This window comes from Lathyrus oleraceus, chromosome 3 (genome assembly GCF_024323335.1).
Source record: "Lathyrus oleraceus cultivar Zhongwan6 chromosome 3, CAAS_Psat_ZW6_1.0, whole genome shotgun sequence".
In the NCBI taxonomy this organism is placed as follows: Eukaryota; Viridiplantae; Streptophyta; class Magnoliopsida; order Fabales; family Fabaceae; genus Lathyrus; species Lathyrus oleraceus.
Genome location: NC_066581.1, coordinates 68,514,512 through 68,658,690, shown reverse-complemented (window position 1 = coordinate 68,658,690; position 144,179 = coordinate 68,514,512). Strand labels below are relative to the sequence as shown.

At 35.6% G+C, this 144,179-nt stretch overlaps 3 protein-coding genes, 1 long non-coding RNA gene, 8 other non-coding genes and 1 pseudogene across 13 annotated transcripts in view; 1 reads left to right on the top strand and 12 right to left on the bottom strand.

The window, feature by feature from the left end:
- The window catches only part of LOC127132592 (SWR1-complex protein 4), a 5,909-nt gene extending 975 nt beyond the window's left edge, over window positions 1-4,934 (bottom strand). For both annotated transcript variants that reach the window (XM_051061548.1, XM_051061547.1), the window contains exons 1-12: window positions 4,679-4,934; window positions 4,505-4,591; window positions 3,977-4,042; window positions 3,824-3,883; window positions 3,655-3,711; window positions 2,584-2,713; window positions 2,366-2,433; window positions 2,148-2,240; window positions 1,999-2,046; window positions 1,468-1,629; window positions 856-966; window positions 515-610 (exon numbers count right to left, since the gene is read on the bottom strand). In XM_051061548.1, the coding sequence (XP_050917505.1) occupies window positions 515-610; window positions 856-966; window positions 1,468-1,629; window positions 1,999-2,046; window positions 2,148-2,240; window positions 2,366-2,433; window positions 2,584-2,713; window positions 3,655-3,711; window positions 3,824-3,883; window positions 3,977-4,042; window positions 4,505-4,591; window positions 4,679-4,792 (1,092 nt within the window). In that variant the 5' untranslated portion in view covers window positions 4,793-4,934. The remainder of the gene's footprint in view (window positions 1-514; window positions 611-855; window positions 967-1,467; window positions 1,630-1,998; window positions 2,047-2,147; window positions 2,241-2,365; window positions 2,434-2,583; window positions 2,714-3,654; window positions 3,712-3,823; window positions 3,884-3,976; window positions 4,043-4,504; window positions 4,592-4,678) is intronic.
- A 7,163-nt stretch (window positions 4,935-12,097) lies between these two features.
- On the bottom strand, window positions 12,098-16,890 carry LOC127129706 (uncharacterized; annotated as a pseudogene).
- Window positions 16,891-24,842: 7,952 nt separating this feature from the next.
- Window positions 24,843-26,869, top strand: LOC127132591 (uncharacterized). Its single transcript, XM_051061545.1, has 3 exons — window positions 24,843-24,950; window positions 25,654-25,804; window positions 26,259-26,869. Exons 1-3 carry the CDS (start codon window positions 24,882-24,884, stop codon window positions 26,375-26,377), a joined length of 339 nt encoding a protein of 112 aa, XP_050917502.1. The 5' UTR covers window positions 24,843-24,881; the 3' UTR covers window positions 26,378-26,869.
- Window positions 26,870-27,748: 879 nt separating this feature from the next.
- Window positions 27,749-27,848, bottom strand: LOC127132895 (small nucleolar RNA R30/Z108). Its single transcript, XR_007806899.1, has one exon. It is a non-coding gene; the product is annotated as a small nucleolar RNA R30/Z108 (small nucleolar RNA).
- A 60-nt stretch (window positions 27,849-27,908) lies between these two features.
- On the bottom strand, window positions 27,909-28,013 carry LOC127134255 (small nucleolar RNA Z107/R87). Its single transcript, XR_007808008.1, has one exon. It is a non-coding gene; the product is annotated as a small nucleolar RNA Z107/R87 (small nucleolar RNA).
- Window positions 28,014-30,932: 2,919 nt separating this feature from the next.
- On the bottom strand, window positions 30,933-32,998 carry LOC127129705 (uncharacterized). The gene is made up of 4 exons (XM_051058841.1): window positions 31,954-32,998; window positions 31,585-31,846; window positions 31,123-31,181; window positions 30,933-31,025 (listed from the first exon to the last, which is right to left on the bottom strand). Exons 1-4 carry the CDS (start codon window positions 32,971-32,973, stop codon window positions 30,933-30,935), a joined length of 1,434 nt encoding a protein of 477 aa, XP_050914798.1. The 5' UTR covers window positions 32,974-32,998.
- Window positions 32,999-52,831: 19,833 nt separating this feature from the next.
- Window positions 52,832-52,914, bottom strand: LOC127134233 (small nucleolar RNA SNORD34). The gene has a single exon (XR_007807986.1). It is a non-coding gene; the product is annotated as a small nucleolar RNA SNORD34 (small nucleolar RNA).
- A 95-nt stretch (window positions 52,915-53,009) lies between these two features.
- LOC127132894 (small nucleolar RNA R30/Z108) lies at window positions 53,010-53,109 on the bottom strand. Its single transcript, XR_007806898.1, has one exon. It is a non-coding gene; the product is annotated as a small nucleolar RNA R30/Z108 (small nucleolar RNA).
- A 60-nt stretch (window positions 53,110-53,169) lies between these two features.
- On the bottom strand, window positions 53,170-53,274 carry LOC127134254 (small nucleolar RNA Z107/R87). The gene has a single exon (XR_007808007.1). It is a non-coding gene; the product is annotated as a small nucleolar RNA Z107/R87 (small nucleolar RNA).
- A 2,724-nt stretch (window positions 53,275-55,998) lies between these two features.
- LOC127132590 (uncharacterized) lies at window positions 55,999-57,654 on the bottom strand. The gene is made up of 2 exons (XR_007806783.1): window positions 57,087-57,654; window positions 55,999-56,374 (listed from the first exon to the last, which is right to left on the bottom strand). It is a non-coding gene; the product is annotated as an uncharacterized LOC127132590 (long non-coding RNA).
- Window positions 57,655-86,205: 28,551 nt separating this feature from the next.
- On the bottom strand, window positions 86,206-86,290 carry LOC127134232 (small nucleolar RNA SNORD34). Its single transcript, XR_007807985.1, has one exon. It is a non-coding gene; the product is annotated as a small nucleolar RNA SNORD34 (small nucleolar RNA).
- Window positions 86,291-86,385: 95 nt separating this feature from the next.
- LOC127132898 (small nucleolar RNA R30/Z108) lies at window positions 86,386-86,485 on the bottom strand. Its single transcript, XR_007806901.1, has one exon. It is a non-coding gene; the product is annotated as a small nucleolar RNA R30/Z108 (small nucleolar RNA).
- Window positions 86,486-86,529: 44 nt separating this feature from the next.
- Window positions 86,530-86,634, bottom strand: LOC127134256 (small nucleolar RNA Z107/R87). Its single transcript, XR_007808009.1, has one exon. It is a non-coding gene; the product is annotated as a small nucleolar RNA Z107/R87 (small nucleolar RNA).
- Window positions 86,635-144,179: the final 57,545 nt, after the last annotated feature.

The window sequence follows — 144,179 nt, the reverse complement described above, 5'->3', positions numbered from 1 at the left end:
GTATATATGTTGCTAATTCTATATACAACCATAGATTAGACAGGCATACTGCAACCCTAAGAAATTTATAGAAACTGGTTCTGAACAGTGACAGAAAGTTGCAAAAGACGAACACTTTATTGTGACCGTTATGGTAGAATAATTCCCAACCAGATTGCATACACACACAATACAGTAGTGACAAAAAGTTTATAAGGAGTTAACAGAACATAGACATTCCAAGATTCGAGAGCTTGGCCTCTCCCCCTCCCAAATGTTCGAGAGTTGTCTCTCCCCCTAACCACTCTATAATTCCCATGTAAAACCCTCCCTGATCAGGATCGCTCCCTTTTATTGTTACACAGCACCCAGAACTGAATAGACATAAATAATTACATAACTAATTACTTCTCACAGCAATAACACCCTATAACTAGCAGTAATTTTCCGATAACTGATATAATCAGTTTTTCCATTCATCTTATAGTTATACACATATAAATAAGAGGTCTAACACTATTGTATACTGATATACCTGTTTCTGGAGATTCAGCCAAGTTAGTATTTCTCTTCTTAGTTCAAGATGCTCTGCACAAACAGCTTTTGTTGGAACCCTTGGTTTCAAATTGACCTGGAATTATAGAAAGAAATCCAAAGAAAAGCATCACGAACCCAAATATATAGTCAAACTCGACTTATTACAAACATTTTAGTTTGTACTTGACATATATCTGACTTAATATATATGATTTTCATACCTAATTCGTGAGTATTAACAAAGATGGTTAATTTGGTTAATAGCTATAAATTTGTCAACAATCTAAGAAAGGAAGAAATATGTAAATTGCGTTAAAAGTTAAAGTAGTTCAGACAAACCCCAAGATCTTGCAATGTTTGCTCAACCCGTTTGATAGTCCGAAGTCCAGCAGATGAGTTTGAAGCTTGCACCATTTGATCAAGTGCATATGTCCTCAAATATACTCGAAGCTGAAATATTTCTCACAATCAGATAATGCTATAAAGTATGAGAATTTTGAAATATTTTGCCTCTCATTAAAAGAAAAGATGTTATTTGAAATATTTTGATCAATGCAAGATCAAATTTTTGAAAGTGAGTATCCTAGTTTATGCCAATGCCACAAAACGGAGTTTTAAGTTAGCTTGTCTATAGCCTACACAACCTACTTCTTTTCTCGGGGCTAAGGGCTAGCTATGCAAAGCAGTATTAGACAAAAATCATTAAGAATGATTTTTATTTCAATAGAGTTTATAGTTTGACATGATTTGCAATAGAACATTATGGTATTGTTTGGTTTATGTGAGCAACCCCGTATAACGCGAAAAGACTATTGTCTTTGTAGAATCCTTGTTAACTTCCCCTGGGTACAGAGGCGGGAGTGGGGTTTTAGAGGTGTTACTAAATTGGAACAAAAATGTAAATGGAGAAAAGGCGGTATACATGAATTGGAAACCTTCTACATAACTTACCATACGAAGAGAAGCTAGAGTAGAAGCATTGTCTGCCAATGGAGGAACAACCATTGGTGGAAGTTGCACATTTGATGGAGATATAGTCTCACCAGGGACAGCCCTCTCTGTAACTCCTGCATCAGCATTTGTAGCAACAGCCGTTTGAGACTGTTCAGTAACCTGAAAAATCTATAAAATCAGAATCCCAGGCACAAATATGCATGTACTAGGTCATGTGAATACATTCCACAAATTTTCTAAACTCAAATTGGTAATTATAAATCGGGAACAAGTGATTCAAGAACACTACTTCAACATGTATTTTACTGTCAGTGAAAATTATTAAGTTAACAAGTACACAGCTCTAACTCTAGTCCCTAACCTCCCATGCTAAAGAAAAATTGCATATCATACCCAGAAATATTTCCCAGTACTCGAAGTGGTGGGTAAGAATTTATAACCAAGACTAATCAATTAATCAGAACTAGATATTAAGAAACTCGATCTTGAATTTTGATAATAACTACTCCTCAATCTTGAAAGTTTTACCTTTGAAGCCATCCGTAACTCGGCTATTCTTTTTGCTTCAATAAGAACCTGCATAAAACATTATAAGTAGCCATACATACTTCATTTAGTATGAAGGTAAACCAAAGGCAGAAACGGTAAAGTATTATTTTTTCTTTAAAGGACAAGACCTCTTCATCTCTTTTCTCTTGTTGTCTTGTTTGGGAGAGGACCATGGACAGTGCCCGTTTACGTTCCATTTCTTGTGAAACATTATAAGGTTCCTACATTGAAAAAGAAAAACAAGTTACAGTGGCCACGTGACAATGGCTTAAGACAGGTGAGAGTCTGTTTTAGCAACAAGTAGTATACTAAAAGAGTCAAACATTAAGATAAAATTTGACTTCACCTTTATGAGAGGATGTGTTGCGACATCCCCTGAAGATGTAGCCCTAGCAAGTAATATAGCCCGCGACACTGCATGACAGGGACATGTAATTAAAAAAACTAAGTTCAGAATATCATATTTTTGTGCATGCAGTCTCCGTATCATTAAAATTAAAAGTATGGGTTAAAGAAAATTTATTGTAGAGTGCAATATATAATAAGCATTGAACAAAGACATACCACTATGATATCGACTCTTTAACTCCTCAACAGTCCGAGATGATGGGAACCTGTCAGCTATCACAACAAAACGAAGATCGAACCTCTCACACAAGTCGAATAGTTCATTTGTCTCTTCCTTGGTCCACGTCTAGGTAGATAAATCAGAATCAGGTAGAGTAATGAATTGAACACTTAGTAAAAGAGATAATTGTAAAATCATTCAATTGACAAAATCATAGAGTAATGAATTCAACATTCAATTGACAAAATCATAGAGTAATGAATTCAACATTCAATTGACAAAATCATAGATATTCACAACTGCAGTAAAAACTGGATAATTTTATAGGATAAAATGTGCAATGGATGCAATGTACAGAATAAGCCATTCCAAATAAGCCACCTTATCACTCCACTCCTTAACTCCCCCACCCCAGCCACCAAGCCATCCATATAACCCTTAACTATTGCAAACATAAGGTCAGTCAAAACATAAATTTTCAAATAAAATGTCACTTCAAACAAACTGAATTCCTTTGCCTCACAATAGATAACCCTCCGCAAACGTAGATAAGAAATTTGGCCAATACTACGTAGCCAAAATCAAATTAGAGTTGTGATTGATATGATTCTGCCCAGGTTTCTGGAATCCTATTGTTGTCAACTCATCCACACAAAATATTAAATTAATCCCACATCACACTAAACTCTACTTTTACAAGAAATCGGTGTTAAATTATTAATTAAAGAAAACACTCCAAGGATTGTACAAGCATAGGTTGTTCTTATTAGCCAACACAAAAATAATCCAATATCCATCTCTTTTATGGATATTATTTATAATCTTCAACATAAGGAATCATGAATTAACAAATTTTAAAGTTTTATACACGAAGTACAACAAAAAAACATCCAATATGTTCCCCACTTCCCTTACACTAGAAGGCAATGAAGCGACCACAGTCACAACTCATTACATTGCATGGAATAAATTTCAGTACAGATAGCATAAACTTTGCAAAATTGTAGTTTAAGCAAACTCATCTATAAATTTCCATAAAATTTGTACAATTAGACATGATTACCCACAGGATCTGTCAAATACTTTTCATACTCCTCGTCTGTGTACTTGATAATATCAACAGACTGCACAACAGCAAATAGAAGATTTCGAAAATCAAATTCAACAACAAAACCAAAAAGGTAAGCACTGCAGAGGAAGCAGGAAGACAAAGAGTAGTAACATGAATTTAGCTACCTTGTTATACTTGGCAAAGGAATAGTCTCCCGTAGGTAGAACACCGTTGACTATTCGAACCTGGACGAGAAGAGACACATAAACATTAAACAACAATAACTTGCACGCTCAAAAATAATCACAGGTAATAATTCAACGGGTACTGTGACTGACCCAATGGTAAAGATTAAGATCATCTTTACGAGCAGAATTGGTGAAAGGAAGCCACTGCCAAGTAACCTGAAGTACATAAGAAGTTCAATAACCAAAGTAATTGCATATTACATAGGCAAAATAAACGAATAAAAGAAACAGGGCCATTTATATTGGTTTATATAGTGACTTAAGCACTTGTTAGATTATCATGTTCATAATTTCATAAGCTGTTATCATATTACTTCTATAAGTTCTCTATAATAACTTAATGAAACATTTTATAATTTTCTTTTGTCGAGTAGTCTTGTGACCGAAACTTCACCCTTTACAATCGCAGGTTTGAGCTCACAGCCTGCAGTCTGATGTCCCTGCACAACTACCAACTGAGTTGACTTAACGGGACAAACATTTTAAAGTTTATATGAAAACAGTTTGAATTCATTTTATACATTATAAAAATAGCTTCTAAATAAGCACTTATATGATAAGCATGTATTTACAAACACTTAATTAATCCATTTATCCAAACATTGCCTAAAACAAAACCTTTTCATGAGGAGGAGGCTTTTTCTTCAATTGTGAAGCATCAACAGCGGGCATAAGAGGTGGCACGCCACCGGTAAGTGCATAAACCTAGAAACACAAATCAATGAAATTCAAACCAGTGAGTAACTACAAACAAAACAAAACAAAAATCAATCGAATCGTACCATACCATACCTCGCGAGAAATGCCATCAGGTTTTCTCTGAGATTCTTTGGGAGGTCGAGATTTTTTCTCAATTGAAGATGGGAATGAGTTTTTGGGTAAACCAAGGATATCTTTCGCATCCATTTAGGGTTTCGGAATCAGAAACTTCATTACTGAAAGAAAAAAACTTGCATTTGATTGAATAGAAACCCCTTCTCCACTTTTCCCTCTCACTTTCTCAACTGTTTCACAAGCTCCGATGCTACGACGTCGTACTACCTGCACAAATCACTGTTTTTTTAATAAAAATTAATATTTTGTGATGTTTAATTGTATTTGCTTAAATATTTATAATAATATATAAAGAGAAAATTTGATTTTGGTGTATCTATTATAATAATAATAATAATAATTTAAAAAGGAAAAATTTGATTTTGGTTGAACCCATTTTTCTATCAATTTTACCCTTAAATAACTTATATAATAACTTCTAATAACTTATATTAAAACCATTATTATCTTTTTTCACACAACTTCCTATTATTAACTTCTTATATAACTTGCAATTAAAACTAACATTAAATCTATAACAATATATAAAGAAAAAACTTGGTTTTGATGTACCCTATTTTTTTACCAATTTGACTCTTAAATAACTTACATAATAACTTCTATTGAAACAACTATTATCTTCTTTCACATAACTTTATACTATTAACTTCTTATATAATTTCCAATTAAAATTAACATTAAATAAAATAATATTATATATATTTTCACGTATATTTATTAAAAAAGCGGATAAACGCTAGTTTTAATTTAATAAGAATCTACTATCAACCCATAATAAATTAATTACATGCACTTACAATTGTATCCTTTCACTTTAAAAAAATTACACTATGTCATGAGTAAAATGGTAAATAGCAAATCAACTATTTAACTAGGACTAAGCATTACCTAATTTACCCTTCTATTGAAAATTAAATTACACTAAACAACGCCCTTAATTGTAATTGACTAATACAAAGTTTTGGACCAATAAAAACATCTCATATTGCCAAGTGGCGTAAGAAATGGAGCTTATTTTCCCTCAATTCGTTCATAATTTTTACTGAAAGTGTACTTTCCTCTCTCCCATCAACCCATCCCTCTTTCATTTCCGCCATTCTTCCATATCTCCCCTTTCATCACTTCCTTTTCATTCCTCCCCCCCCCCCCCCCCCCCCCTCACACACACACACATTTCTCTATTTTTCTTCTTTTTCCTTCCTCTATGCAACCAAAGTGAAATTTTAGTTGAAATTGGGTGTAACTTTGAAGTTGGGTCTAACCTTTAATGTCATGTTGTTGTTTATTGGAAATTGATTTATTCTTGTGTTCAAATTTATGGTTTATGGTGATAGTTTTTTATGTAAAATTGTAAGCTATTGTTGTTATGAGACTGATTATGAAATAGGTGTGTGCAGATTTTCAAGTATGTCATTCACCAGGGAACTGGATCTGGAATGGGTACACTTTTGATTTCAAAGATAATGGACGAATACCCTAATAGGATGAAGCTTACCTTCTCCTTTTTCCCTTCTCCTAAGATCTATGACACGGTGGTGGAACCCTACAACGTTACTCTCTCTGTTCAAGCACTCATGGAGACCTTCAAATCGATAGAGCCTCATTACATACGATGCGTGAAGCCAAATTCATTGGACCAACCACGAATGTTTGAGAATGCAAGCATCATACATCAATTATTTTATGAACTTGCTTATTTGTTTTAAATTTGTTCTCCCATGATATTTTCATTTTATCTATGATTCAACCCTTCCTGAAAAATTATTCATGGGTCTTCTTTGTTTTTATTGATAGGAATGAGAAAGTCAAATATTTCAATGAGCCGTCTTCCTAAAGAACTACTTGCACAAATGTTGTGTTTTTGGTCTTCCCTATTTTTGACTAATGTTTGGTGATCTTCATTAAACTAACTATCAATTTACTTATGTTTACCCTAACAAAATAAAGTAAAAGAATGGAATATTTAGGACTTGGCTCATAGGTTTACTCATGTTCTTGGCACAGGTTTGTGACAGTCTCCCTTATGAGTTCTTATATTTCATAACTATCTTTCAATAATTTGGATTAGACACTTCTTCTTGTGAGTAAATAATATATGCATTGTCCATGTAGCATCTGGGAAATATTTCAGACAATGATGTCAATGGTGGAAGATTGATCTTTTGTGATTTCAGTATGATAAGAAGGTATGTGCTTTATGTCTTTTGTATAATTGAAATATAGATTTAGAGGTAGAGAAATTTAAGCTTAGTGAGATGAATGCCATTACAACTGTGATTGTATTGCATCTTATAGTATCAGTTAAAATATCATAGAAGGTTTACTCAAAGCTTTTTATGGAGTTTATGAAAAGAGTCCAAATAAGGTAAATCTTTATGGAGTTTATGAAAAGAGTCCCATATTGTCATGAATACTCTAGCATGAAATTCCATTTTGTTCAATCTAAGTTTATTATCAAATGAAGCTCGTGCAAATTATAATTCTTGGTAAGCTTATTTTCGTGTGATTTTGAAAATTAATAGTTGCTTACATTCTTTATGTTTTTCCCAAATGATTGTATTTACTTATCAATTTATTTGTCTATTTATGTTTAGTTGGAACCAACATGGGCGATTTCATGGTGTGGGATATAGGCAGTCGTGAAAGGATTGCTCGTAAGAAAATTAAGGTTTGGGAACTTAGAGTATGTTCAATGGCTTTATAGGTATGGATATCAAAATGATTATTTCCTGTTTGTTTTTTAGACACCTTGTCACATGGTGATATTAATCTTGTGGTTCGTATATAGGCATCATTTTCCAATGAGTATACATCATCAGTTAATCGTGTGGTGTGGAGTCCTAATGGAAGACTTTGCAGTATATCCTACCAGGTTTATTTTTGATTTCATATTCACCGAATATTTCCTCAATATTTATGCATTTTGATTTATAGACTAATATGCAAGGATTTATAAAATTTGCTTTATCCTTATTGATACTTCAAGTGTTGCTTATTCTAAACATATTGTCAACATATATTTCTATCACGGTGGGGATGTCCAAACTGGAGATATGACTGCTCTTAGGTTTTCTTTTTGGATGTAAATATGTACTTTGACTGAAATATCACTTGGGGCTATCTGTGTACTTCTCTTTTGGTTCTTTAGAACGTTGGACTTTGAAATTCAAAAATCATGCTTACAAATGAGACATCTATTTTTCCATATATGGAGTATTATGTAATCGGTGTTAGGTAATCACACAATTACATTTCAAATAGATAATTTAACAAATAAATGCTTTTACCCGTGCTAACGCACGGGCGTTCTACTAGTGTTCTAATTAAAACACTCACAAACCTCTCTTTGTATGACATGTGTCACACACATATTAGCTAACACTCTCAAATTTTATTTCCCACCAAAACACATATATGACTACTCTCTCTATTTCTATCATTGTTCACCCTTGAAACACTATTTCTCTCTCTCTCTCTCTCTCTCTCTCTCTCTCTCTCTCTCTCTCTCTCTCTCTCTCTCTCTCTCTCTCTCTCTCTCTCTCTCTCTCTCTCTCTCTCTAATAGACGGACATATAAATCACCAAAGTATTTATGAGTCATCTTCCTAAAGAACTATTTGCACAAATGTTATGTTTTTGGTCTTCCTTATTTTTTACTAATGTTTGGTGATCTTCATTAAACTAACTATCAATTTCCTTATGTTTACCCTAACAAAATAAACTAAAAGAATGGAATATTTAGGACTTGACTCATAGGTTTACTCATGTTCTTGGCATAGGTTTGTGACAGTCTCCCTTTGAGTTCTTATACTTCATAACTATCTTTCAAGAATTTGGATTAGACACTTCTTCTTGTGAGTAAATAATATAGGCATTGTCCATGTAGCATTTGGGAAATATTTCAGACAATGATGTCAATGGTGGAAGATTGATCTTTTATGATTTTGGTATGATAAGAAGGTATGTGTTTTATGGCTTTTGTATAATTGAAATACGGATTTAGAGGTAGAGAATTTTAAGCTTAGTGAGATGATTGTCATTACAACCGTGATTGTGTTGCATCTTACAGTATCAATTAAAATATCAGAGAAGGTTTACTCAAAGCTTTTTATGGAGTTTATGAAAAGAGTTCAGATAAGGTAAATATTTATGGAGTTTATGAAAAGAGTCCCATATTGTCATGAATACTCTAGCATGAAATTCCATTTTGTTCAATCTAAGTTTATTATCAAATGAAGCTCATGCAAATTATACTTCTTGGTGAGCTTATTTTCGTGTGATTTTGAAAATTAATAGTTGCTTACATTCTTTATGTTTTTCCCAAATGATTGTATTTACTTATCTATTTATTTGTCTATTTATGTTTAGTTGGAACCAACATGGGCGATGTCATGGTGTGGGATATAGGCAGTCGTGAAAGGATTGCTACTTGGGAAAACTTGGTTTTGGTATAGCCTATTTTTCTATCAACATGAGCGATGTCATGGTGTGGGATATAAAGGGAAAACTTGGTTTTGGTGTAGCCTATTTTTCTACCAATTTTACCCTTAAATAACTTACATAATAATTTCTAATAACTTCTATTGAAACCATTATTATCTTCTTTCACATAACTTCCTATTATTAACTTCTTATATAACTTCCAATTAAAATTAACATTAAATCTATAATAACAATATATAAAGGGAAAATTTGGTTTTGGTGTAGCCTATTTTTCTACCAATTTTACCCTTAAATAACTTACATAATAACTTCTAATAACTTCTATTGAAATCACTATTATCTTCTTTCACATAACTTCCTACTATTAATTTTTTATATAACTTCCAATTAAAATTAATATTAAATAAAATAATATTATATATATTTCCACGTATATTTATTAAAAAAACAGACAAATGGGCATTGTGCCCGTCTGGACGCTAGTTTTAATTTAATAAGAATTTACTATCAACTCATAATAAATTAATTGAATGCACTTACAATTGTAAACTTTCACTTAAAAAAGAATTACACTACATAATAGGTAAATTGGTAAATAATAAATCGATTATTTGACTTAGACTAAAAAAACATCTAAGCACTACCTAATTTATCTTTCTATTGAAAATTAAGTTACACTAAACAATGTCATTTATTGTAATCGATTAATATAAAATTTTGGACCAATGAAAACATCTCATATTGCCAAGTGGCATAAGAAATGAAGTTTACTTTTCCTCCATATATTCATAATTTTTGTTGAAAGTGTATTTTCACCTTCACCATTGTACTTTCCTCTCTCCCATCGACCCATCTCTCTTTCATTTTCGTCATTCTTCCATCTCTCCCCTTTCATCACCAAATAACATTTAATTGAATAGAAACCACTTCTCCATTTTTCCCTCTCACTTTCTCAACTGTTTCACAAGCTCTTATGTTACGACGTCGTACTACCTGCACAAATTATTGTTTTTTTAAATAAAAATAGTATTTTGTGGTGTTTAATATATTTTGCTTAAATATTTTAATTTAATAAGAATTTACTATCAACCCATAATAAATTAATTACATGCACTTATAATTGTATCCTTTCACTTAAAAAAAATTACATTATGTCATGGGTAAAATGGTAAATAGCAAATCAACTATTTAACTAGGACTAAAAAATATCTAAGCACTACCTAATTTACTCTTCTATTGAAAATTAAATTACACTAAATAACGCCCTTAATTGTAATTGACTAATACAAAGTTTTGGACCAATAAAAACATCTCATATTTCCAAGTGGCGTAAGAAATGGAGCTTATTTTCCCTCCATTCGTTCATAATTTTTACTGAAAGTATACTTTCCTCTTCACCATTGTACTTTCCTCTCTCCCATCAACCCATCCCTCTTTCATTTTCGCCATTCTTTCATCTCTCCCCTTTCATCACTTCCTTTTCATTCCTCCCCCCCCCCCCTTCGTCACACACACACACACACATATTTCTCTGTTTTTCTTCTTCCTTCCTTCCTCTACGCAACCAAAGTGAAATTTTAGTTGAAATTGGGTGTAACTTTGAAGTTGGATCTAGCCTTTAATGTCATGTTGTTTATTGGAAATTAATTTATTCTTGTGTTCAAATTTATGGTTTATGGTGATAACTTTTTATGTAAAATTGTAAGCTATTGTTGTTATGAGGTTGATTATGAAATGGGTGTGTGCAGATTTTCAAGTATGCCATTCACTAGGTGGAGGAACTGGATCTGGAATGGGTACACTTTTGATTTCAAATATAAGGGACGAATACCCTAATAGGATGAAGCTTACCTTCTCCTTTTTCCCTTCTCCTAAGATCTATGACACGGTGGTGGAACCCTACAACGTTACTCTCTCTGTTCACCGGCTTGTTGAAAACATAGATAATGTATGGTTCTTGATAATGAAGTCTTGTATGATATTTTCTTTCGCATCCTCAAGCTCATAACCCCAAGTTGTAAGAAATTTAATTTCATACAACTTTTTAATCCATATTTTTACAGTTTTGTTGCATTTGTTGAATAAGGTTTTTTATATTATTTGGTTTTTTGTGATGCAGTTGGTGATCTTATTTGATATTTGCTACCATCAATCTGATTTTGTTCCCTCGTCTCCACTTTTTCATGATAGCGTTTGCACCTTTGACTTCAAGAGGTTCTCAATAGTACATGGCATTAAGTGAATCTGATTATGTTCCCTCGTCTCCCCTTTTGTATGTTTCTGATTATTTTGGGATGGGGTGGTTATTGTCTTTTTGTATTCCCAACAACAACTTCAAGCACTCATGGAGACCTTTAAGTCGATAGAGCCTCATTACATACGATGCGTGAAGCCAAATTCATTGGACCAACCACAAATGTTTGAGAATGCAAGCATCATACATCAATTATTTTATGAACTTGCTAATTTGTTTTAAATTTGTTCTCCCATGATATTTTCATTTTATCTATGACTAGCGTCCAAACGGGCACTCCGTGCCCGTTTGTCCTCTTTTTTTTATTGCGCTAACGGGTGAAAATATTAACGTCTTTTTTTATAAATTTGATTTTAATATAAACTAATTATATGATTAAACATATAATATTTATTCATATACATATTAAATTTTGTTTGCAATATGTAATATTCGCGCATTAAATTTGGTTTGAATTGAGAAAATTGCATTGTAACGTGACTATATCCAACCGGTTTTTTCAAGAAAATCAATAATGTGATTGGAATAATTTGATGGTTAGGATTACCGTATTATGGACAATCAAAATATGTTACACCAAAATTAAATTTTGTGTTTATATATTGTTACAATAAGAAGATTTAGATAAAATAAGAAGAAGAAAGTATTTCTCACAGTTTATTAAGCAAATAAACATAAACATTAACAAGACATTAAATGACATTGTTGCTTAATAGGAATGTCAACCATGGAACCGAAATCAAAAATATCTCTCTTTTCACTGCAAAACAAATGAAGTAAATTAATATAGTAAAAAATATAGTGTAATCTAGTGAGTACATGCCAAGTGTGACATTGGAAAAGTATAGTTAAACGATTAAACATAATAGATAAATACCTGAGGTTGTGACAACAAAATTTCTTTAAAAACTATATTTTTGGTAAAATCTCATTCTTCCACCTCTACTTTTCCGTCTTTAATTAGCACTCTTGTTGCATCCCGCGAAACATCTCTTGATAAAGCAACATACAATTGTCCGTGACTGGAAACATGTCGTGGAAGATAAATTCCGACATTTGGAATTATTTGTCCTTGTGATTTATTTATAGTGATTGCAAAACTTAGTTTGACAGAAAACTATTTTCTAATAAGCACAAAAGGAAGTCCCACACCATAAGTGGTTTTGAGCTTAATTCTTGGCAAGAAAGCTCTTTTTCCAGCTTTATGGCCTGTAAGTATTTCAACATCAAGCAAATTCATTAAAAAAAACACGACATAACAATCTTGTCCCATTACACAACCCAAATTTAGGGTCTATGTTTCGCAATAACATCAGAGGATCCCATATTTTTATCTTTAAAATATGTGGTGGTAGAGTACCAGAAGCAATTATGTGTAAGTATTCCTGTTGATATAGATTATGAGTATCACCCCCAACCTCATCAAAAGATAACAAAATATGTTCATCTCCAGGGAACTTATTGATAATCATGCCATTCAACATATGTACATCACAATTTTTGGGAGTAAGTATGACTCTCTTCACCATATATGAAGCATCCCATCCATGGTTTTCTAATTGGGGAAATGTATATTGTATAAGCTTTTTTTATGGCGCTTTCTCCTTCCCATGGTATTACAATTTCAGAAGGCATCTTGACCATGTCATCCTCTTTAGCAAGTTTATTGCCATCTCCAATCCTAATCAGAAACTGTGCAAACTCGTGGTCATGAATTGATCGTATATTTTGGCGCAAGTGTAGGGTCTTTGTGGTGGCCCATAATTGAGACCTAACAATACACGATGAAATCATTTGTCCTCTACTTCCTTTTTCAATAACAGGAAGCACCTGACGAAAATCTCCTCCTATGATCATTATTTTTCCACCAAATGGAGCATTAATATTCATAATATCTTGCAGTGATCAATCTAATGCTTCCACACAATATCTATTTATCATGGGTGCTTCATCCCAAATGATTGTATTGGTTATTCTAATGAGTTTTGCAAGGTCACAGTTCTTTGTTATTTTGCAAATAGAAATGGGCTCTATATCAATGGGGATCCTAAATCGAGAGTGTGCAGTTCTACCACCAGGTAATAATGTAGCAGTTATACCTGAGGAAGTTGTTGCTAAGACAATTTGACTATTACGTCTCAAATTTGCCATTATAGTTTGATAAAGGAAATTTTTACTTGTTCCTCCAGGACCATCAACACAAAAAAAATTGACTTTGTTTATGGTGGATGGAATTCATAATTGTATTGTAAGCACTCATCTGGTCATTATTTAACTTCTCAACATATTGAATGTCTTCATCTGGAATTTGGACCGACAACTCTTCTTGAATAATTCTTGGCACTCCTCCGACTTCATTTGTTTCCATTGTCAATGTTGGAAGATCATAGTTTTTGATTAGTTTTCCATGTAGCAGCAAAAGATCTCTCAATTCCCTCAATAACATATCTTCAAAGTTATTTCCTACAACAATATTTGTCATTTGATAATCCTTCACCATGTAGGGATAAAACTCATTAAATAGGCCTCTAACATCAGTTGGTTCACAGAAAATTAATATAGTCACAAACAACCTTCGTAAAGCATATGGCATACGCATATTTGATGCTTCAAGCATACATTCACGAATACTATTGTCACTCTCCAATAACCCTCAATCCTCAAATGCTTTTTTGAACGTGAAAAAACATGCACCATTATGTGTAAGAAGGCATTCCTAGCTTGTCGGACCTCTTAAATGAGACAACAAAACACGTAAATAAAATTTCTCATCTTCTGAAGAAGATACTATATAGATTCAACCAATAACTTTTCGTTTTGTCTGTCTTCGCTGCCATTTTTTAACCCCTTTTAGACAACAATAATGCTCTGGAATCTCTCTGTACAAATAATTCCTAGCATGTGGATCCATTTGGTTTAGTGCAAAGAACTCAGTGAGCATGGTTACTTTATTTTGGTTATCATTTAGTACATCTGTGATTCTTTGATGCTTATAGAACCGCACTTGATGATGATTTGGAAAGTGGATTTGTAGTATTTCAATAGAGGGATATAACTTGTAAAGTGTGAATTTAAATATTTTCCACAATGCCTCTGGAGCACAAATCCATCTTGCATCAATATATTGTTGAATCTTATCCATACTTGTACCTCTGTGAACCTCCATTGCAACTCGATCAAGACCTTTGTAAACATATTTATACAAATATTTAATACTTTTGATGTTGCTGTAAATCTCAACATTGATGTGACAATCATAATTCAACAACAACCATGGATTATAAGGAATCACCCATCTATTATCAACAAACTTATTTCTATTTAAAAAAATGGGATCACTAAACTTTCTCATGTACTCAAGATATGAGTCATTTCCCTGACGTGTCTCTTCACAAAAGTCTTTTGGGTATCTTTTTTTACAATGTCCATTCTTCATACACGGAGAGCTTTGATTCAATGTGTTTTAACAAAACTTCATACAATTCTGGTTCAGATTCATGTCGTGGTATTTCTGCTTTCACCATACTATCATACTCTTCAGGTTCCCGTAACTTGTCATCAGTATCCAAGATGAGTAGCATATGCACATGTGGTAGTCCATGTTTCTGAAATTCGGTTACATACATATAACTTTTAACCCTCCCTAAGACTCCTTTGTTAATGACATCATCCTTCAACTGCTCAAATTTTGATCAAAAAATTCTTGTTAACAAATCAGGTCGATCTTGTGGGGTTTGATGGAGGCCTAGTTCGGAAGTTATCTCAATCCAAGAAGGATTGTATGTCATTGTAAGGAAAATGTCTGGTTTACCATTGTTAAGAACAATGGTCATACCATCTTGGTATCTCTGTGTCATATCTCACTTACTGCCAATAAATGACGATGGCAGTATTGTTCTTTGTCCAACATTATCTATAGAAATATATGAAAGGTATAAAAATTAAATGTGTGGATAGTGGTATAAACATAAAGTATACACTCTTCATGTATAAATATAATATGTTATATTAAATACCTGTGTTATTCTCCCCATCGTGCAATGCATCTTGTAACCCCTGATATACCTCAGACCGAATATTATTTTGATTTCTTCGGATCCATCTCAACCTTCCTGTTTCAATCTTTACATAATTGTCTACAACATACTATTGTAAAAGTCGACCCGATTTTAACAATACAGATTGATCATTACGACGAATCTACATTGAATAAAATAATCAATCTTGAATTATTTTTTCACACATTTAGAAGTATATTTCTTAGAAAAATAGTTCAGCGTGTACCTGAAGCACATAACTGTAGTACTCTCGGCATGTAACATTTTTTCCAACATTAGTTTTTGTTTATATATCCCAACCATATGTTCTGAACGGTAACAATATAGGATACTGTAAAGGATCATAATACCCCATTGTTTCTTGAACCTTTGTTAGCTTTCCATCACAGTTGATGACATTTATATCTCTTCCACGTTCTATTGTATCTTCATCACCACCACCTATAACAATTGTTGCGACTTGGGAAGATGAAGGGAGACTATATTATGGTTGATTCGACGGACGTTCTTTAATGAGTAACCTACATTCTTCAATATTTGGCTCTAGTGCAAGCTGCCTAAACACAATGACAAACAGATTGCAATGGTGGAGTAGTTTTTGCAATTTATACACTATGGTTTGGTTAAGTATTGGGTTTTCCCTCATCCTATTTTGAAGCTCATGATCGGTATCATAAATGTATAACTGCAAGTAACGTGGCCTTGAACCTTGATTCGGATGAAAACCTCCTATTTTGTGATAAATTGCGCCTTGAGCACGAAATGTGTAAATACCACGACCAGTTGCAACCAAACTTTCGTCGACATGAACACCTAGTGAAGTAAACGACATTACATGGTTGTAACTTCTAATATGTTGTCTAAAATGTCTGCCTTCAGTAGAACTGTCTAAAAATAACTGTAACAACTCGTCAGGAGCAGACACTTGTGAAATTGTCACATTTCCACCTTTGCAACACATATCTTGAGATTCTCTATGAAACAATTTTGCATTGCACCGTCTACACTCACTCGAAGTAGGAAGTATGGATTTTATTGTCATAACAGTATTTCAAAAATTTCTAGCAATGTTATGTCTTGCTTGAAAAATATATCTTGATTATGTGTTTTATTACATACAAAACATGCATTAAAAAAATATACTTATTATATACAAGATGACTAACATGAAATAATATTTAAATAAAAACATACCATATATGGTATGGATTAAAAATACATAATCGTACCTTGATCAAAAACTGTTTGTGTTTCGTGAGTTTCAACAGGTGAATTAATATTTTGCGAATTTGATTCTATAAAAGAAAATATTGACTTCAATATAGAGTTATAGTTGAAAAATAGCAACAATATATAAATTTAAATGTGTGCTACTATCAATTTGAGTATAGACAGAATTATACTTACCACAATCATTGTCATCAATATTTCTTATAAATGGTCTTGCTTCGTGATTATCATTTTGTTGAAAAATTGGATATGTAAAATTTTGATATGTAAATTAATATTGAATTAACATATCATCCAATTATTTTTGCATAATTAATTGATATTTTTAAACATAAAGTATTAAAGTATAATCTATACAATAATTTAAAGTTTCTAACCCGTGGATGGAACGCGACTGGCATATGTGGTACTCGGTCAGTGGCGGAGCCAGATAAAAAAATTTGGGATGGCCGCTAATGTAAAATAAAGATTATAAATAAAATGTAAATAGTATTTTAAATAAAACATTAAAGTTAAAATAAATACAAAATTAATTACTAGAAATTTAAATTACATGACTTAAAACTACCTTAAAGTAATGCTTTACGCGTTCCGAGTGACTTGAAATCGTCAATAATTGACTCCGAACTAATGCTTGTACTAATCTCTCTTTCAATATATACTGTCATGCTATCTCCAAGAAACCCATCATCCATCTTGTTTCTCAACTTAGTCTTAATAATTTTCATTGCTGAAAAAGACCTCTCAGCCTGTCCAGATGCAACCAAGAAGTAAGTTTCAGCCTGTCCAGATGCAACCAAACATGAACATAGTTCTTGAATAGTTGATAAATTATTCAAGTTTGATGCTTGACGAGCAACAAATAGAAAATGTTGGAGTTGAAATTGCAAATTATTCTTCTCTTGATCACTAAAATCCATCGGATAATATTTTTCAACTAAAGAACAAATAGTATCAATGCTAAAAGCTTTATATCCATCCTTAGGAGATAAAGAACAAGAAAGAGTTAACAAATCAATTGCCTGCTCACTGAATCTGCCATTCAACTCTTGTAACTGTTTGTCAATGGTAGTGAAAAAGATTTCAACTTTAAAGTAATGTTGAATTGTGACTTGATTCTCTTCAAGACGGACGCGTCCAAATCTTGTTGTTGAATGAACATCATTAAGATCAGGAATCTCAATACCATGCTTTTCACAAAAAGATACCACTTTAGTAAACAATATATCCCAACCATTTTCTCTCAAACCTTGAATAAGATGTTTTGTTGAACGAACCAAGTTCATAACATTAACTACATCTTGATTTTTTTTGTAAGACTTGACAAAGCATATCTGTTATTCCCATGATTTCTTTCATCAAGTGCAAAATAAATATAAAATCAAATGCCTTCAAGTAATTGTAACAACTATCTGCATCCCCACATGTAGCATAACTCCCTCTATCTTTTGCAATTTTTTTAAAAACTAAACAAGTTGCTTCATACATGTTTATCAAGCTAGAAATTGAATCGTAATGTGATCCCCAACGAGTATCTCCAGCTCGTTTCAATGTATCAACTTGATTTGCACCTTTACTAGTTACAATCTCATCAATCTCTAACAAATAAACAATTTCTTTTAATTGGGCAACTTGTAACTCATCATGACGCTTTGTAGAAGAACAAACAACATTCACAACAAAGATCAGCTTCTCAAAAAATTTATGAACAGGTTTGACTTCTCTTGATGATGTAACTAATGCAAGTTGCAATCGATGAGCAAAACAATAAACATAGTATGCATAAGGACAATCCTTCATAAAGAGGGCTTGTAAACCATTCCATTCTCCTCTCATATTGCTAGCACCATCATATCCTTGGCCACGAATGTTAGAAATATCAAGGTTATATCGAGAAAGTATATCACATATTGCTTCCTTAAGAGTTAAAGATGTGGTGTCTTTAACATGTGTCACATCAAAAAATCTCTCTTGTATTAAACCAACTTTATCAACAAATCTTAATACAAGAGCCATTTGTTCCTTTTTTGACTCATCACGAGCTTCATCAACAACGACAAAATTTGGAATCACCAATTTCCTCACGAATACTCTTTTTCACCCTACTAGAAAGAATTTGCAAGAGCTCTTTTTGAATTTGATGTGAAGTATACTTGCAATTTTGTGGAGCATTTTCCAACACAACTTTTGCAACTTCATCATTGTAGGATGCTAAAAGTTTCAATAACTCAAGAAAGTTACCTTGATTTCTTGATTTGCTACTTTCGTCGTGACCCCTAAAAGCACAAGCTTGTAGTGTTAACCAACGAACAGTGTCAATTGAAGTCTTGAGTCGTAACTGATTATTCATTCTTTGACTTGAACTTTGCACTTGAATAACATTTCTAATATGACCATCTTGATTCAACAAGTCTTGACAATCTTTCATTGCATTGTTGTGTGGTGAGCAAGGATCCTTCCCTATGTGTTTAAGAAAGGAACAATGTTTTCCATTCCTAACTTTCTTCCAATTTCTAATACCCATAGAAATAAAGACAAGTGATTCGGGACGTCCACTTAGTTTTTTGCTAAAAAGGTAACATGGTAAGCAATATGTGGCATCTTCAGATGGTGAATATTCTAACCATGATGGAAATATGCTAAACCAAGTATGTTGAAACCTTCTCGGATGATCCTCGTTACCGGACAAAGCATAGTTTTCTAAATAAATTTGATATGGACCCCATTTTAGATAAGCTCTTCGTATTGCATCCACTTGATTTGGTGGATATTGCCAAATCGGAGGACGCTTTCCAGGATCGCGTTCCAAAGAATTTTCAAAACCATGATGCTCTTCAATTGTTGGATTCTCAAGAACTGTTTCAGATTCGGATGTCGGAATTATAATTTCTTCATCTCTCTTTTCTCTTTCAATTTCACATGCTTTCCTTTTGAAAAAAGAAACAATTTTCCTATTATTCATCTTTACTCTTCCTATAATATCATATCAGATCCAAAAATCAATTTAGAGAACATAAAAATTAAAAGAGAAAAAAATTAATAAACTTAATTAATCAACTTTAATCCGTTTTCAAATACCGGTAACTTCACTATTAGAAATTAACAGCAACAATGATTAAATAAACCTTATTAAAGTGTATAACTATATTTGTAAATTACAATGTTATGAATTGCCTTAATAAACCTCATATAGATTATTTTAAGACATCAAGAAAGAAGAACCCTAAAAATCTCAAAAAATACAAATCAATCAATCACTTTAATTTGTTATTTTTTATAAAAGAAGAATGAATAAAGTTTTTTACCTGTTAGATGTCAATCACTTTAATCTGTTCCGATTCTGGTGTCTGTAGCAAACCCATATGAGAAAGAAAGGAAAGGTAGGAGTTTTTTACCTTATGTGTATTTTAACCTAACTTTGAATGAAAAAGAAAAAATAAAAATTAATTTTAATTTAAAATAAGGATGTTTTAGTAATTTAATATATATGAATTAAAAAAAAATTGAGGGGTGGCCGTGGCCTTCCCACATCCCCCCTCAGTTCCGCCACTGTACTCGATCCAGCTTCATTGTCATGTGCTCTTTGATAAAACCGAGAAGCAAAATTGGCATTTGTCAAGTCTTGAAATGACATCATGGTTCTCATATCAGAAAGATCATATGTTTGAACTTGTTTTCCTTTGTCTTTATTTTGTCTATAATTCGAACGCCTTCTAGCCAATTCTTCTTGTCTTTGCTCAACACTCATCCGCTGTCTTCAATGTCTTGCATTTTGTGTCTGTCTTTCTCTTTGACGTTCTCTTGAATCTTGACTACGAATATTTTCCATTATATTATTTTATCTGTAAAATTAAATGTAGTATTTAAAAATATCCAAACTTTGTATTTTTAATATGTTTATTACTAATAAATTAATCTTGAATCTTGACTACGAATATTTTCTATTATATTATTTTATCTGTAAAATTAAATGTAGGATTTAAAACTATCCAAACTTTGTATTTTTAATATGTTTATTACTAATAAATTAATAAAATTTACAAATGAAAATATCAATAAATTAAAAAAGAAATCTGAATTTTCAAGGTTCATAGTGATGATAATTGTTGATTCACATACTATGATTGATTCTACATAGATTTGATTGTCATCTATTATTTCCTGACAAACAATCACGAAATAAATTAGAAAAAAATAGATTTGAAATAAATAATATTTTTCTACTGTGATTAAACTTCATGTGGATGCAATTAAGTTTTTATAGTGATTTTCATATGTTGATGCAAGTTTTTACGGTGCTTTTTCTACTATGATTAAATTTATTGTTGATGCGAGTAAGTGATACTCTGTCTACAAAATTGAATTTATGGAAGTTAATAGTAGTGAATTGTATGGAAGTTATCACATAAATTATACAATAAAATAACGAAAATATTTTACCTTTATTTTTCTTACAAATTGCTTCTTTAATGATGGTGAGAATGAGAATCTGTTAACATATGTGATCAAATAAGATAGAGAATCATTGAAAATTATGATTTACTTACAATCAAACATCAATTGAAAAAAAATTAATAATACTAAAAAATGTATAGAAACAAAGAAGAAATAAGAGAGAATTTTTGTCTCTATACATTGCTATTGGAAGTCTTCAGCGTGATGAGATGTATTCTTTATTTTTCTCATCCACTTTGCTTTTATAAGATTATCATTTGAATTGCACAAATAATAATAATTGAAAGTTCCATATGATTGGTTCACCTATATATCTTTCATATGTTCATTCCATCAATATGTTTTTTTCATTACGACAGTGCGATCTTCTTCCAAAACCAAAGACATGAATAAAAAACAATAAAATAATTAAGAATTAAGTAACAAAAAATAGTTACAATTACTAAAGTATAAGCATAATCTTGTAAATAGAACTGAAAATTAGAACAAAAAACGTGTGAGAATTGAGAACAACAAACAATAAAAGAAAATCAACTTCACAATTTTTTATCATTTGTCTCCATATCTGCAATATAGTTGTCGTAAGGATAAATAACTTACTCTATTTTTCTTCTTTTCTTCTAAATAAGAAATAACAGAGCATCTTTTGCACTGATTTTTTAATCCATGATCAACAATTACATTGAACTCTTAAAATCTATAAGAATGAAACTAAATGAGAAATATAAAAAAGAATACTAATTAATATTCAAATCAAAAGAGAAAAATCTAACCAATATATATAACTTTTCAACCTTCATTTTGTCTGAAACCTTTCAACCTTCATTTTGTCTGAAACCTTTCAACCTTCATTTTGTGTGAAGAAATAGAAAACAATTATGATTCCAAAGCATTCTGATTTTAGGGTATTTAAAGATTAAACAATTGTGTGGGGATCAGTTGAAAAATTAAAAAACAATTTTTTTTTGATAAACTTCTTATAACGTGTGAGAGATGGGGTTAATATTAAGTGGAAGTTATTACCGCAAGTTATATAAATATTTTTCTTTTATAGTCAACATGTAACAACAAATATTATCCATTAAAAATAAAAAATTAAATAAATAAATATAAAGAGTATAATGGATAAATATAAATCATATTTTATATTTAAATATAATTTTAAAAAATTACAGTATGTGGAAGTTAATAATAAAAAGTGGAAGTTAATAGAAGGAAGTTATGTGGAAGTTAATAATAAAAAGTGGAAGTTAATAGAAGGAAGTTATATAGAAGTTGATAATAGTGGTTTATTAAGTAAATTATAGAATAAAGTAAGGGTAAAAATAGTAGAAAAAAGGCTACACCAAAACCAAGTTTTCCTTTTATATATTGTTATAGATTTAAGGTATTTAAAGATTAAACAATTGTGTGGGGATCAGTTGAAAAATTAAAAAACAATTTTTTTTTTGATAAACTTCTTATAACGTGTGAGAGAGGGGGTTAATATTAAGTGGAAGTTATTACCGCAAGTTATATAAATATTTTTCTTTTATAGTCAACATGTAACAACAAATATTATCCATTAAAAATAAAAGAAAAAATAAATAAATATAAAGAGTATAATGGATAAATATAAATCATATTTTATATTTAAATATAATTTTAAAAAATTACAGTATGTGGAAGTTAATAATAGAAAGTGGAAGTTAATAGAAGGAAGTTATATAGAAGTTGATAATAGTGGTTTATTAAATACATTATACAATAAAGTAAGGGTAGAAATGGTAGAAAAAAGGTTACACCAAAACCAAATTTTCCTTTTATATATTGTTATAGAATAAATATTTTTCTTTTATAGTAAACATGTAACAACAAATATTATCCATTAAAAATAAAAGAATAAATAAATAAATATAAAGAGTATAATGGATAAATATAAATCATATTTTAAAAATTACAGTATGTGGAAGTTAACAATAGAAAATGGAAGTTAATAAAATGAAGTTATATAGAAGTTGATAATAGTGGTTTATTAAGTAAATTATACAATAAAGTAAGGATAAAAATTGTAGAAAAAAGGCTACAGCAAAACCAAATTTTCCTTTTATGGGTCTTCTTTGTTTTTATTGATAGGAATGAGAAAGTCAAAGATTTCAATGAGCCATCTAAAGAACTACTTGCACAAATGTTGTGTTTTTGGTTTTCCCTATTTTTGACTAATGTTTGGTGAACTTCATTAAACTAACTATCAATTTACTTATCTTTATCCTAAGAAAATAAAGTAAAAGAATGAAATATTTAGGACTTGACTCATAGGTTTACTCATGTTCTTGGCACAGGTTTGTGAGAGTCTTGCTTATGAGTTCTTATATTTCATAACTATCTTTCAAGAATTTGGATTAGACACTTCTTCTTGTGAGTAAATAATATATGCATTGTCCATGTAGCATCTGTGAAATATTTCAGACAATGATGTCAACGGTGAAAGATTGATCTTTTGTGATTTTGGTATGATAAAAAGGTATGTGCTTTATGTCTTTTGTATAATTGAAATACAAATTTAGAGGTAGAGAATTTTAAGCTTAGTGAGATGATTGCCATTACAACTGTGATTGTGTTGCATCTTACAGTATCAGTTAAAATATCAGAGAAGGTTTACTCAAAGCTTTTTATGGAGTTTATGAAAAGAGTCCAGATAAGGTAAATATTTATGGAGTTTATGAAAAGAGTCTCATATTGTCATGAATACTCTAACATGAAATTCCATTTTGTTCAATCTAAGTTTATTATCAAATGAAGCTCGTGCAAATTATACTTCTTGGTAAGCTTATTTTCGTGTGATTTTGAAAATTAATAGTTGCTTACATTCTTTATATTTTTCCCAAATGATTGTATTTACTTATCTATTTATTTGTCTATTTATTTTTAGTTGGAACTAACATGGACGATGTCATGGTGTGGGATATAGGCAGTCGTGAAAGGATTGCTCTTTAAAAAATTAGGGTTTGAGAACTTAGAGTATGTTCAATGGCTTTATAGGTATGGATTTCAAAATGATTATTTCCTGTTTTTTTTAGACACCTTGTCACATGGTGATATTAATCATGTGGTTCTTATATATGCATCCCTTTTCAATAAGTATACATCATCAGTTAATCGTGTGGTGTGGAGTCTTAATGGAACACTTTGCTGTATATCCTACCAAGTTTATTTTTGGTTTCATATTCACCGAATATTTCCTCAATATTTATGCATTTTGATTTATAGACTAATATGCAAGGATTTATAAAATTTGCTTTATCCTTATTTATACTCCAAGTGTTGCTTATTCTAAACATATTGTCCACATATATTTCTATCATGGCTGGAATGTCCAAACTGGAGATATGACTTCTCTTAGCTTTTCTTTTTGGATGTAAATATGTATTTTGATTGAAATATCACTTGTGGCTTTCTGTCTACTTCTCTTTTGGTTCTTTAGAACAATGGACTTTAAAATTCAAAAATCATGCTTATAAATGAGACATCTATTTTTCCATATATGGAGTATTATGTAATAGATGTTAGGTAATCACACAATTACATTTCAAATAGATAATTTAACAAATAAATGTTTTTGTCCGCACAGGCCTTCTACTAGTGTTCTAATTAAAACACTCACAAATCCCTCTCTCTATCTATATATATATTTTTTTTTTTTTTCTCCCTCTTTCTCTCCAACAACACTACCACTTCATATCATGGCTCTGATTCTCTGCACCATCATTCGTCGAACTTACAACCACCACTCAAACACTAATCATTCCAAGGTTTTCACTTTTAATCTTTCTTCTATTATTTCCAGGTTCTGGTTTGTTTATCTAAATGACTTAAACATTACATTTTTTAGGTTTGTTATTGTTGCTTTTTTGTTTTTTAATGAACCCAAATCTTTTTTGCAGTTTAAGTTCATGGTTGTGATGTTTGTATATAGGGGCAGTAGATTTATCAGTAGTAGATTCAAGGCTGATATATATATATATATCATGTGACTTGTCTTCTGATGATATATACCCTGATGCCCAATGGCTGTTATTTATCATGCTTTTGATGTTTCTGATTTTTCTAAAATATAAAATATAGTGTGCTTTATAACATGTTTTTGTCAAATGAAGTATTTGTCTTATGCTTTGTTGTGATTTGTTGAAAACATATCACTTTTTGGTTGCAATAAGTTTCCATTTTTTCTCACTAAATCAAACATGATAGCAATAGTTTTCAAAGGATTTTGTGACAAAGATTATACTTTATTATTGTTACTTTGATGCACTTGAAGTTCGTGTTCACATGTCTCTATATGTTGAGGTGAAGCTCATTATCGTAACTTTCATGAGTTTTAAACTGTGCTTCTATTGAGTTGTAGTCTGTAACTTTGCTTTGTGACTAGATTGAGTGAACATGTTTATTTGGCATGTTATATGTCATTGTTTTTTCTTACATTTTGTCGTATATTGAGTTTCTTACATTTCATAGGATTCTTATAAGCCATGTCAAGTCCATATATTTTCATTGAGGACTTTGAAAGGAAATCAAGATTGGAAAATGCTCATTAGAGTTGTTGACCTTTGGGTTGTTAAGGCGAAATGGACTACAACATATCGAGATGGGCATACAAGATGGAAAGGTACTATTTGGTCGCACTAACCATGTATAATTGTCGTTCTTACTGTTAATTTAGCAACCATATTGCAGGGCGATTAAATTCATATGACAACTCAAAACCGAGAGTTTAAAGATTGGATTGAACAACTTATAAAACATGAAGCATATTGTCTTTGTAATATGAGAACATGTTGTAAATGACGGCCCTTTCAAAGTATATCCCAACAAGATAAAAAATTTCTTCAATAAAGAAACCATTGTTTCAAAATTACAATACCTGAAATACCGCCACACCAATTCAAGTTTAAGCCTATTGAACATTTTCCTAGTGGAAATTTCAAGAGTGATTTGTTATATGATTGTTTTTTTATTATGCAAACAAATCATGTCAATATCATTGTGTGATTTTGTTACTACATTAAAACATTATCAAGACACTCTAAACATTTCTTTTATATTATTTTGAAATGCTTCAGACGTTATTGGAGCTCTCCAAGATGTTGTTGGAGTTCTCCAAGTTGTTGTCAAAACACAAATGCGATGTTGTTGGAGTTCTCCAAGATGTTGTCAAAACACAAATGGACGGTGGTGGTAATAAATCTTATGCCAATATCACTCTATGTGATAAAGTTGGAAATATTATTGAGATGGTGTTATAGGATGATTATGGGAAACAATTCATGAACTATAACAGCTCTAGCAAGAGTCCTTGTCCAATAATTCTTATCTTAACTCATGCATTATGTAATAAAAATTAAGGTTATCCACAGTATCCCAATCATATTTCTCTTTGTTGCATTGTTTTTTGTTTAGTTCTGTAACTATATGTCTCTGTCTGATGTGCAACATTTGGATTGACAAACCTTTCAAACCCAGACAAACTACGATCTAATTAAAGGATTGTTTCGCCATAACCATTGACACTACCAAAAGATACGAAGTGTATATCTCAGTCATCCAAGTGTTCTCATCACCCATATTGCAACTCTAAGCAAAAGGTTAAATAGAACTAGTAAATATTCTAATTCTCATTCTTTATTAATATTTATGGGACAAGATCGTCTCAAAATCCCAACACTTCACTTCCACCCTACCATCACACTTCCACAACCAAATAAAAATCTTCACATCTACACCATATGAAACTCTTCGCACTTCTATGCCAACTATTCAAACTACCATATGAAACCTAAAAGTCCTTCGTCTCGTCATCTCTTTAATGGAAACAGTACTGAATTTTATGCAAAGTTAAATGGTGCATAGACAGTTATAAACACAAACCACTTATCACATCTTCCCAGATACTTCACTATATTCAGAAGTTAATTTCATTTCTCAATAAAATAACCATTAACACCACTGTTATATATGTGGCATATAAGTAAGTGTATCCAGAATTAAGTAAAATTATATGTTGCTAGCTTTCTCAAGTGCCAAAATTATATATACTTTGTGCAATGCAATAAAACACCAACACCACTAAGTTCTTTACCGCATTGCACACGGCAGAATATGCCACAATCGCCCGTCCTAAAGCTAGAATTTCTAGCTTCCTAAATTAACAGCAAACGTACATCTTTTATTATAAACGCCAAACCATTCACCCCAGTAATTTTCTTCCCTTAAAGTGCAATTTTCTACATGTTGAAATAGAAGACAGATTTTAATACAAGATCAATCAAAAGTAGGTTAAATATACTAATCCACCTAACAAAAATTCATAGAAAATTATTTAAAAATAACCACACAAAAATTATGCAAATTAATTCATGTTCGTACATATGCATAAAAACAATAGTTAAGAGGTCTCAGGTCATTTAAAATTAAATACATCATAATCTAAGTAATCAGCCAATGTAGGCAAATGAAACATCACTGACCTCAAATAAATTAAATTGGAGTAATTAAAGAAACTCTGAAAATAGAGATAAAACTACAATTCAATAAATTTTTTGGGGGATATCGTTCACTCAGTAGTGGCTAGATAAATTAAGGTTCGATTCTGCCTGCAAATTTCCTCAACTTTAAATCAGAAGAGGGAGCTTTGTATCCTCATCGTGAAAACTTTTTTCCCAAAAAATCAAAAATAAAACAAATCAAAAACAGAGAAAATAAAAAATGAAAAAGATCACTCAGTTCAGCGGGGTTTTCGACACGCAAAGCAATCTCATAGAGAAAGCACTGCATTCCGGTCTGTTGAGCTTGAATTTCATGGAGTCATCACTGTGATCTCAATTTTTTCATAATAAAAAACAAAATTCATCAAGAAAAATCGAATCTAAGACAAGAAAACATACAAATTCAGATGAATAAGCCATAAAAACGAGGCACAGACAGAATAAATTGAAAGAGCAAATTGAAAGAACGATTAGAAATTGATGAGTGGAGGCGTATTTAGCTTTGGGTAGAATACGGAGATTAGAGTTAGAGTTTATAGGAAGAGTAGTAGGGTTTCTGAGGAGTGATACTAGCAACTGAGTAAACGCGGTCGTTTTAAAAGGCAATAGTTTCTTGTTGGTTCGTTGAATCCGCTTAGGGAAAAGGCCCATAGCATGTAGAGATGGTCAAAGCCCAAACCAACTTAATACATACGCAACACATTTTAAACAAACATTTCATTTTGATTTAAGAGATTTAAAGTAACAACCATTAATTATTAAATGTAGTTAATAAATAATTTTAAAAAATAAAACCTAATTAAATCTATTATTATTGTTTACTCTTAAAAATAATAAAATAATATATATATATATATATATATATATATATATATATATATATATATATATATATATATATATATATATATATATATATATATATATATATATATATATATATATATATATATAATATATATATATATATATATATATATATATATATATATATATATATATATATATATATATATATATATATATATATTGCGATACACCAACTTTTAATTTTTATGTATATGACCTGAGTAGTTAAATTTTAAATATAGTTTATATTTACTTTTTATTTGTTTAGTTATGCATACAAATGAATTGTAATTTGTGGAACTAAAATCAACAATTGAAAATTGTGTTTATCCTATTTCTTTTAGTTTTTAACTTGAAAATCAACTAGGTCCACCCTTTCAATAAAGTGTATATCAGTTTAAACGAGTTCGAGCGGGTCATTAGAGTTTGCTCTCCCTTAATTTTTGAAAAGATGGTGGTTCTTCATATGAGACATAATCAGATAAATATAAATACAATTGAACGAGAATAACACACTTTTCTAAAACTTATGACATATATTAAACATTTATGTTACTTTAGACATACAACTATAATAATGATTTCCCATCTCTTTTAAGAAAGGGACATGATCACTAATCATGCTTATAACACAACTAATTATTTACCATATTTTGTAAATACCACAGGGGCAACGGTGTTGGTCATGGCCCCTCCACCAGCCACGTCTCCCACGCTAGACTCATCGTTCGCCATGAGGCCATGACATCTGTCATGGACTTCGTGTTCAGAAAAATAGCAACTGACTTGCTCAGTCTTCTCTCACTTCACCAATTCAACCTAATTTATGAGCAGCTAAAACAATATATATAGTTTTAGTTTTTAGGTTTCCAGCATCTAAATTTCTTAGTATGAAGTAGAGAGAAAAATCACATATTGTAAAAGTGTTTAATTGTTCATATTGAGTAATAAGCACAACATAGTTTTAACATTCAGTAAGTTTTATGTTTGTACTTAAATCATGCATCAATTAAGTTTGCCGCCATGTTAATTCTAGAGTTTTATTTACAAGTTTTTCGGTTTCCAATTCCCATACTGTGTTACTTTCAATATGTATTTTTCTCCTTTATTTTTCGGCACTTTACTATTTTAAGTCTTAATTTTGTAGTTGACATTTTTTATTGTTCTATTAGTTTTAATTGTCATTGTTTTGGTTGCAAGTTCTACATTCTATCATTACTTACTATTACCATTTATACATATAATTAAAACTAAAATTATACACATATTATGCTGAAAATATATATATATATATATATATATATATATATATATATTATATATATATGTGTGTGTGTGTGTGTGTGTGTGTGTGTGTGTGTGTGGGGGGGGGGGGGGGGGGGGGGGTGTTGCTATTTGTTATCGTTATTATTATGTTGGGTTAAATACACTTTACCCCCTGTAATGTTAGCGAGTTTAGGGTTACCCCCCTGGTAAAGTTATTTTTTCAATACCCCCCTTATGTTATGTAGATTCCTTCATAGAACCCCCTAATATCCAGGTGGCATGGAATCTTGGTTTTTTATTTCAGACGTGGCTTTTTAATTTTTTTATTTTCACATGTGAATCTTCATTAGGTCTCCAGCATGGCATAAACTAGAAATTAGGGTTCCAAATCCATCCCTCTCTCTCTTCGTGAAATCCATCCCTATCCCAAATCCATCCCTCTCTCTCTCTTCGTGAAATCCATCCCTACCCCAAATCCATCCCTCTCTTCATCTTCGTCCGTGTCCCCTTCATCTGGGTTATGGGTGGCAGCAAGGCATCTTCCACGAGTGAAGTTGGAAACGGCTTACCAAGATGTGGATGCAATGAAACCATGAAGTTGTTGGTCTCCAAGTCAATTGAAAACCCCGGTCGCAAATTTTGGAAATGCGGGAATTATATGGTGAGCAATTTTGAAGCATTTTATTATTTTGAGTTTGATTTCGAAATTAATTGTTGGTGGTGTTTGTCTCAAATTGCAGAATGGGTGCGGTTTATTTTTGTGGGATGATTTGGTCAGTGAGTTTGCAGTGAAAGAAACCAATCCGTCCGGATGCCGCCAATGTGAAGTCAACAAGGCTTATTTGATTGAATTTGCTAAAGAGATTGTTGAGGAGATAGATTGCAGAGTCGGAAAGCTTAACAAGTTAGAAAAACTGAAGAAAAAGATTGCAATGGAAAAGAGGAAAAATTTATGGTTAATGTTTGTAATTGGTCTGTCATGGATGTTGATAGCAGCTATGGTTAAGTTAGTCTAATGAGTCTGTCATGTAATTGTTATGTCATTAGTGTTTTTCAGCAATGTAATGTTGAACTTGTAATGTGTTCATCAATGAAATGTAATCTGTTCATCAATCTTAAACTGTCAGTGCAGCATCATTATTTGATTAAACTTTCAGCATTCAATCTACCAATAATGACAGAAAAAGTTATATCATAATGAAAGAGCAAAATTGCAAAATCATCAGAAAACTACAGAACAATTTTATAGTCAGTAATTCTAAAGAAAATATGACATAGTAAACATATAAATAAATTGAAATATATTAATGTAGTCTATCTCTTAAACTTTTTCAGTGCAGAATTCAAGGTGAATGTAATTAAATACTTTGGCTTTTTCTTTAGGTTCTGCAGAATTCATGGTTTTGTTGTAAGATTAGTGCACAGACTAGCCATGGCTCTCTGCAGAATTCATGGTTTATGAAAAACAAGAAAAAAATGTGACAGACTAGCCATTGTGTTTTATAGACAATACACACCAATAATGTTAAACTGATACATTAGAATTGATCATCACAGTAAGTGCATATGTTTGTTACAAAAGGATTACAAAATACATGTCTTCAAAGATCAGTTGGCATTACAAAAGAGTTTTCCAAAAGGATTACAAAATACATAGCAGAAACATAATAATCAGTCCCTCATTTTGAAGTGGGTATGTCTTCATTTTCTGGTAGGGTAATTGGTTTGTCACTAGATATTCCTTCACCTGTTATGGGTCTTTTAAACCAACTCAACTTGATCCTCTCACTTTGCCTTCTTTTGATGATAGGTTTTTTTTCAACCCTTTTTCTGGATTGTTTTGTGATTGAGGCAGCCACACTAGATCCTGTTTGACTCATAATAGTTGGAACAAGCATATCAGTTGGAGGCTGTGGATCAGTTGGAACAGGCACATTTGTTGGAACAGTCATATCAGTTGCAGTTGGGGCAGGCATATCAGATGCAGTTGGCATATCATTTGCAGTTGGCATATCAGTTGCAGTTGACACATGTCCTTTTTTAGGTTTTCTCTACAATGTAAGACACAATGTATGGTTGTCATCACAATGCATATCACAATGAAGAATGTAAGACAGAATGTAGAATGTAAGACAAAATGTATATCACAATGAATTACCTTTCTTTTAAGTGCATTGGGATCCTGAGTGGTAGCCTTACAAGTCATAGCATTGTGACCAAAATTATCACATTTGGTGCACTTATATGCAACACCAGATCTTCTCTTCCTTGCACCATCCTTTCCACTTTCTCTTATCCTAATCTTCTTAGGTCTACCAGGACCATTTTTATATGCAGGTGGTAGAGGTGGTTCCATCTCAACTTCTGGCCACATATCTTGACCATTGATTGGACTTACTGAAAATCCATAACATAGTGCAAACTTTTCTCTTGTGTAACAAGCATCAACAAATTCATCAGGGTTTTGCTTTCTATAACTCAGAGCAGCTACAGCATGCCTACATGGAATTCCTACTAATTCCCAAAAATTACAACTACATGACCTTTTAGCAATGTCAACAATAAATTCATGTGTGTTGTAACTATGTGTAACCTGAAAAGTCTCAGCAATTGACCATGTTGGCAACCAATGACCACTATTGAACACCTCATTATCTAACCTTCTCCTAGGTATTGGCATCACCTTATGTGGCCAATTTTCTAGTTTACTTGCAGAGGTGGATAACCTATTCATCAGATATTTTCTTATCCACTCACACATTGTGAGTATAGGTTTGTCCCTAGCAGCTAGAATGGTAGCATTAAAAGACTCTGAGATATTATTCATCAATGTATCACATTTAGGGTAAAAAGAAAAGGCATGCTTACACCAGCTTTTGGTAGGAACAACCATCAACCAAGTCCAAGCATTGGGATCTGCATTCTTCAATTCATTCATCTTTTGGACCCATGCCTGATAGTATGTGGCTTTAGCAGCTCCCATCATTAAATCTCTAATAAGGGCTCCTCCACCAAACCTTTTCTTGAAATTAGCATACAAGTGCCTAAGACATAATCTATGCTCAATAGTATCAGACAATTCTTCAAATACAGCCACAAGTCCCTGATACAAAATAGAATTTTTTTCAACATTTAGAGAATAGAATAATTTGCAACAGAAAGATAGAGTTAAATACATACCTTCTGTTGATCAGAGATAAATACATATCTTCTATCCTGACCAATGTCCTCCATTAGTAGTTGTATAAACCATCTCCAACTCTCCTTTGTTTCATTTTCAACCACACCAAATGCCAAAGGGAAGTATTGATCATTAGCATCCCTGCCTACAGCAATAAGTAACTGTCCACCATACTTGGTCTTTAAGTGACATCCATCAACCCCCACAAATGGTCTGCATCCATGAATAAAGCCTTTCTTACAGCCATCAAAACAGAAATAAAATGACCCAAACCTTGGTTGTATGGATGGACTAGGTCTTTCTACATTTATCTTCACAGTGTTGCCATGGTTTACCCTTCTTAGTTCTTCTGCATACCTCCATATGGAAGCATACTGATTGTCAGCATCACCTTCAATTATCTTCTTGGCAATTAGCTTAGCCCTCCATGCTTTTGCAACAGTAATACCCACAGAATATGTTTGCCTCATATCTTGGATGATGTCTCTTATCCTGACTGTATCAGAAGTTTGCATCCTCTTTACCACATGCTTGGCCACCCACTTTGAGCTAGCAGACTTGTTGTTCAAAACCCTAGCACATGTGTGCTTATGTACAAGTGTTTTTATAGCAAAAGTCTCCTTGTGGCCCACCTTAGAGCATAAGACTAAAAACCCACATTTATGCTTACACACCACCCTTACCCTATCTCCCTCATTTTTCACAAAAGAAATTTCCCTCCCATTAAGCACTGACCACTCACGGATAGCTGCCCTAAAGTCATCAAGTGTGTTGAATTCCATACCCCACTTGAATATAAAGTCTTTGTTTAGATGCTCTTTCCTAAACCTAGCATACTTGGGCCTTTCTTCATCACAAGAATCATCTGGGTCAGAACTATTCAACTCATCACTATAGTATACATCATCTGAATCCATACTCTTATTGGGCTCCTCCATACTGTTATTGGGCTCCTCCCTAATAGGCTTAGTAACATCTATTCCTTCAAAACCATCAAAGTAAACAGTAGCTCTTTCATCTTCACTGTCATCTAACCCCTCTACCTTCTCCTCATCTAACCCATCAATTCCATTATCAGGGGGGTGGTCATCATCATTCACACATTTAGGTTCCCTATCAGCAGGGTCCATGTTCCCAGTACTATGTTCAACATACAAATCTCCTTTCACATTCATTGCACTAAAGTATAGAGCAAAATCATCAACAGCATCATCATCTTTCCTAATCAGAAAAAACCCATCTTGAATTTCTAAAACTTTTGTCCATACCCTAACACAATCAGCCTTATACCCTAACCTACTCAACAACTTCTCAATGTTATCCATGTTCCAATTTGAAACATGTATCCCATTAACTGTCGTATCCGTACCCCCTCTGTATATAATTTCTTCTTCAAAAACCCTATAAAATTCACCCCATGGTGGAGTGTAACACTAAAGTGTTGTGAATCCTGTCAATATATTATACCCACATGTCAAAGATTGTTGATTTCAAAATTTTACCCTACGACATTGATGAACTTCAAATTTTTACTAACCTCGGACTTTGGACACTTCACTGAGCTCGTCTTCACTGAGCTGGATCGCTTCTTCGTATTCGCTGAGGTTGTCTTCATCTTCGTCTTCACTGCGGTCGTCTTTCTCGTTTGCTTCATTCCCTGCATTCTTCTTCTTCGTCTTCGTCTTCCCCTGGAAATTTCGTCTTCGTCTTCCCTGCTATGTTCAGAACCCTAATTTTCTAAGGGGGTATTTGAAATTAAAAAGTGTAAAATGACACATAATCACTTTAACAAAATTAAAAATATGCCAGGTGTAGGACCTCTTATTAGATTCCATGCCACCTGGATATTAGGGGGTTCTATGAAAGAATCTACATAACATAAGGGGGGGTTTACAAAAAATATTTTTACAGGGGGGTAATCCTAAACTCGCTAACATTACAGGGGGGAAAAGTGTATTTAACCCTATTATGTTTGAGTTTTTATTTTGCATGCATATTAAATATAGTATGAATATTATGTCAAATCTGTCCGGCTAAATCGTTTAGGGTCCGGAATGTGAGGATCGTCATTCCGACGGGGCTCGGTAAAATTTATCGATACTAATTTTTTATATTAATTTATTTTTTCGTTTCTAAATTAAAAAAATTAAATTAAAAGTTTTTACACGAAAGCCAAAACACTCAGATACTAGTCAACAATGCGATTGTGTGAGACTAGTATCCGATCAACAAAAATTGGATTTTTTAACTTCTAAAAACAACGACAACGCTTTAGAAAATTAGAGAAGGACTTATCAGTTTTCAAAAATTGTTTTGAAATTATATCTTGTGGAGCGACAATATGACTTGTACGATTTCGAAGCATAACACGGGTTGTGCGAAAGTGAGCAGTATTTTAAATAAATATTTCCTCTAGAAAAAAATTTAAAGTAAAACACACTGTCGACATTTATCTGAGTTCTGAACGTACACTGAAAATCACATTTCGGTCTCAGTTTATTAAATTTTAAAATCATTAGTATTTTACATTCATTCTCAAACCAAGCAAAATCTGATTAGCCTTAGATTTATATACTAACAATAAATAGAGATAACATCGACTATTGTTCTATGTGCGTTCGACAACCTTTTATATTACTCAGATACACTTCGTGCACTTGCGGAAAGTATCTAAGAGAAGGAAAACTTCACATAAAGTTTTTGGCACCGTTGTCGGGGGGAAATTTAGCCAATATCGTAACTCCATTGTTGCACCGTATAGACTAAGACAATCTTGTTTCAATTACTATAATCTAAAATAGATGGGTCACCTAAATTATCTCTACAATTACCACTCTCAGTATTTTGAGAAAGCACAAGATTCCCATAAATCCGACATTGAAATATTAATGGAGGATTTCATTGCAATGCAAACCCACTCTAGGCTAGAATCTATGATTGAGCGCTTTGTGGCGACACAAACTCTCCAAAATGAAGAGTTTAGAAAATAAAATTTGCATACTAATGAAATCCTTGGGCAGCTAAATATTGTGGTCGAGTCCCTCGCGACTCACAACAAGGCATTTGAGACTCTAATCTCCCTGCTTGCACATATACCTCTAGGACCCTCCCCTGAGAGACATATGGATGTTGTAACAATCAATAGTGAAAAACAAATCAAAACTCCTAAGGAGAGTGATAATGAGGTTGAGGGGAGCTCTGGTGAGAAAGGAGTAAAGATTGAGAAAAATTCACTGACACCACTCGAAAAGGAGGTTGTCAAAGAAGTAGTGAATGAAGCACCTTATGTTGTTCCTCCTCCCTATAACATGCAAATTTCTTTCCCGCGAAGGTTTGTGGAAGCTAAGGCAGACTCCCAACCCAAAAGGTACTTGGAGGTATTGGAAAATATCTACATCATTGCACCTTTGTCTGAGGTCCTGCATAAAAAGAGAAAATTAGATGACCATGAAACTAGACAATTATTAGTGTTAAAAGGGGAAGGTTGGCTTTTGAGACGGTGGATGAAAGAATTAAACTCAAACCTGAAAAGCTAATACTCAGTATAAAGCCAAAACCACCACCACAAATTCGGAAGAATGAACCACCCCACAGAAGGAAGATAATAAAAGGTAATGGATATGAGAGATGGCTTGATAAGTGGCCATGGAAACTAGAGATTATTTTGACCGAGGAATCATTCTCGAAAGAACCACATTGAGTGCTTACGTCGAGCTATCGACATTAAAGGAAGCATTGTGTGGGAGGCAACCCACGAAAAATTTTCATACTCTTTGAATTTAATTTCTCTATTTTTAATTTTCATTTAGTCGAATAATTTTTTTTTCTTTAAGCATTTTTGTTTTCAATTTTTTTTTATTAAAGACTAAACTTCATAATATCTCAAGTGGGACAAAAGACGTAAAAGGGACCTCAAAAAGCACTTGAAACACACATTTTAGGTCCATAGTGTTCGTCGTGGAGGAGTGTGGCATTTACCATGAGCCTCATTAACTTGAACCATCCCATTTAACACTGATGGCGTTCGCCATAGGTTCATGGCGTCCTCCATGAACCTTGAACACACTGAAATCCAATAAGTTCCATTTTTTGTCATTTAAACATCCACCCTTCCATCTTCCACCCACTCACATTTAATTTTTACCATTCACCAGTTCACATTAACTTTCCCCCATTTCCAAAACCTTCTAAAAACCTTCAAACTTTCACTTTTCCCCCTTACCAACTCTACCACACCACTTCTATATAAACTTCAAACCCCACACAAATCTTTCACACGTATAACTTCCACCACTCTTACTCTCACAAACTCGCCTTCTCAAATATCATCTCCCACTTTCAAAAATGGCTCAGAATGTAGACTACACGGGGCATTGAATTTCGGGATGCACAGTAAAAGAAGCGCTACAACACCTTATTCCACCGGTTGATCGTTCCGACCAGGTATGTCGATGACCCTTGTCTTCATAATTTAGGCTTATATAGCAGTGTTCATTAGATGTTAGAAAGAGTAAGTTTAACTCATTTTTGTGTGATAAAAGACCCCACTTATATGAGGCTAACCTTAGAATTTTTGAGTTATCTCTCGTACACTACCCAAATTATGATTGCTACCTCTACAAGGTCGGTTAGTTTTAGAATGTTTCATAAAGACTATACATTTGATCAGATTGCTATTATTGATATGTTGCACTTTCCTTATGATGAAGGTGTTGTTTGTGAAACACCTTTATACACTAATTAGGTGCTTGCGGTTAGAATTTTTTTGGAACAATTAACTGGTAGTCTTGCTGATAGTTTCGAGGGTAATAATTCGACTCACATCCACAACCCGACCATTACATATTTTTGCCAAATATTGGCACAAACCATTTTTGGTTAGGATAACACTAATAAAATAAATGCCATTTTTTTTATATTCACAATGTCTTTGCACCCACTAGAGTAAACTTTGACTCATTTATGTTGGCGCATATGCAAGCAGTTGGCACTGCTAAAAAGGGGCATATATCTGTTGGAGGAATGATTACCTCCATAGCTCGTGCAATAGGCTTAGAAGTCGAGCTTGCCACACTATATCCTCTACCCATACCCTCCATAGATATTACTGCCTACCGCCATATGCGATTGATTAAAACTATGAGGGATGAGAGATATTCCCTAATCATTAGTAATAGAGAGGTACATAGTGTTGCTTTACCTTGACCGAACCGCATAAATGTGCAGATCATGGAAAATTGGATTTATAATTTGAATGTTGGTGTTGAGGTTGGACCAATGCCCTTGGACATTCCTAAGAATGCCAATGTTGAAGGGGACACCAATGATGAGTATGATCATAAAGAGTAAGGTTATCCGGTGCACGAGCCACCACCACATCATTCCCCTCATATTCATGATTCACCTGCACACACTGCACCATATCTTTCTGACCATTTTGCATGTACTTCTACCGAAACCTCAGGCACTATAATTTATAACATACTTAGTGAGATGCGCGCCTGAAATGCCATAGATGTCGAGCGTGACAGTCTGATTTATGCCATGCATTAACAACAGATATATATGATGCAACATGTGAATCAAATGCAAACACAACAAACAACCATGATGGAGCAGATGGGTCAGATGCAAACTTTTAGGACGAATATGATGGATAATATGCAATTAATCCAAGCTACCCAGACTTCGCTTTTAGGGTGTGTGCGTCACATGGGGACATCACAGAACACCATGGTTGGTAACATCCAGCAGATTCATATATCATAAACTGCCATGGTAGAGCATGCCCAACAGTGGCAAACCTTTCAGAACTCTATGGAGCACCATCGGTTTTCACAAGCGGTTGGAAATCACCACAACAACCGGTTGGATTCCTGTTTTCACGGTTGACTAACTTGCATGTTCTGATGGATGGAAGACATGGGCGTGGGGGATATGGTCGGGGTAAGCATGATAAACGAGGTGGTTGGAACCAAGGCCAAGGTAGAGGTCATGGCTGACACTAACGCATTCACGAATTTCATCTATGCTCTTTTTTTTCCTTTTCCCACTTTTATCAAAATTGAGGATAATGTTTGGTTTAAGTGGGGGGAGGAACTTTACTGTTTTCATTTCCTTTTATTTCTTTTTAGTTATATTTATTGCTTTTCTAGTTTATTTCATGTTTATTAGGATTTTATCAATTTATAATTTAATTGTTGTTAGTAGAGTCAATGAATGTGTTATCGAGTCTTTATGTGTGGTTTCTTGTTGTTTGTTGATTCTCTCATATTCTTGAGTCATACCAAAAAATCTTGTTTTCATGACTTAGAACTTTATTGCATGATTTGAAAGTCTATAAGCTATCGATGAAGTTGAGATTAGATTGGAGAGACTTGGGAAAACTTTACAAGATCGATATCGTTTTAAAATCTTAAGTCTCCCGAATATGGAGATCAATTTGAGTACTTATTTTGTTCATAACCTTGAACTCTCATTCTTTAATAGTCCTTAAGTAGTTTATCCAGCAGTCATGAATCATATTAAGCATGTTATCATTTCACACTTATAGTAGGGAAATATGTTAGTGACTATGATCTTCATTATATTATTATTATTTTCTTTTTCATGCTCTTTTGCTCAAATTATTGACAAATAAAAGGATCCGCACCCTTGGATAAATGACCGGGTGAGGGTCACATAACTTAAGGAATATTCCCTTTTTATTCATTTTTTCTTTCTTTTAAGCTTATGATCATTTACTTATTTAGATCGACTTCCTGCATAAAGTGTGCTTAGGATGATGTTGACTGCTAGATAACTATTTAAGGACTATTAAAGAATGAGAATTCAAGGATATGAACATAATAAGTACTCAAATTGATCTCTATATTCGAGAGACTTAAGATGTTAAAACGATACTGATCTTGTACAATTTTCCGAAGTCTCTACAATCTAATCTCAACTTCATATGTAGTTTATATACTTTCAAATTATGCAATAAAGTTCTAAGTCATGGAAACAAAAAATTTGATATGGCTAAAGAAAATGGGAGAATCAACAAACAACAAGAAACCATGCATAAAGACTCGACAACACATGCATTGACTCTACTGGCAACAATTAAGCTAGAAATTGATAAAATACTAATAAAGATGTGTCGTACCCCAAAACGTGCCCCCCTTTTCATATTTTATCCAACCTATGACTTGAGATTCATCTATACTCATTTAGGTCTCGTTCATGTGCATCATTCATTCATGATTAACATTGTCTAATAAGCATCACAAATTCAAGGTTTATGGTTGATAAAAATCTGAGTTTTGCTTGAAGATTGTGGTATTGCTCATCATGATAGGTGAAACCCTAAATTCTTGATCCTTTGGGACCTTGATTCTTGAAGTCTATACCATGACATTCATCTGTGCATCTCAACCCTAATTCTTGATTGTTGCTCTTATGAGGGCTTGTGTTTGACCTTCTGTATATCTGACTTGACTTCTAAACCCTAATGGTGGGCCCATGGCTTGAGATGTATTTGAGGAGCTTTGTGTTTTGCTAGAATCCTTAATCATGGATAGTTGGTGTTCAAGTGCCTTGTTAGATGCTTAAGGTCTTTGAGGTTGCACTTTGGTGTCCATTTCACACCAAACCCTAGTTCTTGATCAGGGAGGTTCATGAATCATGTGACCTGCATTAAGGTTTTGGAAGCCCTAGTTATGGCCCATGACATTGGTGGATTACTTGTGTTGATTACTCACTTGGTCTTGGGCTCTTAGTTGTGACTTGACACTTTGATCTTTGACCTAGATAAACCCTAGTTCATGGTGTCATATGATTGGTCTAAGACATGCATGCATTCATGTTCCATTCACATTCTATGCAGTGATTATATGTTGTCATGGTCATCACCTGATCCAAGTCTCATGCCATTCTCATGACATACTCATGGCCTCATTAATGTGCCAAGGTTCATTCATTTCTACTCCCATTGATTCAATTTCATTGTCCATTTGGTCAAGGCACTACATTGATCCTATGTTTTCCATTACATTCATTTCAATCCATTTGTTTTAAAAGGCATCTAAGTCCTTAGTTTCATGGTAAAAAAAAGATCATTGGACTTCATTTTGTTCCAATTGTTTCATTAGAACATTTGACTAAGGAACACACTTTATTCATTGGATTGCATTTACATATGCATTCCATTGGAAATATTACAAGGATAATTACATTTTTGCATAGGCTGACTTTTGGTCAACTATTGACAAAAGTCAACAAACCAATTAGTATCCATTCCACCCATCTCATACAAACATTCGGTACATTTCATACCAAGAAAAGTAAAGTTTGGTTTGATTTTGAGTTACAAGCTTGAATTAAATCACATTACTTCGAACTTGAATCACAAGTGGAGTTTTATTACAAGTACACCACATAAGTAAATACATAAGCTTTGCATGAATAATTTTTACGATCTTGATACATAATATGTATAGCATTTACATGGAAACAAAAGTAAAGAAAGGATGGAAGTTTATGTGTTTGTCTTGAGTTTTCATTGACAATCATCATTATCCTTGTGATTGAATTCTCAAGCATTTACACTGCCTTTGAATTCCACAACCATGATGCAGCAGCTGAACCAAACAATGCACTAAAATCCTGCATCAAACATACATGACCACATGAACAAAATACATCCAACATTCAAAAAACCAAATGACCAAAATAAAGCATTACATATACACTTCCATTCATGACATTTTCAAGCATTCCCAAACAACTTCAAGTCCAAACATTAACCATCAAACAAATCTAATTGATTGCATTGACAGTTCACTTTTAACAAGAATTCAACAACTTCATATTTCACTAACATACATGCATTTGAACATACATGGCATAACCTACTGATGTTGCATTAAAACTTGCATTCACTAACTGCAATTAACAACATGTTTTAAGTCTATTAATAATTCTCACCAATTTCATAATAATTAACAGAATTTTCCTTAACTGACTTTTGTAACAGAGTTTTAACTAACAAGCTCATTCACCAACAGAAATCGATTGCAACATCTATAACTCATTGCAGAATAGTAAATCCTACAACATCAATACAAACCAATATCATACCATTTATATTCACATAAATACAATAGCACTTCATTTCACAAATAGAGTAGCAGATCATTCATCACAATCCAACATCAAGGCAATGCATACAAACTGGTGCAGTAGGGCACACTTCAACAAATTACCGTTTTTCACTTGCATCTAACAACTAACATCACTAACAAATTGAGTTTCATCTAACAGACTGCATTAACATGATTCACTAACAACAATTCAGTTACCACTGCACTAATAAAATTTCAAAATCTAACTGAAATAAACATTACTGAGCATTTTCTATCTAACAAGATCAAGTTTCACTAATTGAACTAGCAACTTAGCTTCACCAAATTAGTTAACATCTAACTGAACATTTCATTCCATTTAACACCACTAACTGAATCTATTATCTAACTAACCTTCATTTTCCAACTAACAAAAACTAACAGAATTCCACCACTACAGAATCTAACAGAAAATTGAATTTCGCATTTCACTCTCATTATCTAACTAACTAACTAACAGAGTTAGTTAACATCCAACAAACTTTGGATTGAATCAAACTAACTCAGTTAACTACATAGTTTGTTTCGATTTAAGTATTTTTTTCAAGGCTTATGGAAATTGGACTTTGGGTTTGAACTCAGGGAAGTGAGAGGAGGAATTTGGTATCTTAACTTTGTAGTTTAGGTCTCCGCTGCCACCGGTAGCGACCTCCGGCACGACGGAGGAGATTGTTCAGGGGAGAGAGAGAATGGAGAGTTCAAATTTGAAATGATGCACGTGAGAAATATGGCCATGTATTGAACATGTGAGGAAGACCTAGTCCTGACTCAGTGGCCTTGCATTGGGCTTACTCCGATTTGGGCCCAAAATTGTTGCTTCGTGCACCTCTTCCTGAGGTCCATCACCCCACACGAACCAACAAGCCAACTATGGGCCTTGTTGCTTGGGCATGCGTGTTTTCTGCTTACTGCGTCGTTTATTTCCTGAATAAACCTCCATGTTTTTGTTGTTTTAGGATTTCTTTGTGAATTTTTTTCCATTATTCCTACACATTGTTTTATTTGTTGTTAGTACAATTGATAGAAATAAAAATGGTTAGTTTTAATTAGGATTAATTGAGTTGATTAATTTTTAATTGTTATGAGAAATACCTAAAAATATTAATCTAGTTATAATTATGTTAGGTTGTAACTAACATGATTAATTGTTAATTACATGATTAGATTTGATTTGATTTTAATTCTTTCATGTTTTAGATTTTAATTCTATTGACTTAGAATTTTAATAAGTGGAATTAACCTTGGTCATAATCTTTTTAGATTTAATTGAACTTTTAATCAAATTAGGGTTCTTGTTAGATTTTGGTGTGGTTTTTAGAATTTGCAATTTTAACCAATGAATTGTTCCCTTAGACTTGGGTGTTTATGATTTAATCCATAAGGTTTAGATATGCATGTTCCCCTAGATTAGAATTATGAAGAAACATCTAATTGACTGATTAATCCCTTTAGGTATTGTGTACTTGGTTCAACTTTCTTCCATTCTCATTGGTTGTGTTGATCAAAGTTTACTTTGATCAACCAAATCATTTGACTGTGCTTAATTCCTTAAGCCTATTCAAGTGATCAAAAGAGCCATGATCACTTGATAAGGCAAGTCTTTTGTGTTCAAGTTGTATTGGATACTAGATCTCAAGAAGTTGTACAATACTTCAAGGTTCAAAGATCAAGATTCAAGACTACATTCAAGTCAAATCAGTACAAGACAGATTGGACTACTATTCAAGCACATCAAAGGTATCAACACTTGTCAATCATGATTTAGATTGTGTGACATGAGCCTTAAGAAATAAGGAATGAATGAGAGTGGAGAATTCCATTAACTCATTCTGAATATCTTTGGGTACGGGATGAATGACCCAGTAGCTCATCGTATTCACCTATATTCATAGACTTTAACATAATTCGAGTAGCATTATATCATCAGGATCTCTTACCAGCAACGTGTTAATTTCGATTCAAGTTGTATACCATAAGCCTTAAGAAACAAAGAATGATGATAGTGGATAATTCATATCCTTGTCTAGAATATCTTTGTTCATAGACTTTAGTACAATTTGAATCATAAAATTGACAAGTCTTCATCAAGCAAGCATCAATCATCCTTCTTCAACAGTGAAACACCATTACTTTCCTCTTGGGCTCAATACTAGGCTCTCATACTCAATGTCCATACATCTTTTGGGATCATTGTCTTAGGCACCCATTTCTAATCAATTGGCTCATGCACTACCTACAGTTCAAACTTTGACATCCTTTATTCTTTGCCTATAAGGAACAAACCTTGGCATTCAGTCAATGGAATTATAGACTCTGGCTACCTCTTTTAATGCCTATACAATTCACACTTTGGCATCACTTCTCTTTGCCCATGGAGTTACAGACTCTGGCAACATTGCATTGCCTATACAATTACAGACTTTGGCATTCCTTATTCCTTGCCTATAAGGTATATACCTTGGGATTCTTGCCTTACAGAGTTATAGATTGTGGGAAGCCCCATTTTTCCCCATTGAGTTACAGACTCTGAAAGCCTTGATTATGCCTTACAGTTACAGACTTTGGCAAACAAATATTTCACTGTAAGTTACAGACTTTGACCTCTGCTCATCTTGGTTACACGGTTACAAACTTTGGCATTTAATTCATTTGTCCTTATTGAGTTACAGACTCTGGCATTCAAATCATTTCTTCTACCTTGTGTAGTTACAGACTATGGCAACCCTTGCTTGTTAAGAATTCTACTTTGCCTCTGGGTAATCCAATCAATTACCTCCCTTTGTTTTTGTGGTTCCATGAACTACGAAGTTTTAACTTTCTCATTACACGATGAGAATACGTAGGCACGAGGGTTTGAATCCTCTATGAGCATATTTATCCATATTTATTTATTCTTTCTCTATTCCTCCATTCACTCCATGGACCATTAATCACCACCTTATTTCATACTTTCTACCTTCATTCACTCCATATGATATACTTTCTCTTTGAGCCAAATACATTATCTCTTTGAGCTTCATCTTGTGTCTGCTTATGAACCAATAGATGTTTGCTTTGATGCCAAACACTTAGTTCCTTATTTTCGGTCATGACATTACAATGGGGATACTTATGTTCCTCAACATATTAGTCTATACCACCTTTACTCTTGGATTCATATTTCACTCTTTTTGGAGTCAACCCCACAATCATTTGGTTCAAACCACATTTGTTATCACAACTTCTTTCACCTCTAACCATTAGTTCTATGAACTACGAAGCTCTTAATTTCTTATTACGTTATAAGGATACGTAGGCATGAATAAATAAAGTTCGATGATGACTCTGTTGTATGTTCAAGCGTGCGGTGCATTCGGGTATATTTCCATTAGCTTTAACATGAAATAAACTAGAAAATCAATAAATATAACTGAAAAGCAATAAAAGGAAATGAAAACAATAAAGTTCCTCCCTCACACTTAAACCAAACATTATCCTCAATGTTTTGATAAAAGAGGGAAAAAGAAGAAAAAAGACATGGATGAAATCGTGAAGACGTCACTGACAGAGAAAATGGAACGAAAATGATCAAAAACGGAGAAAAATTGTAGAAAATGCACGGGTGGCGACCACTATGGCATGCAGCATGACGTGGCACCCATGGGGCCACACCTACACTGAAGAAAAAGCAAAAAAAAATGAAGTCTAAAGTGTGTGGCATTCTCCACATGGGCATGGCGTTCTCTATGGCCCCTCCACCAGCCATGTCACCCACATTAGACTCATGGTGTCCTCCATGGGCTTCGTGTCTAGAAAAAAAGCAACTGACTTGCTCAGTCTTCTCCCACTTCACAAAGTTTTTATCAATTAATCCTACACGAATTCAGCCAAATTTCTGAACAACTATAACATTATATATAGTTTTAGTTTTTAGGTTTCCACCATCCAAGTTTCTTAGTATGAAGTAGGCAAAAAATCACTTATTGTAAAATGGCTTAATTGCTCACATTGAGTAATAAACACATAATAGTATTAAGCTTCTGCAAGTTTCATGTCTGTATTTGGATCGTTCATTGTTTAAGCTTGTTGTCATATTAATTCTAAAGTTTTATTTACAAGTTTCTTGGTTTCCAATTCCTACATTATGTTACTATCAATACATATTTTCTCCTTTATTTTTCTACACTTTACTTTTTTAAATCTTAATTTTATAATTGCCATTTTTTATTATTCTATTAGTTTTAATTGTCATTGTTTTGATTGCAAGTTCTACATACAATCATCACTTACTATTACCACTTATACGTATAATTGAAACTAAAATTCTACATATTTTGTATTGAAAATATATATATATATATATATATATATATATATATATATATTATATATATATATATATATATATATATATATATATATATATATAGAGAGAGAGAGAGAGAGAGAGAGATAGATAGATAGATACAGAGAGAGAGAGAGAGATGTTATATTTATTTATTTATTTATTTGCATGATAGTTGTTGTTGCTACTTGTTATCATTATTATTATTATTATGTTTAAGTTTTTATTTTACATGTATATTAAATATAGTATGAATATTGTGTCAAATCTGTCTGGCTAAACCGTTTAGGGTCCGGAATGTGAGAAATGTCATTTTGCTCGGTAAATTTTATTGACGCTACTTTTTTATATTAATTTATTTTTTAGATTCTGAATTTTTAGTTTTTAAATTAAAAGATTTTGTGCGAAAGCGATAACACTCGGATATTGGTCAACAACGCAACAATGTGAGACTGGTATTCGATCAACAAAAATTGAATTTTTTAACTTCTAAAAACAGCGACAACACTTTGGAAAATTAATAAGGACTTATCAGTTTTCAAAATTTATTTCGAAATTATATCCTGTGGAGCGACAATATGAGTTGTACGATTTTGAAGCATAACACGGACTGCGCGAAAGTGAGTTGTATTTTTAAATAAATATTTTCTCCTGAAATATTCTAAAGCAAAACGAAGTGCCGACATATATCGGAGTCCTGAAGGTACATCGGAAATCACATTCCGGTCTTCATATATTAAATTTTAAAACCACTAGTATTTTACATTCATTCTCAAACCAACCAAAATCTTATTAGCCTTAGATTTACATAGCAACATTAGATAGCGATAAGATTGACTATTATTCTATGCGGGTTCGACAACTTTTTATATTACTCTAATATATTCCATGCACTTGCGAAAAGCATCTAAGAGAAGGAAAATTTCACATCAATTATCAATAACTGTAGTAGAATATATCTCAGTAGCAAATTACAACGCACAACTTTTATGGATGAAATAAATACTTGAGGACCAAATTAAAATTAACAAGATGCATATTTTATGTGATAATACATGTGACATATGTTTATCAAAAAAAACAATTTTTCATTTAAGAGAAAATCCATTTTTCATTTAAGAGTAAAACGCTTTGAAACTAAACATCTTTTTACTATAGACTAGATTCAAGAAAAGTGTTATAAATATTTTTTATTAAAAATGATTATCAATTAACTGATATATTTGCAAAACCTCTAACTAAAGATAAATATGGTTTAAAAAAAATTGAATATTCATTTAAAAAAAAAATTGATTGATTTTAAATGTTTCTAAGAATAAAAACAATATATTTAAAATAACGTATGTATCCTCTAGTCACATGTGCAATGCATCTTTATATATTCTATGATTAAGACTTTCTTTCATCACAAGAGTCACAAGAGTGTAAATTTTATTCTTAACTTTTATTTTTTATATTCCCTATGTTTAGTGTGTGTTTGTGCATGTTAGGTTCTTTTATATTGTTCTATTACTGTTATTATTACTTGTGTTTGTTGTAATGTATGTTTCTAACTTAAGATTTAATTAATATCGACAATCATGTCACTCATATGTATCAATAAAAACTATAAATTTATCAAAAGATTGTTGGACGAACATTAACGGTCATGGGAGAAGTTTATCTTTTCAATTGGATATAGATGAAGAAACCATCTCACCTCCCCCAAATACCATCATGTTGGACTTAAATGAAGTGGAAAATAAATATTATACCCCATTTTTGCCGATGATATATTTAAATATCATTAATTTATGGGCATCAATTATGTTCATGAAGACCTTAATCACCATAAACAAATATCAAATGTTACTCAAACTGTCTTGCAACAAACTTTAAAACGTGTTTTCGAGAGATTATTCAAACCAAATAATAGCTCCTGTGTTTTTTTTATTATGATATTATGAACTTATGTTTTGTTTTGATATATTTTTACTTTTCCTCGGTTGGAACTTACTTTATCTTGTTAAGTTATTTTGTTGTCTTATTCTATTTTTAATATATAAGTGTTTTGTTTTCCATCTCTAACTTTTTTGTTATTGTCTTTATATTTGGCCTTTTATTCGTATAAATTATTTATTTTCTTCTTAAACACATTTATCATTCTTTTTGCTTGATGATAAAAGAGAGACAAATTTAATTGATTTTAAGAGGAGATATTTTGCTTTAATCATTGGTAGAATGATTTTTAAAAAATCAACAAACTCCCTTTTAAGAGATTATTGTTAAAAACATGTTATTTTCACGTATTATTTAACGGAAATTTTGGCGTAGTCTTATGGTATAATTTTTAGCCCGGTTTTCTATGATATCTTATTTGTTAAAAATTAAAAGTTATTCATATAAATACATTTCTTTGTCATCATAAAAAAAAAGACCATTGAATCAAAATGGTTTGGTGTTGACAAAATAACAAAGAATAGTTTTATTATATACTAGTTATTATACATGTAAAAAATTATTTAAAAGATACCTCTACCCACATAAAAAAACCACACACATTTATGAATATCTCTATCTCTCTTTCAGCAAGACAATAAACATATCACTCTCTCTCAGCAATGAGAGGACCACGAACAACCAACATAACCCACATTCAAAACTTCAAAACACCTTGCTGCCTCCACCATAACCTTCATGTGAAGTCACCTTCAACATTAATCTAGCTCCGCCACGCGTCAAAGATAACACGGTCAACCTCACACCACATAAACCACCACCATGAGCTCCATTTTTTGTGAAACTTACCTAAAGCTCAGCCATGAACTCACCTCCGACAAGCTTATCTTCACTCAGACCACCGCATTTCTCTTTGTCAAAAACGTAGCACCGACACGAAGCGAACCTCACCACCGAAGCCTTCATTGAGCACCACATATTCCTCAATAAACATACATCACTTTCGTTCAAACTCCGACGAAAAACACTCTGGTGGCGTGAAACAACCTACCTCCGTTATCAGACACCGTAACCACCATAACAGGGTTATTTTCATCGCCGACGCCCACAACATCGGCTCGTCACTCACCTTTGGTTTGCTTCCTTTTGTTTGTATATGCTTTGGAATTTTAGCTTTTTTCGTGATTTGCTTTGTTTATGTTGAAAAAGGAATTAACATAGGTGTTTGAGGGAGATTTTTCATTGTTGTTGTTGTTTGTTTTGAAAAAAAGAGAAACAGGCGAGAGTACGACAAAGAGAATGTTGTTGCTTTTCGTTTTGTTTTTTTTTTCCCTTGCCACGTGTCAATCCATGATTGACCATGTTAAAAATAAGAATATGTGGATAAACCTTTTTTCTTTTAATTGCACCCATGTTCAATCATACTTACACCCTACCCTATATGTCGTTTTTTTATTTTTTATTTTATTTTTATTTTTATTTTTATTTTATTGATTTATTTTATTATTTATTTTCTTACCTTTTTTTATTAATTTAACTATTTAAATTTGTAGTAATTAAATAATTAAATGTTTATTTGATTAGTTGATTAGGTTTTAATTAATCAATTTTTTATTTTATTAAGTATATTATAAGAGTATTTGTTTTATTTAGTCATAATTAGGTATTTGTTTTCAATGTTCATATTGCTTATGTAAATAATCATACTAACATTTCTCGCAATTTAAATTTTAAACCATTTTTACACTGACTTCACTAACATTTCATTCAATTACACTAACATTTCACCATCGATTAAACAACTTCAAACTATTTTCAAAACCATTTTCAACTAGCTTCAAACTATTTTCAAAACCATTTTCAACTAACTCCAAACTATTTTCAAAACCATTTTAAATTTCAATTTCGAACCTTTTTCTTTTACTAACACAATCAAACATCATTAAACATCGAGTGATTTTTCCTAAATCAAACGTAATATCAAATCTTTTTTCTTAAACAAACGCGAAAGAACTGAATTATTGGAATCTAGCATTCCAGCAGAACTCTCGAATGATTGGTCATGACGCACACGTTTTGGGAAAGCCGCTTATTCTTTCTTTCGCACCCAAAACACTTAATAAACATGGATTAAAAAGGACATTTGGAATCTAAAATTTTGATGGAACCCTTGAACAATTGACTCCAAGGCACGCGCCTTGTTCTTATCAAGCGTTTGTTGTCCATTAGACAATTTTCTTAAATACCTAGAATAAAAACTGACTCTTGGAATCTGACATTCTAGTGGAACCCCAAATAATTGATCCCAAAGCTTATGTCTCGTTCTCATAAAGCATCATTATTCACCTAAAATACATTCAACCAATCAAACTTTTTTTCTTGCCTTTGTGCGATATTCAAGAAAAACCTTTTCTAAAATGAAAGATATTTTGTCTCGAGATGATGCTAGACAATGCTTCATCAACAAATCATGTGAGTTGAGATAACTGACATTTTCCAGTGAATGATGATTTGTAAATCCATCCAATATGATGCAAACATCCGCTCCTCACATGTTTTGGATAAGTAATGTTTTCCGTCGATTGACACAAAATAGTTTTCGCAAAAATTGACCAACAAAAAAACATTTTCTACCCCGAACCACGTAAGCCTTAGGTTCTCCATCGCACCCAGAGATACGTAGAAGCGATATTCAAAGTATCGTTAAGCACCCTAATAGAAAATAAACTTTTTTGTCCTTTTCTTTTTCCCTTTTAATAATTCGATAAGCCCAACATTTATAAGCTAACACTAACGTGCACAACTAACCAAACGGTTCTCATTGAGTACAACAGACATAAGGGGTGTCAAAGTCTTCCCTCATGCGTAATCAACTCTCGAACCCTGATTTGGTTGCGATGGTCAATATCATTATCGTTATGTTAGGGGTTTTATCAATATTTTCTCTTTCCCTATTTGAGAATAAATAAAGTTTGATGGAGACTTTATTAAGTTTATCACGTGAGCGTGCAATGCCCTCCACGAAGTCGTGTTCTCATTTTTTGAGGTATGAAAATCTGCATATAAAATGTAAGGGTGGAACTTGAACATTTCTAGTCCCTTTCATAGGCAGTACCTTAGTTTTCTCATTTAGAAGCCCAATTCACTCTAGATTTCTCCCTCCAAAAAGCTTCTTTAAGACTCAAAAAAAAGGGACATATTTTGTGTGCAATTTTCCCATGGGCCTAAAGAACTTCATTATGACCAATGCTAGCAAACCTGATCTGAATTTTGTTTAGGTTTTCTACAGCATTTCTAACTCTTTCTTGAATGTTACCAAAAGAGGACTAGTTCCACTCCTTTAGGTTATTTTTAAAAGCTTGACTTTTCAATCTAGAATTAACATGGTGCAGCCAACGAGTATGGTCCCCCAAGTCTTAGAAACAATGTCTTTATAATCCTTTTACTCGACAAAAATGTCTAACCTCCTTATAATCAAAACTGAGTATAATGGGAGTAATGGTCAGAACAATTCTTGATGATAGCGGTTCAAGACAAGGACGAGCAAAGAACAATTCTTGATGTACAAGACAAGGACGAGCAAAAGTCAATCCAAGTTTGATTCCCAATAACTCTATCCAAACATTTTTTAGGGTGTCTTTTATCATGTAAATTTTTAAAATAAAAATCTACCTTATTTCAATATCCAATGAATAAAATTATTTAAAGGTATAAAATCTGTTATCCCATCAGTATATATCAATTAAATCCTATTAAAAAATACAAACAATTTAAAACTAAAATAAATAAATTATAATATCAATTTTTTGATTCAAACCAGTTCAACATCAAACATGAATTGAGACACATGGACGCACGCCACAATGAACAAGAAAATCAGACATCATAACTAATTTATTCATATTACTATATTATAATTAAATTGCATCAAATTATTTAGTATGAAAACTAGAAATTAAAAATTAATAGATATAATTTGAAAAACAATTCAATTTAAAAATAATTTGAAAAGGAGAAATTAATTTCAAAAATAATGTTTAATAATTATAATGGACTTAAATTAAAAATAATTAGAAAAGGAGAAATTAAAAATTAATGTGTGGAAGCGTATTATTTAACGTAGTGTCAATATCTTTGAATGACTTTTTTTAGTAAAACAATTTATCCAAAAATAAATGGATATAATATTATTAACAAAAAAAATAAGAATCACTAATTACATCCGTCAAAAAAATTACTTTATAAGAACGATAATACACAAAAGAATTTATTCATTCACTCTTATTAATTTATCCATTAAACCCAAATTTAAAATTTAAAAAGACATCAAAAAAACGATAATTTTATTACAATCAATTTAAACAAATTTATGAAAAAACAATGGTAATATTTAATATTTAATCGTTGGACAAATCGATAAATATAATCAAGAGGCCTCAGGTCATTTAGTTGTAAATACATCAAAATAGATAATCAGCCAATGTAGGCAAATGAAAGACATCACTGACCTCACATTAATCAAAGTTGAATTAACTAAATAATTCCTAGAAAAAAATAATTGAATTTTGATGAACATAAAATACGAGATTTATTTTAGGGAAAAAAATTCACTCAGTGGTGGCTAGATAAATTAAGGTTCGATTCTGCCTGCAAATTTCCTCAACTTTAAATCAGAAGAGGGAGCTTTGTATCCTCATCGTGAAAACTTTTTCCCGAAAAAATCAAAACTAATACAAATCAAAAACAGAGAAAATAAAAAATAAAAGAGATCACTCAGTTCAGCGGGGTTTTCGACACGCAAAGCAATCTCATAGAGAAAGCACTGCATTCCGGTCTGTTGAGCTTGAATTTCATGGAGTCATCACTGTGATCTCTATTATTTCAAAATAACATTCAAAATTCAACAAGAAAATCGAATCTAATGCAAGAAAAACATACAAAAATCAGATGCATAAACTATAGAAATGAGGCAAAGCAAAATAGTTTGGAAGAGCGATTGGAGACTGATGAGTGGATGAGTTTTGAGATCTGAGTAGAATACAGAGATTGGAGTTAGATTTTATAGGAAGAGTATTAGGGTTTCTGAGAAGTGATACTAGCAACTGAGTAAACGCGGTCGTTTTAAAAGGCAGTAGTTTCTTGTTGGTTCGTTGAATCAGCTTAATGAAAACAGAAATGATATCTTTACACCAATATTGTACACCTACACCGTATACAGTACAATTTCAATTTTTTATTGTTTATTTCTCTCTCCTATTATAAATAAATATATATATATATATATATATATATATATATAATATTTATTTAAAATATTATAAAAAAAATTATTTTTATTTTTTAAATTAAAAAAATATCAATAGAAAAACATTTGATTAACCAACTTTATAGCTTTATTAATCCATATTTTATATTTTGTTAACCAACTTTATTTTACTAATAAAAGATATTTTTAATATCTTAAAGTTTATTAACCAACTTCATCACTTCATTAACCAATATTTTACATTTTATTAACCAACTTTATTTTACTATTAAAAATTTACTGTTCACGAATATTGTTTGTGGTCATTGTTCACGAATAAAGTATTGAAGTTGGTTAATAACTTACCTATCTTTGGTTAATATTATAATGAAGTTGGTTAATGACTCAATTTTATATTTGTACTACAAAATAAATTTATCTATTTTTTTTTTAAAAAAATAATATATTTTTTTTATTTTTAAAAAATAATATTTTATAAATAATATATTTTTATTTTTAAAAAAAAATACTGTTCACCGTATAAATACGGTGAACAGTATATGGTGTAAGTATTGGTGTCAAATTTTGGTGTATAAATAACATTGCTGTAATGAAAAAGCCCATAGCATAAAGATTTGGTCAAAGCCCAAATCAGCTTAATACACACACCACACATTTAAAGTTTAAACAAACATTTCATTTTGCTTTAAGAGATTTAAAAGTAAACACCATTAATTATTAAATTCAAACGTAATTAATAAGTTTGTTTAAAAAATGAAAATCTAATTAAATCTATAATTATTATTATTTACTCTTAAAAATAAATAAAATATGAGTTGAGATAGGTATATAGAGGGAGACTGAATTTTAATTTTTTTATGTATATAGACTAGTAGTTAAATTTTAAATAGAGTTTACATTTATCTTTTATTTGTATGATTACATACATATGGATTGAAATTTGTGGAACCAAAATTGACCATTGAAAATCGTGTTTGCTATCTTTTCTTCTGTTTTTAATCCGACAATCAACTAGCCCCGTCTATTTTAGTAAAGAATATATCAGTTTAAACGAGTTTTGGGCGAGTCAATAGAGTTTACTCTCCCTTGATTTTTTAGAAGATAGTTCTTCAGAAGAGACATAGTCAGACGAATATAAACACAGTCGAATGAGAGTCAATCAAATATTTCTCAAAAGTATACTCAACTTGAATTATTGATAGGCCGCAAGTATACAACTATACTGATTTAGTATAAAAGGTTTGTCGAATCCATAGAGACCAATTACAATTATCGTCATCTATTGTTCCTACGTTTATTTAAGACTACTCAAATGATTGGGTTTATGTGAAAATTAAAAGTAATGGATTTAAATTAATATTAATAACGAGAGACTTAAACATTGATTTCCGTCTTCCTATGTTACCCATACAAATTACAATATTTATTCATAATGGGAAAATTATTTTTGCACAAAAAAACTAAATTAGAGATACCTATCATACCCTAAAATTTACCTTGAGTTTTTCATCTGCATCAACATACCATGATCATTTCATTTGACCATGCATCACATCAATCATAAAACATCCATTAAGGTTTAGGTGAAAAGTCAGGGTTTCTCGTGTTCCATCTGATCTTATAGGCATGCAATCATCTGTGGATTGAGGAATGAAGAGTATTCTGTAGTCCATAGCATCTTCTATTTCATCACATTTCTCAGGGTTCCAGATGGCTGATAAATCTAGAATATTTGATTCATTTGTGTCTCTGAAAAGCACCATTGTCTTTATGATTGAAGATCATTGGTAAATAGTCAAAGAGTACTTTTGCAATTGGTTCTTTGATCATAAATCCCAATGTCATTTCATATTAATCTTTATGTTTCATTGTATTTATGATTAGGTATTATTATGTATTAGGTCCAAGAGTTGATTCTTTTACATTTAATTCTCTAATCATTAATCATCTAGATCATTATCATCTTTCTTTATGGAATTAGATAAATAGTCCAAGATTGACAATTTGCATTTCATTATTTACTCATAATTCATCTGCACCATTGTTATTCATAAGCAAATTGTAGAATAAAAATTCAAGTTTGACTTTGTTGACCTATGTTGTTAGTTCATTTGTTTTACTTTCATTTTGCATTGTTATATTAACTTTTCATTAGCATTTTTTAACACATATCAAAGGTAAAAAATAAAAAATAAAAAAGTCAAAAGGTTGACCTTTGACTTTAACTTTTATTGGTGAAATAACTATGTTTGTTTTGATTCAAATTATTTTTATTCGTTTTATTCAAATATTCTGATTAGTATTTTGAATGAGACATAGATATAAATAATTTTGAAATAAAGAAAAGAGACTTTTTTATTGATCAATATTCTTTTACATCACAAATACACACTAACACTTTATCACTCTATTCACTACACATTCTTTTCTTTTTGCATACATATTATCTACATACATATAATATGATATTTCAGAAAATGACAACAAAAATCGGTGTAGCTTTAAGCCAAATTTCCTTTAAGCCTAAGCTTCACACTTAAAAGTTTCAGCTGCAAATTAAGCTCCCAATTAGTCTTCATGAACAAGCCTAACCAACTTAAACCAAGTCAGCTCCATCATCATTGGCGCTTCATGATTCGTACCTTTTCATCCTCTCCAAGCAAGTTGCTCAAGGCAAACCCCAAGCTATCACCAAGCCAGGCCAAACTGATCCCATGTGCACATATAAGATACAAAGAGAATATTTTTGTTACTGAGTGAATTAGGGGGACCACAATAAAAAATTCACACTTACAACACAATTGAATAAACAAATTTACACCAACAAACTCATCTCCCACAAAACCAAATATCACAAATTCATTTCAATAAACTCACACACTTGGTGAATTTCCCACACGTACAAACTACCATATATAATAATGCTACTATTTCACTCATTCAAAAAATGATCACCATAGTTATAATCTGCATAAATTCCCCTGAACTGCTTGGTTGCTTATAGAGTGATTCTAATAATGAATCACTTTATGCTAACTTAGAGCAACATATTTTAATGCGGGGTATTAATTCTTCTACCTAGATTTCCTCACCATTAAACCCTTACTCAAAGCTCTCTAAACCACCTCATCATAGCTTCATACTAAAACTCTGAAGGAGGCAAGCTAAGCCACTCAATATGACCACAATTCATCACCTTCAATCTCATTTTGATTAATCCTCACTTTTCAAGCAATCTATCTCTCAGCACTCATCTCATTTGACTTTAAATTCTCTACACACACCAATTATTCAGCTTATATTTTCTATCACAATAATAACATGACATACAACAGACATGCATTTATAGATCACAAAAAAGGAAAAGAGTAAAAGATGAAGAATGTATTCTAAAGCAACGAAGGAAGAAGATTCTTACCTGAATCTCCAAGCTTCCTCTGGGTTTCTTTTTCGCTCTCTTCATCAGTGATAATCATTACCATGAATCTTTACATTCCCGTTGGTAAGTGTTATTTCTCTTCATTCTTGATACCATGATGAACGCTTTGACTTGTTAATCCATAGTCCTTCCCTAATTAATTGAAATGGTGAACATCTAAGATTTAATTTCATTTCAGACATTTTAGGGTTTCATATGTTTGTTTTGATTTGAGGGTTTTGGGTTGGGTTTTGACAATTTGAAGGTTATGGTTAGAAATTGGGTGAAAAGAGGAAGAAAATAAGGGTAGAATGAGGAGGTCTGGTGGTGCCCCACCGCATGAAGCAATTTCTGGTACAGCGGGGCGATTTTTGGATGCCGCGAAAGTTAGAGAACGAAGAGAAAGAGGGTTTAAGAGAGTATTTGTGAGGAGAGAGCAAAAGGGAAGCGAAATGAGGTCTTTATGCTTTTTTAGACTTCTCTCTCTCACTCTCACTCTCTCACTCTCACTCTCTCCCCCTCTCTCTCTCTCTCTCTTTCTCTCTCTCTGATGGGTTGCTCACATTTGCCCTTCATACCTCTTGTTAGATGGAAACGTGTGTAGTGTTTGGACCATGGTATTGGTTGACTAGCTACAATCAACCTTGAATCTGATATGCATATCATCAGTGTGTTATAGTGTACATACACATCACGCCTTTAGACCAGTTTGACCATGTTTTGATCTCCACATCCAATGGCCCTCTTAGTAAAGTCTTTGACTCTAATATTGGGCCTCTTCAACTTTGAGTCAACTCCTTTTTTTATTTTATCACCCCCTTATTAATGTTGCAAGCGCCCTTTTGGGTATTTTCTTTGATTTATTTTTTCTGACCCATTTTTTTTTGTTGCTTAATTTAACTAATCGTGGATTAGATTAGTTAATTTTTTTAATAGATCTGATAGTTTGGTTAATGGACCTAATTAGCTATAGTTTGTTTAATCAAATTTAAGTGTGTTTATTTATCTTATGGACTTAGATCTTTTTTAGTATTTGTGTCGTTATATCTAATTTTATATTTTTATTCACATTTGATAAAGATGTAATATTTTCTAGACTTATAATTTGTTTTAATTAACTAATCATGATAGTTAAAATTTAATTAATTTAATTAAATAATGAGATTAATTTTTTATTAATTAATTAAAAAAATTAAATTTAATAAACCTAAATATTTAATTAAGATATAGTTTAATTAATTAATTGCATCCTCTTGTTTAATTATCATATTGATCATAACCATGTATCCCATTTTGGCTTAAAATCATATTTGTTTTATTATCCTATTTTGATTTGCTATTACTTGTTTAATTTGAAATTAGAATGAATGATAATTTTAATATATAAATGATTTTCTAAAAATGTAAAAAACCTTGGTCCAACGCCAAGTAGATTTTCAAAATCCAATTCCAAATCAAACCATTTTCATAACTCAATTCATGTCCGCGAACGCAAATAAAAACCTCAATCAACATCAAACGTTTTTGTCCAATTCAAATCAAAACACTTAATCATAGTTAAACACCATTTAAAATGATGAAAAGGGATATGGTATAGAGTCTTTTATTCCTCTCCTCGATTACTTGGATACGAGTTGCCTTACTCGACAATTCGAGCAATCGTCATCCATTAAAAAACTTGTAATATGATTCATCTCATACCATTTTTCATAATCATCTTAAACAAACCCATTTTTCGTAATAACTTTGACGAAAAAAGGAGGTGGTTTAGAGTCTTCTACTCATTTCCTCAAATACTTGGATACGAGTTGCCTTACTCGACCATTCGAGTATTCATCGTTCATTCAAAATACATCAACCTTATATAAATCCTTTTACAATTAAGGATGAAAAGTAAGATGGTCTAGAGCTTTTTATTCCTCTTCTCGGTTATTCGAATACGAGTTTCCTTATTCGACCATTTGAGTAATCGTCATCCAACAAAATATTCAACCGATCGATCCTATTTTCTCGCCCAGTGCGATCCAACTTTCTTTCTAAAACGAGGTTGCTTTATCCATTTTGTCGCATTACGCGAAAAACCGGCGAGAAAACGAAACGACAGAGCCGCCACCGTGCGTTATTTATCCCAAAGGAGGGAAAGGAAACGCTCGAAGTAAACCTGGAAAAGACATGGTCTCGCTACCAGAGAAAGATGGGATTGGGAGTCGGTTATGCGAAGGGAAGGTATTAGCACCCCTACGTATCCGTCGTACTCGACGGGATCCACGCTCAGAAAGAAAAGAAGAAAGGTTGCTAAAACTGCTCACAAACTGCACAAGGTTGGAAGGAAACACCGAAAGACAAAAGAAACGGGACTCGGTAGGATATCGCATCCTGGGCCTACGTAGTCTGTCAGACACAGACATCAGAGTCGATGTAGTTCGGGAACAGGGGAAACGTGCTCGCTAGGATGTCGTATCCTATGCATACGTATCTTCTCTAACCAGAGAAAGAATCAGAGCACCCATAGCTCGGCTAACGCACGCCGAAACAAAACCCACACAGGAAACCGACTGCCAATCGCTGGACTTACGTCAGACTCCACACAAACGGGCAAACATGGAAACCGAAGGCCAATCGCTGGACTTACATCAGACTCCGAACCAACAAACACACACAGGAAACCAACTGCCAATCGCTGGACTTACGTCAGACTCCAAACACAACACAAAGGGGTTGAAAAAGAAAAAGGGCGCCCGGAGAGATCAGCTCATCTCCTGCCTACGTACCTCATCTGGTATGAGGATCAGGGCGACGTAGTTCCCCTAAACAGGGAAAGAACTTCTAACCTAACCAGATACAAAGGGAAACACAAACTACTAGGGAGACTACGACTCGAGCCTAGAAGTTGTCATGCATACGATCCCTATGTTAAGGTTTCTATCTAACTTGCACAGGAAGCAAGCTATCCTAACACAGCACAATCAATCAAAAGCACAAAAAGCAAGCACATACACTATATGCAAACAGATGGGCTCATACAAGGTTAGGCTTTAGTCAAGGGGTCATGTCAACCTCAACAAACAAGCCACTGGAATGGGGTATGATTAGCTCTTAACCCTAACATTGAGAGTTAGGGTGAAGCAGATGAAAGGGAGATGAGGGTAAGACCTCACAGCTCTTATCCCTGGCCTGGGAGAGCTTGACTCAAAGTAGAAAGTGTGGGAGTTCAGAATGTAGGAACTCTTCTCCACAAATGACTGACACAACATGATCTTGGGTTATTATCCATAATGCATCAACCCAAGGTATGTGAGTAAAGTGAATGACACAACTGAATAGCAGGGGATGGATTGCACATCCCTTTTATCTTCCAATTGCCTCTTAAGAGGTCTTTACCTGCTTGGCACAAAATCAAACAAACACAAGCATTGCCTCTTAAGGAGGGCTTCAGACAGGTGCCTGCCCACATAACAGGACAGGTCTTCCAGACAACATAAAGTCAGAGAGTTATACCTAAGTGGTAAGCAAACCACAAGCCAAGCTAGGCAACTCAAGCAATGAGTTAAAGCTACTAAAGTACCTGTGCAAACAACCAGACAATCAGTACACAGTTCAAACAAACAGACAACAGTCATCAGGCAATAATAAACAGACAAAGCAATCAGGCAACAATGAGCAAGGCACAAGCACAAGGGGATTTGTTCTAAAAACCTACAAAACAACACAATGTTAGCCAACATCAACCAATTAATCAAACTCAAATGAATGAGCCACTCCAATCATGACAATGTGCATCTGAACCTGAAATCCACAATCCAAACAGTGAGTCCAAACCACTAGGTCAAAGCCTAGGGTCAAAAGAGGGTCAAACATTCAAAACAGAACATGAAATTTAACATGAATCATCCTCATTCAATCAAGAACAAATCTCAAAAAGTCCCACATCAAAATCATTAAGCATATTCATTTCATGAGCAAAACATGGCAAGGCATGCAAATGGTGATCACATTGAGACATCAGAAGAAACAAATGCACATTAAATCAAAAATGACTCAAATAATCTTGGCAAAATTCATGAGTGAACAGGACATATAACATGATCATCACACAAAAAATTAGAGGCATTGGACATCATTAGGCATGGCAATCACATAGCATAATCAAGACAATCACATGTGTGACACAAACTGTCACACCAAGTTAGCATGAGTATAAAACAGAATGGGAGCATGGGAAAAATCTCAAACCAAAGCCAAAGTGTCACTCAACATGTCTAGAATCCACACACAAAATTTCAGAAGCATTGGATAAGAAACAAGCATTTTATGATCAAATGAATAAGGCAATATCATGAATGGATACATGTTCAAACACCCTAGGACAAATCAAGTTTTTAACCAAGCACAACTTGCAATTCAATAATCATAAAAAACTAGACAAGATAAGGAACACAATGGAAAAAATTTGAGATCAATTGGAGCATTTTTCATTTTTATATGATTTTTTGAAGTGGATGAAAGATTTGAAAATGAAAATGGAGCCAAAGTATGAAATGTGGAGGGAAAAGGAATAGTGCATGGCAATTTGATAAAGTCCTCTCGCCCGGATTCGAACTTGGCACAAATTCAAACCTGGCGCGCGCCTAAAACGACTGTGTTTTGCTTCTAAAACCCTAAGCGCGTCAGGAAACCGTTGTTGTATCATGGAAAACCGTGGCCTAAACAATATTCGTAGCTAATTCCAAAAGCTCGTAGCTAAATCCTAGTAAGTTCGTAGCAAAACCTGGGAATTGCATGGTGTTCATATGGAATGATGAAGATCATGAAGATCTTCATCTGGATTTTCCAGAAATCACAAAAAATGTCCAGAAATGAAAAATAAGCATAGCAATCGATTCATCTTTCCACATACATCAAGGATCCATGATTAATTTGCTTTAAAACACCATAACAAAGCCAAATCGAAGGAAATCAAAATCAACATCAAAACTTCAATTGAACATAACTCCATGGATATAGCATCATTTCACTCGATTTTTTCACCAGTATCATCACCATTCAAGGATCTACAAGAACATCATAACAATTTGCAAAATAAAAGAGGTCGAATTCTAACCTGTTGAAGAACAGCAACTGGAATTGGCTCGTTTCAAGGTTTGTGAAGGTCCAAGAATCTTTTATGATGCTTGTGGATGTGATTGGTGATGAATTAGAAGCTCAAATGCACACGAATTCAGTTCAATTTTCCAATGCCATGGATGCTTCAAGCTTTGAATCTATCTCAATATGCCACGAGTTTCTCTGAATCCACGTCCAATTCTACTCAACAACACCTCAGGAACATGAATCAACCAATAGAAAGTGCTTTTGTTTGAAGAAATTTGGAAAAAGTTTGAGAGAAATTTTTGATGATTTTCTTGAATCCAGATCTGAAATGTTGCTAATGATAAAAAACAGTTATGATTAAGTATATATACTTCCTACTAATCATGTTTAAAACCAACTTAAGCCTAATGCCAATGTGATTAGTAAGTTGGAAGGTGTTTGTACAAAAATGAGTTTTTCACTTCATGCACCCCATGCACGTGAACAATGTCAATTCAAGGCCCAAATCCACTAAAAATGAGTTCATGCAAGGTTGTGAATTGGTTTGGTATGCATATGTTCCACAAAATGAATTTTATGCAATTTCCTTCAAAAATCTTCATGAGTGAACCAAAGACCATGCAAATGAAATTCATGTCAAGTAATGGTATGCTTGGAAAGTACATGTTATAAGGATCAAAATGCAAAAAGAACCACTCATTTTGAAGTTTTGGTTTGAAAGTTATGCTCATTTGAACTTTGAAACACACTTTGCCATGATTGGACCATAACTCCTCAACCACACATGAGAAATTCATGACCTTAGACTTTTTGGAAACGGGAGAGAAAGATCTTCAACTTTCATGTTGGACAAAATTTCATTTGAAGCTTTCTTGATGATGTAATCTTGAGTTGAAGTTGGTCTAAAACCTTTCCATTTTTGGAAAGTTCAAATTATAGGTCACCTGCTATTTTTGGAAAGTCTTGACCTGACTTCAAATTCTTCAGTGTTGATGTTTGAAATGTCAAATGAGACTTGTTTGAACATGAATGAGTCATCTCTAACCACTTCCCACCTTCAAATCCACAGTTGATTTTGCAGTTGACTTCTGTTGACTTTTGTGGGCCTCAGATGATTTGCACATGGACTGATGAGCTCTGAGCTTTCAACACTTGGCCAATATTGCTTCAAAGTGATCCTTGGGTCACATGAACTCATTGTACCAACCCTAGGGCTTTGATCTCATTGAAAATGCTCTTGTTGCCTTGCACAGTGGAATCTCCTGACCAGTCTTGCCTGATACAATGTAATGGACTATGCAATGCTAATGCAATGTTAAGGTGATGTTAATGACCTGAAAATGAAATGTATATACAAATGGGAGGTGCAAATTTGAGGTGCTACAGCTGCCCCTATTCAATCAACTGGGAACCTGAACGGATGAGAGCAACGGTTGTCAGACCTTCAAGGTAAACAGGGATTGAATACCAAAGAACCGTAGAAATTTGCACTCTGCGGGGAATGAACAGGGTATTGGCCACAGTAACCATACAAGACGTTTACCGACGACTCTACTGGGGAGTTTGATTTTTTTACCAATGGAAAGATACAGCCAGACGTCAACGGACAACTAGGAAAAACTCGACATTTATCGACACCAACAGAGAGGTGACCAGTCATCAATGGATGAATGGGAGGAAGAAATATAACCATACGTCAACGGACGAACGGGAAAAACTCAACGTTTATCGACACCAACGGAGAGGTGACCAGTCATCAATGGATGAATGGGAAAGGCTCGCCCAGACGTCAACGGACGAACGGGAGAAGCTCGACGTTTATCGACACCAACGAAGAGGTGACTAGACATCAACGGATGACCTGGGGAAAGAGATACAACCATACGTCAACGGATGAATGGGAAAAACTCAACGTTTATCGAAACCAACGGGGAGGTTACCAGACATTAACGAATGACTGGGAAGACTCGACCAGACGTCAACGGACGAATGGGAGAAGCTCGACGTTTATCGACACCAACGGAGAGGGTGACCAGACATCAACGGATGACTGGGACAAATACAATGTTTGCCGACATCGAAATATGATGCGTACAAAAGTGAAGCAAGACCAGACATTTTGAGTAAGACTCGATGTTTACCGACACCGAAACAATGGTGTTTACCGACACTAAAGAAAGGACGACCAGACATTTACCGATGATTGGGGTGAGACTCGATGTTTACCAACACCGAAACAATGGTGTTTACCGACACCAAGGAAAGGACGACCAGACATTTACCGATGACTGGGGAAAGAAATGCAACCAGATGTCAACGGACAACTAGGAAAAACTCAACGTTTATCGATACCAACGGAGAGGTGACCAGACATCAACGGATGACCTGGGAAGGAGAGAGATGTTACGAACATCGGAAGATGATGTTTACCGACATCAAAAAGGGAAGACCAGACATTTACCGATGACTGGGGTGAGACTCGATGTTTACCGACATCGAAAGATGATGTTTACCGACATCAAAAAAGGACGACCAGACATTTATCGATGACTGGGGTGAGACTCGATGTTTACCGACACCGAAACAATGGTGTTTACCGACACCAAAAAGAGCACACAAGGGTGCAAACATGACACTTACCGGTATCACAGGGACGACATCCTCATATGTCAAAGCAAAGCTAAACACTTGCTGGGGAACTCACTGGGGAGAATCAAGCTTCCTTTCACGGACGGGTGAGAACTAAACGTCTCTGGGAAGTTATCAATCCTGAATGCTGTCAGGAGCAACTGTAGCAAATGTGCCGTACAGATGTTGAACAATGATCCGCCTCTGCCGGGGATATGATCTGATTAAGTTTGACACATGAATGCATATGTTTGAATTTTTCTATGGCGTAATGCTCCATATTGAATGGAAATGCTACGCGATTTGAGGATGCAATGATCACTACATGCAAGATGCAGAAAGATGAAAACTTCCTGCTGAGGAGCAAACGAACTGCTCTGCTGAGCACACAAACATGAATAGATTCTCCAATTATGTGGGGAGACTCTGTCTGAGGAATGCTCTGTGGGGAAAAAGCACCAACTTATCAAACGTGCTGGGGAATAGCATCGCTGCTGAAGAAAGAATAGATCCCACCGGGGATAACCTTCACCAAATCCAATCCACTCGGGGACTCTGCTAGGGGAACAACTAATGCTCGCCTCTGCTGAGGATGTCTGCCAATCCATAGGCAGGATAAAATCTACTGGGGGTAACTTCCACCGAACCTGATCCACTCGGGGAATTTGCTGGGGAAAACCATCAACACAACCCTCTGCTAGGGAGATCTGCTAGGGAAAACATTCACAACCCTAGTGGGGAAAGGTATAACTCTGTTGGGGAAATAATAAACCAGACCATGCTGGGGATAGACATCCACAACTCTGCCGGGGAAAAGCGTTCACGACCATGCTAGGGATAGCAGTACTTCAAATCCGGCTGCTGAGGAATACACTACTCACTGATACCTCCGCTGGGGATACAACAACCTTCCAACTCGGTGGGGATTAACAATCTTCCAACTAGCCGGGGATAAACCCACTTCCAGGCCTGTTGGGGAAAGAATAGCCTTTGATCCTGCTACTGAGGGACACATTATCCACAGACGCCTCTGCAGGGGAAAATAGTTCTGATAGCTTTCAGACTTGCTTGGGGAAACAACCACTTTCAAGTCTGCTGGGGAAACATCCTCAATCCTGCTGAGGAATTCCTGATCTCACACTATTGGACAGTGCTGACAACATCCCTGAACGAACCGTGGCTTATCTGCTTCAGCCAGGAACCAAAAGTAATAGCCTGCAAAACAACAAGGCAAACATGCCCCAAGGGGATTGCATAGACAAAATACACCCAAGTGTCCTCAACATTCAAAATGATTTTCAAATGTTTTATCTTTCTGCACGTTATTGTCTAGCCTTCATGTTTTTATATGCAATGTTTATCAAAAATTCGGACGTTTTTGCAAACAAAACAGTAAAAAATAAAAACAAGATAGCAATTTATCTGAATAACGACTTTTATTGATTGAAAATGGGCCTGAAAAGGCGAATACATCGGGAAGCAATTCCTAGAAAGAGGTAATTGCGCATAAAAGGAAAAATCTATCCTAATGGCAATGTGAATACGGCATCCACTAGTTCCCAATTCTGTTATGACTCACAGATCATCAATTTCTCCCCGAATTCCTTGCTTTTTGAGAAGAATGACTGGACCGATCACATCCTTCGAGATGGTAGACGATGAAGCGCGATGAAGTACAGATAACTCAGACTGTAGTCTTCGCTTTAATCCCTCTTTTGCCTGGATCGCCCTTTCGGGTTTTCAATCCACCGGGATACCCATTTTTGCCTAAGCCGCCCTTGCGGGTTTTCGACTTACCGGGTGTACAAATTCTTTTCATTTTTATCCCTAACTTTTGCCCGAACCTTTTCTCTCTTTTTTTTTGTTCGCCGGGATGCCCTTTTTTGCCTGGACTCTTTTATTCTTTTTGTCCAGCGGGTCAATTTATGCGAAGTATTTTTTGACTACATCTGAGTTAACAGGGGACGGAAAATCTTCACCACCCATAGTTGTAAGCATCAAGGCTCCACCAGAGAAAACCTTCTTAACAACATATGGACCTTCGTAATTAGGAGTCCACTTGCCCCTGTTATCTGTACCGGGAGGAAGGATCCTCTTCAAAACTAGATCACCAGTCTGATAGCTTCGAGGACGCACTTTCTGATCAAAGGCTCTCTTCATTCTTCTCTGATACAACTGCCCATGGCACACAGCTGCTAAACGCCTCTCTTCGATAAGGCTCAACTCGTTAAACCTTGTTCGAATCCACTCAGCTTCATCAAGCTTAACATCCAGCAAGACTCTCAGAGAAGGGATCTCCACTTCAACTGGTAGGACTGCTTCCATACCATACACAAGGGAGTAAGGGGTTGCCCCGGTCGACGTACGTACTGAGGTACAGTACCCATGCAAAGCGAAAGGCAGCATCTCATGCCAATCCTTGTACGTCACAAACATCTTCTGCACAATCTTCTTAATATTCTTGTTTGCCGCCTCTACAGCCTCATTCATCTTCGGTCTGTAAGGAGAAGAATTGTGATGTTCAATCTTGAAATCTTTACAAAGCTCTTTCATCATCTTGTTATTGAGATTCGAACCATTGTCAGTGATGATTCTCTCAGGAACCCCATAACGAAAGATGACCTCCTTCTTAATGAACCGGGCAACCACTTGTTTGGTAACGTTAACATAGGAAGCTGCTTCCACCCCCTTGGTGAAGTAATCAATCGCAACCAGGATGAAGCGATGTCCATTGGAAGCAGTAGGCTCAATCTTTCCAATCATATTAATTCCCCACATGGCGAACGGCCAAGGCGAATTTATGACATTCAGAGGGCTTGGTGGTACATGCACCTTATCAGCATAAATCTGGCATTTATGGCACTTCCGAGCATATTTGAAACAATCGGATTCCATAGTCATCCAGTAATAACCGGCTCTCGACAACTTCTTAGACATTGCATGACCACCAGCATGGGTACCAAAAGATCCTTCGTGCACTTCCTGCATCAACATGTCTGCTTCGTGTCTATCCACGCATCTGAGCAGAAGCATGTCAAAGTTTCTCTTGTACAGCACATCGTCCTGATTCAAATAAAAGCTTCCAGCTAGCCTTCTCAGGGTTTTCTTGTCGTTCTTTGACGCACCTTCAGGATACTCCTGGCTTTTGAGGAAATTCTTGATATCATAGTACCACGACTTCTCATCCACAACAGACTCGGCCGCAAACACATACGCAGGCCTCTCGAGTCGATTCACCGCAACATGTGGCACATGATTCCACCAATGAACTTTGATCATGGACGACAAAGTAGCCAAGGCATCAGCCATCTGATTCTCATCCCGAGGGACATGATACAACTTCACCTTCTTGAAGAACGTCAGTATTCTTCTGGTCTAATCTCTGTAAGGAATCAAATGTGGTTGATTAGTATTCCAATCTCCATTGACCTAGTTAATCACTAGAGCGGAATCTCCATAAATGTCAAGAGTTTTGATCCTCAGATCGATGGCTTCTTCTATCCCCATGATGCAGGCTTCATACTCAGCCTCGTTGTTGGTCACGTCAAAAGTCAGTCTGGCAGAAAAAGGTATATGAACACCTTTAGGATTGATAAGCACTGCCCCAACACCGTTACCGTTCACATTCACAACCCCATCAAACATCAGTGTCCACTTGTCATCAGGATCCGGTCCTTCCTCGACAAGAGGCTCTTCACAATCTTTGATCTTAAGATGCATGATGTCTTCATCAGGGAATTCAAACATCATCGGCTGATAATCATCAATCGGTTGCTCGGCAAGGTAGTCTGACAGAATACTACCTTTGATGACCTTCTGCAACGTGTACTGGATATCATACTCAGTTAGGATCATCTGCCAACGGGCAACACGTCCGGTGAGAGCCGACTTCTCAAAGATGTATTTCACTGGATCCATCTTAGAAATCAACAAAGTGGTATGATTCAACATATACTGCCTCAGTCGGCGAGCAACCTAGGCCAAAGCACAATAAGTTTTCTCAAGCTGTGAATATTTGATTTCACAGTCGGTAAACTTTTTGCTAAGGTAGTATATGGCATGCTCTTTTCGACCAGACTCGTCATGCTGTCCCAATACACACCCCATTGAGTTCTCAGTCACTAACAGGTACATTATCAGAGGTCTCCCAGGAACTGGAGGTATAAGGATTGGAGGTTTTTGTAAATACTCTTTTATCTTGTCAAAAGCTTTCTGACAGTCATCATTCCACCTGATTGCTTGATTCTTTCTTAGCAATTTGAATATCGATTCACACGTGGCAGTTAGGTGAGATACAAACCTTGCAATGTAGTTCAATCTCCCTAAAAACCCACGAACTTGCTTTTCAGTTTTCGGTTCAGGCATCTCTTGAATAGCTTTTACTTTTGCTGGATCAACCTCAATCCCTTTCTCACTGACAATGAAACCCAACAGCTTCCCGGATCTCACCCCAAACGTACACTTGTTTGGATTCAGCCTCAATTTGAATTTTCTCAGTCTATCAAACAACTTCTGCAGATTTACCAGGTGCTCCTCTTCTGTCTGCGACTTCGCAATCATATCATCCACGTACACTTCGATCTCTTTGTGCATCATGTCATGAAAGAGAGTCGTCATAGCCCTCTGATAGGTAGCACCAGAATTCTTTAGCCCAAATGGCATCACCTTATAGCAGAACGTGCCCCAAGGTGTAATGAATGTCGTCTTTTCCATGTCTTCTGGCGCCATCTTAATCTGATTATAACCAGAAAAACCGTCCATGAAAGAGAAAACCGAGGATTGAGCCGTATTATCAACCAATACATCAATGTGAGGTAATGGGAAGTCGTCTTTCGGACTCGCTCTGTTCAAATCCCGGTAATCGACACACATCCTGACTTTGCCGTCCTTCTTCGGCACGGGAACGATGTTGGCCACCCACGGGGGATAAGTAGTCACTGACAGAAAACCTGCATCCAACTGTTTCTGAACCTCTTCCTTGATCTTGACAGCCATATCAGGGCTAGTTCTATGAAGCTTCTGCTTGACTGAAGGCCAATCTTCTCTGAGAGGTAATCTATGCACCACAATATCTGTATCCAACCCAGGCATATCTTGATACGACCAGGCGAATATCTCCACGTACTCTCTCAGCATCTCAATCAACCTGTTCTTGACATCTTCCTTTAAAGCAGCCCCGATCTTGATCTCTTTTCTGGCGTCCTCAGTACCCAGGTTAATGATTTCCAACTCCTCCTGATGAGGTTGGATGACCCTCTCCTCCTGCTTCAACAATCTGACCAATTCTTTAGGGAGTTCACAGTCTTCCTCACTCTCCTCTTCAGCTAGGTAGATGGGATTATTGAAATCATACTGAGCCATAACAAAACTGTTCATAGTGGAGTTCGTAAGATCGATTCTGCATGTTTAATGCTTTGTTTTAGAAAAAGAGTTCAAGAAAGTCACAAAAACAAAAACATTGCCATTTTTATTGTTTTGAAAAATGAAAAACAGAAAGATAGGGATCACAAAATTGTTTGCAAAACGTCCTTTATTAATGATATCATTGAAAAAACATGATGAGGCCCTACAATGAACCACTACGCCTTGGGCAGAACGTAGGGTTTTGTGCAAAATGAAAAAGAAAAGAAAATTACTCTGTTTGAAGAGTAACTTGGACCACATCTTCTGCTGTCCAATTATTGATCGTCTCCCCTGGTGCACACGGGCGAACCCAGTTGTCCAGATCACAATCGCTGTCACAGTCTTCACCACCGGTTGCAAAGACGTCACCATGATTCATCAGCCCAGCACTGGTAAAGGTACTCGGCCCTTTCTGCTCAATCTGCTCCGCCTGCAGAGGTTGATAACCAATAACGAACTTGTCTTCATTTGACGGGCAGGTCCACCATCTTGCCCCAGCCTTCTGCATTGCCCGAGCTGACAACCTCCATAGCCTGCTTGTATGATGCAATTGAGGCACTTGGCTTCTTCTGCTCAGCAAAAGCCACCCTCTCAAGAGCAACGGTCTCGAATGCCTGGCATAGAGTTTCATGGATCTCGCCATCCACCTCTACATACTTGAAAGAGGATAGGTGACTCACCAGAATGTCCTTTTCACCACACACAGTCACAATCTGACCGTTCCAGACATACTTCAGCTTTTGGTGGAGAGTTGACGAAACTGCCCCAGCCCCATGGATCCAGGGACGTCCCAATAAATAACTATATGCTGGCTGAATATCCATCACATAGAAGACAATACTGAACACCTCCGGGCCAATCTTCACCGGCAACGTGACTTCACCAAAAACAGACCGTTTGGATCCATCAAATGCACGAACGATAAGATCACTCGGAGTAAGGACAACCCCTTCCACATCTATCTTGCTCAGAATCTTCTTGGGCAACACATTCAAAGACGAGCCAGTATCCACCAACACATGTGACAATACTGCGCCTTTGCACTCCATAGTGATATGCAGGGCCTTGTTATGATTGCGGCCTTCAGGCGTCAGATCCAAATCTGTGAACCCCATACCGTGCCTGGTGCTCACATTAGCAATAACCCCTTCCAATTGGTTGACAGAGATCTCTGGAGGCACGTAAGCCAGATTCAGCATCTTCAGCAAGGCATTACGGTGTGCCTCAGAGCACAATAGCAATGAGAGTATGGAAATCTTGGACGGAGTCTGATTCAGCTGATTTACAATCTTATAGTCACTCTTCTTTATAATCTTCATGAACTCCTCCACGTCTTTCTCAAACGACCCCTTAGGCGCCTCCTTCTGAACAGGTTCTTCATCAACCACGGCTTGCTTACCCTTAGCTTTGGCGAGTGCCTCAGCATTGTTATCTCTCAACGGCTGTGGTGCAAACAGACGACCACTCCTTGTGAAATCTCCTGGTCCCCCAACATTATCCACAACTGGACCCACAGTCACAGGAGCTCTAGGTGGCATTCCAATCGTTACAGGAGCTTGATTAACTGGCCCGACCTGACTTTCTGCCCTTCGGTTGCTGCGATAAGCATTATCATACTTCCACGGCACAGCCTTACTATTCTCAACAGCCCTTCTGCCCGAAGCAACGATAGTAGTGGGAGCACTGACAGTTACTGGAGCAGAAATGGTAACTAAAGTACCAACAGTTGTGGGTGCACTGACAGTTCTCTGGCCACGTCCCTCAGACGGTTTGAAATAAATGGTGACAGTTGACACCACCCCACGATCCTTCACGGACCGACTAAACTGCAGATAGCCCTCATCCATCAAACCCTGGATACTAGTCTTCAACTTGTCACAACCATTTGCTGAATCTTCACAGTCTGAATAACCCTGATCACAGCCCGGGAACACTCCCCCATTCAGCAGACGATCCTTCACAACAAACAACGGGGTCTGAATCTCATCAATACTGACCACCAAGTCTTCAGCTTCCCCACCTTCCACATTGTTCACCCTATGCGCACCATGCTGAGGCATAGGATTGTTCACAACATTCGGCACAGGAGCAAAATTGATTGTTTTGGCGTCAATTAAGTCCTGGACCTTATGATGGAAAGCCCGACAATTTTCAATATGGTGCCCCGGTGCACCAGAGTGGAAATCACAACGAACGTTGGCATCATACCCAGGTGGTATCTTTGTCAACGGAGCCATCGTACGCAACTCAACAAACCCAAATCTGAGCAATTCGGGCAGCAATTCAGCGTATGTCATCGGCAACGGGTCGAAACGTCGATCCGACATTCTCTGTCTAAGCTGATACGGACGTTGCTGTTGTTGTTGTGGCGGTTGTTGAACTCTCTGTTGTTGCTGAGGTTGACGTGGTTGAGGTGCCGAAATGGTTACAGCAGCAACCTGGCGATATTGCTCTCTGTTCACACTTCTTCTGTGTTGCACAACATTGGTCTCACCCTCCCTCCTACGGGGCCCCCCAGAAAACGGCTTCTTTGAAGATGAGGAACCAGCATCCTGAATCTTCCCAGCTTTGATAAGGCTCTCTGTTCTCTCCCCACAAGTTACAGCATCAGAGAAGCTACCGAATGGGCAACTCCCCATCCGGTCCATGAATACACCTTGTAATGTCTCGATAAACATATCAGTCAACTCCCTTTCCAGCATAGGGGGTTGCACCCTCGCGGCTAACTCACGCCATCTCTGGGCGTACTCCTTGAAACTCTCTCCAGATTTCTGACATAGGCTCTGCAACTGAGTCCGACTCGGCGCCATGTCCATATTATGTTTGTATTGCCTCAAGAAGGCTTCACCCAGATCTCTCCAACTTCTGATGGATTCTCTTTTCAGCTCCATGTACCAATCCAAGGAAGCTCCAGACAAGCTATCCTGGAAGAAGTACATCCACATTTTCTCATCGTCTGTATAGGCAGAGATCTTTCTGTAATATGCTTGCACATGGGTGCAAGGACAAGAAGTACCGTTGTATTTGTCAAAAGAAGGCGCCTTGAACTTGTAAGGAATCCCCAATCCTTCCACTAGACCCATATTAGTGACATCAAACCCCAAAGAGTTCTGACACTCCATGGCTCTGATCTTCTCAGCTAGGGCATCAACCTTTCGATCCCTCTCTTCGACTCTTACAACCTTATCATCTTCACTGAGCAGGGTAAACATGTCTTCCTGCCTGTCAACCAACGGAGCAGGATGGCGAACGGGAGCACGGGTTGCTCTGACATTAACAGTCTCTGCAGCAAGAGGCTGTCCATTAATCCTGATACCTCTCAACTCATCTCCCACAGCATAATCATTGACGGGAGCAGCAGCAATAACACCATCATTCACAAGAACACCCACTGGCGAAGCACGACTAGGAGGTGGTAGTACAGCTTCTTGTCTCTGGGCTAAGGCACGCAGCTCCTCTTGCCCTTGAACGACCCCTTGCATCATTGTCATGAACTGGGCCATGTTAGCCCTCATCTCAGCCAACTCAGCTTGCACTTGGTCCATATTTCTCTGTTGATTCAACCTCGTTGAGTAGCGGTGCGGACGTTAATCAGCTATCCTGCCTGACACAGGAACCAGAGTGAGAAGTCTCGATCAAGAACACCTGTAATGCAAAATGATATGTGTATGATGTTTATGATGCGTATGATGCACATGATATGTTCATTTCTCAGGCATTCAAGAGCCCAATTCATCTTTCAAGAAATGGCAACCTGCAACAAGAACAACACAGAAGCAACATACACAATATAATGAGCACAAGGTGAAACATCAACACCCTCATCTATAGACATGAGCAACAAGGACCATATAACAATATTCAGATAAAAATCCAAATGATCAGAGTACCACAATGAATCCCATCCAACAAGCCTGGAGGTGATTCTCAACATAAACAACAGAGATACAAGCTAAGACAAATGGCTTCCAGGAATGAGAGTCTTCAGATACTGGCACTGGTCTATCAACAGGTCACATTCTGAACATTCTAAACATTCTGGCAGAGGGGTGATCCCCAGTTGAGTCACCAGCTGTCGCATTACGCGAAAAACCGACGGGAAAACGAAACGACAGAGCCGCCACCGTGCGTTATTTATCCCAAAGGAGGGAAAGGAAACGCTCGAAGTAAACCTGGAAAAGACATGGTCTCGCGACCAGAGAAAGATGGGATCGGGAGTCGGTTATGCGAAGGGAAGGTATTAGCACCCCTACGCATCCGTCGTACTCGACGGGATCCACGCTCAGAAAGAAAAGAAGAAAGGTTGCTAAAACTGCTCACAAACTGCACAAGGCTGGAAGGAAACACCGAAAGACAAAAGAAACGGGACTCGGCAGGATATCGCATCCTGGGCCTACATAGTCTGTCAGACACAGACATCAGAGTCGACTTAGTTTGGGAACAGGGGAAACGTGCTCGCTAGGATGTCGCATCCTATGCATACGTATCTTCTCTAACCAGAGAAAGAATCAGAGCACCCGTAGCTCGGCTAACGCACGCCGAAACAAAACCCACACAGGAAACCGACTGCCAATCGCTGGACTTACGTCAGACTCCACACAAACGGGCAAACATGGAAACCGAAGGCCAATCGCTGGACTTACATCAGACTCCGAACCAACAAACACACACAGGAAACCAACTGCCAATCGCTGGACTTACGTCAGACTCCAAACACAACACAAAGGGGTTGAAAAATAAAAAGGGCGCCCGGAGAGATCAGCTCATCTCCTGCCTACGTACCTCATCTGGTATGAGGATCAGGGAGACGTAGTTCCCCTAAACAGGGAAAGAACTTCTAACCTAACCAGATACAAAGAGAGACACAAACTACTAGGGAGACTACGACTCGAGCCTAGAAGTTGTCATGCATACGGTCCCTATGTTAAGGTTTCTATCTAACTTGCACAGGAAGCAAGCTATCCTAACACAGCACAATCAATCAAAAGCACAAAAAGCAAGCACACACACTATATGCAAACAGATGGGCTCATACAAGGCTAGGCTTTAGTCAAGGGGTCATGTCAACCTCAACAAACAAACCACTGGAATTGGGTATGATTAGCTCTTAACCCTAACATTGAGAGTTAGGGTGAAGCAGATGAAAGGGAGATGAGGGTAAGACCTCACAGCTCTTATCCCTAGCCTGGGAGAGCTTGACTCAAAGTAGAAAGTGTGGGAGTTTAGAATGTAGGAACTCTTCTCCACAAATGACTGACACAACATGATCTTGGGTTATTATCAACAATGCATCAACCCAAGGTGTGTGAGCAAAGTGAATGACACAACTGAATAGCAGGGGATGGATTGCACATCCCTTTTATCTGCCAATTGCCTCTTAAGAGGTCTTTACCTGCTTGGCACAAAATCAAACAAACACAAGCATTGCCTCTTAAGGAGGGCTTCAGACAGGTGCCTGCCCACATAACAGGACAGGTCTTCCAGACTACATAAAGTCAGAGAGTTATACCTAAGTGGTAAGCAAACCACAAGCCAAGCTAGGCAACTCAAGCAATAAGTTAAAGCTACTAAAGTACATGTGCAAACAACCAGACAATCAGTACACAGTTCAAACAAACAGACAACAGTCATCAGGCAATAATAAACAGACAAAGCAATCAGGCAACAATGAGCAAGGCACAAGCACAAGGGGATTTGTTCGAAAAACCTACAAAACAACACAATGTTAGCCAACATCAACCAATTAATCAAACTCAAATGAATGAGCCACTCCAATCATGGCAATGTGCATCTGAACCTGAAATCCACAATCCAAACAGTGAGTCCAAACCACTAGGTCAAAGCCTAGGGTCAAAAGAGGGTCAAACATTCAAAACAGAACATGAAATTTAACATGAATCATCCTTATTCAATCAAGAACAAATCTCAAAAAGTCACACATCAAAATCATTAAGCATATTCATTTCATGAGCAAAACATGGCAAGGCATGCAAATGGTGATCACATTGAGACATCAGAAGAAACAAATGCACATTAAATCAAAAATGACTCAAATAATCTTGGCAAAATTCATGACTGAACAGGACATACAACATGATCATCACACAAAAAATTAGAGGCATTGGACATCATTAGGCATGGCAATCACATAGCATAATCAAGACAATCACATGTGTGACACAAACTGTCACACCAAGTTAGCATGAGTATAAAACAAAATGGGAGCATGGGAAAAATCTCAAACCAAAGCCAAAGTGTCACTCAACATGTCTAGAATCCACACACAAAATTTCAGAAGCATTGGATAAGAAACAAGCATTTTATGATCAAATGAATAAGGCAATATCATGAATGGATACATGTTCAAACACCCTAGGACAAATCAAGTTTTTAACCAAGCACAACTTGCAATTCAATAATCATAAAAAACTAGACAATATAAGGAACACAATGCAAAAAATTTGAGATCAATTGGAGCATTTTTCATTTTTATATGATTTTTTGAAGTGGATGAAAGATTTGAAAATGAAAATGGAGCCAAAGTATGAAATGTGGAGGGAAAAGGAATAATGCATGGCAATTTGATAAAGTCCTCTCGCCCGGATTCGAACTTGGCACAAATTCAAACCTGGCGCGCGCCTAAAACGACTGTGTTTTGCTTCTAAAACCCTAAGCGCGTCAGGAAACCGTTGTTGTATCATGGAAAACCGTGGCCTAAACAATATTCGTAGCTAATTCCAAAAGCTCGTAGCTAAATCCTAGTAAGTTCGTAGCAAAACCTGGGAATTGCATGGTGTTCATATGGAACGATGAAGATCATGAAGATCTTCATCTGGATTTTCCAGAAATCACAAAAAATGTCCAGAAATGAAAAATAAGCATAGCAATCGATTCATCTTTCCACATACATCAAGGATCCATGATTAATTTGCTTTAAAACACCATAACAAAGCCAAATCGAAGGAAATCAAAATCAACATCAAAACTTCAATTGAACATAACTCCATGAATATAGCATCATTTCACTCGATTTTTTCACCAGTATCATCACCATTCAAGGATCTACAAGAACATCATAACAATTTGCAAAATAAAAGAGGTCGAATTCTAACCTGTTGAAGAACAGCAACTGGAATTGGCTCGTTTCAAGGTTTGTGAAGGTCCAGGAATCTTCTATGATGCTTGTGGATGTGATTGGTGATGAATTAGAAGCTCAAATGCACACGAATTCAGTTCAATTTTCCAATGCCATGGATGCTTCAAGCTTTGAATCTATCTCAATATGCCACGAGTTTCTCTGAATCCACGTCCAATTCTACTCAACAACACCTCAGGAACATGAATCAACCAATAGAAAGTGCTTTTGTTTGAAGAAATTTGGAAAAAGTTTGAGAGAAATTTTTGATGATTTTCTTGAATCCAGATTTGAAATGTTGCTAATGATCAAAAACAGTTATGATTAAGTATATATACTTCCTACTAATCATGTTTAAAACCAACTTAAGCCTAATGCCAATGTGATTAGTAAGTTGGAAGGTGTTTGTGCAAAAATGAGTTTTTCACTTCATGCACCCCATGCACGTGAACAGTGTCAATTCAAGGCCCAAATCCACTAAAAATGAGTTCATGCAAGGTTGTGAATTGGTTTGGTATGCATATGTTCCACAAAATGAATTTTATGCAATTTCCTTCAAAAATCTTCATGAGTGAACCAAAGACCATGCAAATGAAATTCATGTCAAGTAATGGTATGCTTGGAAAGTACATGTTATAAGGATAAAAATGCAAAAAGAACCACTCATTTTGGAGTTTTGGTTTGAAAGTTATGCTCATTTGAACTTTGAAACACACTTTGCCATGATTGGATCATAACTCCTCAACCACACATGAGAAATTCATGATCTTGGACTTTTTGGAAACGGGGGAGAAAGATCTTCAACTTTCATGTTGGAAAAAATTTCATTTGAAGCTTTCTTGATGATGTAATCTTGAGTTGAAGTTGGTCTAAAACCTTTCCATTTTTGGAAAGTTCAAATTACAGGTCACCTGCTATTTTTGGAAAGTCTTGACCTGACTTCAAATTCTTCAGTGTTGATGTTTGAAATGTCAAATGAGACTTGTTTAAACATGAATGAGTCATCTCTAACCACTTCCCACCTTCAAATCCACAGTTGACTTTGCAGTTGACTTCTGTTGACTTTTGTTGGCCTCAGATGATTTGCACATGGACTGATGAGCTCTGAGCTTTCAACACTTGGCCAATATTGCTTCAAAGTGATCCTTGGGTCACATGAACTCATTGTACCAACCCTAGGGCTTTGATCTCATTGAAAATGCTCTTGTTGCCTTGCACAGTGGAATCTCCTGACCAGTCTTGCCTGATACAATGTAATGGACTATGCAATGCTAATGCAATGTTAAGGTGATGTTAATGACCTAAAAATGAAATGTATATACAAATGGGAGGTGCAAATTTGAGGTGCTACACATTTTGACGTGAAATAAACAAAGGTTTTAAATTCCAAGAGCAAGCAACAAGCAAAGATTTAATCACTTAAAATGTCTAAATCAAAACTCTTTGAAAGCAATCAACCAACACGTAGTTTTCTATGCAGCACTATGTAGCTTTGAATTCCTCATTGGATCTGAGGGTACGTAGGAACGAGACCCACAATCTCGTCAAGCACCATAATAAACACATTTTTGTAACCATTTTATTTTCCTTTTGCATATTTTATCTTTAAAAAAAACAATTAACACAACTAACATTCAACCACAAGTTTAGCTAAAAGGTTCCCGTTGAGTATAAGAGATGTGATGAGTGCTAATACATTCCCCTTGTGTAATCGACTCCTGAATCCAAATTTGGCTGCGACAACCATTTCATTCTTCTTTTAAAGGGTTTTTCCGTGAAACATTTTTCTGTGAGCGTGCGAACTCTTCGTTAAGGAACGTATTTTTCGAGATGCGAGTGTTGGTGACTCTGCTGGGGAATATGCTTTGAGGAAAAGAAATCCAAGCCTAATTTGATTAAATTTGTGATTAATTTGTTAACTTTTCTAATGGTTTACTTATACTTGCATTATTTTATTATGTGTTATAACTGTGGTGCATTGGTACTATTAAGGATCTTTGATTATTGGTACTTTGTGAGATAGGATTTCTACCCGAGTCTAAGGAAAACCATAAGATTAAGATGGTGATTATGCAGTATTGGTATGCGAGGTTCATTCCTACTTTGGGACGATACGAAGACCCCACATAGGGTAGACTCTCTTTGAGATGTTATTGCTTAACGAGCCTTCGTCATGTCGATAATGTTTTCAAGTTGGATCTATAACTATATGGATCTCTTTAGAACCTCGAAGTTGATGGTTGTATAGTGTTGGCATGTGAGGTATCTTTCTCGCTAGGACTATATGAAAACCTCACCTAAAAGAGATCGTCTTAAGGGTATTATTATACAACGAGCCTTCGTCATGGCGGTAATCTTCCCAAGAAAGATCCATGACTTTAGGAATCTACCAACCGTAAAGCCTATCTATGGGGTTTCTATAATTAGTGATACCAATTATTTACCGATTATTCTGACCAACATGGGAACTAAATTATACATGTGATCCTGAAACCACGCATACGCGTTGCACAATCATAAACATAACATTTTAGTTTTATTTCCATGGAATATGAGAATCACAGTTGTAGTCATTCAGAAAGTATGGGATACGGAAAAATGAAGCATGTACTCATACAAATTCAAAGATCCTCAGTTGGCCAATCTGCATTAGTTGGTTTCCCGGCTCCATCCGATATACAAAATCAACTTTGGGAAAAACTATGGAAATTTGCTTGGTCTCTTATGTCAAAAGATGGACCCCTTATCCCTTTTGACTTTGGCTTAGTTTTATGATCCTCCTATGAGATTTTTCACATTCCAAGATTTTCATATAGCATCCATGTTGGAAGAGTTTGAACATATTGTTGGCATTCATATGAAGAAAAATTCGTCGTTTTTAGGTGTAGAAGAGTCTCTACAGAATGAGGTCATAATTTATGCTCTTCACATGCATAAGAGGGATATTACTTCTAATTTGGAAGTCAAAGGAAATACTAATGGATTATCTCTCAAATTCATAATATAGAAAGAATCCACCTTTATGAATGCTCAGAGTTGGGAGGCTTACTATGTCGTGATTGCATTGGCTATCTATGAAATCATTCCATTCCCAAACTTGGACAATTTTGTAGACATGACTTCCATTAGCATCTTCCTCATGGAGAATCCAATTCCTAACATGTTAGCTAATGTGTATTATTACCTCAGTTGGAGGCATGAGAAGAAGGGAGGAATGGTTTATTGATGTGTTTCATTGATGTATCAGTCGTTGCTAACTCACCTTCTAAAGAATGGGACCTTTTATGGAGAAAAGCACGTGAGTTTACCTAAAAGGACGGGATCACTCAGAGCAAGTGATATCACTTGGTACTCCAAAGAGTATGTTGGCATAAATATTGTATTCAGTTATGGGGAGTTCCCCAACATACCACTTATTGGGACTCGAGGGCACATTAATGCTAATCTAGTCATATCCTTAAGACAACTTGGATACCCAATTGAGGGTCCTCCTGATGAGAGATTATTGGAAGCCTTCTTGTTACGTGACCTTTGGGTTGGGGGTCCTGTGTTATCCAAAAGAGTTAAAAAGGGATGGGAGACAATCGTCAAGAAACGAAGGGTTAATTTGGGAAGGAAGAATTGTATCACCAAAGAACCTTATCTTCAATGGATAAGGGAAATGGTGAAATTGATCAAAATGCCCTTCAGTGTTAAAATACATGTTCCTCCCCTAGAGCCTAATCTTACTCATATCCCTATTGAGGAGACAGAAGAACTTATAGCTACCATAGTCAGGCTCACCAAGGAGAGTGAAGAGCTACACCAAAAACTTTGCAACATCTCCATAGAAAAGGATGAGCTCAAGTTTAGTCTTGGAAAAAGAGGAAAATAACTTGGTGAGAGTCAGGGGACTCCCTAAAAAGAAAGAGGAAATAGGCATAAGGTTAAGGATGACTTAGACTCATTGGCCATCGAGCTTAGTCAAAGAAACGAAGAACTCTGAAGAGTTATCAAAGCTAACAAGGAATGGAATGTTTGGTGGGATAAAGCCTCTGAGCAAAGGAGGAGGATGAAGGAAGCCTTCAAGGCTAAAATTAAACACCTATCCCAACAACTATAAGAAGCCCAAGCTCGCATACTGCAAGAAACTCAACATTGACAAGAAATTAAGATGGCCTACCAAAGTTCTCATGGACTTGATGAATAACTGCATGAACTTAGGCTCACTGCCCAATGCATAAGAAAGTCCAGGGAGGAACTAAAGAAGCATTGGGAATCCAAATTTGATGAAAAGGTGGAAGAACTGAAACAAGAGGAAACATTCTCCCTCCATGCACGAGTCACACCAGGCAAATGGTTCATGAAATGCGAGGAAGTTGTCAAGCTTGCCAATCACTTGATACACATTTTCCCTCTAAGGATAATTGATGCTTTTGAGGAAATGACTTATGAGAACACACCGCCTACAGTCTTCAACTTTATTCTCCTTTGCAAATACATGGTTAAGTACCTCAAGAAAAAGTTGGCTCACTTGAAGAAAGTTCGAGGAACGGCCAAGTGAAAGGATAAATTTACATATTTATTACCTTATTTTGTAATCATCAAATGTACTTGATTATGAATGAATGAATGTTTGAGTTTACTTAGAAGTTGTTTATCTTTATATCTCGCTCTTACACTTTTGAATGCCTAAACGACTAATCCAAAGATTCCCTACAACTAAAAAAACAAAAGAGAGCACATGCATCACATTTCATCAGCATGCATATCATTTTCCCAAAAACACAAAAACTAATCCTCTCTCCTCGTCTTTAGAAAAAAGTTGTTTATCCGACATTAGTATGCCACACCCGCCAATACTAGAAGAGTAATGGATCCAGTTCAATAAGAGCAAGCTGTTATGCGAGAGGAGATTAACTTCATCAAAGACAAAGTTGATCAAATTCTAGAAACCATGATGGCTCTGGCCATAATGGAATAAGAGCTTTGTAATGTCGTCACTACAAGGAATGAGGTTCATGTTCAAGGATCTACTTCAAGACCCGCAGTTCCCATTCCTGTGATTTTTATTCTTTTGGTTTATTTTATTATTTATTTTATTACTTTTTTTAAAATTAATTTAACTATTTAAATTTGTAGTAATTAAATAATTAAATGTTTATTTGATTAATTGATTAGGTTTTAATTAATTATTTTTTTATCTTGTTAAGTAAATTATAAGATTATTTGTTTTGTTTTGTCATAATTAGGTATTTGTTTTCAATGTTTCATATTATTCATGTAAATAATCATACTAACATTTCACACAATTTCAATTTCAAACCATTTTCACACTAACTTCACTAATATTTAATTCAATTTCACTAATATTTCACCATCGATTAAATACCTTCAAATTATTTTCAAAACCATTTTCAAAACCATTTTCAACTAGGTTCAAACTATTTTCAAAACCATTTTCAATTTCAATTTCGAACCTTTTCTTTTACTAAGACAAGCAAACCTCGATCGACATCAAGTAACTTTTCCTAAATAACACTTATTATCAAATCATTTCTCTTAAACAAATACGAAAGAACAGGACTGTTAGAATCTAACATTCTAGCAAAACCCTCGAATGATTGGTCTTGAGGCACAAGTTTTGGGATAACCACTTATTCTTTTTTTCACACCTAAAACACTTAATAAACGTGGACTAAAAAGGACATTTGGAATATAACATTCTGATGGAACCCTTGAACAATTGATTCTAAGGCATGTGTCTTGTTCTTATCAAACGTTCGTTGTCCATTGAACAATTTTCTTAAATACCTAAAATAAAAAAGGACCGTTGAAATCTAACAGCATGGTAGAACCCCAAATAATTGATCCCGAGGCTTATGTCTCGTTCTCATCAAGCGTCGTAATTCACCTAAAATACACTTAACCAATCAAACTCGTTTTCTCGCCTCCGTGCGATATTCAAAAAAACATTTTCACAAACGAAGATATTTTGTCTCAGGACAGTGATAGACAATGCCTCATCCATAAATCGTGCGAGTTGAGATAAATGATATTTTTCTGTGTGAATGATGATTTGTAAATCCATTCAATATGTGATGCAAACGTCTGCTCCTCACCTGTTTTGGGTAAGTAATGTTTTCCATCAATTGACACGAAATAATTTTCGCAAAAATCTACCAACAAACAAACATTTTCTACCTATAACTACGTAAGCCTTGAGTTCTCCATCGCACCCAGAGACACGTATGAGCGAGATTCAAAGTCTCGTCAGACATTCTAATAAAAAAAAACTTTTTTTCATTTTTTCTTTTCCCTTTTAATAACTCAAGAAGCCTAACATTTCTAAGCTAACACTAACGTGCACAACTAATCAAACGTTTTTCGTTAAGTACAATAGACGTCAAGGGTGCAAAAATCTTCCCCTTGCGTAATTGACTCTCGAACCCTAATTAGGTTGCGCCGGTCAATATCATATGTCAGTGACGACTCTATTAAATCTATCCCGCGAGCATGTGATTCGCTTGACGAGGTCGTGTTCTTATTTTTCGAGGTACGTCGATCTGCATATAAAGTGTGGGGTGAAACTTGAACACTTCTAGTCCTTTTCATAGGCAGTACCTTAGATTCCTCAACCAGATTTGGCGGGGCCTTACTAAAAACATCCTTAGCCAAGCAAAAGACGATTTGAGATAAGGGATCACCTTGTCTCACTCATCTTTGTCATTGAAAAAAGCCATGCATTTTTCCATCGATTGAAACAGAAAGATAAGTAGATTGGAGAATTTTGTGAATTCAAAGACAAAATTTATAGCAAAAACCAAATATCTTAAGACCCTAAAGAAGAAACTTCCAACTTAAGGTATATAAAGCCTTGCATGTGTGTATTTTAAGAGAAATATCTCCACCATAACACTTCCTACTGAGAGTATTGACTGCCTAGTGAGACATATACCATCCCTTACGTTTCTGCCCTTATGAAGCCTTTTTGCTCAAGAGAGATGATATGTGGCATGACTGATGCCAATTGTCAACAATGATTTGGGTGATGATTTTGGTCTTATAGTCTCCTAGAGTAACAGGTCTAAAACGGATAATGGAGCTAGCACTATGTGTTTTAGGAATCAAAAGTATATAATTTAAATTATAGTAAGACATAATCCAATCTTGAATAAAGAATTGAGATATAAATCTAATGACATCATGCTTGATGATATCCCAAAAGGTTTGACAAAAAAATCCTTCAAAGCCATTAGGGTCAGGAGCACTTTTCTTGTACATTCTAAACATGACACCCTTTATTTCCTCAACAATTTGAATACTAGTAAAGAGATGGTTGGTATCCTCATTAACCAAAAAGGGAATGATTTCCTCAATCATACCATTATTCACTAATTCATTATTGTTATTGTAAAGGTGTGTAAAGTATCAAGTGACATGCTCACTCTTGAAATCTTCGTTAGTGATAACCTCATTGTTATGATGAATGGCAGAAAAAGGTTTAGAGACAACTTTTATCTTGGCATATACAGGTCTCCTTTAAAAGCCCAATACACTCTAGATTTCTCCTTCCAAAATGCTTCTTCAAGACTGAAAGAAAAAAACACATTATTGTGCAATATTTTCCTACTCCAGCCTGAAGAACTTCATCATGACCAATACTAGCAGACCTGATCTAAATTCTGTTAAGGTTTTATTTTGCAGTTCTGACTTTTTCTTGAATGTTACAAAAAGAGGACATGTTCCACTCCTTTAAGTTATTTTTTAGGGGCTTGAACTTCTATCTAGAATTAACATGGGGAAGCCAACCACTATGGTCTCCCAAGTCTTAGCAACAATGTTTATAATCGAAATTGAGCATAATGGGGATAGTGGTCAGAACAATTCTTGGTGATACTGGAGCAAGACAAGACAAGACAATCCAGGCTTGATTTTCAATAGCTCAATCCAAACCATTTTAAGGTTTTCTTTTACCCTCTCTACCATGGGAGCAGGTGAGATGATGATATTTAATGGAGAAAGTGTATTAGCGGTTAAGGTTTGTCCAATTATAAAAGTCTTCCATGCAGATACTAGAAGGTCACAAATGAGGCGAGGCACGGCACCAAGGCATGTTTGAGTTTAAAAGGTTACAAATTATTCCAAAGATCCCTTCTTTAAATATAATCGGTTGAGGCATATATTATTACGATCCAAAATCTTCTGTTGTTATCCATCATCACACAAGAATTAAATTGAGACACATAGGCGCGGCCCACCATAAACATGATATCATTCCTAATTAATTATTATTTTACTAAAATAATTTTTAATTTAATATTTGAATTTTAAATTTTTCCAAAAATTAATTATACTAAATTATTTAATTCTCTAATGCCTAATTAATTCTTAAATAAATAATTCTAAAAAATTGATACATTAAAATATATTATAAAATTAAAGTAACAAAATTATTATAATAATTAGTCTAATTTTTGATTAAATTTTAAAATCAACTAAAATCATTTAATCATAATAAAGTTATAAAAAAAACACAATTTGAATTGAGGACCAACTTTTTACTTAATAAAGACGAAAAAAAAGGTAAAAATAAGTGATATTTACATTTGTTACATGCTGATAAAAAAAATCACACAAATCATAAAAGACGATATCAAAATAATTTGATAAAGAGAAATTAAAAATGGAAATATTAAAAGCCATCATCAAAAATACATTCATTCTTAATTATTTATTCATTAAAGCCAAATTTTAAATATTAAAAGCCATCAAAAATTGAAATCTAAATTATAGATAAATTAAAATTAATATAAACAAATTTATTTTAAAAAAGTGGTAATATTTAATATTTAATTGTTGAGCAAATGTTAAATATGATCAAGAGGTCTCAGGTCATTTAATTGTAAATACATCATAATCTAGATAATCAGCCAATGTAGGCAAATGAAAGACATCACTGACCTCACATAAATCAAAGTTGAATTAACTAAATAATTCCTAGAAAAAAATAATTGAATTTTGATGAACATAAAGTATGAGATTTATTTTAGGGAAAAAAATTCACTCAGTGGTGGCTAGATAAATTAAGGTTCGATTCTGCCTGCAAATATCCTCAACATGAAATCAGAAGAGGGAGCTTTGTATCCTCATCGTGAAATTTTTTTTCCCAAAAAATCAAAAACAGAGAAAATAAAAAATGAAAAAGATCACTCAGTTCAGCGGGGTTTTCGACACGCAAAGCAAACTCATAGAGAAAGCACTGCATTCCGGTCTGTTGAGCTTGAATTTCATGGAGTCATCACTGTGATCTCTATTATTTCATAATAACATTCAAAATTCAACAAGAAAAATCGAATCCAAGGCAAGAAAAACATACAAAAATCAAATGCATAAATCATTAAAAGGAAACACAGACAGAATAAATTGAAAGAGCGATTAGAAATTGAAGAGTGGAGGCGTATTCACCATTCGCGATTGAGAAATTCTGTTCGCAGCTTCTGAATTTATAAGAGAGAACTAGGGTTTCTGAGGGAGCGATAATAGAATCCGAGTACGCCGTCGTTTTTAGAAGATTACTTGTTGGATTTTTTCCGTCGAATCCGCTGAGAAAGCCCATAAGCTGTTACAGCCAACTTACTTCTCATCCCTTATGTTTAATCTATCACCCCCTCTATTTCGTGTGAAAAAGTTTTTTTCCTTTTTAACTAATAACTAAAACATTAGTAAAATTTAGTAATCCGTAAATTCTATACGGTAAAAGAATTTCGAAAAAATTTCTACACACATAATTCTTCAAAATAAAATATATATGAAAAGTTTTTCTCTTCGATTATTACTATTAGTAATTTTTAACTGTATTTTTAATTTTTTAAAATAATTTTGTACTTTTATAAAAAAAATATAGAGAGAATGTGATCTTTCTACATATTTAGCTCGTATATGTATAAATTTGTGTATTTTATAAGTCTTAACATGTATAACTTGTAATGTTAAATTATTAAAGGGTGTTTACATATATCAAATAATGTTAAGTTCAAATTGTCAACTAGTTTATTTGGATTTTGTAAGATTGGTTATGTGATTAAAATAAAGTATTTATCAAATGTAAAATGATCTTGTGAGGAAGTGATTATTTTTTTTTCTTCAGTCAAAGGGTCGGGTGTTATATGAAGTTTAGTTTGTTTTTTCGGTTAGAGAAACTAATGTTAGACGAAGTTGAGTATTTTTCTCATGTTGGAGAAAATTGTGTTATAGGAAACGTTGCAGCTTTTTTATTCATGTCTTTACACATGAAACACACACTATTTACACATGAAACACACACTAGAGAATAAAATTATTGTCTTATATACTTGTAGTCATCAAAACCAAAATTTAAGATTATTGTTCTTAAAACTATTAGAAACTACCATTTAATCTTTGTTTAGTTTCTTAATTAGTTATGTTAGTTGCACCAATATAGGATAATTTGTTGGTAAATATCATTTCTCATTTGTATATATACACCACTTTCATAAGGTGTACTAAGACTTTTGATCATATAATAATATGATAATACGAGAGGTTGTGATAATCTAATATGGTATTAGCCTAATACCTATATTACTTTTTGTCATTCATTTCTTCTTATCACGGATATTTTCCTTGTTCTCTCTTTCCTGCCATATCTTCCCACATGTTCCATCTTCATTCCACCACTTAGATCTTCCTCATAGATTGCCCTCAGACGTCATCTTATCTCCGCCAGCTTATCCATATGTGAAGTCCTCATATTGCCTTCTTCCATTGATAGTTTTAGGTTTAGGTTTTTGATATGGGTTCGTAAGGGAAGTATGATGAAGAAAATGAAAGAATAAGTTGGATAAAAGATGAATGTGAAAAAGTGTGTGATTTATGGTTATGACTTTTGTGGTTTGAGTTTGGTTTTATGGGTTTAAGATAGGATGAATGTGCTTGAGATGGGACACATTTTTTGGGTTCGGGATGAAGATGTTCTTGAGGTGAGATGAGTTTTTTGGGTTAAGTATGAAGGTATTCTTGGGAGAGGAATGCTTTTCCAAATTTTGTATGAAGTGTTCTTGAGAGAGGATGATTTTTCTGCGAATTGTATAAAGGTGTTATTAAGATAGGATGATTTTTCTGGGTTTTGTATGAAGGTGTTTTTGAAATTAGATGAGGTTGTTGGGTATGTGATGAAGATGTTCTTGAGGTGGGATGAGTTTTATGGTTTCAGTATGGAGGTATTCTTGGGAGAGGAAGAATTTTTTAGATTTCGTATGAAGGTGTTCTTGAGAGAGGATGATTTTGTTGGGTATTGTATGAAGGTGTTCTTGAGATGGGATGATTTTTCTAGGTTTTATATGAAGGTATTCTTGAAATTTGATGAGGTTGCTAGGTTTAAGATGAACATGTTCTTGATAGTGGAAGGTGTTTTTGATTTCTGTTTTTTGGATGGAATGTATAAAGAGGTTTATGAGTTCGGTCACAGTGAGAGAAGTAAATAAAGAGTAAGACAGAAAGGAGTAAGTGCACTGATTATGCCCTCTTTCATGATTGCACACAATATCATAGACTAGTTGGCCAATTAATTTATTTAACCACCACTCGTCCTGATATTCCTTTTATTGTCCAACAACTTAGTCAGTTTGTTTTTCCACCTATTGATAATCTTTTCAACGTGGCAATCGGAATCCTTCAATATTTAAAAACTATCAGGGACTATTTTATTTTGCTGATTCTGACTTAGTTCTATCTAGTTTTGCGGATAATGATTAAGTCGCATGCCCTACAACAAAAAGATTTATAAATGGTTTTGTTGTTTTTCTTGGATAATCTCTTGTTTGATAAAAGTCAAATAAGCAAGCAATGATATCTCACTCCAGCTCAGAAGCAGAATACAAAACCCTTATTGATATCACATGTGAAGTCCAATGGATGCATTACTTCTTCAAAGATCTACACATCCAATTCAACAAGTCAACATCCATTTACTATGACAACTGATATGTAGTCTACCTTGCTCATAATCCCACCTTCCACGAACGTTCAAAACATATCGAAATTGACTACTATATTATACGAGAAAATTTGGAAATTGGCTTCATCAAGCTCTTCCCAATTCCCATCTTTTACTCAAATTGTCGATGTTTTGACTCTGAAGACAAGCTTAACTTAGTTTAAATTTTGATGAAGATAAAAGATTATCAAAGAAGGAAAAGGCTTCTCTATCATAGCTAATGTATCAAAGGCCTCTCAATCAAGGATTGTTTATTCATAAGCACTAGATGTCATATAAATGAAGGAAATTGATCATTATGCTGAGATACTCATTGCAGTTCATTGTATATAACTTTAGATGCTCATAAAATCTCATTCATCGTTCCTCTCTAAAGTTCTAAACCTTCATGCATCAAAACCTTTCAAGTTAGTCCATTACAAAGCCAGTTTTTCAATTTTCAATAGGGTGTAACTGGTTACACAAAAGGCGTAACTAGTTACATATGCATTCTATTTCAAACAAAACCAATTTGAAAGGGTGGTAACCAGTTACAATACATGTGTAACCGATTATATGATGCTATTATTTGAAAATTTATGTAATGTTAAGGGTGATACCAGTTACACCTTTTAGATAATCGGTTACACTCGGTAAAATTTCATCTTTTCATGGACCATTCTCATTTTAACCCTTTATAAATCTTCATGGAAATGCTATAGACATATGCAACTAAACTTAGAGGTTTCTTAGGGTGTATTTAAGGCAAGATACATCTGATTTTTTCAAACTACCTCTTTCATGAAAATTTTACTTACCATTCAAATAAGTTCTAAGTGTTCTTTCATCAAAAACTTTTAAAACTTTTCTACATAATTTTCATGTCATTGCAAAGTTTCATTATAAATTTTGAGCATTTAATGATTGTATATTATTGAATTGTAATATTGAAAGGGAAGATCAATTTTCATCTTGAAATTACTTCAAGGGTCAATCTTATTAAAATTGATCAAGTATATTGTGACTAAATCACCAAAGTGTGTGGTGATTAGTTTGTGTAAAAGAAAGTTATGTACTTTATTTAAGTGTGTATAAATGAAAGTTGTGTGCTTTCTTTTATGTTGTCATATGAAGGTTATAACTTGGTATTTGAAGAATACTTATATAACAATCTCATCATAGTGGAAAGTCCTTTAATACGTGATGGGACTAGATGTATCTTTGTCTATCCTCCTAACTGAACCAGGTTTTATATGGGCTGACCTCTAACCAAGATGGAGTTTTAAGTTGGCTATCCTCTAAACCGAGAAAATATTTTACATAAGCTAATCTCTAACCAACTGAGCTTTTACACCAGGATGAGCTTAGGAACCAAATGAGATTTTATAAAGGGTAATATCGAACTGATAGAACTTTTAATTAGGCTGAGCTAAAAAATTGTTGTGGAGATTTTAATGGATGATCTTCACGAACCAAATGGGAGATTTTCTTATTGTTGAAACTCACAAGCCAAATGGAGACTTCCTAAGATAATTCCCCAAAAGCAAACAAGAGCTTTTACTGGTTTAACTCGCAACCAAAAAATTTCCTAAGGAAAATATTTTACTTAAGAGATAATACACTCTTGTCAAATTACAATTATGCCCTTACCCAGAATAATGATCATCACTTAAACATGAAAGTACTTATGAAACACTAAGTCAAAATATATGTGAGAAGTTGATTGATTTATAAAAAATTAGAGAGTATGAAAAAGTTATATCAAAGCTCGTTTTCTAGATTAAGTAAAATGATAGAGAAACTCTCTATTTATAGGCCATATTGGGGTTTAAATTTGTAAACAATCCATGGGCAAAATGAATGTCATAAAGGATTAGGCTAATCGATTATTGACCCCTAATAATCGTTAGTTCAAGCCACAAATGGAAGTTTTTGATATTTAACTCTTATTAATCATTAAGAGAATGTCCCAATCAATCTTATACTCAACCTAGAGAAAATAATCGATTAGAATATTATGTTTAATCAATTATATAGTGGTTAAAATTCTTTCAGTCAATTAGACACTTCCGTAATCAGTTGGTTAGGGCTTAAAAACATTTTCCAAGTGGTTTAAATAAAATGTGAGAAGTTTCTCAAAGGTTTTTAGTGTTTGTGATTTTTCTTTAGGATTTCCAAAAGTACCCTTGTATCTTTACAAGACACTAGTTACTCAAGCAGACACAAGTAAACGAGCTCTCACACTTCCTCTTCTTCGCAAATTTGAAGCTTTGAGTATTGGCATCATTATATTTGAGTTTAGCATCACACGAGAAACGTGTATCTTCTTAATGGGGCTTGAGATATCTTCATATTAATTACCATCATCAGAGATTTGATAAGATAAATCACCAGTAAACTCCGAATATAAGTCTTTACTTGAATGTCTCATGACCACATTATTGACTTCAAAGAGATAACTTGATCATCAGAAGCATCTTTAAAGGATATCTTGATTCAAAAGAATGACTTTCTAACATGTCTTGAGTATCTTCGACCACTAGAGATATCTTCCACACACAAGGACTTCACTCGATGTTGTTTGATATCAAGTGTTGTCATCATCAAACCAAACATCAAATTAGTTGATTGCAACTTTGATATCAACAAACTTCATCATCTTGGATCACATTAATAACACCTACAAATATATAGATCCATATAAATGTGCTCCATCTTCTCCGTTGTGACACTTTCACTTGTTCATTACATAAAATCATTATAATCAATTTCAACCACCACATCCACGCCATTGTAACCTCCTTGCAAATAAATTTTTCTTCAATTAAAAAATTTGTTGTAATTTTTTTTTACTATGGCAAGCAAAAACAATTCTGGATCGACACTCGTCTATCCCGAACCGTTATCGAACAGATCAGATATATGTATAAACCATAACAAGACGTAAAACAATGATGAGAAACAAATCATTTTTTTCCAAAATAATGTTTCAACAAATCACGCTTTGTAATCAATTTCCAATGAAATGGGAAACAAGAATCAACTAAGATAATATATCAAACACTTGGATTTGTTTATGCCCTTCTCACTTTTAATTTATTTCTTTTATTTTGAGACGTCGTTTGTTCTTGCTTCTCTTTTTTTTTAGGGCTCCTCCTTTGATTCTTTCTTAAAAGGATTATGCTTCTGTCATTATTTCTTCTTCCCAGTAATTATGGATATAAATTCCAAATACTTGTTTGAATTGTATGATGAAAGCCTTCTCAATGTAAACTTGCTCAAATTTCTGATTGATTTTCCTTCAAGAAAGCCACCATTGATCAATTTCACCTTCAAAGTCCCAAAAAAATCCATGATGGTTGATTTTTCCATGAATATTTAATGTTTCAACGTATCGACAAAATTGGATTAACCACCAATAAGCATCGTTGCTTCCATCAAATCTTTGCATCATTTATGTCACTATCTTCTTGTCGAAAACTCTCATACAACTATTAAATTTTGCTAAATTAATTAAAATTTCTCTGATACCAATTGATAGGACATATGAAACAATAAAATAAGGTTAATTCTAACATGGTCCCTAAGGGAACAAGTTAACAAACTATTCAACTATTAACAATAGAGCTTCAGATTTTAGACCAATTACAAGGCGCAAATGGATTCCGAAACCACCAAGAGTTCAGTGGGATAATGAAGCCATGCATATTCATGATGCATAAAATAAAATAAGAAGGTCTTCATTATTCTTTTCATCATTTTTGGAAGATTTTAGAACAAATCACATGTATGAAACGTTTCAGAGTTATGGAGAGATCAATGAAGTTGTTATTCCTTCCAAGCGAGATGTCAGAGGAAAGAGATACGATTTTGTTAGGTTTTTTGATATCATTCATTAACTTGTATTCATTGTGTTTTATACAAAACAATATAAGGTTAAGGGTTAGGCTTATCAAATTGGAATCCTCTTTTCCTAATGGTGAATGGTGCGTGAGAGGCGATTTCAATGAAATTAAGAGGTTTAGCAAAATAAAAGGTGCAAGATACAATATCAACCATTCAAAATGGGCTAAATTATCAGATTTCATTGGGGATGTAGATCTAGTGGATCTCCCTATAATAGGTGACAAATTCTCCTAGTTCAATTAGGCAGATGATTCAGCAAGCAGACTAGATTGTTTCTTGGTTTCCGATGGGCTAATTGAATTGTGGAGTTTAAAGGGAAAGTTTATTAGCAAGAAAAGTTTCTCTGATTATTGTCTAATCTCAAATAAAGCCAATAGATTGAATTAGGGACCAATTCATTTAAGTTCTTCTCTTCTTAGATTAAACATCTTGATTTCTTACATATGGTTAAAGATGTTTGGTACGGTGCAAATATACAAGGGCAAAAATTGTTTATTTTCAAAGAGAAGCTTAAACATCTTAAGAATAGATTAATAATTTGGAATACTGAAGTGTTTAGGAAACTTGATTTGTAGGTTAATGAAGTTGTTCAATACCTTAACTTGTAGGATAACTTGGTGACTAATGAATACAACATTGTTATTGTTGAAACCTATGATAGAAGGCGTGAAGCTCAAGCCCAGGTTTGGGAAAGAATGTGTTGGTGTAAGCCCTAGAGGCCAATACTTTTGGTACTTGTATTGAATTATTTATTAATAATAAAAGGTTTTTTCTTTATTATGTTTGTTTAAGAAAGTCCCTAGAATATTTAGTCCATTTAATGTATCAAGTGTGACTTAATCATGAGATCCCATTAAACATAAGGACATTATTCTTAAAGTATCTGTAGTCGAGCTTTATTGTAAAATGGGATAACATTAAAGCATTAAGACTATTATGTATATATACTGATAATCACATCTCATGGATCACGGATAAGGAGTTATCAAGTCTTAAACATAGGTATGAATATTAAGAGTAATATTTATAGTGGATTGACCCGCTATGAGAATACTATATAGAATGTTATGCAAAGTGTCATAAGTTATTCTCATGGTGATAATGGTGTATACCACCCTTCGACCTGAAACCACTATGGACCCTAGATGTAGAGTCAAATATCTTATTACTGATCAAACTTTGTCCGTAACTGGATGGCCATAAAGACAGTTGATGGATACTCCATGAAGAATGCTGAGGGACATGAGTGACCTAGATGGAATTTGCCCATCCTTCGTAACAGGATAAATGTCTACGGGCCCAATATTGAACTGGATAAGGATGACACGGTCTATGCCTTGTGTTCAATATAAGCATAAGGGCAAAAAGGTAATTGTATACATAAGTATTATCACAAAAGGATTTGTCAGATCACATGACATTTTCGTGTCTTGGGTATCTGTGATGTGTTGCTAGATACCGCTCACTGTTTATTATGTTAAATATGTGATTTAATATAATTGCTAATGTCATAAAAACCTACAGGGTCACACACAAAAGGACGGATTGATGAGAGATAGAGTAACTAAGGAACACCGTAAGGTACGACGCACTTAAGTGAATTGTAGAACATTATAAGATACGATGTACTTAAGTAGAATAGGAAATATGGTAAGGTACCACACACTTAAGTGATTTTGACATATCATAAGATATGGGCCACATACACTTAAGTGGACTTTTTAGCTTGCAGCCCATACAAGTGGTTTTATAAATAAAACCCTTGTGTAGAAGCATTTGTGCAGTTGTAATTTCATTTCTCTCTCTCTCTCTCTCTCTCTCTCTCTCTCTCTCTCTCTCTCTTAAAGCCTTCATTCGTAGCAGCTAGCACTGAGATTGAAGGAATCCGTTCATGTGGACTGAGTAGAGGCGTTGTTACCATTCAAAGTTCATAATCGCTCCGTAGATCTGCATCAAAGGTTTCAATCGTCACAAGAGGTAACGATTCTATCACTGATCATGCCCATTCGTAAGGATCACTAAAGGAGAAAATTTTAAATTCCGCTGCGTTTTGGATCACTCTTCTCCTTCAGTGGTATCAGAGCCACTTACAAAACCATGCATTTGATAGTTATTTATTTTCTGTATTAATACGATTATAAGATATAATGAATCAAAGAACAAACGAGTAATTAAATTTGGCATCATGTGTGTATGATTTGGATGATTGATGTTGACTATGCTTCGGAATCCGATGTTAGTATGGTGAAGCAGTGATACATCGATCGTCCATAGGTTACGCAATTGAGATCTGTTGTAGAATACTTTACTGATATATTAAAAAGTGATTCTTACATGTTACATCTACATGCTTTAAATAAGAGAGAATAGAAAACCTAATGGGCTTTGACTAATGGGCCTCATTACTAATAGAAATAATTACTATTTACAATCTAATATTTACAACACTCCCCCTCAAGCTGGTGAATGGATATCTATCATTCCCAGCTTGCAAGTAAGTTGCCTGAATCTTTCTGTTGGTAAGCCTTTTGTTAACACATCTGCCAGCTGATGCCCGGAAGGAACGTAAGATGTAGTTATCAGTCCACTATCCAACTTCTCTTTGATAAAATGTCGGTCAATCTCAATGTGTTTAGTCCTGTCATGTTGAACAGGATTATGAGCAATACTAATAGCCGATTTATTGTCACAAAACAATTTCATAGGACCTTCACATTGTATCTTCAAGTCTTCTAGAATTTGTTTCATCCACAATAGCTCACAAATTCCTAGTGACATAGCTCTAAATTTTGCCTCGGCGCTTGATCAAGCAACTACACTTTGCTTCTTACTCTTCCAAGCTACAAGGTTACCACACAGAAAAGTACAATAGCCTGACGTAGATCTTCTGTCACTCACTGATTCGGCATAATCTGCATCAGTGTAAGTCCCCATAGTTAGATTTCCACCTCTTTTAAACAAAAGTCCTCTCCCTGGAGTTGCTTTAAGATATTGTAGAACGCGGTCTACAACCTGCAAATGTCTCACCCTCGGATCATGCATGAATTGGCTCACCATACTGACTGCATATGCCAAATCTGGTCTAGTGTGTGCCAAGTAAATCAATTTTCCCACTAATCTCTGATATTGACCCTTGTTAACTTTGTCACTTTCCTCCTCAAAGCTTATCCTGTGATTTTGTTCAATGGGAACACTTGCAGGTTTGCATCCAAGTTTGCCAGTTTCTTGCAAAAGATCAAGCACATACTTCCTTTGAGAAATAAATATGCCTTGCTTTGAGTAGGCTACCTCAATTCCCAAGAAATACTTGAGTTGCCCAAGGTCTTTCATCTCAAACTCTGCTGATAATTTCTCTTTGAGGAAATGTCTCTCAATCAAATCATCTCCTGTAATAATAATATCATCAACATAAACAAGAAGTACAGACAGTTTTCCTCCTTGTGAATGTTTAAAAAATAAAGTGTGGTCTCCTTGACTTTGCTTATAGCCCAAACACATCATTGCCTTTGTGAATCTTCCAAACCATGCCCGAGGGGACTGCTTTAGTCCATATAAGGCTTTCTTCAATTTACACACCTTGTTAGCTCCATTTGTTATGCCAACACCTGGTGGAATATCCATATACACTTCTTCCTCTAAGTCTCCATGCAAGAACGCATTTTTAACATCAAACTGTTGCAATTCCCATCCACATGAAGCAGCAAGAGATAGTAAAATTCATACAGTATTCATCCTTGCCACTGGGGCAAATGTCTCCTCATAATCAATACCATACGTCTGAGTATAACCTTTTGCCACTAGTCTTGCTTTGTTCCGATCAAGTGTACCATCAGATTTGTACTTTACAGTATAGATCCATCTGCATCCAACTGGACTTTTGTCTATTTTCCTTTCAATAATCTCCCAAGTACCATTTTTTTCAAGTGCTCTCATTTCCTCATCCATAGCTTGGACCCAATTTCTATTTTGCAATGCTTCTTCAATAGATGATGGGATTTTCATAGAATCAACAACTGCAATAAAACTTTGATATTATGTAGAAAGATGTTTAGTGGAGACATATTGAGAGATAGGGTGTCGATATAGGGAGGGACAAGATCTTTTATCCTTCCTCAAAGCAATGGGTAAATCAACTAGATTAGTGTCACAAGTATCAGAAATGGCACAATCATCACTAGAGGAATCATTTTCAGTACTTACCTCCAGTTCAGGCGATTGAATTTGTTTCTGGAGAAGGTCAGGTTTACTTCTTCTCTGATACACTAGAGTTGGTGCTGGAGGTGTTGATTCCTGTAAAACAAAAGGCCTTGAAGGACCAGGAACACTTATTGGCTCAAATTCAGGTGTTGAACTAGGACTCAAACTCAAACTAGGTGACAACTTGGGTTCAAGAGAGGGAACACTGATAGGTGTTATAGGGAGGCTAAGACCAAGGATCAGAAACTCAGACTCAGACTCAGACTCTGACTCTAAGTCACTTATGTTCTCCCCCTGAGACTGAGAACGAGTGAAATATGACACATTTTCATGAAAGGTGACATCTTTGGAGACAAAGAATTTTCGACTCGGAGGATGATAACATTTGTACCCTCTTTTGTTGGGTGCATAACCCAGAAAGATACATCTGACAGCACGGGGATCCAATTTGTTGCGATATTGTTTGTGAACATGAACAAAAGCAACACAACTAAAAATGCGAGACTCAAGAGTGTGTAAGATAGGAACAGATGGAAAACGTGAAAGCATAAATTGGGCAGGACTTTTATTACCTAACACTCGAGATGGGACCCGGTTAATCAGATAGGCAGCAGTAAGAATTGCCTCACCCCAATAAGAGGTAGGAACAGACATTTGAAAAAGGAGAGATCTAGCAACTTCAAGTAAATGACGATTTTTTCTTTCTGCGACACCGTTTTGTTGTGGGGTGTCAACACATGTGAATTCATGGAGAATGCCATGTTTACTAGTGAAGTTGAAAAAGGTATGATTGACATATTCTTTACCATTGTCAGAACGAATTCTTTTTATGCCTTTCCCAAATTGCGTTTGTACCATATTATAAAATTGGATAAATATTTGTGGTACTTCGGATTTAGTATTCATCAAGAAAATCCAAGTTACCCGAGTACAATCATCAATAAATGAGACAAACCATTTTGCACCAAAAATATTAGAGGTAGGGGCAGGTCCCCAAACATCGGAATGAATCAAATCAAAAGGTTCATCACTTTTATTAAAACTAGACGGAAAAGATACACGATTGTGTTTTGCCAACTGACAAACATCACACTTAAAAGACTCAACAAAATGGTGTAAGAACAACAACAGAAACATAGACTTAATTATATAAAATGGAGGATGACCGAGACGCTTGTGCTGAAGCCAAATTTGTGAGGCTGAAGAGGAAGACTGAGACTAGAAACAGGAGGACAACACCTTTGGATGGTCATCAGAGAAGTAGTATAACCCTTCCTTTTCCTTAGCAATTCCAATCGTCTGCCCCGTGGTAAGGTCCTGAAAAACACAATGGGACATAGAAAAAATTACTTTACAATTCAGATCACGGGTAAGCTTATGGATGGAAATTAAATTGTGGGAAAGTGTGGGAACATGAAACACAGATTGCAACTGGAATTGAGGTTGCAAGTCAATATTTCCAGTGCCAACAACACAAGCATGAGAGCCATCAGCAACAGTGATATAAGGAATACTCGAAGGTGTGGTATAAGAGCATAATAATGTGGAATCAAATGTCATATGATTAGTAGCACCAGAGTCAAGAATCCACGCATTCTTAGGAATATTACCACAGACAGTAAGAGATCGGGAACACAAACTCTTACCAGTAACTGCTAGAGACCCATAACCAGAAGGCTTACTCATGGAGTCAAGCATATAACCTTTTTGAACGACAAAATCCTTAGCATTAAATGGGGCTGGTGGATTTGTGGGAGGTGGAGGTAGAGGTGGAGGTGGTTGATCGTTAATAATCTCAGCCATTGAAAGGACAATCGAGAGAAAACAAACCAAGAAACAGGATGGGTTAGGGTTTCAAAGATGAGTGAACAAAAACAAGAAGCACGATGTGCTACAACACAAAACAACAATGACCCAAACACCCAAAAACAACAACAAACTGCAGTAAAAAAAAAGACTCCGCTACAAGGCGGCTAGGGTTTAGGCGGAAGCGAATCCCCCAAAATCGGGAGCTCTTGATACCATGTTGTAGAATATTTTATTGATATATTAAAAAGTGATTCTTACATGTTACATCTACATGCTTTAAATAAGAGAGAATAGAAAACCTAATGGGCTTTGACTAATGGGCCTCATTACTAATAGAAATAATTACTATTTACAATCTAATATTTACAACAAGATCAATCAAGTTATATATATATGATATAAGTAATCCTGATGAAAAATACAGTATATATGATATACTATTTCTGTTTCGTTCATTCATACACTTAATGGTTATTTTCCTTTGAGCGATCAATGGTAATTTGCTTCTTGATCCGACATTAGTATGGTGAAGCAATGACGAGTTGATCAATCATACTGAATTAATAATCGAGGTATGTTTAATGGTTTGGAATTGGTGCATTAGGGTTCATGACGGCACAAGGATTGTGCTGCCAAAGAGTTATGCGATTAGGATTGTGACTGCGCAAGAGTTGTGCTTTAAAGTATCAAGTGTTGATGCAAAAAACGACGTCGATTTCAAATGAATTGTTCATTAACATTTTGCGTCGGGGTGCTGCCCCTAACAATCCCGTAAGGGGGTGCTGCCCTCTTGACCCTCGTCCGCTTACATGTCAGCGGAACCCCCGGCTAACTCTGCGTAGTGTGATCGGTCGCCGAAATTTAATTTGGTTTTAATTAATTAACATAATTTAAATTAATAATAATAATGTGTTTATTATTATTGTCTTGTGGTGATCGGTTATGGCCTTAGTTTTCCTTTATTTTGTTTTGGGATTTTAAAATACGACCTGCGATCGTGTCTCTCTTTTAATCTCTTAATGTAACTTCTTTTCTCATCTCACTCCCTCGTATGTAAAACAAGTTTCTTTTATGTAATGTAATGTTATGAAGAAAGAGAAGAATACAATATCAAAGGAGGACAACCTTGAAGATCTTGCTTGGAGAAGCTTAGATTATTATTAGGTCAACTTAGGTTCTCTCATTGGCTTGGGAGAACAATTGCGCTAAGGGCCATAATTGTTTCATTATGTATGTTGATGCATGTGAGAGACGATTTATATGATAAATAAGCCGGTGAGATCAAAATAATTGCAAATTTTCTCAAATTAAATATTAAGTTTATGCTTTCCAAGTTTTAGCACTCATCAAGACTAATATCGAATAATGTAGGTTTCGTCTATGCGAGGTGCATATTCTATATTAGTAAGGTGCGATGGGATAATTGTAATATCCAATTGCTAAAACAATTGGTCAAACTTAACTAAACAAATTATAATAAGATTATATATGTTTAGAAGCAATAGTTGGAAATGATCCATATGATGGATTGGAATAAGGAGTTATTCATCCAACTAAAATATTCGAGAGTTGTATTAGATACAATTGGAAGGAGTTCCTACCTAAATAACCTAGTTTTGTGTAATCCGCCTACGCGGACTTAAAACAAAGTGAGGGTCATTTGTTTTGAGTAAAATAGTGGGAGCATATTTAATTAAAGGCCTAATTAAATATGTTATTGATACTTATACTTTCATTATTTTCATGTAGATTACCATGACAACAAACACCTCTAACAACATTTTGCGATTAATCCTTGACAAGGAAAAATTGTCTGGGACAAATTTTTTGGATTGGCACGAAATCTGAGGATTGTCCTCAAACATGATAGAAAGTTGTATGTCTTGGAGAAACCTGTTCCTGAAGAGGAACCTCCTAGTTCTGCACCTAAGGCATAAAAAGATGCTTATAAGAAGCATGTCGATGATGCCAATGAAACTGCTTACCTCATGCTAGTGTTAGGGACCAATTAGTACTAATTTTCATATAATTTTATTGGTCCCTTTTACTAATTTTTGATTTAATTACACACTTTTATTCTCACAATTTTGTATAAATGCAATTAAGTTTAATTGATTTTGTTTTGAGTAGTTATTTCACGTATTTGTTAGTTTTGTAGAGTTTTTGGACAAGAGAGCATCGGAGTGCATAAGCATAATCTAGAAGAAGTGTCAATGGCAATTTGGAGGCATAAATTGGAAGACTAACACTTGGGAGAATTATTACATGAAGCTTGCAAGGCAAGGAAGCTGAGTTAGCTTCAGTTCGCGCCGCGACCAGGGATGGCGCCGCGAACCTTGCGAAACCAGCAAGCAGTTTGTTGGGCCAAGTGTTCTGTTTTCAAGCCAGCTGTATTGTGACAGTTTTGTATCTATTTTAGAGTGTTTTTCAGTTTTAGATGAAAATGAACATTTTAGGAAAGGTTCAACTCTTTAAGAAAACAGAATGGAAAATAGAAAAACATTCATTCCTAGATACACATATTGTAAGAGAAAAACAAAGTTTATTTTACCATTGCATTTTGCTGTCCAAAATGATGATGAGGAGCTAAACCCCATTTTGTCAAGATTGGAGGTAGTAGCTATTCCTATTTGTTTATGTATTTCATTTGACTCTTGTATATGACAAAGGGTTATTGATGTTGAATGATATTTTTGCCCTAAGTTGAATATTTAGATTTGAGTAGTTGTTGAGAAAGATTATTCAAGTCTTGACTTAAAATATACTTTCAAGTAATGAATGAGTTGTAGAAATAGATTTATACACTACTCTTCTTTTGTATCAAACATTAAAGATTTCTATATTGATAGTTAGGTAGAGAAATCATTTAACCATTAATATAATGATTATCACAATATCATTTAGAGATAAATGATATTGAGAGGATACTTGAATATCATCAATAATCTTAAGTCTATATAGTTGTCATAAGGAATCATAAGCAATTTGAATAGTGAACTCCAATCTTGCCAAGCCTTTTACAGTTGATTAAAACTATTTTATTGTTTTAGTGACATTTTACTCAAAAGATAACTTTTCAAACAAAACAACTTGGTTACATTTTGAACTTATAACAATTTGGATTATAGAACAGCGGTAATAACAACCAATCTCTGTGGATACGATATTAAAATATTTTCCGAAAATATACTTTTCAACAAATTGGCGCCGTTGTCGGGGATTGGTGTTCGATATTACAAGCATTGCAATAATTCATTGTTCTAAGTTTTGTACTTACTATCACTCTTGTGTTTCACTTGGTTTGTTAGTTTTGTAGATTCTAGTGCATGCGAGGAAAAGCTACCGAGGAGAAATTTCAATTCGATCCCGAAATTGAAAGAACACTTCGAAAGCTCAATAGCAAAACACGAAGAAGAAGGAAACTAGCCGAAGAGAGGAACCGGAGAGAGGAAGTATCTACTTCTTCACTTGTTCAAATCGAAGAAGTGGTTGTAGAGACTTTTCAAGGAAACATGGCGGATGATACTCCTACCGAAATGTCCGCTAATAGTCCAAGAAGGAATGCTCAATTTGCTCGTGGTGGAAGGAATACGGAGATGAAGACCAGAATCCTCCAACTCCTTTATGCAAATCCATTCACCAGAATGGACCATGAAGATCCGTATACCCATCTCATCAAATTCTATGAGATTGCGGGTTCTACGGGAATAGACGAAACGGGTGAAGAAGCATTATTCAAGAGGATATTCCCACACTCCTTAATAGGAAAGGCAAAAAAGTGGTACCTTGATCAAGCACCAAGAGTGATGAAGGATTGGAATTTGTTAGAAGAAAAGTTTCTAGAAAGATATTTTCCTCAATCTCGATTCATGGAAGCCAAAACGGCTATTGCGGTATTCACTCAAGGAAGTAACGAGTCCCTAATGAGGCTTGGGAAAGATTCAAGTCAATGTTGAGAAAATGCAAAGGCCATGGTTTTGATGAGCTCACTCAAATCCATATTTTTCTAAATGGGATCCAATCAACTCACAAGACACTTTTGGATGCTATCGCAGGTGGCTCTCTTATGTCAAAGAATACGGAAGAAGCAAAAGTCATTATTGACCGGATGGCACTCAATGATCGTCAAAGTCAACACGACCGTAGTCCTTCACAACGGAAACCGGGAGTTCTTGAGTTAAATACCAATGATGTCATTCTTGCTCAAAACAAACTACTTTCTCAACAAGTGGAATTGCTCACGCAACAAATCTCCAAACTCCCACAACAGATGAAGGAACTTCAAGGGTCTCAAGTTAGACATCAAGTAGCATGTTGTGAATTATGTCAAGGAGATCATCCAACCGGTTTTTGTCCTCCATTAGAAGAAGTGAGTTATGTGAACAATCAAAATCAAGGCTATCAAAGACAAACTCCACCTTACAACAACTCATATCTAAGAAACAATCAAGGTTATCAACCATCAAGGTTCAACAACCAAAATTTTCAGCAACAAAGTCCTTATCAACACCCAAATTCTCAAGGACAACAATTGCAAGGAGGAAATTCAAAGCTAGAGGATACTCTTCAACAATTCATGCAAGCCTCCATGGCTAACCAAAAGAGCAACGAGGCAACAATCAAGAATTTGGAGAATCAAGTAGGCCAACTTGCGAAGCAATTGTCTGAACAAAATGCGGGATCTTCATTCTCCGCTAACACTCAAACCAATCCAAAGGAGCATTGTAAAGAAATTGTTACGAGAAGTGGTAAAGAGTTGACAAGTGGAAAAAGTGAGGATATTACAGTAGAGAATGATATGGATGTTGTGCATGAAAATAAGGATGTGGATTGTGAAAAGGAGAAAGTGGCAGAAACTGTTCAGTTCACACCGCGATCTCCCTTCGCGTCGCGAAAAGAGCAGAACCAGCAACTGACAGCAGAGCAGCAGGTTAAAGTGGAACTGAAGAAGGAAGTCGAGTCAAGAAAGAAAAAGAAAGGAGACAAAGGTGTGAGTGTCATTCCAGCTCAACATCTATCTTATCCGCACGCACCATCAAAGAAGGACAATGCTAGACACTATGCATGGTTTATGGACATATTCAAACAACTTCAAATAAATATTCCATTTGCCGACGCATTAGAGCAAATGCCACGGTATGCAAAGTTCATGAAGGATATTCTCACAAAGAAAAGGAGATATGTGGAAGACGAGACAATCTTGCTTGATGCACGTTGTAGTGCCATAATCCAAAAAACTCTCCCAACGAAGGAATCCGATCCGGGCCGAGTCGTTTTACCGGTAACCATTGGAGGCACCTACATTGGTAATGGTTTGCTTGACTTGGGATCTAGCATCAATTTAATCCCCCTATCCATTGTTAAAAGATTGGGAAATGTTGAGATTAAATCTATAAGGATGACTTTACAACTAGCCGATAAGTCTACCACTTCACCATATGGAGTTGCTCAAGATATGCTAGTGAAGGTGGACAAATTCTTGTTTCCAGTAGACTTCGTGATAGTGGAGATGGATGAGGATCGTGATGTTCCTTTAATTCTTGGAAGACCATTCATGAAAACAACCCGAATGATGATTGACATTGATGATGGATTAATGAAAGTAAGAGTGCAAGATGAAGAGGTAACTTTCAATCTTTTTGAAGCTATGAAGCATCATAATGACAAACATGATTCTTTCCGAATCGATGCCACCGAGGAGGAAATAGTGGAGGTCGCAAACCAAGTTCATGTTTCTAATTCATTAGAGAGATCTCTTATCGGAGCCTACAATGTTTTGACCGAAAATGAAGAAAAAGAGATTGGAGCAATGTTGCATGAATTAGAGTCTTGTGGATAGCTTGCTTATCATAAAGAGACAAATGAAGATTTGGATGTGACAAAGAAAGTGGAAGAACCAAAACTAGAGTTGAAAATGATACCTTCATACTTGAAGTATGTGTTCCTTGGTGATGATTGTACTAAATCGGTGATCATTAGCAATACCTTGTCCACAAAAGAGGAGCATAACTTGATACAAGTGCTGAAAAAGAATGAAGGTGCAATAGGGTGGGTATTATCCGACTTGAAGGGTATTAGTCCAGCCTATTGTATGCATAAGATTATGATGGAAGAAAACTTCAAACTCGTTGCACAACCTCAAAGGCGCTTAAATCCATCAACGAAAGAAGTAGTTCGAAAAGAAGTTGTCAAACTCTTGGAAGCCGAAATGATTTATCCTATCTCCGACAGTGAATGGGTGAGTCCGGTGCAAGTAGTCCCAAAAAAAGGTGGCATGACGGTTATCAAAAATGATAAAAATGAGTTGATTCCAACTAGAACGGTAACCGGGTGAAGGATGTGTATTGACTATAGAAGGCTAAACCAAGCTACAAGGAAAGATCACTTCCCACTACCTTTCATGGACCAAATGTTGGAAAGGTTGGCCGACAAAAAAATTCTATTGTTTCTTGGATGGTTATTCGGGTTACAACCAAATTTCGGTCAATCCGACGGATCATGAGAAGACGGCTTTTACATGTCCTTTCGACATCTTTGCTTACCTAAGAATGCCTTTTGGGTTATGTAATGCACCGACAACATTTCAACGGTGTATGCAAGCGATATTCTCAGATTTGATCGAAGAATGCATTAAGGTGTTCATGGATGATTTCTCCGTTTATGGATCATCTTTTGATTTATGCTTGAAACATCTTGATGTGGTTTTGGGAAGATGTGTGGAAACCAACTTAGTGCTCAATTGAGAGAAATGCAACTTTATGGTCACCGAAGGTGTTGTTCTCGGTCATAAAATCTCCTCCAAGGGCTAGAAGTTGATAGAGCAAAGGTGGAAGTCATTGAAAAATTACCACCTCCAACAAATATAAAAGGAATAAGGAGCTTTCTCGGACATGCCGACTTTTATCGGAGATTCATCAAGGATTTCTCAAAGATAGCAAAACCCTTGAGTAATTTGCTCAACAAAGGTACGCAATTTCTTTTCGATGAGTCGTGTCTAAAAGCTTTCCTTGATTTGAAAGAAAAGTTAGTCACCGTACCCATAATCGTTGCACCAAATTGGACACTTGATTTTGAACTTATGTGTGATGCAAGCGATTATGCAGTTGGTGCGGTTTTGGGTCAAAGAAGAGATACAAAATTTCATGTTATCCACTATGCTAGTAAAGTTTTAAATGAGGCGCAAGTCAATTATGCAACAACCGAAAAAGAATTACTAGCCATAGTGTATGCATTGGAAAAGTTTAGAGCTTACTTGATAGGGTCTAAAGTTGTAGTTTACACCGACCATTCGGCGATCAAGTCTTTGCTAACCAAGTCGGATTCCAAACAAAGATTAATTCTTTGGATTTTGTTATTACAAGAATTTGATTTGGGAATCCGGGATAAAAAAGGTTCCGAAAACTTGGTAGCGGATCATTTGTCTCGTTTGGTAATATGGAAATTACTAACAAAGAAGAGGAAGTAAGAGAAGAATTTCCGGATGAAAAACTTTATGCGATTCAAGTGAGGCCTTGGTTTGCCGATTTTGCTAATTACAAGGCAACCGGTTTAACACTGGAAGACCTCACTAGTAAACAAAGAAGGAAATTCTTGGCGGATGCAAAATACTATGTTTGGGATTATCCGTATTTGTTTAAAGTGGGTGTGGACAATATTTTGAGAAGGTGTGTAACACTTGAGGAGTCAAAAGACATCCTTTGGCATTGTCATAACTCTCCGTATGGAGGTCACTATAGTGGTTTGAGAACGGCCACTAAAGTGCTCCAAGCGGACTTTTATTGGCCGTCTTTGTTTAAAGATGCATATGAACACGCGAAGAGTTGTGACACATGCCAACGAAGTGGAGGAATAGGCAAATAGAATGAAATGCCTCTAACCAACATGTTAGAAGTAGAAGTTTTTGATTGTTGGGGTATTGATTTCGTTGGCCCATTCCCCTCTTCCTTCTCAAATGAGTATATCCTCGTGGCCGTTGACTATGTTTCGAAGTGGGTGGAAGCCATTGCTTCACCTAAGGCCGATGCCAAAACGGTGATAATTTTTTTAAAGAAAAACATATTCTCACATTTTGGTGTGCCTCGGGTGTTGATAAGTGATGGAGGATCACACTTTTGCAATACACCTTTGGAAAAAGTTTTGCAATACTATGGTGTAAAGCATAAGGTGACCACTCAATACCATCCACAGGCGAATGGTCAGACGGAAGTTTCTAACCGGGAAGTTAAGTGGATCCTTGAAAAAATAGTCTCGAGTTCAAGAAAAGATTGGTCCTTAAAATTGGATGAAGCTTTGTGGGCGTATCGTACCGCCTACAAAGCTCCTATTGGACTAACTCCATTTCAGATGGTGTATGGGAAGACTTGTCATCTTCCGGTGGAAATGGAGCATAGAGCACTATGGGCTCTCAAATTCTTGAACTTTGACTCCACTTTAGCTGGAGAGAAAAGAAAAGGACAGCTCCATGAATTGGAGGAATCACAAAACAACGCTTACCATTCGAACAAACTATACAAGGAAAAAGTGAAAGCATACCATGATGGAAAGTTCCGTCATAAAGAATTTAAAGTTGGACAAATGGTATTGCTTTGCAACTCAAGATTGAAGTTGTTTCCTGGTAAACTAAAGTCAAAGTGGTCAGGACCGTTTGTTGTCAAGGAGGTGAGAAACTATGGGGCCATTGTGGTTGAGGATCCAAAGTCACAGGAGAGCTGGACTGTAAATGGACAAAGACTAAAAGTCTACCATAGTGGCGAAGTGAATCGGGATGTATGTGTCATTTCCCTAATCGGACCGAGATAATCATTGAACCGTCGAGCTCAAAACGACGTTAAACAAAGCGCTTGTTGGGAGGCAACCCAATGTTGTAAGTCAACATTTAAAATTTTGTCAATTCAGTTGTTATGATATTCTGTTGTGTTTCTTTTATGTGAGAATTGAGTTCTGTCCACTGCCAATAATTTTTCCAAAAATTCCTTCAGTTCGCCCCGCGAACAGCTTTCGCCTCGCGAACTGAATGGAAAACTTCAGGTCGCACCGCGAACAGAGTTCGCCCAGCGAACTGAGCGTGGCAGAACCTTTTAAGTTCTGTTTTATGTCACTTTCATTTCACTCCTATTTTCAAAAACTTAAAATTTTCTTCAACAACCTCACTGCCCCACTTCCAAAAATCAAAACGTTTCCTCTCCATTTCCAAAAATCCTAAGTTGTTAATAAGAACCAAGTCAAATTCAACAAGGTATGTGTATTCTCTATTTCCTTTCCTTTTTGTTCCGCATTTAACTGAAGATAACCTTGCATGTCTAAAGTGGATTCAAACTAGGATTGGTTAAGGGATTATGGTTGTGATTGTTGAAAGGTGTAAGCATTAGGAACCCTAGAAGGCACCTGGAATTTTCCTGGTTCGCAGGGTTCGCGCCACGAACGGGCCATCGTGCCGCGAACTGGGAAATTCCAGTTTCATGTTTTATGCTTTTGAATACTAACTTCTCTTATGGCTGTTGTGTGGTTGTTCTGATTTTTGTTGCAGATGTCAAAAAGAACAAAAACCTCGAGTTCCGGTCCTTCTCGTTCCGTGCGACGATTCACAAGCGATGAGCATGAAGAGAGATTCGACAAATTGATCAAACAAACCATTCAACCAGAGAGATTCATCCGCTTGTCGCCGGGTGGAACTTATAGGAAGTTGGTGTCGAATTTTGAAAGAAGAAGATGGAGTAAGCTTTGTGAACCGGAGCCGGAAATAAATTACGACATTGTGCGTGAGTTCTATGCCAATGCTCTTCAGCTGGAAGAGGGAGTGGCATTCCATTATCAGAGAAGAGTGAGAGGAAAGATCATTTCTTTCAGTAGAGACGCAATTAACGCGTATTTAGGTAATCCTCTCACCTTGGCGGAGAATGGGCGGTGCGAGTACCGTACCAAAGAGATGGCTAACGATTGGGACCTTCCGATTGTGAGCGCTCACCTATGCCTTGAAGGAAGGACTTATGATTTAAATGATCAGGGATTTCCAAAATCATGGAAGAGAGAAAGTTTGAACCTGGAGGCAAGGGCATATTTGGTGCTGTTATTGAATAATATCCGGCCAAGGAGCCACAACACTGTAGCGGTGTATTCGTCGCTATATGATTTATCGATTAAATCATAAGCAAGAGATACAATGATTTTCGAGTCGCCACCGCACTTTTATTTATCCAAAGGACTGGCTAAAAAGCGAACAAAAGCCTAAGAAGTTTTACACGTAGAAAACTAATAAAAAGATCAGAGAGTCTGGGTAAGGGGTAAATTACGCAATGGGAAGGTGTTAGGCACCCATCACGTCCTAGGTACTCCTAGGGAGCCCTTTTCACACTTGTTGTATAAAATTGTTATTTGTTATAAGATATTTATTGTGCAAACATGATTGGGATGATGAGAAAAGAATGTACAATTTTTTATTGGGTTTGAACGGATGAACCCGCTGCCTACGTACCTTCCATCAAAGGTAAGGATCAAAACGCCGTAGTTCGGCTAAAAGATTTCCAAAAGTTGGTGGATTCAATTTTAAACAATAGCACTGAGGCTTTTCATTATCAACGGGAGAAAACTCGACCAAGACCAACATCCACCATGCGAGGATAGCTTCGACGTACTAGAGGGGTTAGCCCTGTTTTCAGTACGGAAGTCTTATAGTCGACTCACTAAGGATAGGGTGAGGTTTACATCAACCACAATGATAATTGAAACCTATGGCTAATGCATGAAAAGATTTAACAATGGACAAAGCCAAAACAAGTGAATGAGTGAAGTTAATTGATTGTGATTATGAAAGTGAAGTCAAAGTATGATTAAGATTAATTCAGAGAAGTATTATGAAAATGAATTTGAAAAAGTCAAGGACTTGGGTCCAGGTTTTTAATTTGAAAACATGAAGATGTTTGCACAATATCTATCTCAAGTTTGAAAGTAATGTGTGAAAAGGTTTAGGACATAATGGGGATGAATGGATGAGGATGGATTGTAAAACTTCCTAGGAGGTTCAATTCTTGAAATCATATAGAAGATGATTCAAGTGTGTCCTTTGGAATAGGCAATGAGCAATAGCAAAACAAGCAAACAAATGATACCGGACGCCACTCAATGGTCTTACTCCAATCTCATAAACAAAAAGCGGATATCGGATACCAATAGATGGATTTACACCAATCTCCTAAAACAGAAATGGATATCAGAGGCCACTCAATGGTCTTACACTAATCTCCTTAACAAAGAAAAGAAAAGTGGATACCGGATGCCAATCACTGGACTTATACCAATCTCCAACAACAAAGACAAAATTTGGATGTCAGATGCCAATCTATCTGGGCTTACTCTAATTTCCAACATATGCTCATAGGAATACAAATGCCAAATTACACGGACTTACAATTGTATCCTCACATACAATCAACAAAGCAACTTATGATCACAGGACAGCAAATGCCAACTTACAGGGGCTTATAATTGCATCCTCACATAAACAAACAGAAGCAAAACATGGATGTCAGATGCCAATCTGTCTGGGCTTACTCTAACCTCCACAGTATGGTCCTAGGAATACAAATGCCAACTTGCAGGGACTTACAATTGCATCCTCACATACAACCAAACAATGCAACATATGATCATAGGAAAGCAAATGCCAACTTACAGGGACTTACAATTGCATCCTCACATACAATCAAACAAAGCAACATGCAAAGATAAGATGAGTGGCCAATGTGATGGTCTTATGCTCACTTCCATATCCTAGGAGCAATGGCCAATGGATGGTCTTACAATTGTCCTCAATGGGCAAACAACAATGATAATGTCACAAAGACAAATGAGATGATTATGTATTGATGAGCAATAAATGATGATAAATGCATAGAGCAGACAAGCAAGCATGTGCATATGAAACAACAAGCAATCAATGAAGTCAATCAGCACACACTATAACCAAACAAGGAGGCTCATACAAAAGGGTTAGGCATTGAAGCCAACTGGAATAGGGTCACAGGTGCTCTTAACCTTGCCATTGAGGGGCTAAGGTGAAGCAGATGAAAGGATATGAGGGGTGTGCCTCATTGCTCTTATCCCTGGTCAGGGAGAGCATTTGAATATCAGAAGGTGTGGGAGTTCAGAAAGTAGGAACTCTCTCCACATATTAGACTCGATTGATCTTGGGTTTGGATCTCAATGCTACAACCATGTAATGGGAGCAAGGAGAAGACTCACAGAATAGTAGGAGATAGGTTGCTTATCTCTTTGATCTACCAATTGCCTTATTTGAAGGACTTTTCCTGCTTGGGACAAATATAAACACACACAAGCATTGCCTCTTAAGGAGGACTTCAGACAGTTGCCTGGCCAAATAACAGGCCAGGTCTTCCAGACTACATGAAGAAAAGGGATTATACCTCAATGCAAATTGCTTAAATAGCAAAGCAAAGCAAGTTCAAAGAACTAAGCAACTAATGGTACCTGAAATAGTCAAACAGAATCAGTACACCATTCAAAAGTCAAAGCAAAATGAGAATAGAATTAACAGTCAACATAATCAGATGAATGTGCAAAGCACAAGACTCAAATCATATGAGTCAAGCCACCTACAAAACAAAGAGGTTAGCTCATGATAAACAAATAAACTCAATCAAATTGGATTGTTTCTTTGAAGCATTTGTTGCTTAACCTGAAACAATGAGCTCAAACATAAGCAACAGGACCACTAGGTCAAGCCTAGGGTCAAAAGAGGATGAGAAAGTCAAAACAGCAAGGGATAGTCAACCAAAATCAAGTTTAAACAATCAAGAAGCAAACTCAATTGGTCCCACATTCATATCATTCATCATCATGATTTCATAAGCAAAGGAAGTCAAAGCATGGCAAATGAAAGCTCATAGAAGTCAACAGCAAGACTTGAATCAAAAGCAATCATAAACAATTCCAAAAATCATCAAATAATTCATGATCAATCCTAATCCATAACATGACATGCATATAAAATTTCAGCTCAATTGGATCATGGGAAGATATTCAATGAAAATCAGAAAGTTCAAACAATTTCAAACATGCCCAAAGAAGTCAAACAATCATGCATCAAATTCAAAAATTCATAAATCAGTCATAACACATGAGAAATGAATGGGATCAACACCATGGCAAAGCTTAAGATGTCTACTAATCACATGTAAAATTTCATGTTCATCCAATAATGTATGAGAATTTCACAAAGGAAATGGCAACATGTATCATACAAGTCAACATTTTGGTCAAGCAGGGGAGAAAATCTCAAACAAATAGGAAATGCCACAATTAATTCCAAGAAAATTCACACATAAACTAGACATACAAGAGTAGGTTCATGCAAAGATTCACATCAATTTGAGGTCAGGAAGCATGATAAAGAAAATCATGAAATTACACATCATTGGTGTGACACAAATTGTCACACCCTAATTCAAAAATTCATAACTCAAAATCCAGATATGATAAATTCACAAACTCTACATCAAAATAACCATGAATGTGTCTAGTTTGTGTACAAAAAATTTCAGGGCCATTGGATAATGCATTACAATTTCATAAATGATTTGGCAAAATGTACAAAATATGCATGCATGTCACAAACCCTAGCATCATTAAAAATTCGATCATCCAAAAAATCAGCCAAAATCATGATAAAAAACTAGATATCAAGTAGAGCATAATGCAAAAATTTCCATGAAATTTGGATCAAAGGTGATGATGTTATGAATTTTAGAAGATGATGAACCAAAATGAAATAAAAAATTGAAATGAATTGATTTTAAATGGATTAAATAAACCGTGGGTGGCATTTTTGTAATTGTTGGTTCACTTAAATGAAACGGTGCGTAGCACCCGGTGATGTGTCAAGCAGCAATAGGAACATGGCAATAGCACAGTGAAATTTCTCATGCAGAAACACGGGACAGCAACCAAACGCATTTCAATGGTTCTGGGAAATTTTAGGGTTTTGCTACAGTGCTTCATCATCTTCAACAATCATTCATGAACGAATTTTCCAGATTTTGGAATTGAACACACCAATAGCATCAGCAAACAACACTCATCAAGAACATGGTATTCATTTGAACTAAATCGACCTAACAAGAGAGCAGCAAGCAAGAACATGTTCATGTAGCAAACTTTAAATCCATGTAAATCAGTGAATACTCAACCATTTCATGCAATCCATAGCTCATTAGAATCAGCAACGAGAGATCTATCCTAAGCACATCATGATTTTGAAAATAGAGAGAGTCGAATTCTTACCAAAAGTGGAGTGCAATCGAGCTTCAGTGGTTATTTGGCTGTTCTGGTTCAAAACAGATGAGGTTCCAAGCTTGTAATGATAGATACTTGAAGAAATTTAGCTCAGTTGCCTTCATTCTTGCTCAAATCGAACATTGCCATGGATATTGCTTGAAGAAAACAGAACATGAGATGAACTTCCAGTTGGTGAATGGTGCTTCAAATGGCTTCCAAATGATGGTCAGATGGTGAAACAACAAAGGATTGCTCGAGCTCTTTGGAAGTTTTGGCCAGAAAAATGCAAAATGAGAAAATGAGATTTGTTGAGAAAATGAGTTTTCTGTGTGATTGATGGCTGCTGCTAGGGTTTAATTGTGCAGAAAATGAGTTTATATACTTCTGTTTTAGCTTCCCTAATCAAGTGTTAATCAACATTAGCTTAAATGAACCAATTTTGCCATTTTGCTAAATTTCACCAAGTGGCAAGGAGGGTGTGTGTTCTGCCCGAGTTTGGGCCTCAAGCATGCTTCAAATAACATTTTAAAATGTTTCCAATTGGCCAAAGTACTTAAAAATCAATATTTGGAAAAGTCAAATATCAAACTCACTTGAAATTAATTAAGGCAAGTTCAAAAAGGCCATTTTGCATGGTGAAGTTTTGGTGAATGATAATGACATTTTTGGAAAGAGGGGATCAAATGTGACTTGTTGGAAAAAACCTCACCAAATTTGGCCAAATGGTTTGAGAGATATGGCCTTTTGAAGTTCAAAAATTTTTGAGATTGATTTGATCATAACTTGCCAACCATACATGGGAATTGAGTGTTCTTGGACTTTTTGGAAATGGGAGAACAAGATCTTCAACTTTCATGTTGGGCAAAAATTCATTTGAAGCTTGTATCATGATGTAAGTTTAAGATCAAGAAGTTTCCATTTTTGGCAAATTTGAATTACAGGTCAACTTTCTATTTCTGGACATTTCTTGTCTGACTTTATTTTCTTCACTGTGGATGCTTGACATGATATATGAAGCTTATATAGGCATGAATGAGACCTCTCAGACCAAATCCCACCATCAAATCCCTGATTAAATCCACAGTTGACCAAGTTTGACTTTCTAGAGTTTTGGATGACTAAAGCACCTTCTGATGAATTCCAAACCCTAATTCCTTGATATCTTGATTCCAAATGATATTACAACATATATGAACTCTTGATTAATGATCATGGTGCCCAAAATTCTGCAAGAATGGCCACCATCCACTGCAATGACTGACTTTGACTGATTTTGACCTAATTGCTTCAGTTGCAAGTAACATGGTTAGATGACAATATTTTTGTACTTTTTGGTTAGTAAACATATGAAAAGCCAAGATATACAAATGCAAAGCATGTTTGGTGATCAAGAACCACACTCACAAGGCAAACCACCCACTAGGAGGGAAGCTAGGGCATGCAATGATCCTTGAGGCCATGATATGATATGATATGGGCCATGAGGGATCTTAGGGCCAAAATTGGGGTCTTACAAACACCACTATTCCTTTGAATGTAGGATGCCTATTGTACTACATCATGATTGGTAAATCTATAGATGTGGCATCCATTATTGCGGGGGAAATGCGTAAAGTGGCTACTAGCGGAACGAAGTTCGGTGGTAAAACGGGTGTTTTAACATATCCGGGGCTGATTATGGGACTTTGCCAAAGGGTAAATGTTCCCATTCCTACACTTGTCTATCACTAGTGTTATTAATGATGCTTATCTGAACAGGTTTTGCCAAAGCCATATGGACAAAGCCGAAGGAGCTGGGACTTCTTCCTCTAGACCCCGAGCCCGCAGTACTCCAGCCTTTAATCAGATGGTGTTCGCTACTTATTGCTGTGAGAGCTTTGAGGCCTCAAGGAGGTCTCAATCATTCATTTTTGATGCTATGCAGCAGCAATTTCAGAACACCTTCCTTGCACCTGAAGCCCGCACATTCCCTTCCCAGGCGGAGTATGTTGCTTATGCTAATTGGCCTAAGGGCAGGCCAGCTTTTATGGGGGGTGCAGGAGGTGGTGCGACCCATGACGATGAGATGGAGGATGTCCTTGGATCCGTTGGTGGTGGCCATGAGGAGGAAGATTGAGGAGTTTGTTGAATTAGAGTAGAATTTTATTTTGAGCTCTTTTTTTTATTATTATTGTTTTTGTTTTAGTATGATTGTACTTTTGGTGGCTCTAGTTCACCATAACTTTGGGTTGTTAATTTGTTTTGTTAATTGCATGAATATTCTGTGAGATTTAAGTGTGTTACAATGAATTTGGTTTACCAACATTTGTTTGTTTAATTGTTCTTATTCTTAAGTCAAGCTTAAAGCAACCAAGAAATGTTTGCAAAGAAGGAAGCGTAGGACACTTCGAGTGGTGATGATAAGAATTAGTGTCGGCATTTCAAGGTACACTTTATCGCTTTCTAGACTTAACATGAGTAGTTTGATGGTGTGTTGCAAATTCCATATCATAAATTCATTGAGACACATGTCATTTTTGAATCAAAATAGGACTTAACCAATTGTGAGGAAGCTTTCCATTGTACAATAAATGCGGGAAACCGAACATTATTGCAACTCATTCTTATCATGCTAAATCATGCATTAATCTATTTTTGTGAAAATTGTGAAAATGATAGAGGCATTGTTTGTTATGAGAAAAACCACTTGACTAAAAAGTTTTGAATTAACTAACCTTGTGAGGAGTGATCCTTAGTTAACCCTTTTGAGCTTGTTTTAGGATTCATTTGATTGATAAGTGTAAAGTCAATTGAAAATTTTATGAATAAATGAATCCTAATTTATTTCGTTTCAATTGAACCCTCAAACCGAGTTGTTTGCAAATTTTGCCTTTTGCTTATGTCTAAGTAGGGAGCATTATTGAATAAATTTGGTTGTGGAATCTAAAGTTAGGGAGAGTAAACTAAAAAGAGTTGATTAAATTGGAAAAGTGATGTTTTATAAAAGGGTGAAAGTATGAAAAGAAACAAGAAAAGGAAATCACCCTTGAAACTATAGAGCAAAGAAAAAGAAAAGAAAGAAAAAAAACAAAGAAAAAGCCCATGGTTGTGTGGATGTAAAATAAGAAAAGAAGAAAGACGGGGATTAAAGAAATGGAAATTGTGTAGAGTTGAATGTATGGGAATGCTCCCTTAGGATAGGCATTTTTGTTGAATTCTCTTAATCATATCCTTTCTTGTAACCCAAGCCACATTACAACCCTTGAAAGACCTATTGATTCTCATTTTTCACATGATTTGGTATTTGTTTTGATGACCGCATGATTCGAGTTGTTGTTGATTTAATTGCTTGGATGAGTGAAAGTAAACCTTCATGTTTATTCATCATTGTTATGATGTATGTGTAAGTTTGATTCAATTTTGACATGTATGGCTTTGAATTCCTTGGTATGATTTTTGCCCCCAACCATTGCTCTTATTCATGTTTTGTCTAGCATTGAGATATGTGGATTGAGAAAGTGCCATACACTTTTGAACCATTTGAATGTCCTTGGTTTATCCTTGTTTCAATCTTTTGTTTCATTGCTTTGGTTGTGTTGGTGAAAACTTTTGTTTAGGGACAAACAAAATGATAAGTTGGGGAGAGTTGTTATGGACCAATTAGTACTACTTTTCATATAATTTTATTGGTCCCTTTTACCAATTTTTGATTTAATTACACACTTTTATTCTCACAATTTTGTATAAATGCAATTAAGTTTAATTGATTTTGTTTTGAGTAGTTATTTCACGTATTTGTTAGTTTTGTAGAGTTTTTGGATAAGAGAGCATCGGAGTGCATAAGCATAATCTGGAAGAAGTGTCAATGGAAATTTGGAGGCATAAATTGGAAGACTAACACTTGGGAGAATTATTACATGAAGCTTGCAAGGCAAGGAAGCTGAATTAGCTTCAGTTCGCGCCGCGACCAGGGATGGCGCTGCGAACCTTGCGAAACCAGCAAGCAGTTTGTTGGGCCAAGTGTTCTATTTTCAAGCCAGCTGTATTGTGACAGTTTTGTATCTGTTTTAGAGTGCTTTTCAGTTTTAGATGAAAATGAACATTTTAGGAAAGGTTCAACTCTTTAAGAAAACAAAATGGAAAATAGAAAAACATTCATTCCTAGATACACATATTGTAAGAGAAAAACAGAGTTTATTTTACCATTGCATTTTGCTGTGCAAAATGATGATGAGGAGCTAAACCCCATTTTGTCAAGATTGGAGGTAGTAGTTATTCCTATTTGTTTATGTATTTCATTTGACTCTTGTATATGACAAAAGGTTATTGATGTTGAATGATATTTTTGCCCTAAGTTGAATATTTAGATTTGAGTAGTTGTTGAGAAAGATTATTCAAGTCTTGACTTAAAATATACTTTCAAGTAGTGAATGAGTTGTAGAAATAGATTTATGCACTACTCTTCTTTTGTATCAAACATTAAAGATTGCTATATTGATAGTTAGGTAGAGAAATCATTTAACCATTAATATAGTGATTATCACAATATCATTTAGAGATAAATGATATTGAGAGGATACTTGAATATCATCAATAATCTTAAGTCTATATAGTTGTCATAAGGAATCATAAGCAATTTGAATAGTGAACTCCAATCTTGCCAAGCCTTTTACATTTGATTAAAATTATTGATCACACTAAAATTTACGTATTTTTGACTCCGATTTCACATGCATTCTAGTCGTTTTATTATCATTTTGTTGTGTTATTACTGTGTTTTCCTTTGTTTTCAGGTTTTTACTTTAATCGGAGCCCCAATCGAGAAAAGGAGCGAAAAAGGGCTAAAAACCCTAAGATTCAGCATTTTGTGCTTATGGCCTACCCAATGGCGGGCGCGACGGACCAAGCCATGACGTGTCAAACTCAACTTCCCTCAACTCCCACGTTTCCCCACTACATCCACTAAGGCACCTCACTTTGGCCTTGTGGCGGGCGCCATGGCCTTGTGGCGGGCGCCACAAGAGGAAAAACGGTTCCCTCCTATTTTCAAGTTGAAGGGCATCCAAGTCATTTCCATCTTTTTACTTGCTTATAAATAGAAACGCGAATTCACTTTTACAATCATCCAAACTTAGAGCAGAGGCAAACTCAGAAGCAACTTTGTTTCACTTAGGCATATATTCAGTATTTTATAGTGGTAATCGCTTCGCATTGGAGTGTTACCACAATTGTGTCATCAAGTCTGTGATAGAGTCTGTAGTCGAGTTTGGAGCATTTTGGAAGGAAGTTAATCCTGCCGCCATTTTCTTTTCCGCATTGCAATTTACTCAGCCCTCCGATTGGAGGAGGTTTTTTATTACTCGCCTTTACTTTATTTATTTCCCGCACTCGCCTTTACTTTATTTATTTCCCGCACTCGCTTTACTTTATTTATTTCCCGCACTCGCTTTACTTTATTTATTTCCCACACTCGCTTTTACTTTATTTATTTCCCGCACTCGCTTTACTTTTATTTATTTCCCGCACTCGCTTTAAATTATTTACTTTCCTCACTCGCACTACTTTTATTTATTTTAATGCACTTTTACTTTACCATGTCTAGCTAAATTTATAAGGCTAGAATGTAAGGATCGTAATTAAACCAGTAATCCGTACAATCGTTCGTAGAAACACTTAAAGGGCTATTTTAACTTTCAACTTAAGTTTTCCCGCACTTCAATTCCGTTGGGTAAGATCGAAAGCCGTCCAACGTCTTTATAAACTTAATTGTTTTTAACTATTTCAAAACAACGAAAGCGCTTTGTTTAGTTCATTAGGAGTTTTTAACATCAAGAAGAAAAGAGATTTTAAAACTATTTTCGGACGCGTTTATAAGTTTAGAGTCTGGTTCGTGAGAACCTCTTTTGGTTAAGAAATCCAGGTTATAATACTCTTCAACTTAGTCAAGATACTATATTTCTTAAAAATAGGTTTACTACTCTAACGTAGTGCGTGCCTTTTTATAAGTGACAATAAGAGGGTTTGATTAGGGAGTACAACTCGGTTCTGAATACGCGAAAGCGACAGTTCATGTTAAATTAGTTCTTTTCAAAGTAGGAAACATTGCCCATAAGTAGTTCTATTAGCAAGTACTTGGATTATCATTTGATTACGTGAATTACATTCGACCCTGTCTTTATTAATTATATTCTATTTCAATACTTTACTTTTTATTGCACACTACAAAACACTTATTTCGATTGCCTTTGATAAACACCATAACGACAGATAACGATAGATTGACACTTGGTCTCTGTGGATACGATAATCTTTTATATTACTCTGACGCGTTCGTATACTTGCGAAAAGCACGCATCAAGTTTTTGGCGCCGTTGCCGGGGACCAATTTCGTCAAATTTCATTTTCCTGTTGTTATATCGTTTAGACTTAGGTTATTTCCCGCCGGTCAATGCGAAGAACTCACAGCACCGGAAGTTTAAGCTTAGTAAACCCTCTGGCGGAACCTGAACGTTACGCTCGCGCACGTCTATTCTTTCATAGAATTAAGAGAGCTATGGCCAAAGATCAAAACCAAAGACCTCTTAAGGACTTCGCTCAACCATCTAATGAAGAACCTAGTTCTAGTATAGTAAACCCAACTATCCCAGCCAATAATTTTGAACTTAAACCATCCCTGTTACAACCAGTGCAACAGAGACAATTCGCGGGTCTCGCTACCGAGAACCCTAACCAACATTTAAAAATATTTCTTCAATTAGCAGATACTTTTAAAACCAATGGAGCTTCTCCTGAGGCAATACGTTTAAGATTATTTCCTTTTTCCCTCAGAGATAAAGCCCTATCATGGTTAGATTCCCTTCCACCCAATTCCATTACGACTTGGGATAACTTTAGAAGAGTATTTCTTGCTAGATATTTTCCCCCGAGTAAGACCGCCGTTCTTCGAAACCATATAACTAGATTTACCCAAAACCAATGAGAATCGTTGTTCGAAGCTCTATAGACATGATGCAGGCTAAAATGGACGCATTAGCCCTTAAGGTCGAGCATATGTGCATAAACCTGAATACTCTAGCCGCAGTTTCGTCGGATTGTGAGATATGTGGAACCCAAGGACACCAATCCGCAGAATGCAGTCTATTGAACGAAACCCACTCCGAGCAAGTGAACTACACCCAAGGGAACCCATATTCGAATACCTATAACCCTGGATGGAGGAATCACCCTAACTTCTCCTATAAAAACAATAACCCTATTTAAAATAACGCACCTCCGAGACCTAGTTATCAAGCCCCTAGATCAAATCAACCTATGCAACCTGTACCACCAAAACCGAGCCTTGAGAAAATTATGGAAAATTTTATCACCGCTCAAACCCAACAAAACAAGGAGTTCATGAACCAAAACATTCATGTTAACGAATTGATTACTCAGTTAGGAACCAAGGTTGACCAAATAGTTACTCATACCAAGATGCTTGAAACCCAAATCTCTCAGGTAGCTTTAAACCAAGCCCCTCAGACTACACCTGGAGGACAATTCCCTAGACAACCTCAACAAAATCTGAGAGGACAAGCCAATGCCATTACCCTACGAAGTGGGAACGCTTATGATGAGCCACCAAACCCTAGATTGAGTGAACCCGAAACTTCTAAGGAATGTACCAAACCCCTAGACGAAGTAAAGGAACCAGAGGAATCTGAAAACCAGGAAGGTCGAGATAAAGGAGAAGAACCTAAAGATAAAATTTACGTACCACCCCCACCATATAAACCACCTATACCATATCCCCAAAGACTCAAACAAACCCAGATCAATAAACAGTACTGAAAATTTATTAAAGTTATAGAAAAACTTCATGTAGAAATCCCTTTCACAGAAGCCATCACCCAAATACCTTCTTATGCAAAGTTTCTCAAAGACATCCTAACCAACAAACGTAGACTTGACTATCCGAAGCCTTTGGAATGTAATGCTATTTCCGAGGACAAATTAGCAAAGAAAGATAAAGATCCTGGAAATTTCTCCATTCCTTGCCTTTTGGGTAATCATGTCATCGAAAAAGCTTTTCTAGACTTAGGAGCTAGTGTGAGTTTAATGCCTTTAGCAGTTTGTGAGAGGTTAAACTTGGGAGAATTACAACCCACTAAGATATCACTTCACTTAGCCGATAGATCTGTCAAATATCCAATAGACATTTTGGAAGATGTTCCTGTTAGGATAGGTCAACTATTTATCCCTACTGATTTTGTCGTCATGGACATCAAAGAGGACAATGATATACCAATTCTTCTAGGTAGACCATTCTTATCGACTGCAGGAGCCATAATAGATGTCAAGAAAGGAAAGTTGACATTTGAGGTAGGTGACGAGAAAATAGAATTTATACTTTCGAAATTTCTTATGGCACCTGTGATGGGAGACTCGTGTTATGCCTTAGATATCATTGATGAATGTGTTAGAGAATTAGAACAAAAAGAAATTATAAAAACAATTAAGTTACCATCAACCCCCATAAAGGAAGATGATGACTTTAAAGAACCTTACATCGATGATAACCTTTACGAATGTTTATCCCTTACCCCAGATCCTATGCCATGCCCTAAGAAACCAACCTTAGAACTTAAGGAACTGCCTAAGAACCTGAGATATGAGTTCCTCGATGAAAAGATGAACCGTCCAGTTATAGTTAGTGCTACCTTGAGCCAAGAAGAGACGAACCAACTTTTAGACGTTTTACGAAGATATCCCTCAGCCTTAGGATATAATATCTCTAACCTGAAAGGTATAAGCCCATCCGTATGCATGCATCGGATTTCGTTAGAAGAAGATTCAAAACCCTCTAGGGAGCATCAGAGAAGAATAAACCCTATAATGAGTGATGTTGTTAAGAAGGAAGTTCTTAAGCTACTTGAGGCAGGTATCATCTATCAGATCTCGGATAGTAAGTGGGTGAGCCCTGTGCATGTAGTACCTAAAAAGGGAGGCATCACAGTCGTGCAAAACGATAAAGGCGAACATGTAGCAAAACGTTTAGAAGGAGGATGGCGGATGTGTATAGATTATAGAAAATTAAATAAAGCAACTAGGAAGGACCATTTCCCTTTACCATTTATTGACCAGATGTTGGAGCGTCTAGCCAGACACTCTTACTTCTGTTATCTAGATGGATACTCTGGATTCTTCCAAATACCTATTCACCCCGAAGATCAAGAAAAAACTACCTTTACATGCCCTTATGGAACTTTTGCCTACAGACGAATGCCTTTCGGCCTCTGTAATGCCCCAACTACTTTCCAACGCTGCATGATGTCAATCTTTGCAGATTACCTAGATGGTATCATGGAAGTGTTTATGGATGATTTCTCGGTTTGCGGATTCAATTTTCACAATTGTCTTGCTAACCTTGAGAAAATCCTGGAGAGATGCGTGGAGGTGAACCTCGTGCTAAATTGGGAAAAATGTCATTTCATGGTGACCGAAGGAATAGTTTTAGGACATATAGTTTCCGAAAAAGGTATAGAGGTAGATAAAGCTAAAATAGAAGTTATAGAAAACCTAAAACCATCAGAGAAGTCCGAAGCTTTCTTGGACAAGTTGGATTCTACCGGCGTTTTATTAAGGACTTCTCCAAAATAACAAAACCGTTAACCGGACTTTTAATGAAAGATGCTGAATTCTTTTTCGACGAAAAATGTAATGACGCATTTAATCTTTTAAAGTAAGCATTAATCTTTGCACCCATTATGAAATCGCCCGATTGGTCGGAACCTTTTGAGATAATGTGCGATGCTAGTGATTATGCAGTTGGAGCCGTTCTAGGACAAAGGAAAGATAAAAAATTACATGCCATTTATTATGCCAATAGAACCCTAGACGCTGCCCAACTTAATTACGCAACAACCGAAAAAGAATTACTCGCTGTAGTTTTCGCTATAGACAAATTTAGATCTTATCTAGTAGGAGCAAAAATTATTGTTTACACCGATCATGCTGCCATTCGTTACCTATTAAGTAAAAAAGATGCCAAGCCCAGGTTACTCCAATGGATTCTATTACTACAAGAGTTTGATTTAGATATAAGAGATAAAAAAGGCACTGAAAATGTAGTAGCCGATCACCTTTCTAGGCTAGAACATCTAAAACCTGAACTAGTACCCATAAACGATGATTTCGCCTATGATAGACTGATCGCTAGAGTAGAAACCATTGAAGACAATAACCTAGATCCGTTTGAGCATTCCCAAAATTCCTTAGCAATAAATAACGTACCCTGGTATGCATATTTCGTTAATTACCTAGCTGCTGATATAGTACCCCCTGATCTTGACTACCACCGCAAGAAGAAATTCTTCCACAATGTGAGAAACTTCTATTGGGACGAACCACTCCTTTTCAAAAGGGGTAAAGATGGCATCTTTCGCCGTTGTGTTCCAGAAGAAGAGGTAAATAGTATTATCGAGCATTATCATTCTGCACCTTATGGTGGACATGCGAGCACCTCTAAGACATACGCCAAGATTCTTCAAGATGGCCTATTTTGGCCTACCATGTGGCGTGATGTCTATGCTTACATTGTCAAATGCGACAGATGCCAACGCACTGGAAACATTTCAAGACGTGATGAAATGCCCTTAAGAAACATTCAGGAAGTAGAACTCTTTGACGTATGGGGTATAGATTTCATGGGACCCTTTCCACCATCCTTAGGAAATAGGTATATCTTAGTAGCTATAGACTATGTGTCTAAGTGTATTGAAGCTATAGCTGCATCCACAAACGACACTAGGGTAGTAATCAAACTATTCAAAAACTATATATTCCCTAGATTTGGAACACCACGTTTAGTCATAAGTGATGGAGGATCACACTTTATATCGAGAATATTTGACAAACTTTTAAGAAAATATGGAGTTAGGCATAGAGTAACAACACCGTACCACCCACAAACTAGTGGCTAAGTAGAAGTATCTAATAGGGAGATAAAACAAATCCTAGAGAAAACTGTTTCTATTTCTAGGAGAGACTGGTCTTAGAAGCTTCAAGAAGCGTTATGGGCCTATAGAACCGCTTTCAAAACCCCTATAGGAACTACTCCTTATCAACTAGTTTATGGAAATCATGTCACTTACCATTCAAATTAGAGCATAAAGCCTATTGGGCCATTAAAACTTTGAATTTAGACTACTTAGCTGCTGGAGAAAAGCGTACCCTGGACATTCATAAATTAGAAGAACTTAGGCAATCTGCCTACGAGAATGCAAAAATATATAAAGAGAGGACAAAAGCCTATCATGACAAAAGAATAGTAAAGAAAAACTTCAATGTAGGCGATTCTGTTCTCCTTTTCAACACTAGGTTACGACTCTTCCCTAGAAAGCTACGTTCAAGATGGACTGGTCCTTTCGAAGTATCCAAGATTCTGAGATCCGGAGCCGTAGAAATCAAGAACGATACCTGTAGTCCATTCATTGTAAATGGACAAAGACTGAAGCTCTATGTAGGAGGAGACATTCCAGCATACTACTCGAGCCACACCCTGATTGATCCACCGATTCATACTACTACAGGTGTATAAATTCTAACCGTCAAGCTAATGACGTTAAACAAGCGCTGTGTGGGAGGCAACCCATGGTTTTTCTTTTCATTTTACTTTTTTTTCTCGCATTTATTTACATTTATTTTTATTTTTATTTTATTTTATCTTATTTTGCATTGAGACTAAAGTTTGAATGGTTTGTATTTTCAGGATCACTTTCCTAACTTTTACAGGATGCAGGGTTTTGATGACATGCATGTTACCTATAGAGACAATGCTCAGAGGGAGCGCTACATTGCTTTATACCAGCGCCCTATGGCACCCACACGTTACCCTGATCAGCATTATATGGAGGCAATGGGTATCGAGCCTAGTATCCGATTCCTTAGCCACCAGCTCCACTGGGACGAATTTGTTGATGACTTGAGTAACACATATAGGAACATGACTTTGGAGTTCCTGAGTTCATTCGACTACGACCCATATTCTGGACCAGATGGGTATGCTGCTTTCAGGCTCTTTGGAGTTGAGTACTCCTTCAGCCAGAAAGAGTTCGGTGACTTATTAGGTTTCCAGACTACTCCTGGTGCTATCCCAGAGACACCTTTGGGATATTTCTTGGGTAAGGAATTGGAGAAGTTTTGGAGTGATATATCAGGCGGCGGAAGCCAGGATCCATCTACACAGTTATCTTATGTCATACATAACCCAACCTTCAGATATTTTCAGATGATGTTAGCACATTCCTTCTTGGGAAGACAGGATGCAGAGACACTACTGAGTGAAGAGGAGATCTTCCTATTATTTTGCGCATCCCAGTCTCGCCCAGTAGCATGTGGGAACTTTTTATTGAATAATCTCAGCGGTATCTCTAGATCCACCGAAGGAGTCATCCATGTTGGTGGAATCATCACATAGATTGCAGTCGCTTTGGGTCTGTCTCGCAAGCTGTTGCATCTTCGGACCTACTATGGATATACTACCATGGACATCAATTTCTGTTTGACCAGAGGATTGATGAGGACAACCTCTTTCCACCCATGTCAGTTCCGACTGCTAGTCGACAGCGAGGCCATCCATTAATTCACATTGCCAGACCCTATGATGACCAGTGTGCATGATCCAGCGAATTGGAGTTATGCTCTAGAGGGCCAGGGAGAGACCGTTGAGGCACCGAGATCACCACCCGCTACTGAATACACGCCTACAACACCATCTCCTAGAATCACTGTTTTCTCTAATAATCATTCATTGCAGACACCCGACATACGCACCCAGATTGTTGAGTGCCGTAGAGAGATTGCAGAGCTTAGACAGGAAGTGGCGGACCTGACTTTACAGATAGGAGTGTCTGATCTCACCCATGCTACTGAAGCCGATTGTCTATATCAGGAGATCACAGAGCTCAGGCAGGAGATAACCGTGCTCCGTGGATCCACTCAGGCAGACGACACCCCTAATACCTGATTTCACCATTTCATTTCACTTTATTTCTCTTTTATATATTTATCGTATTTGCATTACTCATTTTACATTATCGCATTTGGATATTATATAAACTACTACTATACATTAGTATTTCTATTTTTATCTATATATGTTTTATATTTTATTTGCATTTTAATTTTTCAGTTATTTATTTATATTTAATTTCTGTTTTTGTTTTTGTTTCAGTTTCACTTTTTATTTTTCGTTTTTACTTTTATAAAATTATGCAAGTCAAAGAAACTAGGAGAATCACAAGACAAATTCTATCCAGACCCCTCAAAGCCGAAAGACAAGCGAAGCCCAAACCAAAGGACCAAAATCTGGCCCAGCCAGATTTTGCCTTGTGGCGCTCGCCATAGGACCTGTGGCGCCCGCCACAGCGTCTGTAAATGGTCGGGGCAAACCACTTTCCTTCACCATTTTTGCAACTTACAACCTCCAAAACCCATTTTTTCACCTTGGAAAAAAAGCCCTTGAACCCACAAAAAGCTCATACTTTCCTAACCATCGTACCCCAAAAGTCATTAGTCCACTTTCCATTTTCGATTTCATCCGCCGGATTTTGTAAAAATCCAACCTTTTCACCAACCACTTCATCTTCTTCATCCACATTTCAAGAGCATTCAAATGGAGTTCAACGGATTCATTCTTCGAGGAGGGAAACCAGGGGAGAGACAACGAAAAATCATTGAACGGTTGCAAAATCGGGAAATTCTCCCGACAAGGTATGTTGACGAAAATTGTCTCTATACTTTAGGTATCTACCATAGCGTTTTTCATTTATTAGACATCTTAGGTTTGCATAATTTCTTTATCAACAAAGAACCCACCTATGAGCGGTTGACAATCGAATTTTTAAGTTCCTTAATTTATATTGTCAACCCTAACACTGCTAGCACAATTGGTACTGTCAAATTTAGAATGTTTGCTGTTGAATACCAATTCCATGAGTAGTTTATCGCTTTCTAGACTTAACACGAGTAGTTTGATGGTGTGTTGCAAATTCCATATCATAAATTCATTAAGACACATGTCATTTTTGAATCAAAATAGGACTTAACCAATTGTGAGGAAACTTTCCATTGTACACTAAATGCGGGAAACCGAACATTATTGCAACTCATTCTTATCATGCTAAATCATGCATTAATCTATTTTTGTGAAAATTGTGAAAATGATAGAGGCATTGTTTGTTATGAGAAAAACCACTTGACCAAAAAGTTTTGAATTAACTAACCTTGTGAGGAGTGATCCTTAGTTAACCCCTTTGAGCTTATTTTAGGATTCATTTGATTGATAAGTGTAAAGTCAATTGAAAATTTTATGAATAAATGAATCCTAATTTCTTTCGTTTCAATTGAACCCTCAAACCGAGTTGTTTGCAAATTTTGCCTTTTGCTTATGTCTAAGTAGGGAGCATTATTGAATAAATTTGGTTGTGGAATCTAAAGTTGGGGAGAGTAAACTAAAAAGAGTTGATTAGAAAATTGGAAAAGTGATGTTTTATAAAAGGGTGAAAGTATGAAAAGAAACGAGAAAAATAAATCACCCTTGAAACTATAGAGCAAAGAAAAAGAAAAGAAAGAAAAAAAACAAAGAAAAAGCTCATGGTTGTGTGGATGTAAAATAAGAAAAGAAGAAAGACGGGGATCAAAGAAATGGAAATTGTGTAGAGTTGAATGTATGGGAATACTCCCTTAGGATAGGCATTTTTGTTGAATTCTCTTAATCATATCCTTTCTTGTAACCCAAGCCACATTACAACCCTTGAAAGACCTCTTGATTCTCATTTTTCACATGATTTGGTATTTGTTTTGATGACCGCATGATTCGAGTTGTTGTTGATTTAATTGCTTGGATGAGTGAAAGTAAACCTTCATGTTTATTCATCATTATTATGATGTATGTGTAAGTTTGATTCAATTTTGACATGTATGGCTTTGAATTCCTTAGTATGATTTTTGCCCCCAACCATTGCTCTTATTCATGTTTTGTCTAGCATTGAGATAGGTGGATTGAGAAAGTGCCATACACTTTTGAACCATTTGAATGTCCTTGGTTTATCCTTGTTTCAATCTTTTGTTTCATTGCTTTGGTTGTGTTGGTGAAAACTTTTGTTTAGGGACAAACAAAATGATAAGTTGGGGAGAGTTGTTAGGGACCAATTAGTACTACTTTTCATATAATTTTATTGGTCCCTTTTACCAATTTTTGATTTAATTACACACTTTTATTCTCACAATTTTGTATAAATGCAATTAAGTTTAATTGATTTTGTTTTGAGTAGTTATTTCACGTATTTGTTAGTTTTGTAGAGTTTTTGGATAAGAGAGCATCGGAGTGCATAAGCATAATCTGGAAGAAGTGTCAATGGAAATTTGGAGGCATAAATTGGAAGACTAACACTTGGGAGAATTATTACATGAAGCTTGCAAGGCAAGGAAGCTGAATTAGCTTCAGTTCGCGCCGCGACCAGGGATGGCGCTGCGAACCTTGCGAAACCAGCAAGCAGTTTGTTGGGCCAAGTGTTCTATTTTCAAGCCAGCTGTATTGTGACAGTTTTGTATCTGTTTTAGAGTGCTTTTCAGTTTTAGATGAAAATGAACATTTTAGGAAAGGTTCAACTCTTTAAGAAAACAAAATGGAAAATAGAAAAACATTCATTCCTAGATACACATATTGTAAGAGAAAAACAGAGTTTATTTTACCATTGCATTTTGCTGTCCAAAATGATGATGAGGAGCTAAACCCCATTTTGTCAAGATTGGAGGTAGTAGCTATTCCTATTTGTTTATGTATTTCATTTGACTCTTGTATATGACAAAAGGTTATTGATGTTGAATGATATTTTTGCCCTAAGTTGAATATTTAGATTTAAGTAGTTGTTGAGAAAGATTATTCAAGTCTTGACTTAAAATATACTTTCAAGTAGTGAATGAGTTGTAGAAATAGATTTATACACTACTCTTCTTTTGTATCAAACATTAAAGATTGTTATATTGATAGTTAGGTAGAGAAATCATTTAACCATTAATATAGTGATTATCACAATATCATTTAGAGATAAATGATATTGAGAGGATACTTGAATATCATCAATAATCTTAAGTCTATATAGTTGTCATAAGGAATCATAAGCAATTTGAATAGTGAACTCCAATCTTGCCAAGCCTTTTACATTTGATTAAAACTATTGATCACACTAAAATTTACGTATTTTTGACTCCGATTTCACATGCATTCTAGTCGTTTTATTACCATTTTGTTGTGTTATTACTGTGTTTTCCTTTGTTTTCAGGTTTTTACTTTAATCGGAGCCCCGATCGAGAAAAGGAGCGAAAAAGGGCTAAAAATCCTAAGATTCAGCATTTTGTGCTTATGGCCTACCCAATGGCGGGCGCCACGGACCAAGCCATGACGTGTCAAACTCAACTTCCCTCAACTCCCACGTTTCCCCACTACATCCACTAAGGCACCTCACTTTGGCCTTGTGGCGGGCGCCATGGCCTTGTGGCGGGCGCCACAAGAGGAAAAACGGTTCCCTCCTATTTTCAAGTTGAAGGGCATCCAAGTCATTTCCATCTTTTTACTTGCTTATAAATAGAAACGCGAATTCACTTTTACAATCATCCAAACTTAGAGCAGAGGCAAACTCAGAAGCAACTTTGTTTCACTTAGGCATATATTCAGTATTTTATAGTGGTAATCGCTTCGCATTGGAGTGTTACCACAATTGTGTCATCAAGTCTGTGATAGAGTATGTAGTCGAGTTTGGAGCACTTTGGAAGGAAGTTAATCCTGCTGCCATTTTCTTTTCCGCATTTCAATTTACTCAGCCCTCCGATTGGAGCAGGTTTTTTATTACTCGCCTTTACTTTATTTATTTCCCGCACTCGCCTTTACTTTATTTATTTCCCGCACTCGCTTTACTTTATTTATTTCCCGCACTCACTTTACTTTATTTATTTTCCGCACTCGCTTTTACTTTATTTATTTCCCGCACTCGCTTTACTTTTATTTATTTCCCACACTCGCTTTAAATTATTTACTTTCCGCACTCGCACTACTTTTATTTATTTTAATGCACTTTTACTTTACCATGTCTAGCTAAATTTATAAGGCTAGAATGTAAGGATCGTAATTAAACCAGTAATCCGTACAATCGTTCGTAGAAACACTTAAAGGGCTATTTTAACTTTCAACTTAAGTTTTCCCGCACTTCAATTCTGTTGGGTAAGATCGAAAGCCGTCCAACGTCTTTATAAACTTAATTGTTTTTAACTATTTCAAAAACAGCGAAAGCGCTTTGTTTAGTTCATTAGGAGTTTTTAACATCAAGAAGAAAAGAGATTTTAAAACTATTTTCGGACGCGTTTATAAGTTTAGAGTCTGGTTCGTGAGAACCTCTTTTGGTTAAGAAATCCAGGTTATAATACTCTTCAACTTAGTCAAGATACTATATTTCTTAAAAATAGGTTTACTACTCTAACGCAATGCGCGCCTTTTTATAAGTGACAATAAGAGGGTTTGATTAGGGAGTACAACTCGGTTCTGAATAAGCGAAAGCGACAGTTCATGTTAAATTAGTTCTTTTCAAAGTAGGAAACATTGTCCATAAGTAGTTCTATTAGCAAGTACTTGGATTATCATTTGATTACGTGAATTACATTCGGCCTTGTCTTTATTAATTATATTCTATTTCAATACTTTACTTTTTATTGCACACTACAAAACACTTATTTTGATTGCCTTTGATAAACACCATAACGACAGATAACGATAGATTGACACTTGGTCTTTGTGGATACGATAATCTTTTATATTACTCTGACGCGTTCGTATATTTGCGAAAAGCACGCATCAACTATTTTATTGTTTTAGTGACATTTTACTCAAAAGATAACTTTTCAAACAAAACAACTTGGTTATATTTTGAACTTATAACAATTTGGATTATAGAACAACGGTAATAACAACCAATCTCTGTGGATACGATATTAAAATATTTACCGAAAATATACTTTTCAACAACTAGCTACCATGAACTCAGAGTTGCAAAAGCAACATGAGAACATGGCAGCATTCGATATGATCGAACACCTGAATATGCTCTATCAAGAGCAAGAAAGGCATGAAAGGTTTGAAGTTTCAAAAGCCCATTTTCAAGGCAAGTTAGCTGAGGGAGCCCCTGTAGGTCCCCATGTGCTCAAAATGATTGGGTATGTGGAGAACCTTGAGAGGTTGGGTTTTCCCCTCGGAAAGGAACTTGCGACTGATTTGATCTTGCAATCGTTGCCAAATAGATTCAATCAATTTGTCCTTAATTTAAATATGAATGATATGGACAAATCTCTTCCTGAACTGTTAGCCATGTTAAGAACTGCTGAGAAGAATCTGAAGTCAAAAGGGAAGTCTATTCTGATGATCGGAAATGGAAAGAGACAAAACAAAAGACCCACCAAGCAGGGTGATAAAAGGAAAGGCAAGGAAGTTGCCAAACCCAAACCCACTGCTCCTTCTTTAAAGCCTAGTGGAGGCATAGCAAAGGAAGACACATGCTTCTATTGCGGTAAGATCGGACACTGGAAGAGAAAATGCCCAAAGTACCTGGAAGATAAGAAGAATGGAGTAGAGACTTCAACTTCAGGTATTTTTGTTATTGAAATTAATTTATCTACTTCTGCATCATGGGTATTAGATATTGGAAGCGGTTCTCACATTTGTACCAATGTGCATGGGCTAAAAAGGAGTAGAGATTTGGCAAAAGGTAAAGTTGACCTACGAGTTGGAAATGGAACAAAGGTTGCTACTTTAGCCGTAAGAACTTATGTATTGACTTTACCTAGTGGTTTAATAATTCAATTAGAGAATTGTTATTATGTACCTGCAATTACCAGGAATTTTATTTCCATTTCTTGTTTAGACAAGTTTGGTTTTTTATTTATAATAAAGAACAATTGTTGCTCCATTTATTTGAATGATATATTCTATGCTACTGCACAAATGAATAATGGATTATATGTCCTTGATCTTGAAATGCCTATTTATAACATTAGTATTAAAAGGATGAAACCTAATGAGTTAAATCCAACTTACCTTTGGCATTATCGATTAGGCCACATAAACGACAAACGCATTTCCAAACTCCATAAAGATAGACTCTTGGACTCTTTTGATTATGAATCATATGAGACATGAAGATCTTGTTTAATTGGAAAGTTTACAAAGTCTCCATTCACAAGAAAAGGTGAAAGAGCTAATGATCTTTTGGCCCTCATACATACTGATGTGTGTGGACCACTGATCATACCATCCAGAGGAGGTTTTCAGTACTTCATCACATTTATTGATGATTTCAGTATATATGGTTATGTGTATTTAATGAAACACAAATCAGAGTCCTTTGAAAAGTTCAAGGAATTCAAGAATGAAGTACAAAACCAACTAGGTAAGAATATTAAAACTCTTCAATCAGATCAAGGTGGTGAGTATTTAAGCCTAGAGTTTGATGACCATCTGAAAGAGTGTGGGATCTTATCCCAACTTACTCCTCTTGGAACACCCCAATGGAACTGTGTATCTAAGAGAAGAAATTGAACCTTGTTAGACATGGTCCGATCCATGATGAATCACGTCGATCTTCCAAACTCCTTTTGGGGAAATGCACTATTGACAGCAACTTACACACTTAACCGTGTTCCATCCAAAAAGGTTGAGAAGACACCATATGAGATATGGTGTGGTAAGAAACCACATATCTCTTACATGAAGATTTGGGGTTGCGAAGTTTATATGAAACGACAAATTTCAACTAAGCTTGAGGTTAAATCTGACAAATGCTTATTTGTGGGATATCCTAAAGAAACAAGAGGGTATTACTTCTACGATACTTTTGAGGGCAAAATGTTTGTCGCTCGAACTAGAGTTTTCCTAGAAAAGGATTTTATTTCCAAACGAATCAGTGGGAGGAAAGTAGAGCTTGAATAAATTCAAGAATCACAAAGCATTGATACACCTATGGAGGAATTAGAGCAGGAAACACAAGTAGTTATGGATGAGCAACCTACTAAAGTAGGACAAGACTAGTGTAGGTCAAACAGGATATGTCACCTACCTGAGAAATATGGATGTATCATAACTGATCAAGGTGATGTATTACTCATGGATTAAGATGAGCATGTGACCTACCAAGATGCCATAACTGGTCCCGAGTATGAGAAGTGGCTAGAAGCCATGAAATCTGAAATGGATTCCATGTACACAAACCAAGTTTGGACCTTGGTAGAGCCTTGATGCGTGCTTTTCGCAAGTATACGAATGCGTCAGAGTAATATAAAAGATTATCGTATCCACAAAGACCAAGTGTCAATCTATCGTTATCTGTCGTTATAGTGTTTATCAAAGGCAATCGAAATAAGTGTTTTGTAGTGTGCAATAAAAATTAAAGTATTGAAATAGAATATAATTAATAAAGACAGGGTCGAATGTAATTCACGTAATCAAATGATAATCCAAGTACTTGCTAATGGAACTACTTATGGGCAATGTTTCCTACTTTGAAAAGAACTAATTTAACAGGAACTGTCGCTTTCGCGTATTCAGAACCGAGTTGTACTCCCTAATCAAACCCTCTTATTGTCACTTATAAAAAGGCGCGCATTGCGTTAAAGTAGTAAACCTATTTTTAAGAAATATAGTATCTTGACTAAGTTGAAGAGTATTATAACCTGGATTTCTTAACCAAAAGAGGTTCTCACGAACCAGAATCTAAACTTATAAACGCGTCCGAAAATAGTTTTAAAATCTCTTTTCTTCTTGATGTTAAAAACTCCTAATGAACTAAACAAAGCGCTTTCGCTGTTTTTGAAATAGTTAAAAACAATTAAGTTTATAAAGACGTTGGACGGCTTTCGATCTTACCCAACGGAATTGAAGTGCGGGAAAACTTAAGTTGAAAGTTAAAATAGCCCTTTAAGTGTTTCTACGAACGATTGTACGGATTACTGGTTTAATTACGATCCTTACATTCTAGCCTTATAAATTTAGCTAGACATGGTAAAGTAAAAGTGCATTAAAATAAATAAAAGTAGTGCGAGTGCGGAAAGTAAATAATTTAAAGCGAGTGGGAAATAAATAAAAGTAAAGCGAGTGCGGGAAATAAATAAAGTAAAAGCGAGTGCGGGAAATAAATAAAGTAAAGTAAGTGCGGGAAATAAATAAAGTAAAGCGAGTGCGGGAAATAAATAAAGTAGAGGCGAGTGCGGGAAATAAATAAAGTAAAGGTGAGTAATAAAAAACCTGCTCCAATCGGAGGGCTGAGTAAATTGCAATGCAGAAAAGAAAATGGCGGTAGGATTAACTTCCTTCCAAAGTGCTCCAAACTCAATTACAGACTCTATCACAGACTTGATGACACAATTGTGGTAACACTCCAATGCGAAGCGATTACCACTATAAAATACTGAATATATGCCTAAGTGAAACAAAGTTGCTTCTGAGTTTGCTCTGCTCTAAGTTTGGATGATTGTAAAAGTGAATTCGCGTTTCTATTTATAAGCAAATAAAAAAAGGTGGAATTGACTTGGATGCCCTTCAACTTGAAAATAGAGGAAACCGTTTCCTTCTTGTGGCGCCCGCCACAAGGCTATGGCGCCCGCCACAAGCACAAAGTGGGGCGCCTTAGTGGATGAAGTGGGGAAACGTGGGAGTTGAGGAAGTTGGACTTGGACACGTCATGGCTTGGTCTGTGGCGCCCGCCATGGGGTAGGCCATAAGCACAAAATGCTGAATTTTAGGGTTTTTAGCCCTTTTTCACTCATTTTCTCGATCGGGGCTCCGATTAAAGTAAAAACCTCAAAACAAAGGAAAACACAGTAATAACACAACAAAATGATAATAAAACGACTAGAATGCATGTGAAATCGGAGTCAAAAATACGTAAATTTTAGTGTGATCAAACTCTCCCACACTTAAACCTTTGCTTGTCCTCAAGCAAAACATTGAAAAGCTCATAAGAGAAAATTCGTGTAAACGAGTGCTTCAGGTAAAAATTCTAAGTTCAAGTCGGGATGCAGTGATAGGTACTGTAGCGGTGTATTCGTCGCTATATGATTTATTGATTAAACCATAAGCAAAGTATACAATGAATCGAGTCGCCACCGCACTTTTATTTATCCTAAGGACTGGTTAAAAAGCGAACAAAAACCTAAGAAGTTTTACACGTAGAAAACTAATGAAAAAGATCAGAGAGTCTGGGTAAGGGGTAAATTACGCAATGGGAAGGTGTTAGGCACCCATCACGTCCTAGGTACTCCTAGGGAGCCCTTTTCACACTTGTTGTATAAAAAATGTTTATTTGTTTATGACATATTGTGCAAACATGAATGGGAAGATGAGAAAAGAATGTACAAGTTAGTTATTTTTGTGTTTGAATGGATGAACCCGTTGCCTACGTACCTTCCATCAAAGGTAAGGATCAAAACGCCGTAGTTCGGCTAAAAGATTTCCAAAAATTAGTGAGTTCATTTTAAAACACAAGCACTAAGGCTTTTCATTACCAATGGGAGAAAACTCAACCTGAATTCAACAATCCACCATGCGAGGACGGCTTCAACATACTAGTGAGAGGTTAACCCTATAATAAGTATGGAAGACTTACAATCAACTCACTAAGGATAAGGTAAGATTTACATCAACCACTATGGTAATTGAAACCTATGGCTAATGTATGAAAACATGTTAACAATGGACAAAGCCATAAAACAATTGAATGTGTGAGATTAATTGATTATGAGTATTCACAAAATAGGGTCAAGGTATGATTAAGATTGATTCAAAGAAGTGTTATGAAATGAAGTTTGAAAAGTCAAGGACTTATGGTCCAGGTTTCTAATTTGAAAAGACATGAAGATGTTTGCACAACCAGTCAAAGTTTTTGAAAGCAAAGTGTGAGAAGGTTTAGGACAAAGAGGGATGGATGATGGAATGTAAAACTTCTTAGAAAGGTTCACCTCTTGAGATCATATAGAAGATGATTCAAGTGTGTCCTTAGGAATAAGGCAACAAAGCAAGTAAATGAAAGCAAGGTGATGCCGGATGCCATCAATGGACTTATACCAATCTCACAAACAAAAGCGGATATCGGATACCAATAAATGGATTTACACCAATCTCCTAAAGTAAAACAAAACCTGGATGTCAGATGCCAATCTGTCTGAACTTATACCAACCTCCAAAGGATGATCATAGGAATACAAATGCCAACAACATGGTCTTACAATTGCATCCTCACAAAGCAATCACAAACAAGAAAGTGGATGTCAGATGCCAATCTATCTGGGCTTACTCTAACCTCCAACAGATGATCATAGGAATAACAAACGCCAACAACATGGTCTTACACTTGCATCCTCACATACAACAAACAAACAAGCAATGGACATAAGTAGCCAAATGAAATGGTCTTACACTTTATCCCTTCCAAATCATAGGAACAATGGCCAATGAATGGACTTATAGTTGTCCTCAAAGGGTAAACTCAAACGAACCACAAGGGTATGAAATGATGATCATGCACTAATGAACAATTAATGATGATAAATGCACAAAGGTATGCAAGCAAACATGTACATATGAAGCAATCAATCAAACAAACAAAGTCATTTAGCACCCACTATAACCAAACAATTAGGCTCAATCAAAGGGTTAGACTTAAAAGTCAACTGGAATAGGGTAAATGATGCTCTTAACCTTGACATTGAGAGACAAGGTGAAGCAGATGAAAGGATATGAGGGTGTGCCTCATCACTCTTATCCCTGGTCAGGGAGAGCATTGAATATCAGAAGGTGTGGGAGTTCAGAAAGATGGAACTCTCTCCACAAGTTAAGGACTCGATAGATCTTGGGTTTTTACTCACTATGCATCAACACATGTGGTGTGAGCAAGGTGAGTGACTCACAGAATAGTAGGAGATAGGCTACATATCTCTTTTGTCTACCAATTGCCTCACATGAGGTCTTTTCCTGCTTGGGGACAAAGTTAAACAATCACAAACATTGCCTCTTAAGGAGGACTTCAGACAGTTGCCTGGCTAAGTAACAAGCCAGGTCTTCCAGACTACATGGAGACAAGAGATTCTACCTCAATGCTTAAGCAAAGCAAAGCAATAGCAAGTTCTCAAAGGAACTAAAGCAACTATGGTACCTGAAATCAATCAAATATAATCAGTATTCCAATCACAAAGTCAAAACAGACAAGTTATGAACCAATAGTCAACACAATCAATCACATAAATGAGTTAGCATCCTACAAAACAAACCAAGTTAGTTTATCACAATCAAATAAACCAAACTCAATCAACTTGAGTTAATTTCCTTAAAGCAATTGCTTCTTTAACCTGAAAATCAAACTCCAATGTGAGAAGTGAACCCTTAGGCCAAAGCCTAGGGTTAAAGGAGGAGAAAATATTTAAAACAGAACATGAAACTTGATCAAAATCAAGATTTATCAAATAAGAACAAATTCCAGCTGGTCCCATATCAAAAGCATTCATCAATTGCATTTCATAAGCAAATCATGTCAAACTAGGCAAATTGAGAACTCAATGATGTAAACAGAATGAACACAAGCATATCAATACCAAAATGGCTCAATAAATTCCAGGAAAAATCATGCTTAACCAGAACACATTCAATGAGCAGCACACCAAATTTCATGGCATTTGGACAAGTGTAAGTAAGTAAATTAAAATCCCTAAGTCAAATCATATTCATACAAGGTCATACAAGACCACAAATCATGTATCAAGTTCAAGCAATCATAAAACAGTGATCAAACATGATAAATGAATGAGATCAAAGCCATGGCAACCTTTAAGATGTCTACAATGCACATGCCAAATTTCAAAGTCATCCAACAAACCACAAGGATTTTACAAATCATGTAAATTGAACACTCAAGAAAAGTTCACAAATGACCAAACAGAGGGAAAATTATCAAACAACAGAAAAATGCATTCCAAAATTCCAGGAAAAATCACAAGCAAACTAGACATCCCTAAGTATTAGCATGCAAAAATCCAGAGCAATTGGCATAGCATAAGCATGGAAAATAAAATCAGGAACATGAACAAGACATGGTGTGACATACATTGTCACACCTCTAAAGATCACATCATATCTCCCAATCCAAAAATGCAAAATTAGCAAACCATATACCAAAATCACCAGGAATGAGTCTAAATCATGCATATAAAATTTCAAGCATTTTGGAGCAAGCATCAAGATTTCATGAATGAAATGGCAAAACATAGGCAAAAAGCATACATGATCAAAGACATTAGACCAAATTAAAAATCAGTCGTGCACAACTTGTGTTATCATGCCTATAAAGAACTAGATGAAAAATGGAGATAAATGCAAAAATTCCCAACCAATTTGGATGCTCCATGAATTATTTATGATTTTTTGAAGTTAAATCATGAAATGAAATAAAATTTGAGAATTAAAATGAAATAAATGGCACGAATGGCAAACTTGTAAATATCACGAATATTTGAAAATGTGCGCCAGGAAAAACACGGTCGTTTAGACCGAACCCTAGACACATGCAACATGCATGCAACGCGAATCCGCAGGTAAGACGTGCGAATCCGCAGGAAAAAGCGTAGCTAACGCTATGAATGCTGCAGGAGAATTTGCAGGAAATTCTCCAGAAATGAAGAACAACATGACGATCATTATCATCTTCAAACGCGATTTTCCAGAAAAAATGAAAAACTCCAGAAATTAAAAACAGGCATTGCATTCCATAGATCCACCATTAGGCATGAATAAACAACAATCAATTCATCCAAGAACAAAAGATCATGCATGGATCGAGCAAATCTAACATCAACATAACAAATTCAAAGCCCTCGTTCTCTCTCATTTTGGCACGGTTTAAATCGATTCAAAGTTCAAAACACTCAGCAAGCAATGATCTATAACATCATGTTAATTAACAACAGAATAATGGAGGTCGAATTCTTACCTCTTGTAGAACAGAGTTCGATCCAGCTGCAATCAAGCCTTGTCGCGTCCAAATGCCTCTTCTACAATGCTTATGGAGATGTTTAGAAAGAAGATCCAAGCTCAGCTTAGCACGATTGGACCAGATTTAGTGATTCACCATTGTTGCTCTTGCTTTCCACAGCTCCAAATGTGCACGAATTCAGGAGTTTCTCGGCTTGAAAATGTTCAGTGATGATGCTAGATGAAGACCAGAGCAAGAACAATGCAAGTTGATTCAAGAATTGAAAAAAAAATGATAGAAAAGTGAGAGAAATTAAGAGAAATTTGAGAGAAAAAATTTTGGATCTGAGTTTTGTGAATTGTGGTTAGGGTTTTCAGTTAGAATTATGCTATATATACTCCTAATTAACAATGCCTAAACATGATTAGTGAAATGGTAAATGCAATTAGCTAAAATGGAGGTGTTTTTGGACAATTAGTAAAATCACCCTTATTGCATGTGTATGGCATGCTACAGTGCGAAATTCCACTTGAAATGCACTTCAAAATTAGTTTAGAGGCAAATGAAATTGATTTGAAGTGAAAAGGATGCATATTTTTCAAATTCAAATTTTCCCTCCAAGAATTCAAATTAAATCACTTGAAAAATAAAATATTTTTGTGATGATTTTTGATAAAATGTGATGCATGAAATGGATAGTAGGGATCAAGAGAATTTTGCTCCAAAAAGAATCACATGAATTGGCCTTTTGGTGTGAAAGTTATGCCTTGTTGAAGTTCAAAATTCATGGACAATGATTTGATCATAACTTGCCAACCACAAATGAGAAATGAGTGTTCTTGGACTTTTTGGAAAGGTAAGAGCAAGATCTTCAACTTTCATGTTGGACAAATTTTGATTTGAAGCTTGCTTGATGATGTAATTTTGAGGAGAAGAACTTTCCATTTTTGGCAGTTGAAAATTACAGGTCATTACTATTTTGGGAAACTTTTTGTCTGACCTCCAATTCCTCAATGATGATGTTTGACATGTTATATGAGGCTTGTATGGACATGAATGAGATCTCTCAAACCATTTCCCACCATCAAATCCCTGATTAAATGCACAGTTGACCACAGTTGACTTTGCTAGGGTTTTGGTTGACTGAGCCCTGCTTTGATGAATTTCAAGCCTCTTTCTCTTGAGATCTTGATTCCAAATGATGTCACAACTCATATGAACTCTTAATGAATGATCATGGTGCCCAAATTCTGCAAGAATGGCCACCATCCATTGCTCAATGAATGATTTGACTGTTTTGACCTAGTTTGCTTCATCTGCAAGTAACAAGGTTAGATGACAATATTTTTGTACTTTTGGGTTAGTAAACAAATGAAAAGCAATGATATACAAATGCTAGACATGCTTGGTGATCAAGAATCACACTCACAAGATGGCCCACCCACTAGGAGGGAAGCAAAGGTGCACAATGATCCTTGAGGCAAATGAATGATATGATATGATATGATGCCATGAGGGATCTTAGGGCAAAAATTGGGGTCTTACAGATGCCCCTATTTAAGGTCATTCTAGCCGGAGCAGTGAAGTTTAGAAATCTTCATCTCGACGCGGTAGAATGGACTTAAATAACAGTAATGAGACAAATTTTGGTCCCTAAGAGACCTCATGATGCAAATGTATGCGTGTAAAAGACACAAACTCTGTGGGGAATATGATTCACACAGAAGAACAGACGATCCGTCGGAGTAGCACACTCACCAGGAACAGAGACTCTAACAGGACTCTTGCGGACTCTTATTGGGGATAATAAAATGAAAAAGAAAGCATGAGCAGGACACGACTCTGATTTAGGGAAACAAAACTGACACAACGTGCGCAAGACACGACTCTGATCGGACTGGAGACCTCACTGGGGAAATGAAAGGACTCACACCGGGGAACAAAAGATTCCAAAGGACAAACTCCATTTGGAAAGACAACAAGCTGACTCAAACTATCCACGAAGGATACTTCGGATAAAAATCCGGACTCAGACCAGGAAAAGATCCACAAAGAATCTCCCTGCCGGGAAAATGCATATATTGGGGAAAACACCAATATAGCAAAAGGGTAAAATCACAACAAGAAATCCCACTGGAGAAGGTCTAACAAAGAGATTCTCCTGGGGAAAAGCAACAAGATGAGGTGTTACCTGTATAAGGGTAACAAACTCAGGAAGAATGAATATCTAAGACCGGTATAAGGGTGAGAGATATCAATCAACCAACATCTGAGAAAGACCTGAAAAAGGTACATAAACTCAGGGAAATCTGACTCCGCAAGGGACCAAGGTCATAATAGGGAGCAGAAAGGAAGGAACACCAGGGATACCGAGGTATATAATAGGTGACCGACCAAAGCGTGAATTGGTATATATGCCAAAACACTCATCATCCGAAAGGAGGGCTTGAAAAAGCAAATCGACTTTCAGGATGGACATTCAAATCCACAACAGGAAAATGAATCTTACTCAACTGGGGACACAAACCCAAAGAGTGCATGAGATACAATATCCATTACCGTCAGAACGTGGATAGAATATTCGCATGAGATATATCATCTATTACCGGCGGACCGTAGATAATACACTCGCATGGTAAGAAACACCAAGGATACCGGTTACTGGGTATATAATAGGTGATCTACCGAAAACGTGAATTGGTATATATGCCAAAACACTCATCATCCGAAACACAAACTGGTTAAAGGATGGATATTCGATTCTACAAAGAATACGAATCTTACTCTACTGGGGATAATCAACAAAGGATTCCACCCAAAGAGTGAAAGAGATATATTATTCATTACCGGCAGGCCGTGAATAATATACTAAAAAAGGAAGAGGCACCAGAGATACCGAATTATATAATAGGTGACTAACCAAAGGAGAGACAATCGATACCAAGCATCCGGGTAAACGAAAGACAACTCAAAGGGATAAATTGCAAGCATCCGACACTTATCCGAAACAACAAATATTCGACTCCGCAAAGGGAATAACGAATCTTACTCGACTAGGGAAACACAAAAGGCTTCGACTGAAGAGTGCATGAGATATATTATCCATTACCGTCAGAACGTGGATAACACACTCGCATGGAAGATTATCCACAACCGGTTACTGGGTTAACAAAGGATAAATCGACCGAAAAGAAAGGCATCGGGATACCAGCACTAGATATATAATGATGACCAATCAAAAGGGAGCAACAATCATTACCAAGCAAACGGGTAAATGAAAGGCGATCTGCTGAGGATGAATTGCAAGCATCCGGCAATTATCCACAAAGACTAGTTGGGGATACATTGATAATCAATCAATAATCCGGGGAACAAATCACTAGCAAATGGTGAAAGGACCCACTGGAGACTTCAAAGGATAAAATTGCAAGCATACGGCAATTATCCAGAAGACAACTTGCTGGGGATACAATTGCTAGCAACCGGCAATCATCCACAAGCAAAGGGAGGAATATCAACATCAAATATTGAATGAAGATAACCACAAAGAGTAACCATCATCGGTTAGGATGAACAACAAGGTTAACTCTGCAAAGGAGAGAAATTAGGGTTTACAACTACCAAACACGGGGTAGAATACCAAAAATCTGGCTGAGGAAACAAAAGGTTTTACTGCTACCGACTACTGGGTAGACAACCAAAGACTCAGCTGGGATAAAATTGCTAGCAACCGGCAATTATCCGACTGTACCACAAGGTACAAACTCCGATGGGGAGAAGGATCACCATATGGGATTTACAACTACCGAATACTGGGTAGAAGACCACAACCTCCACTGGGGATAGGGTGAATGAAGGCCAAATACTGAGCACTTATTCAACTTATTCCACAGGGAAACGCAAACTCTGTTGGGGATAAAAACCACAACAACAGAAAATCCACCATCAACCAGAACGAACCACAAAGGTTACCTCTGCTAGGGGAAAAGAGATAGGACTTACGACTACCGAATACGGGGTAGTAGCCATACTCTGGTGGGAATAACTACAAATTCCACGTGGGGATGGGAAAAATCACAAATCCGCACGGGAACAAAAAATAGGGTTTATAACAAACCACAAACTGCTGGAGAGCAGGCAAACAGGATTTACGACTACCGACTACTGGGTAGAAAACCAACAACTCTTGCTGAGGAATAAAAGGTATATCACCACCAATTCCTCAAAGAAGCAAGGAACATAGGACTTACAACTACCGGTTACTGGGTAGAGGCCCACAAAACTCCGCTGGGGATAAATGAATTGATGCCGGTTACTGGGCAAACCATTCATTTCTTCCACAGGGAAGCACAAGAAACAGCTGACACAACGCCGATTCGGGATTGATTCGAAAAGACAGACTGAATCAAAACACGTCCTATGAGGATATAACTCAATAGGCAAATCCATCCCAATATATGTGTTAGGAGGAAACAGAAGAAACCGTCATCCACGAGAACGTATCTCAGTGGGGAACTGCAGAAGGAAAGACAGACACTTTCTGCTTATGGGGCTGACTCTATATGGAGAGATTTAACCCGACATCCGCTTGGGAAGATCTTTTAGAGAGATCTATGAAACCCATAGCAGGAGAACTTCAA

Bases quoted from the DNA above. Each gene is read 5' to 3' on its own strand.
- LOC127132591 (XM_051061545.1), top strand. From the start codon at position 24,882: ATGGCTCTGATTCTCTGCACCATCATTCGTCGAACTTACAACCACCAC. The intron at 24,951-25,653 runs GTTTTCACTTTT...TACATTTCATAG, and splicing joins CAAACACTAATCATTCCAAG to GATTCTTATAAGCCATGTCA. The intron at 25,805-26,258 runs GTACTATTTGGT...GAAATGCTTCAG, and splicing joins TGGGCATACAAGATGGAAAG to ACGTTATTGGAGCTCTCCAA.
- LOC127129705 (XM_051058841.1), bottom strand. From the start codon at position 32,973: ATGTATTTAACTCTATCTTTCTGTTGCAAATTATTCTATTCTCTAAAT. The intron at 31,182-31,584 runs GTGAGAGGATCA...TGAATTCTGCAG, and splicing joins TATCATCAAAAGAAGGCAAA to AACCTAAAGAAAAAGCCAAA. The intron at 31,026-31,122 runs GTTTAAGAGATA...ATTGTTCTGTAG, and splicing joins TTGAATTCTGCACTGAAAAA to TTTTCTGATGATTTTGCAAT.